The sequence below is a fragment of the Brachionichthys hirsutus genome, chromosome 9, assembly GCF_040956055.1.
Source record: "Brachionichthys hirsutus isolate HB-005 chromosome 9, CSIRO-AGI_Bhir_v1, whole genome shotgun sequence".
In the NCBI taxonomy this organism is placed as follows: Eukaryota; Metazoa; Chordata; class Actinopteri; order Lophiiformes; family Brachionichthyidae; genus Brachionichthys; species Brachionichthys hirsutus.
In genome coordinates, this window is record NC_090905.1 from 2,401,740 (window position 1) to 2,530,230 (window position 128,491).

At 44.1% G+C, this 128,491-nt stretch overlaps 2 protein-coding genes across 2 annotated transcripts; one reads left to right on the plus strand and one right to left on the minus strand.

Annotated features, from left to right (window-relative positions):
- Positions 1-1,810: 1,810 nt before the first annotated feature.
- lrp8 (low density lipoprotein receptor-related protein 8, apolipoprotein e receptor) lies at positions 1,811-83,620 on the plus strand. The gene is made up of 18 exons (XM_068743770.1): positions 1,811-1,877; positions 2,686-2,811; positions 42,583-42,705; positions 50,563-50,691; positions 58,313-58,687; positions 61,024-61,146; positions 61,335-61,457; positions 63,033-63,152; positions 63,557-63,682; positions 67,989-68,160; positions 70,367-70,591; positions 71,173-71,291; positions 72,161-72,300; positions 75,498-75,639; positions 77,031-77,183; positions 78,353-78,712; positions 81,088-81,156; positions 83,319-83,620. The coding sequence occupies exons 1-18, from the start codon at positions 1,811-1,813 to the stop codon at positions 83,618-83,620; spliced, it is 2,994 nt and encodes a 997-aa protein (XP_068599871.1).
- Positions 83,621-95,858: 12,238 nt separating this feature from the next.
- Positions 95,859-107,457, minus strand: kank4 (KN motif and ankyrin repeat domains 4). The gene is made up of 9 exons (XM_068743810.1): positions 107,442-107,457; positions 103,449-106,946; positions 102,553-102,646; positions 100,562-100,822; positions 98,660-98,744; positions 98,135-98,354; positions 97,899-98,041; positions 97,349-97,549; positions 95,859-96,068 (listed from the first exon to the last, which is right to left on the minus strand). Exons 1-9 carry the CDS (start codon positions 107,455-107,457, stop codon positions 95,949-95,951), a joined length of 4,638 nt encoding a protein of 1,545 aa, XP_068599911.1. The 3' UTR covers positions 95,859-95,948.
- Between the last annotated feature and the right edge of the window lie 21,034 nt (positions 107,458-128,491).

Here is a 128,491-nt window from a genome sequence, read left to right on the forward strand (position 1 = left end):
ATTTTTAATTAGCAGCTAGTTTTATCCAAGTGTTTCGCTAAAGCAACCTTCCAGCTGTGTCTTCATGCTGAGAAAGTAAACCTCCACGGAGATGATGATATGTATATATATGCACAGTATAAGATGTCTAAATATTTATATCCAGGAATCCTTTCATCATAACTAATTGTATATATGTAAAACGTGTTGCTCTTCTTCTCTCCTTCATCCCGATCAATGAGCTCATTCTTACCGCTGAGATGCGCGATGCTGCACCCGATGGACGAAAGATGCCATGACACGATGATTATTCCACGATAAATGGAATAATAATTAAAATAAGGCCGACAGCAAGTATTTTTCGCTAGTAGTCTATAGTGAACTGGCTTTCAAGACAAGGGCTTTTCCATGCGTGGGTTAATTTTCACTGTGCAACATCAAACACATTCACTACGGTGAGTAGTGAAGGTGACACAACACCTCAGTGTGAACCTTTTCTGCACCTGTGACAGACTTCTAATGTTTCATTCATGCTATTTTTCTTATTTATTGAATAATGGATAAGAGGCAAGCATGGTGTCTTCCTCTATCCATATGGAAGTTTAATTTATTATTCATGTGTTGATTCATGTGTTAAAGTTATTTCGTGCACACGGACCTTGCTGGACTGCAGCTAATCAAAACTGAATTCTACTACAGCAGTTCAAGCATGCCTGTCCCTTTCAATGAGCAAACGCTTCATTTAAATTAAAGTCTAATCTTCCTACGCAGAGTATTTTTGATCGGGTAGGTCTTTAGACAGCATATGACTGTGTATACTTTCACGAAATGATGATCATTGGCTTCCTCAATTGTTATAAGTATTGTAGCCGACTGCAAATCTGTCTCCCATCACAAATAAAGTATGGCACACACAGCAAGGAAGGGCTGTAACAGTGAGTTGACTGTGACGTATTCGATGTTGTAGAAATAAATAGAAACTTCTTCAGTTTGAGATGTTTTGAAAAAGAAAGTAAGGGGATTAAAGAAAGACCTTGCAACTACCCTTTCGCTGCTTACAGAGGGGGCCAAGTGGAGGCTGTCTTCATCCCCCCCCCCCCCCAAATAAATATTCAGGTGTATTTGCATGAAGACAACCACTATCAGTTCAGGAGTCAGAAATAATTCCCAGCAATATTTACAAGACGTTCTTCAAATACATATTTATGATGTACATTTCATAAAAATGTGTTGTCAAAAATGTCTTACATGTGATAAAGGTGTGTGGACAATCTGTTGATGTAACACCGTTATCCTCTGGACAAACACGTGGCACTTGAAATACCCAAAGTTAAATATTTCTCCCGTAGAACAAGAAATATAAAACTATACATACAAAACATACAAAAACAACTATCTCCAAGTTCCACATGTTTGATGGGTTAACCAGGTTTCATGAAAAAAAATACTGAAAGGGTTTTAGAGTATTATGCCCCTGCCAAATAATGAATACAAAACACATTCAAAGCCTTGCCTATTCATGTTTATTCTAACCATAAAATAAGCAACGCGCTGCCTGACTGCAGAAAATGCGCACGTCCTCCTTGGATTGCCGTTTAAAGGAGCTTTTCTACCTACACTTCCCGCCCATTAGCGTCATTCAAGCTGCCGCTGATGAGAGAAGGGTAGGCGGGGTGAGGAAAGCGCAGAGCCGGGCTGATCTCACACACGCACAGCCTCGCTGAGGAGCAGAGGGGAGGACGCAGCGCGAGGAGAGCTCGGAGATCCTTCAGTGGTGATTTTTATTTTCCCCGTGCATGAACACAACCGCAGAGCGCCCCAGCATCCAAAGATGTGGACACACGTCGGGAAGCTCGTGATCTTGCATTTGCTACTCGTGGAGCTCCATTGCGCAAAAGGTAAGAAGAGGAGGTGGATTTTTACGCGTCATCACAGATCGCTCCTCTGTGAAAGGAACCGCTCGTCTGTCTGTCTCTTGTGGTCCGCGTTCGCTCCAGCGCAGCGTTGTGTGTGCCGCTGCGCGCGTCGCGCACCTGAAGCGCCACTTAGGTGCGCGCAGAGAACGCGATCACCAGGTGACATGAGGGTGACAATAAGCAGAAGGAAGGAAAACGTCCGGCTCACACAACACGTGCTTGAATGCAGCAGGGCGATGATGTGGCCGATGATGTGGATGAGACTGTGTATTTTACCTTTAGAGTTGTCTTTGCGTTAAAGTGCCAGTAGGACGTCGATGGGGAGGCAGACGCGGTCCAAACAAAAAGCCTATTGATGCGTGTAAGACCATAAACACACAAGAACAGCACAAGTGTAACTCGTATAGGAATGTTGTATTAAAAACATTAACTAATTACAGATTGTCCACAACAGATCATGGAAGGAAGCCAAAGAGCATTTCTAGCAATAACAGACATTTACTTTCTTATATCACAGACATTTGGTCAGAATTATCTATTTTATTACACCGAATTAATATTTGCATCTGTTTTGAAGTGGAGATTAATCCAGCATGTCCGGCTATATATGCACGTAGTTATTGGAACTAATCCACGGTGTATATATGGCTCTCAATTGTCTTATTTTAAAGTGACTTAAATGTGCTCTATGGTCTCCTTTAATTCAGCTTTATCTACATTCATCCAGCATTCATATTCTGATGGGCAGACGAATTAAAGTCGAGGCTGACGGCTCATCTTCTTCCTGCAGGAACTCATACAGAGTCGGAGTGTGAAACCGGACAGTTTCAGTGCAAGAACGGACGGTGCGTCCCGACCCTGTGGAGATGTGACGATGACGACGATTGCTCGGACAGCAGCGATGAGGAGAACTGTCGTAAGTAGCAAACAAAAAGGATGCCTTGGCTTGCCGCCCAGGGATTTGTCTGTTTACCTTCCAAACATGTTCATGTGAAGCATCTATAAGTTAACAGACTGTTATTCGATGCTTTCTGCCCTTTGATGTGGACTTGTATGCGACTGGACGAGACAAGCTGCAGATTGATGGAAGTTTCACTGAAATTTAAGCTGCTTATAATTTTGCTCAGGGGGCCCCTCCGGGAGTCAAAGTTTCAGTTGTTGCAGGGAGCTTCTGATCCCGGATGGCTATTCTGATCACATGGCAAAAGGAATTTGACAAATTTCATAATAAGCTCACTTCCTCCATTAAATGTCTGACACAAGGAGAGGCGTGACCTCACGGGGTCAAAGCGACACATCAGAATATTAGCGTTGTGAGCTGATCTCGCCGTGGAAAGCAAGACCAGCTCGTGTCATGTGAGGGCAAGTTTTCCCTGCTGCTTCTTCATGCTTTGGCTGTATAAAGGCTGCAAAGATTGCATCTGAACTAGTAGGATTAGGCATCATGGTATTTCCACAATTGGTAATGTGCCGTCATCGAATGCAAACAAGTGCGACTGCTTCTCTGCATCTGTGGCCTCGAGTTTGATATTCAAAATGTAAAATTGCAAATGTAAAATTTGTCAAGCAGATGTGCTATTATGTAATTCAGAAAATTCAGTTCCATTTTTGCAAATGGGACGGACAACTAGCCAAGTAATCATCGCCATGGTACTAATTTCCTGACTGGCTGCGTTAGCGGCCATTGATTCATTGCTTAATATTGGTGACCGAACACGGAACCCATAATTCTCGCATCTCGCGTGCTCGCCACGATGGTCGCCGCTGAATATCTCGGGTAGTTCCAGCCATGAATACCTTGACATTTACAAGCGGAGCTTAGTGACTGCGGAGACCGATTTGGATTATTGGATGTTTTGTAGGCAACACTTGAGAGTGGGATTGGATTTTAATGACCTAACAATCATGATTTACGTTGTTGTTTGGTATAAGCACTGCTCGAAGGGAACGTGGAAATGGCACTTAGCCACAAGGTGACTGTTCTCTTAACGGAGCCACTTAGCTCAATGCCGTTTGGCTCCTCCTTTCTTTTTTACTGGATATTCTGCAATCTTTGGATTCAGAAGTGCTTACTCGCGATCTCGCACCCTACTCATTCCCTGCCTCTTGTTTACTTCCTGCTTCTTTCTTTGCCGTCCCTCCTTTCCTACATCCATCCCCCTCTTCCTCCCCACCTGCTTCTGCGCTCTTCTTCCCGTTGCTTCGGATCCCCTCCTCAGGAAATTGGGTTCTTCTTTCTAAAACGCTGCCTCACATCTTCAGCAGTGTAGCACCCACTAAGGGGATTTCCTCCCACTCACTTTTAAATCTCCCGTGGGCACCTTGGCAGTGCGATTGCCGAAGAGGCTATACCCACTCGTCTTCTGCCCACAAAGAGCATCAGCTGACAGTTTGGTTGGAGATAAATCTAACGATGTGACTCTTGTTGCCGCAGTGATTCTCAGCGGCAGGCAACCTGCCAGCGCCGCCGCTGTGCCCCCTCGCCAATACCCAATATCACCACTACAGCTCTGCAGAGAGCTGGAGGAGGAGGACAGATTGGACATATTTGATTTGGAGGAACATGGCGGTGTAAAATGAAGCTCGGGAAGAAAGGAGGACCATAGAATTTTAGAGGCTAGAGGGAAAGCTGGGACAGGATAGAGGACAGACTACCTTGGTTTCCATTTGTCTGTCCATCCATCCATCGCCTTGGAGTTTTCTGGTGTCTTCTGCGAAGACAGCAGTCCTTACAAGGTATTCCCAGTGTCCCAACACTTTCCAGATTATCCTAGGGAATCCTGAGTCTTTTCCAGGCTTGATGAGATATGCAATCCCTCCAGTGAGTTCTGGGTCTATCCCATCCTCCCTTCCATTTGGAAATGAATGGAAAAACTCCAGACAGCGGCATCCTGTAGGCGTCCCAAACAGATGCCTGAACCACCTCAGTTAGGTCCCTCCGACACAAAAGGAACATCGGCTCTCCTCTAAACTCCGTCCGGATGTCAGAGCTCCTCATCCTGTCTCTAAAGCCGAGCCCAGCCACCTTACAGAGGAAGATCCGTGATCTCATTCTCGTGGTCATCACCCAGAGGTCGTGATCATAGATGAGGTGGCTCAGCTGCCGCTTCATCGAGATGGTCTAACATTATTCTTTTGTCCAACCCAAACTGCCTACGGGCATAGACGCTCAGTAGGGACATGTCCTATCCCCTCTGTCCTCTCTTTACGAGCCACCTTCAGTAAGTGTTGTTGGATTCTGTTGTCCTTTGTGCCTCGTCTCTCTTATTTCATTCTCCCCTTTCCTCCCGTTCTTCCTCCTGCTCCTCTCCTCTCCTCCATTCTCACCATGCCTCTGGGTAGGTTTTGCTCGTGTTGCCCTGGGAGACGGTAAAGTGGTGGCAGCGATGGTGTTAATGGGTTTTTGTGCAGGCATGTGCTTCCTCTGTAGTGATCACAACGCTCTAGCACATGCGTGTGAATACCATATGGAAACTTTCCTTGATCATATTTCACAGTTTTATTGCATATCTTTTGAGATTCTTGCTCTTGATTGGATGTTAAGATGTCACCTTGGAAACTGATGACTGTCCACAATCCTGGGAATTGTATGAACTTTTATGGATCAGACTCGAGCAGAAATAAGCATCTGTTGTAGAGATGTAAGCTTTTCCAAATAAGTGTTTAACAGGAGAGACAGATAAAATGTGAGGGTGGGAAGAAAGTTGTTGTTGAGCTGTGTGTGTGTGTGTGTGTGTGTGTGCAGTTATGTCACAGCAAGACAATGAGTTTGAGCAGGGGAGCGTCTCCTATGTGGTTTGAGACCAGCTTCTCATAGACGAAACATCAGAACACATTTCACGCCAATGCTTGTGTGTGTGTGTGTGTGTGTGTGTGTGTGCATGTGCGTGTGAGGCTCATGTCTCTCTCTCTTTCTCTCTCTTTCAGACACGCACTGTAATAAGAGACTGTGGGGAAGCGCTTTAGGCATAAAAACCATTATACTGAACAACACATTATAGTCACCTGCTGACACACACACACACACACACACACACAGAGCACAGCTGGGGACAGAGCTTTAATACATACCTGTCAACCAGTACGTTTTTGCCATACAAAGTACGGTTTTTATGCATTCTAAGACGTGTACGGCGTAGAAGAACATCTGTACGGGAAAACGCAAATTTGTAGCGTCCGTCAGATGCTGAAACAAGGACGAGATGGGTCTCAGAACAAGCTTTTATTAATCGGTAACCCCGCCGCTAACAGAACAGATATCCTCTCCCGTCTCTCTCACCCCCTCCACGCTCACACACACCCCGCCCCTCCTCCCTGGATGCCTTCACTGACTCTCTGCAGAGTAGGAATTACGAACACGAACACGAACAGTTACAGTCCCATCCGGTCTGCACCGAATATCAAGAAACGTGAAAAACATGTTTCCCAATCACAAGCCAGCAAAGGTTTGTATTTTTCTGTCCCTGTTTGAAATTTAAATTACAAGCATCATTGATCGATACTTAAGTTTGGTTTACAAAAATAAAAATGCTAACGATTTTTTTCCCCGAAATATCTGTTCTTATTTAAAAATTTAAATTACAAGCATTATTAATGGATATTTTAGTTTAGTTAAAATATCAAAATTAAACTGTATCCTAATTAATAATGTCCAACTATGTACATAAATAAACGCATTTGAAAAAAAATATATGGTGTAAGGTTATTTTGTATTTTGTCAGGAAAAAATCAACGGTTTGTAAGGCCATGGAGCCTTGGAGGTTGACAGGTATGTTAATATGAGGATGAGGTTAGAGGGACCAGTAGCTTAATCAGTTACACACATCCAGACACACACTTGGTGTGTAGTAGCTGGGTTGTGCGGGATAACGCGAGTCAAATAAAATGAGAAATACTCCTTCTGAAAGGAGGAAACACGCCTGTCCTCGTGCTTGAACTGGCATTCACCGTGAACACTCGGCACTTGGAGTCCGATGTGTTTCAATGCATGTATAACAAATCATCAGGACTTTTATCTCGTGTGAAACCGCAACTGGTCATGTTGGAAAAACCGGTCAGCCAGTCCTCCCTCCAAAGACAATGCATTCCTTAAAGACGGAATAAATGAACAGCACCATGTCGGCACATGTAGTCCTCCTGGCACGATCGACGAGGAGTCCGGAACGAGCTGGGGCGTCGTCACCTTCGTTAGACTCTGCCTCTTGTCCTACAAGCTATCATCACCTGCTGTGCTGAATAGGTGCTGGGCGCAGCAGTGCAAAACAGCAGCAGGGTAATTTTAGCTGAGGTCAGTGCTAGCCTGAGGTGTTTCATCTGGCTACCCCCCCCCCCCCCCCCCCCCACAAACACACACACACACACACGTCATTGAAATGCATATATGTTTCTATCTCTCTCATTCCTTGTTTATATCTCGCTCCCTCTATGCCCTCATCTAGCTTCCTCGACCTTTCTGATGTCGTGCCTTTAGATTGACATGAAATGAAGAAAACCTGGTGTGTGTGAAGCTGTACTGACCATTTGCATACTTCTAATCCAATTAGCCGCGAGTGTGTCAGTGGGTGAGGATCTGCACTGTGAGCTGTGTGTGTGTGTGTGTGTGTGCAATAGAAAAAGGAAAGATAAAAGAAATTGTGCATTTGCTTCAGCCCGAGGACTTATTTCTCAATTTGTATCCTGACACTTCATGCATTGTTGTCTATTTTTTTTTTTTTCTTGGTTTGTAGATCTCTCAATGGCTTCATATTATTTGAAAGTAAATGAGAAACTCTCGTATCAGAAAGGCGTAATAAAAACTGGAAGATCTTAATGATATTTTGCTAAGGTGTGGGATGGTTACCTCGAGGGATGCTTCAGACTGATTGCACAAAAAGTCAAGAGCATCTTTTGAAAAATTACGTGTTTTCAAGTAACAATCTAACGCGGTCATTAGTTTGTGTGCTGGAATGATGAAAAGGGTATTTTTTTTGTTGTTTATGTTTTGCTAATACCATAAATTAGATATCTGCTCATTAAAATGCGTAGCGGTGTCTCTCATGGCACTCGGGTTTCTCGGGACAATTTCACTGTGTGAACCTGGACTGTGCGTCTTCTCTCCGTAACGAACATTAAATTCTGTCCGATCAGAAGATCAAGCTTCTGCGGCTCATGTTTAAATATGGAGTGTTATTCTTAATGAGGGGACATGCTTGTCGTTTCTGCTGCGGGAAAATCGCTGCTGGTAATTTCATAAATATCTTCCTCATTATACGATGCACTATTCCATCCAGCTTCAAGGCATCTGCTATTAATCACATGTTTAACTTTTAGGACTCGCCTTGCCCCATCTTGCAGACTAACTGCGCCCGCCTGCAGACGTAACTGCTGTCCATGAATTACTCTTCCAGGTGGCGTTTAGAAAAAGCTGTTTATTCACCTCTCTGCCCAAAGGACTGTAGCCCAACCCTCGATACTAATGATAGGAAAAAGCTTTTTTTTTACCTGGATATCGCTCCTGCAGTCCAGGTGATGCTTTCCAAAACCCGACGAGAGACAATGGCGGCTGTAATATCAGCAATATGTGCGAAACCGACCTGGAAAATTACGTTGGGTTAAGGCAACAAAAATATGTGAACAATGAAGAGTGTATCGTGTTCGACAGCCAAGTGTCACAGAGGGTGAAGTTCTTTAAAGCAGCGAGAAATAAGCCCGAGATGGTAGAAGAATAAACAAGGGCGGATGCTGCAAGCCTGAAAAGCGATGCTCCTCTCTTTATTTCATGAGTTTATTCAGTGTTGGTCTTCCTGCTGGTCTCTTTATTTGCTTCCTTTATTTCTGTACAATAAACCCGCTCCCAGTTGTCTTTTCTTTCCGTATGAATTTGTCCGTTTTCCACAGATTATCTCGTGTTTGGAAGTTATTTCAGCCTCAATCAGGATTTGTGTGAGTTTAGCTTTGCCGCGTTCTGCTATGACCGTTTCTGCCGGTGTTGTTGTGTTATGATGTCCCCCCCTCCCTGACCCAGCTGCATTTGCCGGGGTATCATGGTTTTAATCCCCAGATCAGATTAACTGAATATCTTCTTTTGCCTTCATTTCATTATTTACATTTGCTGTAATCCCGTTCTTCACCTAGTGCCCTGCCACGTGCGTGCGTGTGTGTGTGTAGTGAGCAGCGAATGAAATAACAGCTATAAACGCTGCTGAATAAAACATGAATGCTAATACCAATCTGGTGAACTGACACTCAGATAGAAACCTTCAGAATGTTGTGTCAAAAGTTCTCACGGGAGGTTTTATAACAAAGTCACTGTTTTGTAGTGGGAAGAGAGTCTATCTTGAGGTTCTGTTCCGATAATAGTGGCTCCATTTCTCTACCTTTAAGCTTTTCCCTGCTCTGTGAATGTATTTATTTACATTTCACTCTTTTATGTCCATTTGTTCTTGCTCTGCAACTCTTAATCCCCTTTTCTCTGAGTCGATCTCTGGCTGCGACTTGAGAACAAATTGAACAAACACGTCGGTTTCAGTAAAAGCCGGGGTTAGTGCTTTTTTGTATTTGTTCGGCATTCTCGTGCTTTGATTAAGAGTTGTGTTTTTGTTGCTGTTCTCCGATGAGTAAAACTCTGCTCAACACCTGTTCAGGGAAACCAGATGGAAAGATGCTTTGAAGGTTTCCGCAAAATGGAAAGGGTCTCGCAAAGTCTAGAAACTCTGATCTCACTCTCACTTTGCATCACAAAACAGCAGAAAACACTTATTCAATGCAAATCCAAAGGGATGCCATGTAAATGGGACAATTTTTGGATGCATCGTGTAGAACCTCTATTTTGAAAATTATAACAACCTTCAGTACCTCATGAAGCTGAAGTTGGTTACATTGGAGGGTGCTTTAAGAACCTCAACCGGGTCTGGTTCAATGAGCATGGGAACTTGGTATTGATATTTGTTTTTCTGTTTTCTCAACACTTCACAGTACACACAAGGAACCCTTTTCATCTTTATTGTTGCCAGATTAAACCAGTGATATAAATCTAATTACGTCTTATTACCGGTCCAGGAATCACTAGAATTGCTTAGTAATCAATAAAAAGTCGGTATTACTAAGGAAATATTCAGCAACTTTATTGCAGCCCTGTCCTAAACCCCTCTCTCTCTTTGGTCCTCACTTTGTACTCTCTCTCTCGCCCGCTTCCCTTCTTTGTTGTCTTCTTCTGAATGAAGCTGTTTGTCGATTACACACAAACACCATATCTCTTCTCACACACACACACACCTTTCCAGCTCCTAAGCCCGAGGATGGGTCTGACACCTTGAGCGGATTTGACTTGTCATTTGATGCCGGATGGAGGGAGGTGGGGAGAGGAGTCAGTCTTTGATAATATAGCGCTCACTAATACCAGTTATCAGGAAAAGGCTGGTTTAGCACAGACTGTGTTTTGGCGGTTCAGGCAGAGGTAACAGCTTTACGTCAAACTATTGTCAATGCGTTTGGCGAAGAAAGAAAAAAATCCAATGTGCTTTCGCTGCAGGAATACATCTCAAGATGTGTAAATCGGGTCGCTCACTAAGGCGGGAGAGCGGGTTCTGATACGGCGGAATGATTTTCTATCAGCCCATCCTGTTGCATCCTGAAGCAAAGATGTTTTCCATCACATCGCTGCCCTCTCCCTGCATCCCTCACCCTCCAGGCCCATCTGTTTCTGTCTCTCCTCCGTTTCCGGCATGGATTCACACTGTGTTTGAACACTGATATCCCTCCCTCCCCATGCCCTGTGGCCCCCACCTGCACCCCCTATTATGCTAGCAGCTTGAACATTTGGAAACAGGGTGACACCTTCTCAATGGAGCACACACACACCCCCCCCCCCCCCCCCCCACACACACCCTTCTTGCGTGCAGCGTCTGCATTATCCCGTTAGGCTCCATTCTCTCTGCAGGAATATTTGTGCACATTTTCTTACTGAAGAGGTGTAATTAAACGAAGAGGCGAGATGATTGGCTTTACTAAGAAGTAGGGAGGCTAGCACCACACACACACACACACACACACACACGCAAATTGCCACCAATAAAGCACAAGCCTGCACATGTGTAAACCCTGCCTTCACACACACCTTTCACTCATTCTCTTACGAGCACACACACATATGCATGCACCTTCGCCTCTCCTTGGCTGCTGCTACCAGGTTGAAGAATGAAAACCTTGACCTTTTCTATACTCGCGGTCGTTATGAAAGTGTTTTTTTTTTTGCTGTAGCTTGGATGAGCTCCTCGTTGTTTGCTTGATGCCGGCCGTGTTGCCATCTCTGTAGAAATATCGATTTATTCCTGACCTGTGTTTTCTCGTGTCTTCGGGTATCCAAGCCTTCCTTTCATGTGTTGGACTCGCTTTCATTTACTGAAATGAAACTATCTTTCTTTGTGCTTCTTCTTCAGTACGTGTCATTACGTTCTATTAATGTTTAGGTTTCCCGCAACACATTTATCCTTCAAGAACGTTCCAGACTGTCATAGTCTAGTCTTTTGAAACGATGAAACAAAATGTTTTATTTTATATTTACTTATTAGGATTTGAAACACAGGAGCGGCCCATTGCAAATTACATTTTGAGCATGACAAAGAAGCTAAAATTACTAGCTCTGTTTGCTCCCGTTTAAAATGTTTGTTGTCCAGAAAGGCAACCAGAACAGAGAAATAGTGGCTGAACCCTCAGCTGTTGTCGCCCATCTGCACGTTTTCATGCTTTGTTGCCCATGAATTTCCACTTTGCAGGGCCTGCTGTGCTCAGGTGCGACCACCACCAAACCACACAACTGTATATGTGTGTGTGTATATATATATCAGAGTATTAAAAATAAATCAAGCTAAATCCCAAGTGCCTTTTTTAAACTTCACAAACCAAGGAGCCAGAAAGCTGAACTACCATTGAGCTGTGAATATTTTCCTTCACAGAATATTCATCTATTAAATTTGTATTCTCTTTTGTTTTCCCAAAAGAAATGAAAATAGAAGCTCGACACATTAAGCAAAAGGAGAAAAATTAAATATCGGCTTGCACTTTAAACCCGAGCTAATGACGGGAACATGCGTCCAAATTACAAACACGCAATGGATGTTGCATCTGGAATTCTATGTGCGCGTACACACACACACACACACACACACGCACACAGCCTGGATTCACCCTGCATGAAGAAGACCCATTGACCCAGTTATGACAGCAGGCGGTAGTTAAGTATCCTCCGTCAGCACGGTAGCTGCAAGGTTATTAGTTTTACTCCACTTCTCGTGGCCCAGAATAGACCCGGAGTACGGAAGTCCGTAGGCGTAGATTTAGGATTTTAACTTTTAACTAATAATATTAGCACATGTTTTCTACCTGTGCTGTGCCTTTTGAAATACTCCGTCCATCATCAAATTGTCCTCTGACAGAACTCCACCTGATGTAAGTGCTGGATAATCGTTGCCATCCACGTTTCATGTCCGCCGGCGAGGCAGAGACGGACGATCTCAGGTCACCTTCTATAATTAAGACCCCTCACAGGTTTTCTCATTAATTACAGTTTCTCCTGAATGTCATGAATTTTGAAATGGCACAAGGCTTCCTGTAAATAGACCTATACCTCATCTCCACATAATTCAATTTGTTGGATATGGATTCCACGCTCAAGGCTGTTTTGGATGTTTTTACATGGAATTACAGGTGAGAGGGTGACGTGGTTCTTCTTAAGGTTAAAGGTTGAGTTTAGCAGAAATAATTGGTAATCAAGCCAAGGAAACTAAACTGGAATTTGGCAGGTGATTAACGTTGGCATAGTTTTTTTCTCCTGTCATACAATGTACACAGGGATAAGGAAATGGCTTTAAGTACGTGTGTGTGTGTGTGTGTGTGTTTCCCTTCATGTAAGCAGAAGGGGGACCTGCAATGGCAATCTGTACCGATTTTACAGAGTTTTTAATGAGATCAATGCTTTTTTCCCGCATTCCCAGATGGTCAGCGTGTGTGTGTGTACACATGTTTGTTTGGGTGAAGAGGCAAGGGGCTGCAGGGACCTTGGGTAGATAAATCTTTAATCACGCTTGCTCTCATGTTTCATTTAATTGCCCCCCCCCCCCAAATCCATAAAAGGATGACGACATTGTGGTTTATGGGCTTGTGGGTTGTTCTAAATGTGTGTTTAAGTGTGTTCTATAAGAAGCACAGACATCCCTTTTTGTCCTGTTGTACATGTGGTATGTTTATTTTGTTTCTCATGTTTTCCCTGTATTTTTTCCAACGTGAGAATTTTTTTTTTTTTATGGATGCAGAGAGCGTTCCGGATTTCATTTCCTGCTCCAATTTCAAATTTGTTCATTTCTGCACGTACTATGGTGAAACTTTCAGAATGTGCAAAGCCAATCCATTGTATTTGTGTGTAGATGCAACTGTACCTGCATGGAGGATACAACATTCCTAGCTTCATTTCTTTCTTTCTGGGCAGTTTTTCCTGCATGCTTAATCAAACAAAGGACCTCCTTCTTGCACCCCCTATATCAGGGGGTAAAGCGAGTTGTGCATTTCTTATAGGTTTGGATTTGTAATGTGGCTGTTTGTGTCGGTGCATTTTCCAAAGATCGGCCTGAAATCAATGGAATATTTTGTGCCGCAATAGAAATACATATGCTGATTGATTAAACTGATAAATGAGGCGGTTTTCTTCGCTCAATAGTGATTATAAACGTCGGCTGTGCGAGTGACGCTCCTGGTTTCTCCCTCTAGTTTTGTTCTATCTGCTGTGATTTAAAGCAATTTATCATAACACTTATCTGAAGCAATATTCTCTTGATAGACTCTGTGTTGTCACCATGTTGGATTAAATTGCTGTAGAGTCGCATCCAAAATGTGAAAGGCAGAGTCTGTGTGTTTTGTGTTTCTTGTTAGCCTCCACATTCTGAGAATCCTGCATCCTTTATACGTCTGTGTTTGTCGGTGTGTGTGTGTGACTGTTTCCTGCTGCAAACATCACCATGATGAAGAGACTATAGGTGTGTGTCTGTGTCAGCTAATGAACTGTGTGTGTTCCTGCATATGCTTCTGAGGTGTCCCGATGATAGTTTCCTGCACTGTGTGTGTGTGTGTGAGAGAGAGACTACATTAGTCATGTGTTCCCAGAGATGGTCATTAGCTGTGAAGGACTGTAAAGCCAGTGACCCCACAGAAACGGAAGATACCCAGCAAACCCAAGACTTTTGTGCAAATGGAATAAAACAGTCATTGATCAGGGAAGGAGAAACGCATGGGGCAAGGTTTAGAAGAGAAAACACACTCACACACACACACACACACACACAAAGGCTTACATGCATATGCTTGCTCGGACCTATAAGCATATTTGGCTAAATAGGACGTTCATCCTATGTTCACGCCTGTACTCTTCTGTTTTTTTTATAATGTTTGGGAGAACGGTATTTCTTCGTCACGTTTCAGGTCCCTCTGCTTGTGATGAGCGGTGCGTTCAGGTGCGGGTAGCACCTGGGATAATCTGAAACATTCCACGCTCCGGTGGAAGTTGACCGCCCCTCTTTGGGATCGGTTGAGGAACATAACAAGTTTGCTCCAAATCATCCCAACAAACCGAGGAAGCATGGTAATGAGAAAATGATTAGATTTTCTGCCTGCTCCTTTCCCCATCAAAAGCCCTCGGCCACTGTGGTTTTGTTAGTGTGTTTACTTCTTGCTCGGATTCGTTCAATTTTACGTCACCGCTCCTTACTTTATCTGCAATTTTCTGAGAAGTTTAAATGTATATTGGAGGAGAAAACCAAAGACTTTTGTTCTGAACTTCTTGAACTTCCCAAACATGAAAGCTGCATGTCGTTGGTCAGAAATAATAACCTTGCGGAGGACTTCACCTTCTATTTTATAGACTCCATCAGGAATGTAAAGAATCATAAAAGTTAACTGTATGGAGGCCGGACTTTAAGAGTTTTTCCGGCGACCAATGATAATGACTTTATACACAATCAGCCGACTCTTTACTTACCCATGTAATGGGCTGTGTGGGGACATGGAGGTTAAAGAGGAAGAGGAGGATGAGAGGGGAAGTACCAGACTGAGAGAGAAGAGGTGAAAACAGAATTTTAATAGACGTTAATACCTAAAAGTTGAGTCAACTGCTTTCATACAAGAGCAAGATTTCAGAGACGCATACATGATGGTGTTAGACAGTGTGTCTGTATAATGCAATGTGCTGTGTGTGTGTGTGTGTGTGTGTGTGGATATAGGGTTAAAGGAATGGGAGAACAAGTGGCCACAGACCAATTTCCATTTTGTCATGAGCGGTGCGTTCAGGTGCGGGTAGCACCTGGGATATGGAGACACGAGACGCATGGCCTCCTGTGATGTCAAATTCATTCCTTCCTTTCTCCTTCTGCTCCTCCCCACTGGCAGAGCGGCATCAGAAGGACGGAGAGATGAAAGACGGTGTGAGAGGCGGAAAAGAGAACTGGTGCGGTATAAAGGCGAGGGGGGGGGGGGGGGGGGGGGAGTGTGTTGAATGGGAGCTGGTAATGAAAAAGGGAGGAAGCGGAGAAGAGTCGTCGGACAGGGGTGTATCTGAGGACGTGTCTAGCAGCTTCTCCGGTTTTTATGTTCCTCCTCTCCTGTTGTTTGAAGGAGCAGGTTTCTGATTCTCTTTCAGAATTTGAATCAACATTTGGAAATCCGTCCCACCCGCCACCCATCATCCCCTGCACATCAGAGAGGGCGTTAACCAGCCGAGGCAACTGCCTGGTAGCAGAAGTGGAAGCAGAAATGGCACAGATGAGACTGTCCATTTGCCCTGTCGTTACCTTCTGTGGATGCCATCTGCTTCTCCTTCTTCCACTTGACAATTTACAATTCAGTTTATCATTTACATGCATTGTTAAATCTGTGCTTTATTGGTCGGGTGTTTGCGCTTGCAAGCCGTATTTTCCAACGCAATTTACATAATATTAAAAAGTGGAATCTCTGCCCAGGCTGCCGATCTGGAGCGCGGTTTGCTTTGGCCTGCGAGGCGCCGCGTTTTTGGCACGGTGTGGCGCTCTCCAACACCCAGGCGCATCCTGTCTTCACACTCGCACAGATCTTGAGTAAATCCAGTTCAGCAGAAATGCCTCCCCTCCGTCCACAAAATTCCTGGGTGGCATGAAGGTTGTCGCATCCAAAAGTGACTTTGCTCCAGTCCCATGTGAACTGCTACGACGGGAACCCATCTGCCGCACGGAAAGGAGATGTCGCTTACACACACGGCGAGCCCTGCACATACACCACGTCATGCCGAGGCTGATTATCCCCTGCTCCTGTGTGTGTGTGTGTGTGTGTGTGTGTGTGTGACTGAAGCAATGCAAGGGCATAGCATACAAGGTGAGAGACTCCACCTTGGTCTGAATTAAGAGAATGTGGAAAAGATAAAGTAACAGCTCTCAAGTGTATTTGTGAGTACGAGGGGTTTTACTGCCGCGTGATCTTCTTATCAGAGATTGTAAATTCCTCCAATTCTCTCTGGATATTTTTTCCAATTTAGATTATGTTGGGATACAATTTCCTGCAACTAAGGGAAAGGGTAGACGGAGACGTTTTCATCTTCAAATACGGTATGACTGATGGCTGATGAGGAGAAAATCATGCCTTAGCAGACTCATGTGGACACGAGCGTTCACACCTGCCTGCGCTGAGCGTGTCTGGCTTCCACTGAGTCACCCTGTTCCTCCACACTTTGGTTTTCTATCTATTCACACCCACCGACCATCACCGCCTGTCTCCCTCTCCAACACCTCCCAGCTTGTTAAGTTCCACCTTGGCAGCTGGACTGTTGGCATCCCTGTTGCGTCGATGCTATGGTGGGCACAGTATATCCCTGTAGGGTATCAGATGCTGTCCACTATGCCCAGTATAGGCGATGCACTCATTCTCAGCAATATGCTCAAAGTTGTTTATTTTCATCATCTATTTGCATGCAATCAGTCTCCAAACCGAGGCACATGAAAATCAAGTGCAGGCACTCGATGCGAGAGTGCAGGGTGGAAAGCATGTCTATTATAATTGTCTTATTTCCATTACATTCTGCAGAGGCTGAAAAAAGAGCACTTGGTAACAGGACTGAGGCTGCAGTCGAGGGGTGGCTAGCATGGCACTGCTGTTGCGCCAACAGTCTTGGTACATTTGCACGGTACAGTTGCGTCCTGCAAAGATTGCTCTGTGGTTTCCGTCATTTTGTCAAGACATTTCATCTCGATAATCGGACTCTCTCAACACGAGGAAATCCACCTGGAACAAATGCAGCAGAGCAAAGTGGAGAACATCCACCCTGAAGGCATATTCTGACATCCTTCTGCCACTCTGTGTTGTGTTCAATTGCTTACAAGTGTCTCACATTAATGTCAAAAAGCATATTATGGCTAATCTTAACTATTTTTATGTTTTCATTCATACATTCAATTTATCATTCTATCCTGTTAGTTTTAGATGATATTATTATTGGATTTCTCATGTAGAAGCTGCCTGGATCCATCGTTCTCTCTCTCGAACTAAAGTATGTTCTGTGAATTAGCAGATAGAAAATGCCAAAGATGTGGAGCTCTCAGACGAGGGATTCGAGGGGAGGAGGGAACAAATAAAGGAACGGAGACGAGATGAAAACATAAGAGACAAGACAAAGTTCTAGATTTGCTTTTATGTAAAAGAATACACAAGGTGTGGAAACGCAGAGGAGCAGTTGTGGCAGAGCGGCCAGCACAGAAGGGGATCGGGCTTTATATTCAGGCTTTGTGCACATGGCTTGCAATATATACCATTTGACTGTCTGTGCATATTAACAACTATAATTAATATATTCAGTCTAGATTTACGGCCACGCATAACACTTGGTTTTCATGGCCATAAATTACATCTATGAATGTTGTGTGGACGGTGTTACATCACACTTACATAATGAATCCGTTAAGGGTGGAGGACTGTGGTCTAAATCACACATTTGCCACCCAGGTTGTTTCTTTTCTTTTGCAGTGTAAAAAAGCAACCCGAGCCGAATGCTCACACTCGTACTTACCTGAGAGTGTGTTGGTACTTTTGAAGTATGCAGGTATCGACCTTGTTGAATACAGCTCAGGAAGGAAATGGAATCACTTCTTCAACCCATCGATCGTCCGCGGATTTGTCTCAGTGGCCCTTTGGTTCATCCATTTGAAAAAGAGCTGCATGGACTCATAAAAATTAATCTTAAAAACATTTTTCATATTATACATTTATGAATTCTTAATATTTCCAGTTAAGTTAGAAATGACGGAACGCTGCGCTGCATGAGGCCTCGACTAAGGTCCTTGGATGGCAGTGAATTGAACTGATTGAGACTCAGTTATTTTGCTTTGGACCTGCATCAAATGTGCATCGATCTCTCCATTAGGATTTAAATGCGAGGCACGGCGCCTCTCTGGCTGTGCAGCAGGACCGAGGTGCCGCTCATGCACCGACAAACAGCTGAACTTTTCAGCACAATAATAGCAGGCTCTATAAAGAGGATTAATGAACATGTGTTGCGTTAATGACGATTGTTAATCTCCGCTGAACTGCCCCACAGACACACACCCAACCCATCAAGAGGTGGATGTCTAATCGGTGGGGGGGGCGGACGGTCTTAGTGGGGGGCGTCCTCTGGCTATATATGTTACTCAGTAATCCTGGTATGTCTGTCGGTGCAGAAACATCTAAAACATCCCGGCATCTGTTGATTAACGAGAAGCGATGATCTGGATATTAAAAAGGGAAGGAGCTGATCTGAGAACAGCTGTGATGATAATCATCGTGATGAGAGAGCTCTCTTTGTTGGACGGGCGCCTCTATCCAAGCGAGTCTTTTTTTTGTGTGTGTGTGCGTCTTTCCGGAGGGATCCACTGAAGGACTTTGAGAATATTAAAAAGTGAACCTGTTCCATTTGGCGAGTTGCTCTTTGCTCCTTCGGTGCTACATCTCCTCTTTACTATGCACATTTGATGATCTGCTTATCGTTAAGACATTCCGACCTCTATTATATCTGAAACACCACTGAGCGAATGTTGTATCCTTTAACCTCGGGGTGGGTGCCCACGTTCTTAGTTCCCCTCTCCTCATCCTCTCTATTAGAACAATAGCTGTGGATTTGGGATGCTCCGTATCGTGGACACCCCTGTTGGCCTCGGCGGACAGTCGACACGGGTTCGGTCCCTTCTATCAATCCACGATGATGGATTTTGAGAGCAGAGTGTCCGTTTGTATGAATACGTTTATCTTAATAGCTAAAGGCAAGGCCTCAGTGGTTGATTTGCTGCTCTTATGTCATACTTTCATGGCACATTTGCTGACTTTCACCTTTTTGTGTTTTCCTTCTAATGTATCTAATTGTCTGTGTCGATTTGCGATGAATCGTTGCGTCGCCCAGCCGTAGTTTTCACCAGACTGTATCATCTTCCGATTCTCGCAGTTGCTTCCCTCCGTTCTTTATTGTTGTTTGCTGCTGTTGCGCGGTGCTGACTCCTCCGAATCGGGCCTGCTCCACCGGAGAATGTGATCAGTCAAGAGCAGACTGTGCTGAGCATTGCTAAATTTACAATGTTTTTTTTTCTTTTTTCTTTTAAAGACAAAATGAGTTTCACCAATGAGCACCAAATACAAACTTTTCTCCTGAGGCTGTTCTTTAAAGGCTTCAGCCTGCAGGGTCTGTTGAGGCTGCTGACTCCTGCAGAACCGGACCGGGCTGTGATCAGTCAAGGTCAGAGTGTGAGCTCCTCTTCCTCTCATGCATGGTTAAGTACTCGGGCACCCGGCTCATATTTGTCCTCTGGCCGACCAGAATCCAATTGTTCCCATAAGCGCAGACTTTCGGACCTGGGGATCCGCCACAAATTCATATTCAGTAATTGATTAACAGAAAGAAAGACAACCAATAAAACCGGAGCTGGATAATGTATGTCTTTATTTAACCAAAACATAAGCATGATTTAGAGATTGAACATTGATTTATCTGCATGGAAAATTCGATTGTAAATGCATTTGTTTGCAAAGGACTTCATGAAATGAGAGACTTGAGAAAGGCAGCAGAGACATCACTTTGGAACTTGAGCTGTAACCCAGGTGCAAACGCACACGAGCTAACGTGAAACACTTGAGTTCATATTCAAAGCAAAAGGAACGTTTTCCTCTGCATCAAACATACTTTTAGCCTGTTTGCTGATTTATTACGTACCGATAGTTGTCTCTTCTCCTCCCTCTCATTTCATGCGCACCAGGCCAAATGACCTGTTAAGATTATTGATTCGAATGGGACTGCATGTCCAAGCACTTCTAATTCTGCTGGCTCGCCATCCGTGTAAGAAAACGACATGCTTGCTGTGTCACTAGCGCTGCATCAGACCCTCGACACGCAGCGGGCTGCTGAAACTCGCAGAATCTGGTGCTCATGTACATAAAATGACACTCTATGACAATCTAAGCAGAGTCATTATGACGAACAATATCTATCATGATTTAATAGCTTTTGTCTAGGCTGCGGTTTTGATTCTGGAACTATATCTGCTGCTGGTAGATAGAGATGTCTGGTCCATTTAAACTATTACATCTGCTTAATATGACTAATGGATTTGATTAAGCCAAGATGATATGCGTGTGTGTATGTGTGTGTGTGTGTGTGTGTGTGTGTGTGTGTGCTGGGAATGGGGCGGGGTTGAAAGCAAGTTTGTGTTTGTAATCAGTTTAATTCTCAGCAGAATATGTGTGTGTGTGTGTGTGCGCGTCTGCATGTTTGCATGTGTGTGCAATAAATATGCATTAATTATATGTGAGAGGGGAAAAAATCAACAGCCGAGAGTTTGGCAGAGAAATTGTGACTTATGCACCAGGGAGGTGGGAAGGAGCTCGAGTGCATCAGGGCGTCCTTCTCTTCTTTTACTTTTACATATTTTCTGGGTTCAATTTGACCTGATTCAACCTGCAAAATTGTTGAAATTTAGGGTCAGAGAATAATCCGAGAAAACAATCCAACAGTTTGGTTAATTAATGTGGTTAATTACATTCTGACCTGTGGCTGTAGTGGAAGATCAATAGCAATTCAATCTAATGAAATTGACACACACTTAACACACGGACACATAAATAACAGTTTCTTTTTTCTTTTTCGGCGACAGGTACTTACCACCAAAATGAATCTCTAAAAAAAGATTAAACAAAAGACTATCACGGTTTCTGTCTTTTGCCCTTCAGGGCTGTTCTGATGTGACGATGTCTGATGTTGAAAGTACGGTCCAGATTGTAGTTCTGTTTTCCCTTAGCTTCTGTCGTACGACGGGCAAATGGAAAGCGGAGTCTAACGGGAAATATCAAGAAAAATCAAAAGCGAAACTGGGCACGAACAAGACTGGATTCACAACATCATGACCAGATGTGTTGTGTATCCCTGAGGTCTGCTGAAGCGCCAGCCGCCATCTAAGTCTTTTACTTTCCTTGAGGCAACGATTCCCCAACAGCATCCACAATCGTGAGGAGCCAAAGGCAAGAGTGCTACACAAGGCTTGATATACATTGTTAGCCAAGGAGTAACAGAGATGAGAGGGTGATGAGGTGTAAATGATCTCTCTCTTGTTCTCTCATCCTCCTCGCCTGTGGACTCTGACTCTGCATTGGAGGGTTACATTCGCCGCTTGATGTCCACGCTTGCTCTTTGAGACGTGATGCATCCACAGGCGCAGAACGCATTTAATTGTGGAAGCCGTTACTGCTTCCACTGATCCGATGTGAAAGCTCACCTCCTGCACCGTCTTCCGTCCCTCTCTCCGTTTTATCCTCAACCTCATTCCACTTGTCCTCTCTTTGCCCCTGGAATGTCGGATTTTCCCTTCCTGCCTCTGCAATCCACATTTTTAGTGTGGTTTCAATGATGCTCCTCGACCAAAACCAGGTCATTAATCTTGTGAATTGAGTCATCAGTGTGTAAATAAGTTTATACTACTACGTTAAAGGCGTATATTTCAAGCCCACAGACGCACACTTACACACCTTAAGGCTATGCTTTAACTGCTTCCCTCCTGTGAATTACAGCCATTTGTTGCCTAAGTGCTCTTTTGTTCTGCAGCAATTAATTATGAAAACGGATCAGCTGGGTTCGGCTCCCCACTGCAGGCAGGATGAAGACGAGCCTCTAATTGTCACAACTGTCCAAAACGCGCTGCAGGAAAAAAAGAAAAAAAATCGGTTGTGGAGTTCCCTTTTACAGCGCTGCCTATTTGGTCGGGACCTTATGAATATTTAAAAGATGCAACCGAGGATGATTTGAAGCAATTTTAAACTGAATTTGGGGATTTGGTTTGTAAGATTTTAATTCATTTTACAGATAGTTATTTTTATTTTTATGGGCTGAGTTTTGTGGTGCTAGTTTTAAAATGCACGTGGAATTGTTGAGCCAAGTGTGGTGTCATCGCTGTTGGGAAATTTCGTATTTAGCATTATGATGTAATTTAAGGACCAGAATGACCTTTGACCTGACCACAATTAGGCACAACCCATGTCAAGATCCTATGCATTCATTTTCTGGTTTCCTGAAGTGCTTTCAATTTAATACATAGTAAAATGTAAGACGCACAATTCCAGTGGCTTTAAACTTCCGCCGGCCTTTCCACTGATCTCTGTGTTTATGGCTGCGAGAAGAGCACCCCTGGCCACTTAATAGCAGCATTTACTGGGTCTTTGTATGCCACCAACAAGGAAGAATAGCTCTGTAGAAAGAAACGTGTTAAAGAGGAGCTGCAACTCTGAGATGGATCTGGACGCCAAACTGGCCTTTCAATCTCCATTAATTCTCACACCCAAATGACTTCTGGATATTTCAGCATGAAGATCTCACTTAGCCCGGGTCTGATGTGATGATATTCAAGATGTCAGCCTGCGCTCGGCCATGCATGGCTTCATTTATTCGCTGAGCGGTTGGGTTAAAATATCGGCATATTTTTCTTCCCGCTGTGTAGTCACGAAGAGGAATCTTCAGTCATGCTCCAGTCACAGCGGCCGTGTTTGTCGGCTGGAGCCGACGGAGAAAACGGATACGTTTGCCTCACGGAACTGATTTAGAACAATGGAAAGTTCCGCTCTGTTCAAGAGCACCAAGACGTTTTAAAAACCATCAAATCTAATGCAGTAAAAGTTGTGACTCTTATACCGTTTGCGGACGCTGATGGATAAATCTCATTTCTGCTAGCTATCAAATCCTATAGTCGATTCCAGATGCTGATGTGAAATGTACCAGAGAAGTCTTTCACTCACTCCTACTTCGCATCATTTTAAATGTTTACGCCATCTTCATTATCATTAATGGTCCAGGGTTAGAGCCTGCTGTTGGCCGGCATGCTTCCCCTGTAATCTCCCCATTTTTCCATGCATGCCGGTTGTTTAACTTGCCTGTTGTCAGCCAGTGCTTAACTGCTGCACCATATCTTGGATGCAGAGTCCTGAAGAGATGGAAAGAAGAAACTCCTCAGCTCCCTTGAAGGTCTATTTTTCATTCTGTTAGTTGTACACTACTGTATCTGCATGTGACCTTTCATGGCAAACATCTTAACTGCCCCCCCTCCCCCTCACCACCATCACCCTGTGTGTGCAAATGCACCATGCCAAGATAGTGCAGATGATGAGAAATTAGCCCTGCCAAGAAGCAATCATGTCTCCTTCCTCGCAGGGTTCCGACTGTCAGGGTCTTTTCTGCTTGAGTGGAAGTTGATGAATTTATCATTCCTTTTTCTACCCACGGAAACCTCAAGCGGATCCCCTTTTCCTGCTTTGCCACTCTCAGTGATGAAGGCTTTTTTTTTTCTCCTTAGGTGCACTATCCTGCCTTAGTCTTTTTCAGCGGAATATTTAAAGCATCCCGATATTTGTATCTGTGCGTGCATGCACCTTTTTATTTTTTCTTTTATTTTTAATCTCAAGTCGACGCCATGTCTTCCTACCAGAAATTCCTCCTTGCTGGTAGCTTTTCCCAGGCCTTACAAGACAAGGAACTGTAAACACGGCAAGAGCAGCTTGAAGTGGTGGGCAGTCCTGCTGGTCAATGGCAAGACAATAATGACACTGGCACACAGGATGCTGAAAGACGTTCTTTCTCTCTTCCCTGGTTTTTCATTATTTTCTGGTTCCCTATACTTTCTCTGCCTCTCTTGTGCGTCTCCTTCCTCCCTTTTAACTGCCGAATGAGGTTCTTGTGAAGGCAGTGACCCCAATACCGGTTCGCTCGGTACGAAGAGGCGAATGGAAGCAGGAGACACAAAAAGATCTGCTGAAGCTGCACACCCGACCGCTCTGGATTCACGTCTTCAAACCCGCCCGTGGGTCGCTTAGCGGTCGTGTTAGTTTGCTCATGATTGGGACATCTTGGCCTCAAGATGCAAAAGTGTACGTGCTGTACCCGACGGCACCATCCATGCACCTGAATCCAGTCTCGTCAGTCTTACCCTTTCCTCAAAAGATCAGATCAGATTTTTTTTTCATACACCCATTTTTACATGAACACCAGAAGCCCAAGCAGTGCCTTAATCTGACTCTGGCACTGAGAATGAGAGTGGGCTGCGGTGAGATTCCCGAAAAGATCAAAGAATGCTACGCAACTTCTGAGAAATGCAGAAAAATGTGTTGTTCTCAGTTTAGCTGCAGAAGTCCAGGGAACCTTAGCAACGTGCTCGTGTTGGCACCGTCGACCTGATGACAGACGAATCTGAAAGGAAGAAGCAGGTTGAGGAAAATATTCAGAATTTGACACGAATGACTTTCTCTTTTTGTACTACAAGCAACTTAATCTGTAATTCATAGTGTGTGTGAATGCTGTCTCTTCACTAACACACATATATGCGCACACACACACACACATGCTGTGAGCTGCAATAATGAAATCCTTTGCTGCCACAAGGGCTTAGACCTGTTTCAGACATTTTCCTTTCATATTTCCCCTCTAATAAAAACAGGATTACTGCCTTTCAGCTGCAGCGCAGAGCGGCGATATAGAGGCTTGACACTGGAGGACAGTTGCGTGGGGCTGATCCCCTGAAACAAGTGGAAAACACCACAGTATCGATTCCACTCCTTCCTTCCTTCCTTCCTGTTTTAAGATGCCTGTAATGAGTCACGTTAGCAGCTCATAGCACATTCTGTCAATGCCCTCTACTTTCAGGTAGCTTAGTAACGTGGCCATTCTGACCAATAGCAGCACATGTGTAAATGTAAAATCTTAACATCATGATCTGTTACCCAGTTTCGGGGCAATATGAAGAATTTGGGCTGTTTCTATGGCGATCTGTATCATTGCATGTGTGTTACACTGAGAACTGCAATTTCAGGAAACAAACGAGGGTAGAAAACTATACTGAATGGTTTTGTTGGATGGAATCCCCTCCCCCGTAAAACAAACCAACCCAAAAACCAACAACCTTTTGCCATGCATTATTAATCTCTACTATACACAACAGTTATGACACTCATTGTAATACCAACTCCAGGTAAATGCATTATTGATGATATTTAATGATGTTGAATTAGCATGTGGAAATATTTGTGCCATGCCTTGAGCGCTGCTCTTGCATAAAATTTGAATATTTTTGCCCGACACCGGAATGTGTTTTCACTTACATTTTTACCAGAGTGAAACGCCACTTACACACCAACCCATGCGTCATTGTGTGTGTCTGCATGTGCGTCCATTGTTTCATTTCAAATAGGCATGCATGTACAGTGGTTTCTATGTTGTTTAGACGGCGCGTCTATTCTCATCCTCCTGGATGGCAACGGTGGGTGTGAGATTTCATCCTCTGGCACATTTCTCCTATATTAGCTCTAATCTTGCCAAAGGAATCGGTGGAGGAGAGAGTAGAACCATATTCTGGTTTGCCTGATCTTTTCTTCCATTCATCCTCTTTGGAGGAGGAAGAGAAATTCAGATGAAGGGAAATGAGGAGACGCTATCATCTCCTGATCTTGATACGATACAAATTGGTTTTGCTGGGATACCTGCAATATGTCACCCGCCACTCTCCTGTCTCCCCCTCTTCCTTCTGTATTGTTCCTCTAATCACCGCTCATCCCTACCTTGTCCCTTTCCCTCTCCTTTCTCCTCATTAACCCCCTTCCTCTGTTCTCCCTTCTCCTCCAAGACGCTCATAAACAGAGAGCGTGTAACGCCGTCGCCGATTAATTCCTCACGCGCCCGTGGAGCTGGATGAAGGGCCATCAGTTTCCTCACCGGATAATGTTGTCTTTGTTCATTTTCACCTGCGAGAGGGACGTGTATATTACTTGCTGACATTTACTCTGCACACTTGATTGTTGAGACGCTGCCACATCATCGATGTAAATGAGGTGAAAGAGACAGGTAGTCCGGGAATCGAGATGGATGAAGGCACGGCACGGAGCCAGAGCAGCCGAGTGAAAAATGCTTTGTGCGTTTACTGTCCAAACAATGCAAACACTGGGAGTAGAGCTGAGGGCAGCTTCCGCAAAATTCCAAACAGCTTAAACATATAGCAGTAAGTTTACATGAAGGTATCAAAGTCGTTTTGACCTGACTTTGAGACTTTGACATCATCACTCATGATAATCCTTGCATCTATGGTTGATGAAAAATCCTTATGTAAAGCTTCCAGCATTGTCGATACCTGCCTGTCTTTTGTGTAGAAACATACGTGAAAAGCCTTTTGTGACGACTGGAGACACGCACACATCCTGATACTCATCTCTCCTGACGGACGCAACAATGCTGAGGCGAGGTCACGGAGGCTTTCTGTCCCGCCGTCATCCTCCTGGGGCAGGAAGGGTTCAAAGGCTTATCCGCCTGTCTGTCTACCTTTCTCCGGCTCCCGTATGATCCCACCTCACTCGTGTTTTTGTCACTTTCTGCCACATGAAAGCTTTAGGTATTATTTTGCGATTGCGGCGTTGGATGATTTTCCTCAGAGGAAGACTAGGTGATGATTAAATGCTGATAAAACCTGCAGGTGGAACCAGACTTATTAGGCGGCTTTAAAGCGTCTGATTTATCCGCGTGGACAAAATCACTCTGCTTCGTTGTAAGGTTGTGTTTTTTACTACAAGAGGGATGGCGATGACTCCGACAAGTCCCGCGGGCCCTAGTGGCCTGCTAACGGCTGCCGACGCACACAGATTTAGACCCGTGTGTATTTCAGACTTTTCGTTACTCTAATATATCGCACAGCTGTTCTGACCTTAATCTGTGTTGTTGCTGCCTGCAGTGTCTCACAACACCTTTTTTTTTTTTTTGCCATGATTGTGCCGACTCGCCGACTCGTAAGAAGTTTTGTTTCCTTGCATCCCTGCCCGGAGAAAATCAAATGTCTTCAATGTACAGTTGGATCATGGCATGTCTATTGTAAATGGACGATTTTCTCTGAAGCGTAGATGGCACTCGTCATCAGGTGGCAGGTTGGTGCCTATTGAATTATGAAAGGTGGAGTGGAGCACGATTTGGGAGGAGGAGAGGGAAAAGGGAAGGCGGAGCCTAATTCCCTCAGAGAGCATACATAAAGTATGGGGGGAGGAGAAGCTGTTATGGTGGGGCTGCCATCCATCCTCTGCCTGGCAGGAACAGATGCTGTATCACACACACACATGCACACGCCCCGTAATAACCTCCCCTTTCAGTAAATCTGCTCGCACACAGAGTGGACTTCCTACTCCAGTTCTTTGCTTCACTTACTGTGTAAATTGAAGCCTTTAGGAATCCAATTGTAACTGGCCAGAATTCTGTTATGTGAAGTGTAGTGGTGTGTGTGCGTGTGCGTGCGTGTGCACGCGTGCAATATATGAATTGTGCCGGAGGAAGGCATTGGATGCTGGTTATCCGTTTCCCCGGCAGATTTCCATACTCGGACCATGCTGACGAAAGCAAACAGAACTTTCTCTAGTGTTCATATTCGTTGGGAACCTGATAGTCACTGTTTATTGATATATCTCAACTAGCCTTCCTTCTCCGTGCTCCAGGACGCATCAGAAGGAGATCGATTGTAAAGTTTTTTTTTTTTTTTTTGGCTGTGATAAAAAACTTCAAAATTCAATGTGGTTGGGGAAACTGTTATTGGACCCTGAGCTGCAGGTTTTAATGGTAAAATAACATCCTCGGGTTGAATGATCCGATCTCATGTCGCTTCTCTCGTGTGGAGGGAGACGATTTTTCACGAAGCAAAGCTCGTTGCATTGCCACTCCGATCAATAAGCCATCAGCGACCGAAGAAGCAGATCTTGTAACCGTTTGTCCCGGAGCCCTCGCCTTCACGGCCCACCTGTCGGGTTTTCATTTAGTAAACTCTCTCACCTCTGTTGTCGATGCTTCCTGGAGCCAGACCGGTTTAACTTGGCAACCGAAGAAGCCTCTTCCGAGTCACGCTTGGCGCGCGCTTAACCGGTGCGGTTTTGCAAACACGGCAGTCGGACGTGAAATGAGATTTCTCTGCTATCGTTACGGTCCTTCGAAAGCCACATCTCTCTCTGAGCGAACGCCTCGCCGCTCTTCGCCTTTGCCTCTTCTTGGCCCAGGCATGTCTAGCCATCACAAAGTCGGATCAATAGAGCTCAGCTTTGTAAGCTGGCAATATGGGAAATACTCTGTGCTGTAATGAGATGGGGAAGTAGCTCAAGAGGGCGGTTTAGCCAGACAGGAGTAGGATGTGATTAGTGTTTAAAAAAAAACTTGTTTGCATAAGTTTTAGAAGCAGAGCGCCTCTGATCTTCTTAAGAAGCTGGTGGGCAGAATAAAGGCAGAGATTGTATCTCGGCCTCCTGGGAAAATGAGCCATAAGCCAAGGCGTCGTGAAATGTTTGCTCCATTTGACTGCCGATTTGGCAAAAATATTGAAAGTTATTGTTTTCCAGATTTTAAATTCTTCCTTCAAAAAAGTGTCTTAAATCACAATTTTATACAAATTATTGTATAAAATTGTTTATTATTGGTGCACATATAGATAAAAAGCTTACAGATGCCAGAGACCTTTTGGGGAGGCAAAAAAGTTACTCCGGGGTGCGGCTATTGAAATTTTATGAATGATTCTGTTGGATCCACACATGAAACGTGGGGGGGGGGGGGGCTTCTTCTCTGGGCAGACATTCGTTTGAAGCCAAATCTCAAACAATTGAACATCACATCAGAGCATCAGGAAAGATCTTTGAACATATCACCCTCACCTTACTTGTCTCTTTTGAGGAGGATGAAAGTGCATGAGAAAATATATGTTTTTTGATAATTTAACAGCGTTTCCCCCCCCGATGCCCATATATTTGCCAAAGGGCATGTTTTGACATCAAAGGGCCAGCTGTCAGCCTTGAAGGGCTTATAGTGATGGCAGACGACTCTAAATTGAATGTCTTCCAAGAACTGATCAAAGATTGACTTTAGCATTGGGAGACATTTTGGCAATTTTAAAGGTTTATGAAGACCATAGCGCTGTTTTTAAACATTAAATAATCAATACTTTAAATGAAAATGAACATTGAGATAAGCATTAGTAAAATGCACTTTGGTTCCGAGCCGTCCGGCCTCTACAGGCGTTTGCAGTTCGACCGTTCGGTCGTATCTTGGCTGCTGTAGAGGTCAGCGTAGTCCTGTTGTGGTCGACACTTACCGGCTGCAGCGCCACGCTCCTCCACCTGCCCTCATTCAATCCCCCACACCGCTGGCCTTTTTTTTATTTATTTTTTGGCCTGAGGTTGATCATCCATGGTGAATCAGTGCTTTTTTTAACAACTGATTCATTTAGGAGTCACACATGTTTTGTGTGGGCTTTCAAAGGGTTAGCGATTGGCCTTGGTGCTAAACTTGTGTCGGTTGACTCAGACAAGCCTCAGAATTAGGCGCTTGTTTACTATTAAATCACTATTATATTCACTGGGCCTTTTTGAAAGTCACGTTTAAAATGATTTATGCTCACAGAATAAATTGTACTCATTTATTCCACGGAATTAATGATTACGATGAGACATTACTTTACAACACATTTATTAAGCGGATGCCTTTGCCTAAAGCAAGTTGCAGGGGTGCATTTAAATTTCACAGGAACAGGAGTCACCCAAAAACTAAAAGTGCCCCCCCCCCCCCCAAAAAAAAAAGAAATATCTAAAAGTGCTTTCACAGTTTGCTTCAAAGTGTCAGTAAATGATAACACAATCATTACTACTGGCAAAGTGATGCTTAAAAGGCTTAACAAATTGTAATTGAATTTTTATTCCTCTCTATGCTTCATGTCATTTTATGGCATGACGATTTGTCTGAAATCACTCGGGACACCTGGCTCTTGATGAGCTTTTATTCAGTAATATGTTAATGAGATGAGAAAAGTGGACATTTGTCATCAATGGTACCCGATTTAGCTTCCCTTTTTTTTGTCGTAGAATTATTTCTAAAAACAATGTTTCTACAAATATTGCCAAGTGCAGATCTGCATCTGAATTCAGGCTACACTGCGGAAGACCGAGATTTGCTTCAGGGTTGAATTAATAAAAATAAATAAATCTACTGTATGCTAACATACACTTGCAGAATTAGTATATTATATTAGTAATATAAAAAATGCCTGGCGCCCATACGATGAACCGATGGAGAATTCTTTTGAGCACCCAACAGGGTGGCTCTTACTGACTTACTGGATAAAATACTGTTCCTCCAGTTTCAGTCAAGAGTAATGAGGCAATTTGTCTGACAGCAGCTCCTGAGAACAGAGCTTATCTCCGTGTTTGCCATTAGAGGTGCTTATTGCCCCCTGAACAGCACGATATCATTAACACCTCTTGCAGAGATATAAAGATTTTAGCGGCCTGCTGTCCGGTCTCGTCTTCCTTCAACGGATTTTGTCGCATCAACAGTTTGCTTCCTCCTTCCTTCTTATTTTTGGGTTCATGCCCGATCTGCTCCACTGGCTCCCGTTCAATTTATTTCATTTTTTTTTTTACACCCCCCCATCTTCCAGTAGTTGACATCAGCAGAAAGAAGAACGGATGGATTCATCATCCTCAGCTCGCCCTGTCTCTTTTCACTTCTGATCTGATGAATGGGTACTTCCTAATCAAAGACCTCACATCTTGACAAAGAACTTTGGAATTCTGCTGTGCTCATCATCACCCCTGTGAAGACGCGCCTTTCTCTCCCTACTCATTCTTCTCATGTTCTTTGGTTTTAGTCCCCATAAACCAACACAAGCTTTCCCTAGCGCTACCAAGAGTTACTCTTTCAGGGATGTCTTATGAAGTTAATCTCAAGCGCAGCCACAGTGTTGGAAGTCCTTAGAGGCCCTGTGAGTGTCCAAAGAATATCGACGCCTTCCCGAGGCGCCATTGGGGGGTTGTACTCTTGTAACTTCTGCTGCTGGCTATTGTTCAGCTCGGACCATTACTGCCCAGTCATGGCTTGTCCAGCATTTGAAGCTACATCCCTTTTGCCTTGTTGGTGCTCGCCTGCCAAAGAGTTGCTGTGGGCTGTGTGTGTATGTGTGTATGTCTTGTCTAAGTGATGGGGAGGAGGCCTTTATAAAGTCCAGGGCCCATGTTGGGGATAGAGAGCGGGGCAGCATTAATCTAAGAGTTCAAGCCTATAGTTGTCACCCTGTGTGGATTGGAGGGGGTGAGGGAGGCTGAGACACTGACTTGAAGGCCTTTCTTCTGGACAATGGCTGCTCTGTGTTTTGTAAAAAGGCAAGGCGTTCACAGTTCAACCCTTCACATCTCTTTTCTCATTGCTCAAGTTATTTCTCACCACCTCAACCGCATCCTAATTTCTTATTTTGCTTCCGTTGCACGAAGCACCTCCATAAGCGAACACGTTGCCTATCATACTTTTTTAATATTCTCGTATCTTTTCTCTACCCGTTTTATTATAGGGCATAATGGAAGGGAAATTAGAGTACCGGTGTGTGTGCATGTATGTATGCATGTGTATATATATATATATATATCTCACTTGCAAATATACGAATCATATGGTCCAATATAGGGCTGGCCATATCAGGCCAGTCAATCATGACTCAATGAAAGTATTTTATTACATTGTTTGGTTATCGATTTTTCACTTCAAGAGGACATAAACATGACAGTGTGCTAATTTGATCAGATTTCCATAAAAATATATTTACAAGTTTGATTTGTAGCATGGTGCTGCCTTATAGACGCATATTGTGAGAAAGAAGATTAAATAATGAATGAAGGACAGTCGTAAACGGAGCAAGAAAGGGAAAGCTACTTTTACTGTCAGCGAGGAATTATTCTCCCTTTTGCTCAAACCAAATTCTATTTCTATTCCACCTTCAGCATGTTTGGATGGTCCCTTCGGCCCTTGATGCCTCCCAGTAATACAATTAAGATCTATAAGATTTTCACAGGAATAAAGGGCTGAAAGTGGGAGTGTGCCATGCTCCGCTGAAGTTGTTCTCATCTGTTTCTGAAGATGGATTGATGGAGGGGTGGAGTGATTGAAGGTAATAACAGCTGTGCCTCTTCTCCCCTCCCCTCCCCTCCAGTCAACCATTTCAAACAGACATGAAAGGAGAGTTTGAGTCGTCGTTCCGCTCCCATGAACGGCTTCCGTTTGCCGTAATGTACAAGTGGCTTTTCAAAATGGCTCTTTGTGTTTATTTCTCAGCCGTGCTTGCCCCCCAGCACGACTGTTGAGGTTTTAAACGATAGAGCAACAGGCTCTGATGAGGTCAGGAAGGTAAAGACGGCAACTTTTCTTCTTGTGGATTCTCTTTAAGACGTTTTTAAAGCATGGCCATGAATAGATAGACCAGGCAGTATCCTTCAGTATTTTGCATCATTGGTCAGAGTTTAATGCGGTTATGGTCTTTTTTTAAATGCAATGAAATGATAAAACACATCCTGGCACGCTCTGTGCTGAAAGATCTTTGGTTAGTAATGCAACCAGATTTTCTTCCCATCTATTGTTGTTGCTTTCCCGGCCTCTGATTTGTCACTTCTTCCCATTGTTGGCGGTTTCATGCGTCCAGCCATGTCGTGGGCAGCGCCTAGCATTGTGGCGCGATTGAGAAGATAATTGGCTTTTCACTGAAGCAGTTCTATGCTGATGCAATTGAACCAGTGCACGGCGTAAAGGTCAGAGTGATATTCTGCCCCATACGAATGAGACCAGGACAATGCTCACTGAGGCAGATGTCAAAGCCAATCTCATATTTTAGCCTAACTGGAGGGAATGTGTTCATGTGTGTGTTCCGAGGCGGGGGGGGGGCGGTCGCAGAGGTTTGTGTACTCTGCTGAGGAAGTTGGATCTTATATGTTTAACAAATGAAAAAGTTACTGGGCTGTTGAGCTCCCTGCATCTTGTTAAGAAACTGACTCTGAAAGGCTCTTGCCTGCGGAATGCAAAGGGAGACTAAAGCTAATAACTTAATACCGATCATCAGAGCAAACAAGCGCAATAGCTGAATAATTGCAATTAGTTCTAGTCCACTCAATCTTACAACCGAAAATTAATTCCATGTAGAAGGAAATCATTTTCATGATTGACTCGAAGTGATTGATGGAGCTAATATTCCGAATCAGCCGACTCCAGCGTCCCAAATGCTTTTCACCACGAAAAAACAAGATTGAAGGTTCCTGATTTTTGGATTTCGCAGCTTGATATTGAAAACATTTTTATTTATATGATCTTAAACAAAGACATTGGTTGATAAACATGTGGCAACAACTGAACCGCTGCTGGATTGACAGTTTTCACTACTTCACGATGAATTCAATAGTTCATGCTAACACGGCCTCTCCTCTGCCCCATTGTATGTGATTGTGTTGTTATTGCCGAGCCTTTGGTTGTACTGAGGGAAATCAGCTGTGGCAGTGTTGTAAATTATTCCTCTGGAGGGCTAGAAGGGCTGGAGACCACGCTCGCTCCCTTTCACCATACCCAGTCAGTTCCTATGGACCCTTTATCTGTCAGGGATGAAAGAGCCCGGACATGGAACACAAAAAGATGTTGTGCAGCGTGCTGGAAGAGTGAGAAACGGTGAAGAGAGCATGAAATGTGAATTTCTAGTTGACACGGGGCAACCAAACGAAAACTAAAATTCAAGGATAGGTTTGATAGATTGAAATGTCAAAGAAAAATGGTTTGATTTATGAGTTTATAGAATTTTAAGTGCAAAAAATTTGTATTTTCTCTGCTTCACTCTGGAATCAACATCGTTTGGTATGTTTTTGATAATAAATGATCAGACTGTGAATTACTGAAAGCAGTTTCTAAGCACTGATGCTATGAAATGAAGCGTCTTCTCTGTTCAGGGTCTTTTGTAATACATTGGAGATTTCTCCTTCAATTATCCACCCCTAGAAACAAATCCAAGGCAAAATCTTTGCGCAGCTCGCCGTGGCTTTGGGTGGTCAAGCTCTCCCAAACACCCCATCGCCACCCAAGAGTACAGCCCTGAAATGCTAATGCAGTGTGTTTTAGCCAGAATATTGAAAGGCAGTCTTGTCTGAGGTAAATGCGCTGCTGCTATCACACTAAGCCAGAGCCATCTTACCCTTAAGATGCTAGTGGCAAGGGAGAGGAGAAATAAAAATATCAAGTAAAGGAAGCGGCATCGGAAATATCAAAGGCATCTTTTATACACTTGTATGCAGACACACACATCCACACAATCACTTCCTTTGTCTGTCTGTCCTGTGTACTTTACGCACAGACAGATCTGGTCTCTTCTACCTGTAACCCTCTAGCAGGGATGTCTTTTATGACCATTGCCCAGCTTAATGTGAAGCAGGACTCTGTTTCCCTGTGGGATACTGGCTCAAAAGGCTGAATCTGGAGGGGTATATGTGAGGGGGGGTCATATTATATTATGTGGGCAAATGAGTTGCATCTGCATTTATGTGTGCGCTCACCTTGCGTTCTAACTCGGAGCTGCTCGTTACAAACGGTAGAAGAGGACAGGGGTGTTACCGACAGTTTTAGCCACGGAGCCAGCAATTACATTTTGTTGCCTGGAAGCCGAGTGTGAAACTTTGATGAAGAGCAATTTGCATCTCTGGATGACTATGAAGAGGTTGGTTTTTGTTCACTACCATCAAAAAGCCATGCCCACGCATTACTGGCTCCCAAAACCTGCCCACCCAACCGCCAAATAGCACCCATGGACCCTCTGCGCTTCACCCTCCTGGCACTGCCCTTCAGCTGCTTTGCCCAGCAGCCATTATGTTCTGTGGCCAGCAGCACCTGCTGAGGGCCCTTTCATTGATCCCCTCTGGGGTTTTAAAAAGGGATCCAAGGTCACCCCCTACCCTCAGCGCACGCACACACACACACCTACAATCACCAGACAGGTGGATGCGTGGATGCAGATTGCACATGTATCCCTCTAAAGATCTCAAACATATCATCAGTCCCACGCTAACGTGTGCACTTTGGAGACGTGGGCAAAATAATGGAAATCACCCTTGTGAGTTTAAATGCACATAATACATTCCATGACAGGCTTTCTGCTGTCATGTGTATATATATATAAAAAAAAAAGAGAGCAAACGGTCCCCTGTGACTATTGAAACTGGAAAGCTTAATGAAGGGGGATGGTGAGTGAGGCAGCGGAACAGAAGAGAAGACAGGATGGTTTGGGATTTGTGTCGTAATGGGGCTGAGAGGCGAGTGTCTGGGTTGAATTTGTATTCCAGTGGCCCGGGGTATCCGTGGATACACCTAGGTAACTGGGAAACATGCAGAAGAAGGAAGTGGGAAAGCGGTTGTTTGACAAATGTGCCCCGATACTCCCAATGCTTAAAAAGAACACAGTGAAAGGTAACTTTAGGTCACTTCTGTCTTATGCATGCTCATCTATGGCTGCATCCTCATTGATTTATTTCCTGTATCTCCTTGACACGGGTTTGAAAAAAGTAAGGGTATCTTATGTTGTCCATGTCTGTAGTCTGCAAGTGCCTAACTACTTATGGTTAATTGTATTTAATGTATGTTACCTTTTGCAAATACATGTCCCATTTTTCTGAGTTGATTATTTTTGTTGATCAAAGTTTTGATTTTGTCGTTAGTAGTCTGTTTTGAACCAAAAGCAAAGAGTATGGACATTGCTTTACAAATAAAACCCCACACACATTCCCGATGACCTTTTGCGGCGGTCTTGTGTTGCTTTCTAGAAGCAGCCACTTGTAATTGAAATGAATTCTCATTGCTTGTCAGCAGCAGGTAGAATTGGTCCCTCTCCTTTGTCTGCGGATGCTCGGCCGGCTTTGTTTGAACCTCGACCACACCCCTTTTCCCCTCCCTCTCGCCCCAACCCATCCCTCCAGCGAGTGCTGCTTTTCTTCTTCTCTTTATACTAGTCCAGTTATAATTTGCCCCTGCATTCTGAAAGAAGACGGTGGAAGTACGAAGCTGCACAGGAATGATTCATAAAGTCAGCGGGAATGTTGTTTGTCGGTGAAAAGCTTTCCTATTTTTTTCTTTTTGCTGTGGGACTGGGCGGCTAAAGCCTTTTCAGTCGATCAACAAAAAAGGAATGACAAATTATTTACAGTTTATTTACCGTTTTGCGGATGAATTTTCTATTTTGCCTCTTGATTGCCACTGCCACAAAGCAATTTGGCTTTTAGTAGCTTGTAAATGAAAAAGAAACAGCTGTAATCATGAATGTTATTCATGAGAAATGATCTTCAAAGCTCCTAATGAATGGATTAAATCTTGGTTTTAGACCGCCGGCTTACATTTCAGATGCTGGATCCAGTGCCAGTGTCTTCATGCAAGGTATTCTTAGTGTGGACGTGCATGCACACACACACACACTTGGTCCGTGCACAGATGCATGTGTGTGTGTTAGTGTGTGTTTGGATAGCCACAGAGGTTCCATGCCAGCAGAGGATTTTATAGCCCTGTTTATCCCCTCCCCCCAATGCATCAGAGTGAATTTATGGCCCCAGTGGGACATTTGGTGTGTGAGTATATAGAGCACAGTAGATATTTTTCGTCCCATATAATTGTAATAAATAAAATGAAGCAGTGGAATTAAAGATGAACTGTTCTCATGCTGCTCATTTGGAACTTTGTGGGCTGATGGAATCATTTATTTGTGACAAAGCTTGGTTTCAAACCTACGCATGATGCTTTTCAAAGGGGAGAATCCGCCTTCAGACGACTTTATGTTCCTTTGCTCCGTGGTGACATCAGTCAAAGCGCACCGACAGCAGCCGGGCTAATGAACAGTCCTACAGCATCCACATGCGTGTGGGGAAGCAGGCCGAACGATTGGAAAGCTGATCATTAAAACAAAACAATGACCCCCGTCTTGAAGAGTGACCGCCTGATGAGATTGGAGCGTCGGCTTGGGGGATGGGGAGGAGCTGGAGGTGTGTGTGTGTGTGTGTGTGACTCCTGATGAAGGTACTGAAGCAGAAAACAGTCTCCAGATATCTTGGAATATAATGCCATCACACACACACACACCTCACGTGACTGTATAATTATGGCAGTCATTTTTATTCTAACAAATACAACTTTATTGATCTGAGCAAAATATTGTTGTCTTTCTTCATCAATTAATTTTTTTTTAGAAACAACTTTTTTTCATGAACGATGTGACCTTTTTTCCTCCATTTGAAGGATTGATGTTATAAAAAGCCCACCCCTCCTGGTGGACCTCCCCCCCCCATCAATGGCCCCTTTTATTATGTTACTTAATTAGCATTCTCTGAAGCTAACACGGCACAGGGATAAGGAAACGGCGGCTCTCTGATCTTTGCGACGAGATATCCACTCGCCCACAAAACAACAAATGTGTGGACGTTTGTTTGTTTGTCTGGAGAGTCCGACCCAACCCTGGCACACGACGTCCAGAAAAACAAGACCCTGAGAAAGTGTGAAAGATGAATGAAGAGGAAGGCGTTGTTTTCAAAACAGATAAAGGGAAAACATGCTTAGGTTGACTTTACTTGATTGATAAACAAATGAGCTGAATGAAAATAAAATAATAAATGATAATAACTTTTAAAGGAAGTCATATATTAGGTGTGTAAACATCAAATAAAGGATTATCAAACTTTTCATTACATGTAATTTCTTTCCAATTTTTTTTTTTTTTTGATCATCGCTGATCCGTGTCTTTATTTATTGTCTTGCGTTGCTTTTTCTTGTTCCCCTCCACTCCTAAGCTGCTTTGCAGCTGTAATGTCACGCCTCTGTAAGACGGAACCGGTGCTGGGGACCTGGGATATGACAGGATTTGGGAGGTCTTTGGCATGTGGCTGATGCCGCTGCCGGATTTCTGGGAGTAAAAATCCAGGGATTTGGGGAGCAACTTGGAAGCAGAGGAACAATGGTTTATCATGCCTGGAGTTGTTTTCCAGGTAAAATGATGGGTTAGTCCGCATTTGTGCCGCACAGAGACTTTGCTGCATCGCAGACAAAATGATGTAGCTGTAAATATTTTTTTATTATGTGAAACGTATCACAATGAAGACGCAGGAACCAACTTGGAACGCTAATATTTGCTCAAGGTGAGGCGGCTCCTACAATTACTTTCTCAGTGACTGCACACGAACACCAGGCTTCAGGAGATTTATTTGTAAAGATTTTACGGTGCTGTTTACACAAGAACTTTTCAAATATAATTGAAAATTCCTTGTTACTCTGCTCTATGCTTTCTTTCTAATGATAATCCCCCCTCCCCCCCATGCAAACACTTCCCATTTCTATGAAAGCTTGCAAGACAAAGAAAAGCGGTGCAACCGGTTTCATTTTAGAATTAACAAAGATATGCAAACATAACCCGGAGGATAAACGGATGTGTTTGCACACAAACACGCGTGAGACAGAAAAAGCCGTTGCGTACAAACAAATGTTATTTCCACACTGCATCCTTGGCTTTATTGATAATATTTTATCCTGGTGTCCTTTTGCTCTGGAAGTGGCTGCTGACTTTGTTTGCCCTCTTTTTCATTTCAAGTGCAGGATTTCACTGTTGTTGCACCAAATGATTTGTCTATAGAGATATTGTGTTGCTCTAGTCTAGCTCATACCCTCCACACCATAAATCAATGAAAGAAGCTCATCACGGTATTAGTAATGTGCACTACATATACAGCATGCTCATTGAAGTATGCAGTTGTGCACAATATTCATTGAACTCTTGTTATTTAGTCCAATACCAGCTGTTGATACAGACTCAGGCTGGTTTGGTTTCTCACCTCAGTTTTTTGGTTCTAGCCCCCCCTTCATTTCTGATGCATTTGTGTTTTTTGGCAACAATCTGGAGACCACGTCTTGCCCCCGAGGCTCGTCTCCTCCGTGTCCAGAGAGGGCGTTCAGAATGTGGTAACAAGCTTCTTTGAACCGGTAGGTGGTATTTGATGTGCTGCGAAGGGGTACGGTATGTCGACTATTTGATCTTTGAGTCCCTGTGTTTCCTTTGCATCTTCTGCTTTTGTAGCTTGTGGATCAATCCCACACACAGGGAGGAAGGGAAGTGGGAATTTAAAAAAATCCAGCAATGATAATAATAATCGCTGCTGGAACACGGTTTCACCTTTAATTAGGACTTGTATACCGCAGTTCATTTGATTTGCTCCGACAACAATGGTGCGAAACAGACAACCCATGCCATAGGAGTAATTACAGTCATGTAGCTAACACTTTTAACTTGTTACATTCTTAAGGATTGATTTCCCGGATGTTTAACAGGAACATTTATGCTTAGAATCATCAATTTGCTTAAAAATCATACACATAATTAAATGTCTAATTTATTCCATAAGCGTTAACTTATGAGCAAAGAAAAAAGTGCATATTTAACTCAACAAATGTCTCAACTTTTTAGCAATAGAATATTCAACACGCGCTATTTTACAAAGGAGTTAATTTCCATGCCAACCAAAGTCGGATGTAAAAATATAGGTGGATTTTACTCTTAAGAGGAAAAGGGGTTGCCTCAGAATCAATCCGGAAACAGTAACTGTGCGCTTAGTACATCTCTAGTCAATATATGTACTGTACGTTATTGAACACGTTTTTTTCATATTGTGCTAACAAGTCAAAGGATAGTCTGGCGAGTAACAAGAGTAACGAGGGAAAACTGGTGACTACGAGGGACTACGGCAGAAGCAGCGGAGGAAATGGATTGTCCTCCACAAAGTTGTGATCGACTAAAGAGCTGAAGAACGTCGTGTGTCAGAGGAGGGAAAGAGGCCGTTAATCAGTGAGCAGAGGTTGAACCATTACTGTGAAGGATCTGGGAACGCTCACTGGATTGTGAGCGAGAAACAGAGCAAGGAATGGCGTAAAGTAGACAAGTTAAATACCGGTCTTTCCAGGAGATTTAAGGCCTGTCCGGTCTCCCGATAATCAGCTGGAGACGGAGAGGTATCGTGGAGAAGAGACCAGCATGCAGCCAAAATCCTCCCGATCGTGTGATGATGAGAGTATAAGGTGCAGTCGTACTATGAAAATATCTAAATATCACTCTTAGTTAAAAGTCTGTGGGAAATTCATCTAATGTGTCTGGTGGACAGCCGCTGGTTTAAGTGCTCTGAATGTGTCGTGTGGCGCCGCCTAAACGGCCACTTTACAATCACAATTATTTTACTAGTTTAGTCTCACAAAGAGATACAATTTCTATAAAGCATTCGAGGACTGCTCGTCCAATCATCTGCAGGTTACAGTTTATTATCTCGCCCTATTTCAATGCAAAAGTCGATTCTTCTTTCTCTTCGGTGCTTATGCAGCTGAATATTATCATCGTAGACACGTCCCTATATGCATCACGCAAGATGAATAAATTAGTCTTTTAAAGCGTCTCCCAGCCAGTACAAAAATACTGTATGAGCAAAATGGACGTCAAAGAAAAATAGTGCTGAACTCAAGCCTACGATAAAACGTCTTGAAATAAGTGCGAGGGAAAATGGATAAGATATAAATCTGGCAACGCAACATAACGGTAGCATTAGGGATGACTCAAAGATGAAGCTCAAGCTGGATCGCCTCTGATCCTCCTGCCTTTTCACATCTCTCGGTATAGTGACTAAGATACCATTATGACTATAAACCGTATGTGTGTGTCTGTGTGTGTGTGTGTGTGTGTGTGTCTAAAACTTATCGCTGGTCATTCAGAATTCGAAACTCCAGATTGCAGCCATTTGACGAGAATGGTTCTCATTTTTCAAGATGGATAATGAAAGCTTTCCACTATTTTCTGTATTGAAATCCTATTATTTCAACACATTTTCCTCATACAGTTGCATGTATTGGATATAAGTCAGAGTAATTAATCATACTATTTAAATAAAGTCATGTTTTAAGTTCTCAGAGTAAAATATACTAATCACCACCTCAGAAGAACTCAAGATGAATGGTATTTTTTACTTTTATCCTTTTTAGCTGTCACCTTTTTCATTTGATATAAGCATCATTTTTCATCTCACAACTGAATCCAACAATTGCTGCATTTGAGGGTGGATGATGAGAACAAATTGCAGCCAACATGGCAGTTAAGATGGAGGGAAGCCTTGTTTGTACATGCTTGAAACCACATCAACACACTGACGAGTGCATTCCCACAGTAGGCAGACATGAGGATGGAGGGTGGACAATAACAGATGGGATTTATGCTAACATGCTCTTAGGAAAGAAAAAAGGCTTCTTTTGCAGACTGAGGATTCTCTTGCACGCCACCTCAACTCCATTCTCTTTATGTTTCTAGCTCTGACTTCTTTCTTCCCTCAGGATGCACTTCTCATTTGTTCTCGGCTTTCACCTTCCTCCATTCCGTCCCTCTCGTGCCTTTTAAACTCCATTTTTCTTTTTTGCTCTTCTTCTACGATCAATACTGCATGAGGGAACCGTGTTCCTGTCATAAACTGTTAACCATTTAAATATACATGTCGGACGCATTGGTCCCCCGCTTCTCCCATGCTGTCGGTCTGGCGTGATTTTCATTTATATGGCTCCCACATGTGCTATCAGTCATAACACTGCCAACCCCCACCCCGCACACTGTGACACGTTCAAGGCTACACGCAACGAAGCAAGCTAATAAACACACTAGTCTTATTCTTAAATAGAAAAGGAATACAAGAAACATACTGCTTGGATTATACCGGGAAAAGCCTGATTTAGTTTGTTGCAGGCTGACGCAATATAATCACCACATAGTGCAGAACACCGCTTCAGTTGTGTGTGAATGGTAGTTGAGTGAAACACACACACACACACACCTCTGTTTGCTATATTTCATCCTATAAAGGAAAAATCATCGCTAACAGAGCAGGCGAGTGCTTTTTCTTGTCCGTGTCTCTCGCTGTTAAGGAGATTTTTTCCTTCTTTCTCTGTTGCATTCAAGTGCTTCAGTTTTGCCTTTGAGGAAGTGACTGGACAGAAACCTTTTGGAGTCCAAAGACAACCGAGGCGGTAGCAGCTCTGATTCAGATTCCATGTAAGGCTGCAAGGACAGAACCGGGGGTGGGACGTTTTGATGCCGCATTATGTGTGTCTGTGATCCACATCTGGAAGATGGGAAACACCAGTGGTGGCAGTGAGCAGATAGCTCAAAGTGAATGGATGAAAAGTGTCTCCAAACAGAGGACAAGATCGGCTGCTCTGTAAGGGGGGGAGGGGGGGCACATGACAGTCGATGGCGCTGCTGTTTTATGTCCCACACTTTCTGACGTTGTATTGCCTTTGTCTCCACAGCTAAAAAGACGTGCGCCACCACGGACTTCGCCTGTAAGAACGGACAATGCGTTCCCGCCAGGTGGCGCTGTGACGGAGAGGCAGAGTGTGCGGACGGGTCGGACGAGGCCGACGCAATCTGCAGTGAGTATCTGTTCAGACGGAAACGCGCCTGCAGACGAGCAAACGTACACAGATAGATGGAGGGTGGTGAGTCAGAGCACCACCACGATTGGCCACATCGTATGAGGTGCCCAAAAGCAGGCTGGAACTGTTCGGTACCCAAGATAGGAGGAGGAGAAAGAACCAAGATTTGTCACAGAAAGCACCGGCGGCCGGCAATTCCTTGCACGTCTCATCGCGAAACCTTCCATATGATTGGAAAAAGGCAAATTGCTTTTTATTAACGATGAATCTTCAAAGAACCCTTAAGATTTGCAAGGCAATAAGTCTGATTGAGATAAGTTGTGTGGATGGACATGCGTGTGCCTGCGGACATGTCCAAGAAGGGTAAACATGTCAACGCGTGTCTTTAGTATTCATCACAAGATGAATCTGTAAGCCGTCCGATAGGTGGACATGTGGTTGAGTCTCATTATGTCTAATCAAGGTCGGAGCTTCTCTTACCTTCTCAGCCACATTGATCCTAACAACTGTGTTTTCATGTTCGTGCAGACGAAGAGGAAATGCTGTGTGGCTTCAGTGTAAACCAGGGGTGGGCAAACCTTTTGACTCGCGGGCCACAACGGGTTCTAAAATATGACAGAGGGGGGGGCCAGGAACAGATGGATGGAGTATTTGTGTGAGCTAATATAAGTGACATGTAAAATACATTACATTAAAAGATTTGGCATTTTACAGGTAGCATTACGGGGAAAAGGTCAAATGAATGAGGTTTAATTATAATAAAATGTAATTTAATTATATAATTTGGACAAGTTCGGCGGGCCGGATTAAATAGCCCAACGGGCCGCATATGGCCCCCGGGCCTGGGTTTGCCCATGCCTGGTGTAAACAGACACGCCTCGATTTTAGATCTCCTCGGTAGAATCCTTAAACTGAAATCGATGTCGCTGCACAGATGACAGACGACGTAAGAGGAGAAACTTGTCACCCAGCCGACATCTGTTACTTCCACCTTGTCTCATCTCGTTTCACCTGATCAGATCTTGTTTTTAGTTTTGCTCTGTGCTTTTTTTTTTTTACCTTGTTCATATCACTCCCTCCATCCTTCTTTCTGTCGCTGTAAGCCCCGTCCGCCTCTTCCCGCCAGACTACCATGTTGTACCGCATTCCTCTTCTCTGTCGTCCTGCTCTGCCCTGGTGTGTGTCCTCCACCTTCTGCTCGGAGTTCAATTTTAAGCCACACGTTGGATTAAATCGATCACCCCAGGAGGGAATCGATGGACTGACCCGGGAGAGCTCTAATCGACTGTAGGCCACCGATGGTGTCTGGGAAAGCACACGCGTGTGCCGTCTCCTCAGAACCTGTTGGTAATTATACATCTGAAAATGGATATTGGGCCGGAGGGGGTTCTTTAGAGAATTCAGAATCAGATGAATGGTTCGTGCACAGAAGAGGTTCAGTTCTGAAGTTAAAGTTACAGCTGCATTACTTAACATAAAAACAAATTCCTTATCCGCTTTGAAATTTTACTTGTGCCAGATATCAAGGCTTTGACTTCCTGAGGTCTGAGCATCATGAAGTCTACATCCATTTATCGGTGAGATCCTTCAGTGTGATAATCAGTGCTGATTGGAGGATTGGAGGAGCTGCACAAACTCTTTCAAGTGTTGTTGAAACTCTCACTGCTGAATGTTCAGGGGTAAAGGCAGCCATTCTCAACATCCCACATTCAGGAAACCATCTCTCAGCCACGTATTCAACCAGGAAGTAATTGGATGAAAAGAGGAAGTGGTTCAAGAGTGCTTAAGCCTTGTGTGATTTTGTGAATGGCTTCTTGTGAGAACATAAAGTGTATTTTAATCAACGTACGGAATCCAGTCTGGCTTAATTCATACTTGCAGACGGACTGACAAAGGCTTTATTAGCCTTTGACTTGAGCCTCTAAAGTCATGGCAAAAGGTACAAATAAGCACAAACTAGATTTTTGATGAGTAGTCTGCAGTCACTCGTGCTAGAGGAGCATAGCGAGATGAAGCAACACGTCTTCCTTTTGACTGATGTCACCTCATAACATCTTTTTTTGTTTGGCCTCACACTTCTCCCAACGCCACAGGGCGTTTAAGCTCTCTTATTTAACTTCTGACTTCTCTTCATTTTATTAAACGTGTTTATCTTAGGATACAAGACAATTAAGTGGCGCCTCTGAACGCAGCATGAGTTCTCCCACTTGTTTTGCATCCTTGATTTATGCAGCTCATATTGAGTTTCTACTACCTTCCTCTATTTCTGTTTTATGCTGGGATTAAAGCCCCACCGGGGAGAAGAAAGTTAGTGAGATGCTGAAAGTGGACAGTAAGACGCTCTTACTCAGGTCTCCCCTCTTGGGAGTAAGTCCAGATCAAGTCTCAAGACTCCAGCTATTGTCATGTTTGTGGAACTGATCGGATGGCTTACAGATTCAGATAACATTTTAATTTTTCAATTTTTATGGCTAACTCAAAAATCTATGAACAGAGTCTCATGATTTACCCATGACTTTGATCGCTGTCTATCCAGCGTTCCCCTCTCTCCCTACATCATGGCTGCAATAATAGGACATCAGTGTTCCCACGAAAGCCACTAATCAACACTAACCTTCATTTAAAATGTAATCTGATATTAACCACTTATGCCCTTTCTGTAAATTGGATTTTGCATCTGAAGGACAAAAGGGGGCGACAGAAAGATGTAGGGAGTCGGGCTTGGTCATACAGTCTCAATTCAACAGCAAGAGCAGAAGAACTAAACCAATAGGATTCAGAATTCACATAAAACTCTTTAGATTCATCCCTCTATAGTTAAAACAACTTTCTACTCAAACGAAATCCGGTTTTATTTTTTAATAAATGACAATGTTTTGATGATGCTGGCTTCACATGTTAAATCCTTTTGTGTCCAATCGCATCATGAAAATGTCGACATCGACATTAATATATTCAAAAACTGTCACACCTCCACGCGTATATTAACAAGCCATTCAGATTAAAACTATCCCTGCAACCAATCACTAATAAACTAGCACGATCCTTACCAGGCAAACAGCTGTGTGACCCGCACATGTGTCTGTTCATGCATTATTGAGGCATTTACTCTGAGTTAAAGCCCCTCAGCTTCTGTCCTTTCCTGTTTCTCAGCGTTATCGTCTCCAATTTACTCAGGTTACAGCTCTAAAACAAAATAATTTCATGAATACTGCATGCAGTGCAGGTCCTCTAAGAGATTCATTATGCGCTTACAAGCCCTCTTTCTATTTGGTTGAAATCTTCTAACGCTGAAATTAAAGCAATATATTTATTGTGAGCTACTTCTCAGCATCACTGTTGGGCTGGGATGCAAAACCAGCCCAAAATTGATTTCACCGTCACCAGGGGATGGTTGCAGTGCGTACGGTTCTCATTTATTGGTGTGTATTTTTGCAACTGTTTAGAGTTTAATTTTGTAGAAATATTCGAGTGGAGTTGGATAAATCTTTCTTCTTCTTCTTTGTGTTTTTCCGGTTAAGAGTTACACGTCTTGCAATTGACTCATAACTTTCTCTTCTTTCATTGGTGTTTCTCTCTAATTGTCTTATTCCCAGTTTATCCATGCTTTATTATTCTCTATTCTCATTCCCATTATCGACTATATACAGCGCTATGGTATCTATAAAGCAGACTGAGGTCCTGTGATGATGTTTATGTATTGGTTCAAGGGGGGGGTTGCTTATACTGCATGTAGCCAAGTAATAAAACTATACTGTTCTTAAGCAGCCACTCCTAATTTATAATCCAACCTTCAGGTACCTATTAAGTTAAATTAAAATATCCTATTTCACAGACGATCAGCTGTTATTGACCCCCCCCCCCTGTTAATTTAGCTTGAATTGATGAAGCAAGAAGCTAGAATAGCATGCAGATCCTACGCACATCTCTGCAAAGCAGCAAGTTAATGAAATGTGCTCCAACTGCCCCTCTATGTGTAACAAACTCTAGCTTTGGTGGAAGACAAACACTTCCCTCCTTAGCAGAGGTAAGAAGGTTAATGTTTCCATCCTCGTTGACGTAATCGGGCCATAAGTCGAGTCATGTTGTCATTTGGCGCTGTATAAATAAAACTAAGTTATCGCCTGGTGCGTTCCAAAAGAGCACTATGCTCTGTTTTTGGAGAGACCTAACAATTCTTCCTGAACAACAGGCGACACGGCAACAGCAGGGAGGAAAAACTGTCCTTTAACAGGCCTAAATCACGGCGCAGACACCGGCTCTAGGTGGGTGGCCCCCCCCCGCCTGGACCGTTTGGGAAGGAGTAGTGAGAAAGGAGCGACGGAGAGAGACGACTTCTGGATCCGGAATGTTGGATCAGCTGAAGAATCTTTTGTGCTCATTCCTTATCCTCATCTTACTGTAACATGTTGATAGGAATGTGGAGCCAATTGGTATTCTCAGCAGTACAGAGGATGTGAGTACTCGTAATATTCCACGGCTGTAATGAGACCGTGCGTCAGCTGTTTGCATAAAAATACCTTAAAGTGTAAAGTGTGTTACTTCATCAATCACTGCCGCGCCGTCGGGAGTTCAGGGGAATTCAGGCTCCCTAAAAGCTTTTCAAACATACGCTCTTCCCATGTGCCTTTGCTTTGATGTGTTGTCTCACTGTTGCAGTGCTTGTATCACCTCCCAGCCTCATAAGCACGCCTCATAATAAATATGTTATCCCAGCATTAGCCTAGCACGCTACCAGGCGTCTAGATCAATCATCTGAGAGGCGAGGTTTGAGGCGAGGCGGGCAGATGGAGAGTGGACGTGGTGCCACATAACGATGCTCCAAATTAAGAAGGAAGTTAATCACAAGTTCATTAACATACAGCGCGTTGCTCCATCCACCTCGTACCCTGCTCATGATAGACACTTGGGCGAGAACAAGTCTGCACCACCTCTGGTTGCAGACTTGTTTGAATTCGAAAACGGCATCATTCCCTATATGCCAAGTGACTTTTCTGAACCCATTTAAAACCCACTGTACAATCTTCACCTTCCCAATAAGAACTCAAAATGTTTGTTTTTCTTTACCCTGATGCAACACGAATACATTCACAAACACGCACACGCTTTGTTTTGATGTCGTTTCACACTTACTTTATAATGCATACACCCACCAGGGAGCTGCCGTGTCCGACCACCATGACTTATCGCCCGCCCACCAAGCAGACACTGGGGCCTGGCTAGCATCAATTCCACTAATGTTTTTCACTGTAGGCGCTGACGGCGGGTTAGCGAGCGAGTGAGCTGCTAAGACGTCAGACTTCATCGTCCCTTTGGGACAACAAACACTGCAGATACAACTCATGGTTCATCTTTGCGCCCCAAGAGTCCTATTGTGCAGGAAATATGAATGCAATACAAGACTAAAGAGTCAATTAAAATGCTGAGGAGAGGATTTATAGTTCCGTTTGTGTTCATGTGCCTGCCTCAAACACATTTTGTACACGCTTCTGTTTGCAGCATCTATACCTGTGCGTACACAGCTGCACCTTTGTCTCTACCGGATATGCTTTAAAGACGTCTCCCCCTGAGGCGGGGGGGGTTGCTGTCGATATTGCGTTGGCCTGTATTATCCGTGCAGGCACATGTGTGTCTCCAGCTTACCACCGATGTGTCCATCAATGCTCCACACATGCTGGATACACCTGTCAGCATTTAGTGGGAGGGGAATGACGAGAGGAGGGGGGAGCAAATCAAAGCCGCGACTGGGGGAAGTGACTTCAAGTCATTATCAGAGCTGTCACCATCTGGATTGACAAAGTCGCACAGACACAACCTTGATGGCTAAAAACACTTGACTCTTTCGGGAGATCATTTGGCCCACATTTAAAGTCTCTTTCTTCGGCCTGCTTTTCTTTGTGCAGACGTGCTGGTTGTTGATCATGCTAGTTGCCACTTTTGTTTATTGCAAACGTTATCTTCCTGCAGGCATCTCTCTGTTTGCACATCCTGTTTCTCGGTTGATTGTCTGCAAGATTCAATCTGACTGAGACAGCAAGGGTTTGCTGTTGGATTACAGCAAAGGCCATTTTAACATGCATCATTTATTTCTTAGATATATAATAATAATAGGAGAATGAAATTGTCTTCTTCATTAAGTGAAACATAGTACCTGTGGGATGAGAATCATCCCATCACTTTAGCCATAATCAGTTTCAACGTGGAGCTCTGCTGTTCTTGCTTGTCTGTATTTAGTCGTTTGATTGGCAGCTGCTCCATGATTCCGCCCTCCTCGACTCCAGGGCCCAAAATGTCCAGTAAGCCAAATTACATCCTTTTAACCCAGCTGTCAATCGGACGGTCGGTGGAATGAACCCCTGGAGGTGGGTTTGTGAAAGCGAGCGAGTCTCTGCTGATCCACGCAAACGCACCCATGCAAGCTTAGAAAAGGAAAATAGTGTGAAACCATTTCTAGTGCAGTTTAAAGAAACACATCAACCTGCATTTGGATCGATTACAGTAATCCTTACAGTAATAAACCTGCAGACGCCTTCCATCAGTTTTCATTTTTTTCTCTTGTTGATATCATTGCATTTAACAGAAGAACAGATACTCAAAAGACCCAATCTTATTTTCCTTCGAACAGAAGGAAAGAATCCTGGCAATCCAATCCTGGCAAGGCTTCCAACATCCCCACCCTCCGCCAATTTATTTAGTAATGAAAAAAATGTAACTGCAGTGAAAGGAAATACATAAAATTATTCATGATTCTGATATAGAGAAATCCCATCGGTGCTGCTGGCTGCATTATGTGCACGCACACACACACACACACACATGCTCAGACTGGTTGCAAAGAACCATTCTGTTGGTCAGATGTGTAAAATTTATTGCGTCGGATTTGATTTCGTGCTGTAATGCAATCTAGGTCTGGAATCTATTACGTTTCAATGTATGCATTTGTGTGAGATTGAAAGGGAGTCAGGGGTGAGGCAGGGTGAGGGAGTAGAGAGGTTTGCAGGAAAAAGAGGACGGGGATTTGCTGCGGTGACAAAGTGTAAATTTGATGTATTATGCGTCTGTATTTTTCTGCCTTTACCAACCCTGTGGGTTTACACTCGTAGGAACAATGGTCGTCTCAACTGTAATGGACTTTAACCAGGAGGGACCAGATGCAGACTGTGTGAAAAATAATTCCCTGGCACTGATATTAACTTTATTAAAGTATTGCATATGAAAGAACAAAGTCTGTTTTTGGACTTGTTTCAGTTTTCCATCTTTGTGTTTGTTGATATAAAGTGATGATGTGGGCTGAGACAAAGGAGTCAAAGATTTCATCTCGTTCCGTTTAGCTCTGCAGGAATTTGTGAACCATTTTTTTGTCTATAAAAAGATAAAAAAAGATTGTCAAAATTGATAAATGAACAGTTGATGAAAACAAGTCGTGCATGAAGGGTTAAGGGGAGATGCAAAGTAGTGCTTGTTTATCATGCTTCCGCTTGAATGTACTTTCCTGTCTGTTTGGCATCTATTGTGTGTGTGTGTGTGTGTTAAAGTGCTCCTTGTTTTTGGTTCTTTGGTCACTGTGTCTAGTTTAATTGCAGACCTTTCAAGGTGAATCAATTTGAGCAACAAGATAACTTAAGTTATCAAAGGGTTTTATTGACTCGCTCTCCCTTGTCTCTCTCTCTCCTCCCTCCCTCATGGTTTCCTCTCGCTTTACGCTCTACATCTTTGTTCCTTTATCTCTTTCCATTCCTCTCCTCTCCTCATCCCCCAACTTTCTCATCGGCTGTCTGTTTTCCTCTCCCTTCCCTGCATCCCCTTTCTGTGCTCCCTCCTCCTCTGTTCTTCTTCTCCACCTCCTCCCGATAGGCCGACAGACATGTCCGCCGGAGAAGTTTGATTGTGGAGGAGCTGCCAGTAAATGTGTTTCGTTGTCATGGCGATGCGACGGCGAGCGGGACTGCGAGAACGGAGCGGACGAGGAGCAGTGTGCTGCAGGTGAGTCGAGTGATCAAAGTGCTTCAGCAGAGGGGCATGAAAATTCCGATCGATCAGGATCTACTCCGCTTTAGTTTCTGTTAACGTCTGGAAGCGTGAACATCCTTCAGATAATTGTTCAACACTACGCTGTCTCGACTTCCCTTGAAATATCTTCAAACCCAAAACTAATCTAAGCTTCTCCTGCCTCTGATTGACAGTCTAGATTGAGGTTCAGCAGATTCTTACAAATGGAATTGCAGCCACTAGGTGGAGCTATAGGAGTCTGATATTTTATTTTTCTCACAAATTATCCCTTAGCTTTGTGACGGTTTTTGTGAAAAATAGGACAAATCATTTTTACTCAAGTTAAATGCTGCAGCTTTCAGGAATAACTGCTCCGTGTTGTTGCAAAAAGTTTTCTTTCAATCCCCCGGGTGATATATCATAAATACAGATCTAAAAGAATTCTGAAAATGGTTTCTTTTTTTTGGTGCAAAATATAAGCAAGCTGGTGGTTTTCGGGCAGATTTATTTCGTGCACCACCTCAGATTCAGTTGCAATCTAAAGTGCAGAAAATGTTTTTTTTTTTTATCATCACAGCTGTCAAAAAAGTTAAATGTTTCATCTCTCCATTTAATTATTGATATATTTTCTATTTTATGTGTCTGGAAATGTCTGACATGATCTCTCTTTCCTGCCTGCAATCATGTTATCTGTGTTGGCTGCAGAAAGAGTTAGACCAGACACTAGATACAGTATGTAGGGGGAAAAACTACTGTAATACTTTATTTGTCTGATTCAGTGTTATTGATTTACACACTGAGGAACACATATTCAATGTGATATTTTCCTGTTAATCCACCGGTGTTATGTTAGATCGAAAAAGCAAAGATTTCACAGAGTTAAATTTCTGAATTTTTGAGGCACAAACTGACGTTATTGTCAGTCATTATTATTGTGAGTTTAATAGTACAAACTGTGTTTTTTTCTGAGCTCTGCCACATAATCATCCATTTAATGATTCATTAAACAAAATGCATGCATGATGGACGTACACGTGCATGCAATTGGGTGTGCACACATGAACATGCTGCAAAATGACTTCTGGATGCTTCTCTTTTTCTGTCCCTTATATGCACGGCTAAATAGGAGTAAAATAGTGAGTGAAGCTACCTTCTTTAATCAACTTTACTAATTCCTAAGGCCCTTTAGATAAAATTAAGGACATTTCTTTTTAATTAATTTTGAATTTCAGTTGTGCAATCTTATCTCTTTGAACACCCTTGGGTTAGGATGGTGATTGAACTGTGGTGATCTCCAAAAAAAAACAACCGCTTGCATGTATTTAAAATAATTTGAATTGAAGAAACTGCATTGAAACCATAAATAAGGGCTCGGCATCAGACGCTCACCACGCCGGTCACAGGGATGCAGAACACTGGATTCACACTCCGTGCTGTTAAAGGTCAGTTATCAAAAGTTTGGGGGCTAAGCTCCCCCCCCCCCCCCCCCCTCATCATTTATTCTCTCACTGTCCGTCTCTCTTTTACTTAATCTCTGACTGTAATAGCGTCTTCTTTTTTGCCCAGGCTGAGTAAGTTTCATTTAATATAACGTTTGCACATTAACTGATTTTGACACATGTCAGAAGTGCTCATTTTAACTGGAATCAACACAGGTACCAATGTAATTAGAAATAAGTGCTGCAGGTTTGGAACAATCAGCTTGTCAAAAGCCACAAAATTAAAGCACCCACAAAATATGGACATTTTTATATGCAAGCTAAACCTGTTAAACAACAATTAGTTCATCGCAGCTGATGCAAACACATGAAATATAGAATTGATCATGGTTTTTGCCACATTTCCAATGTTTCATTGAAATGCCGTGTGGATGGAAAAGTGTCTTTCCTCTTTATTATCGGTCCTCCATGTCCTGCTGGTACTCACTTTGTCTTTTCTCAGTGTCCTTCCACTTGCTCATTCATCTCTATTCTGTCTGTGAGTGGCCATGAGACAACAGCCTTAAACCTCAGCTGTTAATATAACAGCTCTCTGGTGCACGGTTTAAAGACTGGAGTGCTTTCTCATCTCTTTTATTCCCATCCGCTCGTCAACCATTATCAGCGTTTTCTCATCTACCGTTCACCTCTCTGACCCGTGAGAGCTGCCATCCCTTAATTCAGAGAAAAATAGTTACAGTGCTTTCCTATCTAATGTTTCGGGCACGTGTGTGTGCGCATGTAGGGTCATGCCATTACAGTAACCTGCTTTTGAGCCATTAAAGATGGAGGTGTTGGTGGCAAATCTAACTTTTGTTATCCGATATGAGACATAAAAGGCCTCTTAAAAGGCCAACGACACCATCTCAGCCCCGATGCTAATGTTGCTAGCCGGTTGCTAACTTTCAGACGTTTTCTGCACCGATTGGTTGTGTACAATAATGCTCAGGTTCGCTACGATTTAGCCCTTAAATCATACAGATCTGTTTTAAAAGTCAGCTGCTTCCGTAGCTCCTCCTGCGGCGGCTACGATTAGACCACAGCTAGCAGTCGTTTGGGCTTCTAATTCAAATGATGAATAAAACATGGATCCAGGAAGGGAGTTTCTTTATTGCATTAAGAAGAAAGTTTATGAGCCTTTGATTTATGTTCGTTTAAAATCCGGTTTAGGCACGCAGCCACCGCTGGCTCCGTGTTTGCAACTTCCGGGTGAGTGTGGAGGTAAAACTTTTGTCGTTTTATTACTGGCCTCCTGTTTGTTTGCTGAATACCGTGTGTGTGTGTGTGTGTGTGTCTCAGTTCAGCGTGCTTTACTTGCTGACCAGTCAGCTTTTTCATTTCAATGCATTGGAATGTTGAGATTCTGACTCGGCAGGAGCCGGGGTAATTCGGTTTGCTTAAGTGTGATTACCAAAGAAGTTTACGTTTCCACCAGGCTAATGAGACCGCTCACCCTTAAATGAGAACAGGCCATCAATGGATTAGGCAATGTTCCCCTTATCACTCAGCCCATCATGGCTGCCTATTAATACGCAGAAGAAGAGGGAAGTGTGTCCGTCCTGGGATTAAGAGGTTGTGTTCATTAAATTGTCAACAATTGAGGGGAAAACGATCCGCAGTTTAAGTCGATATGTCTCATTTGTTTCTTTACAACCTGGGTTATCTCCATAGTTTTCCTCCGGTCTCTCTTTATCCTCCGTGTCTCCCTAATTCCTCATCTCTGTGTGGTAGCCCAGCAGCAGCTGAACTGTTCAGGGGGATAATTCCCATTATTTGACAGCAAACAGCTTTCCTGGACGTGGGTAAAATCCTGCCGCTGTCCGTGGTGCTGAAACAGCCCCACTCAGTCTGCATATGCACAAAGCTGAAATCTTATAGCCTGGAAAAACCTTCTCCTTTCCATCAACGTCGAGAACATTTCAAAAGCTTTCCAAAGCTATGCGCACATTTTAACCACAATAAGTTATCGTTGGTTATTTTTTAGTCTTTCCCTGGAAATATCACTTTTGAATTGAGTGTGAAAGGCAGTCATTTAAGAAAATAAGTGCTGATATCTTTGCCTTGAGTGAAATTACAGTGTTTAAAAAGGGATGACTGACGTGGAAAATGCTGGTCTTCTCCCAGTGTTCCCAACATGTAGCGTTTGTTAAGCCCCTTTTTAACCAGGCTGTTAGTCAGCGAGCGTTGTTGGAAGCCGTCTTCTGTTTGTCAGTCAGTGATGAAGCTGCTCTGAATTTTTGTTCGGGGTTTTGTTTACAGCACGTTGAAGAGCGTGTCTGTCTTTTGTTCACCGTGTTTGAGTGTTTCTGTTGATGTGTGTGTTTCCTCCTATCGTCCCCTAATCTAAGCACATCACTCGGAAGCACCGCGGGAGCCCCGGAGAGGGGGGGGGGGGGGGGGGCGGCATGTCAAGTTATCTATTTTTCTGCTGCAGCTCTCCTACTCCATCCTACACAGTCTGAAAATGTGTCTGTTGAGCGTGAACAGTTTGTATGGTTCTCTAGTGTTTACTTATGGTTAAACGTGAATTGTTTGTATGATTAATAAAATTTCATCAGTACCTTTTGAGGCCTGCCGCTCCTCCTTGTCATCTTTCTCCCACATCCTCTCGGATTTGTGCAACATGCAAGCATCTTTTTGCAGATCCAGGAACGCCTACCCCGCTGGCGGCCTTACGTCTCTGTCGGTTTGCTGTTTTAATGATATTGGGGCTAATGGCGCCTGATAATGTAGTGAATGCTCCATTAACTGTGTCTGAGCCCTGCTGAGCTGCAGAGTGGAATATGTAGCTTATATATTGCAATTTCCTTCTTTTTCTGCACTTTAACATGTGCAACATGTGTAATTCTGCACATTATTAAGTATTTCCGCTCTGGTTTTACTTGCATTTTGTGCGGAAGCGGGTCAGCCATCGTTGTTGAGCTTGGTTGCTGTTGAATTTTGTCGCTACTATGAATTCATCAGTTGTCACTGTGAGGGAGGATCATCTTTCATTATTATCTTTCAATGACCAGACAGGAAAGTGTTAATAATTAGCAAAAAAAATACAGTGAATCTGCAAGCGTCGTCATGGCAGCGTCCGGGACATCTTCATGTCGGGTCGAGGAATAACTGCTGCTCCCAAGAATGTGCTCACGCAGAAATCCACAACACTTTCAGAATGAGCTGATAATGGGCTGATAATGAGAAGCACATTTGGCACGATGGCCCTGTTCATCTAATTTGGTACTCACATCCTGCCATCTCCTTCCCCAAAATGAAGGCGGCCGCCATTTTGACGCCGATGCTGACTTTGTCTCTGCTATGCGTCAATTTCTGAGGCCAAAAACACAAACTCCTGACATGCTGGTGCGTAAATGCAGGAGGGGATTATGTTCGATGATTAAATGTGCTAAATCCTAAACAACTTAAGCCCCTCTGTCTGTTGACCTGCCTTGTTGACTGTGGCATTTAAAAGAAGGGTGAATAAATCTGCACACATTTTAGAGCCTCTTATGTATTTAAATTTTACCTCCCATCGGTTCTCATGAATAGAGATGATGATTATTTTGCTGTAAGCCATATGTATTGGACAGAGCGAGTTTATGTTCTGTTGACGCTCCTGTGTGAAAGATAAGAAATCCCTGCTGATGTTGGTCTACTCTTCGGCCCATTAAGCCGGTTCTGGACTGAAATGTCCTCAGGTGTTAGTCTGTTTTTAGCTGATTGTACAGGAAGTAGCTTCAGTTTCTGTTTTTATTCTGCGATGTGAAGTCAATGATTTATTTTCTTCTCTGGTTGCTGGAACTGATCTGTGATCTTTAGCTCGCTTATCTGCTAGCCCACCTGGCGAACTATGGTTGGCGACCGGTGTACGTATGTGGGTGGGTCCGTGTCTGCGCCCGTGCACGCATGTGCACACGCTCATCCCACGGCTCAGCGGCTGACATGTTAGACCGCCAGCTGATTGGATTCCACACTCCAGAAACATTAAACCTAGTGACTTGGAGGAGTTGTGTGTGTGTGTGTGTGTGTGTACACAGACCTGCTTGCTTTAGATTAGTCGATGCTCAATTGTTCTTGAGATCAAGGTCAATGAGCTGTGGACTATCGCCCTGCTCCATCTATTAGCTGTCCAGCAGAGAGTCTCAGTTTGGACGGATAGAAAGCTTCAACCCCGAGTTTAACACAATCCCTAACCTGCAGGTGGAAAAGGTTGGTGTCGAGATGTAATCAGTTACAGATTACTGATTACCCATTTGTAATTGGTAAAAATAATTCATTGGATGGATGCGTTTCATTCACAATCAGGATGTTTTTGTAGTTTGGTAAGATTCCTGATGTCATTAATTCTATTGCAATCAAAGTATTTTAAATAGTAATCCCGCCATATCTAATCTTTCGCTGTCACATGTGACCATCGATCCACTCTGCCGTTATCTATCCCATTAAATCTACTCGCATGCTGGTCTGGAAGGTGGGAAAGGACGTTACGCCTCTCAAATCTGTCAGTGAATCCGTTCACCTGATGTGCTCCGTGGAGCCTCCGTCTCCTCTCCAACTCACCCTCCTCTGTGTTTCCAAGAATTGGTTTTGTATTGTCATCCAAGAGAAAGGCTTCACCGACCGATCGACCGGGCTGCTTGTTGTGCGTCAGCTTTGACGTGGAGGGCGAATGGATCAAGGCATAGACGTGACATCGATGAAGAGGCTCCACCCTGAGTGGATTTAAGAAATTTGCTTCAGATAACCGCTTTGTAAGTGGATTATAAAGGCTGCTGATGCTTCAAAGAGAAGAGCCAAATCACGTCATCTGGCTATCATATTTAATTTGGGAACAATCTAGTAAATCACGTATTTTGACATCAGATTAAATCACAGGACAAATAAAGTTAAGTCTTCCATGATGTGGTCTCATACTTTTTTTCTGCAAAAACGAGTCAATTCAGTGTTCCTATGGCGTTTCACCTGAAACTCAAGGAGTTCTTCAACCTGGATGAACTGCAGGCTTGTTTGCGCCTCTAGTCTATAGCGAGGATAAAGCTATCCAGAGGAAGCTGCCTCTTTATTTCCCAGTATCCCGACTGGAACCGCATCAACCAGCTTTTTTCTCTCACCCTTGACATTTATCACAAGACACTGTTTGATCTGAGTGGCCCCATCGAAACTCTACGTGACCCCCCCCAAACCATTTAAGCTTCTGTCGGGATGCTGCTGATGTTGTTTATGTGCTCATGTTAATTAAATTACTTGCATATCGGGGGTGGGGGGGGGTGATTAGCGTGCTAGCAGTAATAGCTAGCAGGGATTCCAATGGCCTATTATCATAATGAGTCCCTTTGGCACACGGCGGGTAGGTGAGAGAGCGAGTGAAGTGGTTACGTCAGACGCCCCGGAGAGGAGAGTCTCATCGAAGGATAAGTGTTTGTTTGTTTGTTTATGTGTTTATGCAAAATATATTCTTCAATTTGATTTGTCCAATCTGGCTGGGATTAGATAATTCCACTTCTTTCTGTGAAATGAAACGATAATAACATAATGAGGTGACACAGCCATTGCAAATTAACGGCTAAGGATTTCATCATAAAGTACATTTATTGTGGTTGTTTCCGTAAATGTTTCCATGCAAACATACCGTAAATGAACACAAATGCGAGTTGAGGGGATTCTGCACTGCAGCACATTGTCATGTTTGTCTGTTACCGTTTGCTTTAATCGAAGATTCGGTTGCAGATGATATCTTTATTTTCTGTTTAATAATTCACAATATTTTCATCTGCTTTTCCCCCTTAAGGCGAGTTGATCTGTTTTTCTTCGTAGCTCTTTGACTGCAGATCAAACGCTTTCTTTGACTTCCATCAGATGTTAAAAGATCAAGAGTAAAGGAGGAAGATGTGAAGCTGCCCATCGCTAACGCTAAAGTTGAACACCGACAGATGAAAAGCTTGAACTTCATTTTGAGAGAAGATAAAGATGTTTAATATCAGAGAAGGTCGATATATGCAGTGATGAGTCTGACCTCGAGCTCCCACTTTCACTCTTGTATCCCTATTTCTAGAAAGAGTTTAAGTAGCTGCAGTGTTTTATTTGACTGCACTCTTTTCTTTTATATTTACAATGAGGTAGTTAATCTTATTCCACCTGTCCCTCTTGTACAGACGCCAAGGCCTGCCCCTCCAAAGACTTCCAGTGCCGTAATGGGAAATGCGTGGCGCCGATATTTGTTTGTGATGGTGACGACGATTGCGGGGATGCCAGCGACGAGGAGAAGTGCTCCGCCCCCACCTGTGGCCAGCACGAGTTCCGCTGCAACGACTCGGAGTGCATCCCCACCCTGTGGAGCTGCGACGGCGACCCGGACTGCAAGGACAAGTCGGACGAGTCCATGGAGCGCTGCAGCCGGCGTACGGAGCCCCAGAAACCCCGCTGCCCGGTGGCCGAGTTCCAGTGCGGGACTGGAGAATGTGTCCACATGAACTGGAAGTGCGACGGAGACGCCGACTGCAAGGATAAATCCGATGAAGCAAGCTGCCGTAAGTCAAGTGTGGATGTTGCGTTTATGCCGATAATGTGTGGGAGGAAATCATGAGTGGTTCAGTATGATTTTATAAACACTGACCAGTATAATTCATTCTGCATCGACTCCATGACTGGATTTTGAGTTTATGAAGCGTTACCCTGGTTACCAGCAGTAATGCATGTTGCGTCTGTAGCAACAATTTGGGCTGTTGCTTTACCACAACAAGTGGAGTGCAGGAATTCATACACTCTGACGGTTGTGTGTCATGAAAGAAGACCGCAGGACAAATCTCTCCAAAAAACTACTGAAGGAAAATCAATGCTAACTTTATCATGATGATCCATTAGCGGGTTGCCATGCCAACCCTGTGTTCCGTGGTTGCAGAAGGAGAACCTTGAGTGCATGTGACTATATGCATTTGTGTGTGTGCGTGTGTGTGTGCGTTTGCATTCCTGTGTGGGAGGTGAAGGTCCCTTGTCGAGCGGAACCTCCATCTGGTCTCCTCTTCACACGCCCACTCGCCACTTTGGTCGATGACAACAACCGACATGATACAATCGCGCGTGCTCTCGCAAGATAACACGGACGTGTATGCGTGGAGACGACACCCATGCTCACACACACACACAACACGCAGGTTTTCACGTGTATACAGATGCATTCGCTGGGACGGCACACAAATGCCACTCCAGTCTGATCTGTTAATGCCGAGTGGAAATAATCACACGTACTGCAGCACAAGCAGTTGTTACAATACATGGATTATTGCACTCGCTGAATAATAACAATCTGCTACACCTTCATATTTGTGCAGATATAATGTCACAAGGCCAAAAGGTTACTATTCTGCCTTTAAGTGTTGCATGATTGAATGTGTTTTGATGAAATGTCATGTGGCAACAAGGTTAAAGAGATATGCAAATGCACCAAAGTCACATCATTTAGGCAATAATACTACACTTATAGGGCCTCGTTTATAACCATATGAATAAATCAGGACTTGCCTTTCCTTGCATCTGTGCATATCGCCTGCTATCAAACATGTTGGATGGCGGGGTTGATGTATTAGAGCCAGTTGGGGCTGTTGTTTCACAGCGACAAGGATCTGGTTGTGCCTTTTGGTTCACTCTGTGCTCTCTGGCTTCCTCCCACAGTCCAAACATGTCTGCATGTACAGTGTGACAAATGTGGGTGGTTTTAGGTTCATGTCACACCAGATGTAATAGATTTGGATGCCTGTGTCATGTAAATGAGTTCTCTAAGTTTAGGGAGGTGCGGTATTTAAATGTAAATTAGAACTGGGAGAGTCATTGCATATCTCCACTTTGTTCTCTCCTCTTCCTTCTTCCACCCAAGCTTCGCTCATTCCCACAGACCCGTCCTCATTTCATTTGAAACATCTGTCTCGGTAATCTCGCAGACATCTTGAGACAAGCGTCTCTGAAAAGAACGACAGGAGGTTTAATGTAAATGAGAAGTGGTCAAACCGTATCTGTAGTTGGTTCTCTCCGATTCCAACTTCTCTGCAGATGGCAAACAATTATTATTACTATTCATCCTGGGGATTAACTATAATTGGCCAGGCTCAGATCCCAATCGTTTCGCTGGAGGAATCAGCGCACTTTGTGGACATCGTCTGATTTTAAGCATTAGGGTGTGTTTATCTTCAGTTGCACCATTTGGTGTTTGTGTTTTACTCCCATATTTCCTGAAATAATGATTGTGTGCAAAGAAAAAAAAAATGTGTGCCCCCCCACCCCCCCACAACCATTGATCACGGCTGTCTCCTATCCCTCCCTAGTCCAAGACACAACACATGAATAATTAAATAGCCAGTTAAAAAAGATGAATGAGTTAAACAAACCTGCCCACCGCTGCTCGAACAACCACAAAAGAATGCCCCTTCGCACACGCGCATGCACACGCACGCGCACACATTTAATAGGTCCCGGAATGCGGGATTTCACGAGACAGTAAATGACTACATGCCTGGTTTTCATTTTCTCCAGGGTTTCCTCTGCTCAGGTAACATTTGCCTTTGACTGATTACTGTTGGATTGGAATGCTCTCAGGTCGCCCTGCCGAAAGAAGCCTAGCACTTTCTCTGCACACACATGCACATGCACATGCACATGGATGCATCTGAGGAAGAGAAACGAGGGACTGTGTGTGTTTTCACCTTTCCAAGGTTGGGGCTGAAAGGAAATGCTAAAAGTTTAGCCATGTTTAGAGGTCTGGTTTGAAGGTACTCCCTAAATGTGTTGTCGCCTAGCCACATAATGGCTGATGTGTTGTACTGTGGTAATAATACAACAGATCGGCTAACTCTGAAGTGTTCCTGGTTTGCAGCCCTACTCACATGTCGACCTGATGAGTTCCAGTGTGGCGACGGATCCTGTATCCACGGCACCAAGCAGTGTAATAAAGTTCACGACTGTCCGGACTACAGCGATGAAGCGGGGTGTGTCAACGGTGAGCGGCGCAGTGGAAATATTTTATCTGGGCAAACTTTCAGTCCAATTGGGCGCGAATGTACTGGAAGTATGAATTTAGATTGAATTCCCATTTGTTTCAACTGTCCAGGAGTCATTCCTGAACAGAAATGAGAATGATAAAGCCTAGTAAATGAAAAACCTCCCAACCTCGTGTTATCGCCGCAGTTACAAAGTGTGACGGGCCAAGACAATTCCGCTGTCGGAACGGGGAGTGTATCGACAGCAGCAAGGTGTGCAACAACGTGAAAGACTGCAAGGACTGGTCCGACGAGCCGATGAAAGACTGCGGTAAGATCACTTCTCCAAGCTTCTCTCTGAATGCCCAGATTCTCATTAGCTCTCTTTACCACCTCAGGCTCTCATGCACGGATGCGGTGCAACGGCACTGATGTGAGCGGGAATACCGAGCAGTCATCAGCTGATTCTAATGTGGGTGGTCACTCCTCTTAGCAAAAGCAGCTTCATTTGATCAAGGCAGGGTAAATCAGGACGTTTCTCAACTGCCTTGTTATGATCAAAGAGCCAAAGCGACTCTGCCCTCGAGTGCAAGCTTAGCTGGGGGGGGGGGGGGGGGGTACGTGACCTGACTGCGTTACCCATACAGACCACACATATTATCTTCACACCATAGATAATTTCCACTTAGGGAGCTTCAGTCACGGATCTGTAATCACAAGCAATGCAATGCAGTCAAGGCAGTTGGGGAAAACTGGCTTGTTAATAGAAATCTATCATCAAACATAGCTTGTTTAAATGCAATTGAAGGAATGTGGGTTTGTGTTATATCGGTGGAATCTTACTCCAGTACGAGCAGAAGTCTTGGAGAGCGAAGGAAAAGGTCTCTCTTGGAAACGGAGCCATCGACTGAGAAACGATATCATTATTATCACTTCATTGAAAATGTTTTTTATTGTGTATCCAAACGAAAAAAACATTTTGCGCTTCTTTTTTTTTTTACTTACATCCATCATCAACATCCCTACCATTTATTTTCAGTTGGAAAAATAACCCTGAACCCAAAGGTTGGGTGTGAAACCCATCGTTGAGAATAGCATATTGAGTCTGCCCACTCCCCAAACTAAAAATAAAAAGATGTTCACATTTTGCCTTCATCCCAGCCCCCCTGGCTGCACCGGACAGCCACATGTAGCTGCTAAAGTGCAAAGACATGTTAATATGCTGTCATAGCAACCTCCACTCTTCTGGGAAAGGTCTGCTCAAGATGTTGGAGCTTGACTGCAGGTTTTCGTTCTGTTCTGCAGCAAGAACATAGTGAGATGAATCGGGGCCGGCTCACAACCCTGTGTTCCAGCTCAACCCATAAATGTTGGATGCTGTTGAGTTCGTTGGTTTGCTTTTTCTTCCCGGATCTCACTTTGGACACAGGCTCACTGTCATGTTGGAAAAGAAAAAGGAATGAAGAGAGGTGCAGAAACGGGAACCAAAAAGAAGGGGGATAGAGTATTCATGTCTCATACACTTTGATCTTTTCTGCGAAATAAACGAGGAGAGAACGGAGAGAATGGGATGAAATGAACAGCAGCGTTTGAAACTGCTCTCTCGTGAGGTGACACATGGTGCATGTGGCCAAGATTGCCTCTGAAACGGAACATCTGGGGCGTGAATCCACACAAACATGCAGGGCTGTGCACATAGCACACACACACACACACCTGTGTGTCTCTTCGGACGGGCATCCGACGCTCACACAGATGCACTAGACGGGATGAAATCCCCTTAAATGAATGATTTGTCCAACTGATCCATCCTGTTATGTCACCATTTGCTGCTCTTTTGTCCTCCACCTTTCCTTTTCTTCCGGTCCCACCCTCCGCCATCCACCCTGCTGTCTTCTCTCTGCAGGCGTGAACGAGTGTACGGACAACAACGGGGGCTGCTCTCACGTCTGCAGGGACCAGAGGATCGGCTACGAGTGTGACTGCCCCTCAGGGTACAAACTCCTGGACAAAAAGACATGTGGAGGTAAAGAAAGTTATGCAACCAAACTAATGTAGAGCTAAACCTTGTGAGGATGGTGATATCCTTTACTCCTATCATATGGTGCTCTGTGATGATATATAGGAGCTACATGGTAGCTGAATTATTGGTAAAGGCTCTGGCAAGAGCCTTTAACGCAGAACATAAATGGGCCATTAAAGGCAACATTAGTCAATACTACTAATACATGAATTTCTTAGAATAAATATAATTTATTTAGCAGGTTTCTTTAGCGGTCGTGTTTTTTTGTTTCACACGAGCTGTCTTTGCAGAATCAATCAATCAAACCAATCAATGCTGAGCATGTTCTCATGTGTATTACTCAAAGACGGCTTCGTGTGTCTCTGTAACTTTAGTTTGATCTTTTATTTCCGTGTTTCTCCCCGCAGACATAGACGAATGTGAGAACCCGGACGCCTGCAGTCAGATTTGCATCAACTACAAAGGAGATTACAAGTGCGAATGCTACGAAGGCTACGAGATGGACCCTGCCTCGAAGACCTGCAAGGCTGTGGGTGAGTGACGTATCACGCACGCACACACGCGCACACACACACGCGCGCACACACACACGCGCACACACACACTGTTGCACAATTACTTGTATGCATTTTTATGGTTAAGACACATTCTGTCCGAGATGGATGTTCTCACCAAAAGGAATTGGACGTAGCTGCAGAAGAATTACGTTCCCTTTGCAGGGCCCCCAGCTACCCGGTGGGGGCGGCTCAGTGAAATGGAAGTCTTGCTTTGTATGCAGGCCTTCCGCACCAATCTGTGCAAAGATAAATATTTTCCATATTTTTCTGGAGTCCCCTCTAATGAAAGGTTTTCAGCCAGCTACCTTTTCCTTCCCTGGTGTGTCAAGGGAAAGATTCAGTGTGGGGAGGGGTCTTGCCCACTCGCTATAGGACACAGGCCGGGTCTATGCCCTTCATTGGCCTGGGTAAACACTCCAAGCACTGGTGTGAATGAAAATAACATCTTATTCTCAAAGCTCCGCCACCCAAAAAAGAATCTGCGTCAGTCCTTGAAGAGTTCCCTGTGAATTCTGGGTGTTTAAAAAAAAATAGAGCCCCCGCATCCTCAGACTGGTACAGCTGGCCCTACTGATAACGACGCTGTCTGTCGGCAACCTTTTAAACACCTGCAGTTCAGGATTCCAGCTAACGCTGACATGTTAGAGCTTCTGAGGTTCAGATGTTTTCATTGAAGCGATTAAATGTTTTGCATCTAGCAGTGCTGAAAGCAGAATTTCAGTGCTGTTGGTAATCCCAAACATTTTATCTATTTAAGGGTTGAAAGGACCCTTAATCTCTTGCCCAGACAAGTGTCGGCGCCTTGCAACGACCCTTTAGTGCAAAAGAAGACGTTAACCTTAACTGATTGAGTTACACAGCAAATTAGTGTTTTTCTTTGGATGAAAAGAGAGGGATGTTTTTAGTGATCACCATTATCTGTGTTAGGTTGAGCCATTACAGGTTGAACCGGCCTGATAATGAGAGCAGAAAAAAAAAAACCTCTCTCTCAAGCCAAATGGCATAAAAAACATCATTGATTGCTTCATGTTCTCTGTGTGAATCTTTATTACCAAACAGTTGTTCTCGGGTCAAGGTGTTCATTGGATTGCAGGATAAGCAAGCAGAAGAGTAAAAACACATTGCTTGTAGGGCTATCTGTCTGCCCATTGAAGTAATGCAGGGATGCAGCCGCCCTGTTGTTGCACATGTCACACACAAAAAGGAAGGCGCTGCAAGCATGTCTGGATTTTTGCTTGTATTGTGGTTAATTTATTCAATTTGCTTTGTGTATCTGATGAACCTGCATTTGTCGCATCCGTGGAAATACAGAAATGTGCATGTTTGCACGGCTGCAAACATCGGCACGCTTGGTCACTTTGGATTCCGCTCACAGAAACTCCACATGTGGTCATTCAGTGGAGTCACATCAGTTGTCACACAGGAACCGTTCTCCCGCGACTTAAAAATGCCAGGGAGTCATTTGAACATCTCTGAGGCACAGGGCAAAACACAGTGTCGTCCTCGGGGTGCAGCTTTTTGCCCTTCAAATTTTTTTTTTATTACTTCAGTCCTTTGAGCCTTTGCAAATGAGCGACATTCACAACACAGTTCAATTAAAAATGTTAAATCAAATAAAAAAAGCTGCCGCACTTTTATTGCAAAACAAGAATCAAGATCTTCAGACGATTTTGCTACAGAACCCAAAATCTCATCCCTGATTTATTTCTGTAGCGCTTCTTTTTTGGCTTTTTACAGAAATGCATGACATTTAGTTTATATGCATGCTTTTTTCAGTGACCTATAGTATTATAGGTTGTTAATCTTTAAAAATACCTGTGCAGAAAATGTAAAACTTTCTCATGGAGCATCTGGCCTTTCACAGCAGAAATAATGACGTGTTATATAGCCTGCTTTGTCATCAGGAATGCAGGTGGGATGGCATTTTGTGTGTGGCCAAAGTGGATTTTTTTTTCCCCCTCCTCTGCTGCAGGATCCGCTCATCATCATAACGATGACCGATACATCCAATAATGATCAGTGTGGTTTTGTTCAGGCTGCTACACAACGACACATCCTGCAGATAGTTGGATTTTTCCTCTTAATTTGTATCTCTCCACAACAGAAAAATCTTGCTTTGGTGTGAACCAAATCAGCAGACCTCCAGTTCCACTCCATATTTATCTTTTCACTTCATTCATTATCTTAATTGGCTGACAGGGCAGAACGTCCCCGAACTTGCTCTACCAATCAGAATGCGTCCAGGAGTCCCTGTTCTTGCTTAGAGTCCACCTGTCGCTCAGGTGGGATCTCTTGTGCAGAGATAATATTGAACTTCTTGATTGCCACAGCCTGAACAAAAATATTCCCAGGACGTGATGCGGCAGCATTAATGATGATTGATGAGTGACGCAGGGGATTGATGAAAGACGAGTTAAATCCATGTCCGTTTTATACATTCCTCAAAATGAACTTTCTAATCCTGTCCCTCCAACACTTACATCCTCATCCTTCTGCATTCCTCCACACACATTCACCACATTAGCCTGTGCATGCTCTCTATTCCATCTCTCGCTCTCTTTCTCTCTCTCTCTCTCGCTCCCTCTTTGTCACACAGGTGGTAAAATTGATGGTTACATGCCTCGTAGTAGAGAGGAAAATGATTGAATCCAACCTGCAGTAGAGATTAAATATATTCTCCCCATCCAGTAGCCCATATTAAAGCAGAACTGGAACCTATGGAGGAATGGTTGGCTTGGCTCTGTGTGAAAAGATGCGTTTGTCGTGTGTGTGTGTGTGTGTGTGTGTGTGTGTGTGCGTGTGTGTGTGTGTGTGTTTGTGTCAGTTGCTGTTGCCAAATTCCATGCCGATCGGAAAGGAGCATGACCGGTAGGAGAGAGGAAGTGAAACAAAGGAAACAAAATGAGACGGTTTTGTGATGGTCCAAAATATAACGACTGAGGGGAGAACAGACAGAAATGTGGGACAAACCAATAATTTGTGTTGTGTGGGGGGGTATCAAAGTGGGATTATTGGACTGCATTTTGATGAAAGATAGAGCTGGTACAGTAAATTTAATGTTCAGTGATTTATGAGTAGATGCACAGATTTTAGAGGTAAAAAATGTCTGTGCTAAAAAAGGAATTGACCTTGTCATCGCATGAACATTATTCAAACGCTTGAGTCATGCTCACCTTCAGCCTGCTGCGTATTTCCCCCGGTGACTAATGTGCCAGCTCACACTTTATGCACCTGAGAGTCTAAAAGTCAAATTAAACTAGAACCGTGTCTCGTGTCTAGTTTTGGCGCTACTACCTCCACCTTGTGCAGGAGGACATGCACTTCCGACATGCTATGATGCACTGTAAATGATCGTTTCAGGCCTTCTTTGCTGTGACTTCCAGGGATGATTAAGAGATCCACACTGTGCAGAAAATGGGCTCCTGTGCCTGAGTGGCATGTCATTTATTTTTGTAAATTGTTCATTTGAATGATTTATTTATGTTAACATTATTAAAAATGCAAAGTATGACAAAAACTACAAATGGAAAAACAAGACCTCTTAAACAATTCTCCCTGTTGGGAGTAAGAGCGAGTGTTTCCGAGCCACCCGTGGTATCTTTGTACCCGCCAGAACATGTAGGACTTCAGCAGTGCTAAAATATCACAGGAATAATGGCTCCAGCGCACTGATTCAATTGGCAGTGCTGTGTCTTCATCACGGCAAGTGAACAAGGCGAATGCACATCCATCCGATATGAAATGGATGTGTAATTGTCATTGGGTAGCTATTTGTGCGTGATTTAGAATTCATTGGATAATTGATCGGCACGGCTAATTTTCAAGCGACATGCGCCGTAAACATTGTCAAGCAGTGAGAATGTGTCTGGAATCAATGTTGGAGAACAACCTTATTATGAGCCGTTTTTTAACATGGATGACGGCGCTCGTTCTGCAGCACTGGCGTAAAGTTAATGTGACCTTCTCCATCTTGGAATCATTGGGAACAGTGTGGATGGCGTGTAAGCGGAGACTCGATTTGGAACATTTATGAAAATGTATGTACCATTGACAAGGTTAAGCAAACGATTCCATCATCATATCCGAAAAATGGCACTTGTCTAGTAGAGAGGGGGCTCGGATTGACGCGCGGTGTGTTTTAGGGATAGGATAGCAGCTGCGTTATCACCTCCTTTCCGGTCTCTCGGTCCGATCTTTAGGACACCAAGCAGGACGTAAATGGCAGAAAATGTTCCTCGGGGAACGTGCTTGTCTGCGATTGTGACTCGAATCTGTCCTTCAGGAAAGAGCCCGTACCTGATGTTCACCAACCGCCACGAGATATGTCGCATTGACCTCCTGAAGAGTGAATACGAGCAGGTAGTTCCCACGCTGAAGAACGCGGTCGCACTGGACGTGGACGTGTCCACCAACAAGATGTTCTGGTGTGATCTGTTTCATCGGAAAATATACAGGTAAGTGCAGAATGCATGGAAGCTGCGGTTTGGACGGTATTTAAAACGGGATTCGACTTGGAGATGCCAAGAATGTCAGCATCACCAGAGATTCTTCCACAGTCACTTTATTGACGCGGATAATCGTGTTTTCACTTTTAATTATAGATTCAATTATTTGTTCTTGTCCTGTTCTTTGTTGATGCTGCTTTTTGTGCCTTTTAAATTAACCCTCAGGGATAAATAAAGTGTTTTTGAATTGAAATGAAAGAAAAAAGCTTTATTATTCGGGATTAGAAATAAAGTTTCACAACAAGCTGTGAATGACTTTAGGAGTTGAGCTGACACGCCTCCTCAGACACCCCACCACTCTGTTTGTCCTCTATCCATCCATCTTTCCTGCTTCAGCTGACAGGTGTGTGTGTGTCTGTGTGTGTGTGTGTGTGCGTGCGCGCGCGCACATGTAAGAAGGTGTGTTTGTGTCTGTATCAGTCACACTTGGAGGGTCACACCATCTGTTGAATGTTAAAAGGTGATGGCGTTTACACATACAGTTGGTGATATTACATGGCTTGTGTGTGCGTGTGCGCGTGTGACGGGTAGAGGGAGGGGTCCTCAATCATCTCAGCTGAGCCATATGCTCTCTAATTTCAGTGCTTTGATAATCACAGCTATTACTCATCTGCTCTCATAGACACACACACTCATGCAGTGATACACTCAAAGCCTTGTGATAAAGAAATGACAATTGTTTGGTAATTTGCTGCTGATTTTAACCGTCTGAGGTTGCTCTAGTCTAAATCCTGCTTATAATGTTATAATGTCAGTCCTTATTTCTTGACTTTACTGTGTTAAGACACTGAACCCACACACTTGATTGCGGTTGGATCATGCTGGGCTGACCTCGGGGTTTTGAACGGACAGCAGTAGCCGACGTCACACTGTTGCATCTACTTCAAGTTGCGTTCGCTGTCTCTGCTTTATTAACTGCATATTTTTTCTGCATCCAAAGATTTAAATGAAACGGATTTATGCCGGTTCCGTCTTTCCCACATGATGAAACGTTGACAAGCCGTCGTGCAATCTAAACCCCCCCCCCCCCCCCCCAGTATGAGCACATTTTAAAACATTCTCTCCTTTCCGTTATTCTCTATTTACTTTCACCGATGCATCGGTGCAGATTCTTAGTCAAAAGGCTTCGTATCTGCTTTCGATTTTCTAGTTCTGCTGCCCTTTTTTACTCGGTTAGCGATAAATAAGAGATAGATAAATAGGGGCTAGGCATTTAGCTTGATGAATGAGGAAGGGTGGCAGGCATAAATTACTTTTTCCTTTTGCAAATGGAAAACTACTCTGTATTTAACAGCGTTTCATAGTAATTAGCAGGTTGCGGGTCGATAACTTGTTAACTTCTAATGATTAAGACGTGTCTTTTAAACAATAATACAGCCAATTAAAGATAGAATCTGCTCAGTGGAGACTCATCTGTCGCTGTCTCATTCCAGTCTGTCACCTCCAACCTGTGTGTCAAAGTCTGACTGGACATTTACTGCAAAATTAAGGACTTTGAATAGATTCAATACTTTGTAATATTATTATCCATGAGAGCAAGTTTGTGTAAATATCAATTAAGATATGGTCATTATGCTTGACAAGGAGTATGATATAATTTTCTTCTAATCACTCGACAGCTGGAGGCAATATTTCCCCCAGTATAATAACATGTAGTATCTGCAGTAATACAGCCAATTAAAAACACAATCTGCTCTCATGACTCATCCATCTGTAGCTCATCATTCGCTCCAGCTACCTCGCTCCTCCCATCCCCGAACAAGGTTGTCTTTTATGTCTTTGTCTTGCATCGCGTTAAAGGATGTTGAGGAAGGATGGGAGGAGAGGAAAGTAAACTGCACAGATGGCAAGTGGGAAGTGATGAAGAGAAGGAGAGAAACTGAGCGAGAAAGAGGCACAGAGTGACAAAATAGATAAGAGGCAGGTTGCTCTGTTGGCCACTGATGGATAAAGACCCCCCCCCCTCCCCCCCCCCCGAGGGAGGGTGTTTGGTGAGAGGCCTGATGCTTTTAGAGAGGTGTCAGGTTTGAGTCTAAAGGACGCTTGTTCCCCGCTGTGTTTAAAGAAGCACATTCAACAGTCAAATCTTTCTTCAGTCCTTTCATAATCCCCCCCCCCCCTTGTCTGAAACTGCTTTCCTCTACTTCCCAACCAGCGCTTACATCAACAAGGCGAGCGACTCGTCGCAGCAGGTGACAGTCGTCGACTCGCTCCAGTCCCCCGAGGGCCTGGCTGTCGACTGGGTCCACAAGAACATCTACTGGACTGACTCGGGCAACAAGAGCGTATCCGTCGCCACGGGGGACGGCAGGAAGAGGAAAGTGCTGATAGCCACCGAGCTGAGCGAGCCACGGGCCATCGCGGTGGATCCTCACCAAGGGTGAGTGGGGGCAGTTTCAAGGTGGGGGGCGGTAGTTTCCAACAGTTTGACAAGATGGAGTTGAAGAAAAGGTAAGGATGGAGACACGGGAGGCAGGAAATAGAGAATATATAGGAGGGTAGCTGGACGAGCCCGTCGTCGTCAGTCAGTCTCTATTTACAAGTAAATATGGAAATATATGGAAAAGTACGTTTAAAAACGTTTCCATTACACCCAATCGGCAGCATTTCTGTACTGCTGCACGGCTTAAAAGGTATTTGGAAATATGATGCGACTCTTATCTGTTCTGCCTCTTTCACTTTCTCTTGAATTCCCCAAGGACTCTTCTGAATTGCGCAGAGCTGCGAAGCATGAAATGGATGCAAATGAGGCTCTAATGGACCCACATACGTAACAACGGGCCAAACTTCCAGTACTCTGTCTTTTTGTGCAGTACATTCTTTACTTTAGTTTCTCCAAGGCCTGTTTCAGATGTAAAGCTATTTGATTTTGGAGAGAAATGCGAGTCAAACGGGGACATCCTGATAGCAGCGAATAGATTCCCACATCACTGTTTAATTGCTTCACGTGTTTTCCCGCAGGTTTATGTACTGGTCAGACTGGGGGGATCAGGCCAAAATCGAGAAGTCTGGCCTGAACGGAGTGGACCGTCAAGTTCTGGTGTCCGAGCACATCGAGTGGCCGAATGGGATCACCTTAGGTAAAGACAGGCACGAAATAAGACCTTAGCATGTAGGGAAAGTAAAGATATACGCAGCCATTTTGCTATAAGGAGGAAACGGACCGGGGGGGTGCTGCAACCCCTGAGAAGCTTGTTTTGTTACGGCTCAGTTTGCGTCCGACTCTCATCAATCAGAACAGTGAAAACGGGCCTCCGGATTAATAAGGGAGGCACACTGCGCCATCGATGTCTCCTAATCCCTCTGCGGCAGCCGGCAATTTTTCTCCGCTGCCTTTGCCTGAGGGGAAAGAGTCGCCACACTCCGTGGAATTGAGGTGCCGCACCATTTGTATGAAAACAAATGATTTTTTTCCGAGCGAGGTCGATGAGAGACTTCGCCCGACTTGCCCTCATACTGCGACGGAAGAAAATGTGGATTATTTTTTCCCCTCGGTCACTGATTTTGTACACAGAAGTCATGAAGGAGAATACATTTGAAGTTTTTGTGTTGCTTTTTTTTGAATGAGGTCGTTTTTTTTTATACGTTTATTACAACTGTCCATCAAATGCCAAGCATTCACACAATGGCTCCCGCTCCAATGAAACAGACATAAATATCGGGCTGCATCACGTCTATTGCTGTCAAGTTTGATGGAAGCAGCAAACTTTCTAGTGGACCACAGAATTGTAAAACCGAAGCGTGGTCCTTTAAGAGGAGTGTAGCAAGTCTAATCAATTTGTTCAAGGTCACATGCATTTTCCCCGAGCAAAGAAGTCAACCGGCAATATTACGATCACATCTGGGTTTTCTCAGCGCCGGGCCGCAGTCGTCGTGTCAGAGGAGATTGATGGTGGAGCTGCTGGGCCATTAGATTCATATACCTCTCACCACAGACCCTTTTTCTCAGACTTGTCTAACAGGCGCCTCTACTGGGTGGACTCTAAGCTGCATCTGCTGTCCAGCGTGGATCTGAACGGGGACAACCGCAACGTGCTGCTGTCCTCCCATCACCACCTGGGACACCCCTTCGCCCTCACGGTTTTTGAGGTACAGAAGCATTTAAGCTCCAACTACAGATTTAAAATCACTCCGTATGGTGGATATTTGTTCCTAAAAAATGCAGAGCTTATCAAACTATGCTATTCCAGACTAGCTCATTAACTACAAATAGCTCATATCATGTCTTTCCCATTTTCCGAAGCGCACCAGATGGTTTTGGTTTGGTTTCTTCTCTCCAGGGTAGCTTTGCTTTTCTGTTGCTTTTGGCTCATGCTGCCATGTTGAGAAAAGAAACAGCAGAATAAATGCATCCCTGTCCCCAATTTAATCCTAAATGTCATTTAGGACAAACTTGCAGCGTTGTCAGTTGAGTCTAGCAAATGAGTCCAGCGGTGAGTGGCTGCAGAGGGAGAGGTGTGAGAGGCTGTGAAGTTGGCGAGGAGAAGCAAAACAAAGGTGGAACATTGTGAAGCCATTATCTTTTTCGAGGGCTGACAAGTGTCACGGTAAAGTATGGCAATCGATGAAACTAATTTGAGGGTATTCGTTGAGGCAGGAGTGAGTCAGTAACTCATCAAGTGCAGATGATGTCGAAGGCAGGGCGGACGACCGAGGTGAGATGTGAACCGTAGGAAGCGCTCGCTCCATTCCTCTCTTTGCTGCTGCACACACTGCGATGATGAAAAGCGAATGGAAGAAGGGACATCCATCATGTCCAGCTGAGTGTGTCTGTCTTTGTCCTTTTCGTGTGTGTGTGTGTGTTTCAAGCCGACGCTGAAAGTTTGGTTCTGGAGATTAATAGGCCTCAGTTCTCCTGCTCTTTGTTCTGTTTGTTATAATGGGGATCAAATTAAAAATAGCAGCGCGGCAGATTGCTCCAGTCCCGGCAGACAGATAATGGGAAGTTTGTTTCTTTGGAGTTGCTTGGCTTGATTTTTTTTTTTTTATCTCGGGAACAAGCTTCACTGTTGCAGAACTTTTATTGTGGCATTTGGCATTTATGTGACATTTTAACACAATAGCTCCTGACTTCCTGGCTGCATCATGGCTTATCTCCGCTCTCGTAGTCCTGCAATCGACACGAGGACTCCCCTTTTAGCACATTGTTCATACTGATGTATATGCTTAACACAAAAACACATGCACGCAAACCCTTCCAGTCATCCTCAACCCTCTGCATCGACAACAAGCCCTGAGGTACGGTCGCTCGTACAGGCATGAAGAGGGTGAAGCGGTTTCCTCTCTGGCTTTAGTATTATTGCATTTCTCTTGATCCCTCCCTTGTTTGTCTAGAGGGGAAAGAGGAAGAAGAAACAGGAAGGGGAAAAACAGGAGTTTTTGTTTACTGAACCAGGAAATCAATGACATCACCTGACTACAGTTGTCACTAGATGAGGAAACTGATCTCCATGGCGTCTTTTATGATCGAGCATTAGATGGAAAGTCGTTTATTTTTACCGGCGCCATAAACCGTAATCCCGTGCTGAAGTACACCCAAAGCACATAAACGTAAATCACCTCTGGCATGGAAAAGGTCCCACGCAGGAGCAAGTGACGGTGAAAATGAATCGTCTATCGACGCGTCTAAATGTTCTTTCATGAGCAGAGTGATCACAATGCTTCTCACAGTCAGCCGGAGCCGCTTGGCACTCGCACCAAAACAGAAAGCCCTCTCTTAGATCGATCGGTCACACAGGGATCAATAGAGTGGAGTATGTAATCTGGAGGAAGTTGCTGTTGATATTTGAACACAAAAGTCAAACGAATACATCCCACACTTCAGAAGCTGCACCTGCCAAATTCATGGATGTTTATTACGACGGTGGCGGTACTAATAATGACCACAACCAGAGACCGGTTTGGTAGCTGTAGGCTTAAACAGCTAAAACGTTAATGTTTGCTTTGTGTAGCTTCATTCCTTGTGGGCTGGGAATAGCAGGAAAAGACCCAGGATGCACCTGATTCTGCCGTTCCCATTGCTGATTGGCTCGGTGTTATGTGCTTTGGTTTGGTGCTAGGGTGCAAATTGCTAAATTGGTGTGCAGGATTATCATGGACGAGCATATGCAACTGCAAGTTTACATTTTTGAGGACATTTTCAGTGAAGACTCATCCATCCACATCTGGAGTCCAGTTAACAAGTTGCAGGATTTCCTTCTCCTCTGCAGTTTAGTGCAAAATGCCGCCTAATTGATCTGATTTCTAAACGGATTTAACATAATTTTTTACATTATTTCATAACTTTGGCAGATACAGAGAATACAAAGAACAGTCGAAGCTTCCAATTTTTCGGAAGATGAGCATGTTAGGTTTGAGCTTTTATTTTGGGAGTTTACGGCGTGATATCTAAGAATGCAGGAAGTGTAGAAACATCATCAGGCAGACCTGTCGATCAGAAAGATCCAGCATTTGTCAAAAGGCTCTTCTGGGACACAATCCTGGCAAAATCATCAAGGGCTGTTCTACCCTTGACCCCAAATAGATTTCATATCTAGTTAGACGTAGCCTCATCCCCTTGACAGCTGCAGACAGGCGCAGCTCTGCCTGAAGTGATGCAATCCCCGGTGCCCGTCCTTCCAACATTGATTCTACAGCGGAGAGCAACGACCCGCAGGGGTCCGGATCGCTGTGCAAAACTTCCAAGGTGAGGAGTAGTGACAGATGTGGACAAAGACGGGGGGGACTGAAGGATGAAAAGGAGGAGGAGGCGGAGACTGACAGAAACATCCACAGAGACATGAAGGGAAAGGTAAAAAGATAGGTTTGATCAATGTTTCATCACCGCGGCTGATATTTGTCCGTGATTGTTTCAGTGCTGCCTTCACACGAGGAAAGGTTATCAGATCCCGAGCGACGGACAAGAGAAGGGAAGTGAAAGGTTAAGAAAGTCAACAAAAATAGAGTGAATGAAAGGTGTGACTGAACCGTCGACAGACGGGCAAACACACACCTCCTGTACACACATCAGACGACGCTGTAGTCGTGCCATTCGGCCTGTAAACATGGCCCCGCCTTCTCATACAGACACATCAGAGACTTGTCTCATCTGTCTCTGACCTCAGGAGTCATCTTTTCATGCTTCTGAAACCGCTTGTAATGCGTGTTTAAATAAATCAAAAAGAATCTTCTAAACTGACTGGCATGGACATTACATTTCTCTTCTTCCCTAAAATAAAACTACATCAAAAAGAGGATTGAGGATTCAGCAGCTAGATCCGTGTCTGTTTCCTTGCTCTTCCATCCAGGATCGGGTATATTGGACGGACGTGGAGGACGAGGCCATCTACAGTGTCAACCGACTGACGGGACACGACGTGGTGAAGGTGGCCGAGCACCTCAACAACCCCCTGGACCTGGTTGTGTTTCACGAGCAGAGGCAGCCGAAGGGTGAGAAACACAAAGTGATGACTTTGTGCGTTTTGCGTTGAAACTTGTGGCTCATTGGTTCTGATCATGGTTGCTCATTGCTGCAGAACAAAAAACAAATAGACCATAATGAAAACGGCATCATCGAAGTGGATGGACGGACGGATCAAACGTGTCTCAAACAATAATTAGTACATCCTATTTGTTTTATTTTCCAGGTGTGCAAACACCTGGTTTTTTTGGCTCTTATTTGTGACCCAACAAAACGAGGTGAATTGAAGGGGAATCTGAAGCTGCAGCAACTTCATTTTACAAAATGTAATCTCAGTCCCTTCACATCTGATGTCATTTCTTCTCCGCCCTTCTTCCCTTCTCCAGTCTTTTTACCCCCCAGCGTAGAATATTTAAATACGCTGTCACAATGTTTTGTGGCGTTTCAAGTATTTGCCTTAACTCAAAGAGCTTCATCTCATCCTAATGTGGGAAGAAGGTATAGGAAATGTTTGGAGCTTTGAAAGATTTCATTTGGACAGATGTTCCTATCGCAGAGATACTGTACACCGAGCAGAAATATGGCGAGCTTATTAAAACTCCGTGTGTGCGCGCCGAGTCGTGGAGCTGCTGCAGCTGATGACTCCTCTGATGTGCAGCACGTTAAAACTGCGCTCGCATCAGGTGGTAGAACCGACCGCCATCTGACCCAATTCTACGTCTCCTACCTCATGACAAGAGAAGCAATATTTTTCCATGAATATTACTGCTGGGTTTGGAAACTACTTATAAAATTAGCATTTGAGTATGAAGAAAAGAAAAAAAAAAGAAGTTTAGGCATGAACCGAACACAAAAAAGTAAATTTCCATAAGTATAAATCGCTGTAGAAGTTGGTTCTGGACCTGTTTTGTGGTGCAAGGTTAGTGCGTGGTACAAGTGTATTATCCCTATAAGCCTGCTACTGTACGGTCATGACATTTTAAGGTTGAATATGAGTAGTTTAGACCATAAAAAATACAATAAGGAAAGCAATTAAGAAGTAATTGCATTACATGCTGGAGGTGTTTTCCTTCCTCATGTATTTCATGTTTTTGTAGCCATTCGGGGGCTTTCATTTTTCTCACTGCTTCAATTTAATTAGTAATTGCACAAAATGGTTGCTCTATCACTTGTAATCCCATTAGCCTTTACCTCCTAACTCGTGTAGTTCACAGCACATGCAAACCTCTGTGCTCATCACCGCTGCACTCGTAAGGTTGTGGAGCGTTTTAAAAAAAGCAGCGAATGTTGATGGATCATTCTTGAAGGTTTTAGCTCTCAGGTGAGATGAGAGGCGTCTAAATATATGGAGCCAAATGTGAATTCATTTGAACCTAAACTCTATTTAATCCCGTTTGTGTTTCTGCTTCTGTCCCTCCAGCCCCTGATACCTGCAACATGGGCAGACTGCCCAACGGCGGCTGTGAATACCTGTGTCTGAAGGCGCCGCAGATCACCGACCACTCCCCCAAGTACACCTGTGCCTGCCCGGACGGCATGGAGCTGGCGCCAGACATGAGGCGCTGTGCTATAAGTGAGTCAGTCGCACAAAGGGATCGTACAAAGCGATGTGGCGTCTTCAGCGCCATAATCCCAGTGACATGATGCACACGGTTAATCTCAAAAGTGTTTATGCTCTTTAAATGCATGCTCTGCTCTAAACTATTAAACAGTGCGCTGGTGGCTTCCAACCATAGACATGGATGGCTATGGGAAGTAAAAATAGGATGAAGGAAATAAGTTGCTGTTATATGATAACTTGAATCTCGGTTTCTCATTTAAATGAGTTTTTCTCTCATCAAAGCCGGATCGAGTCCCTCTCACGTCTCAAAAGCGCTAGAGTCTTAGCTTCCAATACCGGAATTCCCATATGTGACTTCCACCTCAGAATGTAATATTTGAGGTAATCCAGCAAAACCCTTTCAGCGTTCTTTGTATATGAATATATTCTATTATATATCATGGGGAATTTGTCTACTGCACAAAGTAGCTTTTAAATTACCGCCAATCTATATTCATATCTATCTCTGATCCTTGTAAAACAACCATCAGCCTTCAATTGATTGATTGTGTCAAAATCCGAATCCTGCAGAGAATTTATTCCCGGTGAGTGTCTGAGGAAGTGGGCCAGGGATTCTCTCCCACCTGTGTTCCCAGCACACTGGAATCTTTTCATTGTCCTTAATGAGCGGTCCCGGCTGTTTGCACGGATGAGAAGAAAGGAGCTGACTCGGAGAGAAGGGAGAAAGAGAGATGATGATGATGTGTGCAAGCAGACATTCAGAGAATCCCTCTGAGAGCGGATGGGAGAGGGAGCATCGGCATTCAGCGCACACAGAGACGGAGAGAGAACGTTTGCACTCATCATTTTTGGATTTCCCCAGTACAGTATAAGTAGCGTTTCGGAGCACTTACTACAGTTTTGATAAAAACGGCCTCATCAATTTTGGATAAATTGTAAAATGCTGATGAACTGCATTTGGGAATCATTGATGAAATCGTATTTGCATGCAGGAGCTGGGCTGCGTTGGAAGACAAACAGAAGAGCGTGTAGCGTGTATGCCATACGGATACTCCAAAGCGCGTACACTCATTTAACTTCCCATTCCTTGAACTATATTGATGCACAAATACAAAATACTCACCTTGTTGTTGTTGACATCCCACTGCACCTAATGATCAGCGTCTGGTTTCCGTGTGCAGTTCGACCCAGAACAACAACAGCTGCTCCCACGAGTCCCACGAGTCCCACGACCACGACCACGAGTCCCACGCCAGCCAGCTCAACTGTTACCACCGCCGCCCCTTCAACCACCACGACCACAAGCACCACCACCTCTGCTTCTACGACATCCAGGCCCTCGACCAGACGCCCGATGACGGCGACCTCGCCCCAGACCCCCAGGAGCACCTCTACAGAGCAGCCTCACACCGCCGCCGCCGCCAGCACGGAGACGACCGGGTTCGGCAGCACGAGACAGACGTCCACTTCCACTCCCCTGTTGGCCCCCATGGTCCCAAAGAGCATTCACAGAGAAATGAACGGCAACCTGTCCCACAGAGGTAAGGCTCTCGGTGAGGGCCGTTTGTGTGTGTTATGCTCTGCTGCTACCGCCGCCTGTCTTTAACGCTGCAGGGAGCCCAGAACAGCCACCTTCATCACTTCCTGTCCTCCATCGAGCTCGTCTTTCCCGTCCTCTATTTGCCTTGCCGTCTGCGTCTGCGTCTGCGTCTGCGCATCCTCTACCTCGCTGCTTTTTGTGCCTCTTGTACCAAAGCACACACACTCTCGTCTGATCGTTGTTGGCCCCTCGTGAGCAGCGCGAGACAAAGCTGTCAGAACTAACAAATGACAGCCCCCCCCCCCCCCCCCCCCCAACACCACATCCTTTCTCATGTTCCACCTCTCATCACTCATCCTTACTTTCTGACAGCCTCTCTCACTCTCTTTGTCCTTCCCTTCCTACATCCTTTTTACTCGCAGCATTATTTGCACCAGTTAAACTATTTTAAATAATGCAGCTTCACATTTTGCTACCCGGGCAAATGCTAATTCATACATCTATGCTGATGCTGATGTTGAAATGAGTGTTTTGGGAGGCTTTTCAAGACTTTTGCATGTGAAGACATTAATATGTGGCCAAAACAGCCATTTATCCTCAAGTCACTTCTTCCTATATAGAAAATAACTTATTTGTAGGTTCTTCTGCAGCACCAGTGGGAGACTGGTAGCAGAGCTTGAACGATATAGGGTACAGCTCAATAGGTGGAAGAGGAGAAGCAGGAGGATGAATTATTTTTACGCTCTTTATTACATTTGTATCAGACACAGTTCTCATTATACGCTGAGAAGCCGGTAAAGAAAGGATGGAAAAGGTCTACGGCGCGAGAGGAGAATGAAGACTGGAGCGAGTCAGAGGGAAATGAATAGAGAGGTATGGATGACGGGAAAGGAGCATGAAAAAGAGCAGCTGGAACGTGTTTCCTCTAGTCTCTGAAGCTGTCAGGGCTCCTCACCACACCATCACTGCTCCAGATAAGAGGTGGAGCAGACACAGATGAGAAAATGGAGCATGAACGAGTCGCGTCTCCGAACCCACGGGCCACGTAATTTTCAACTCGGTGCACACTGTCAAGTTTGCCGGCATCAGCTGTTACACATGTGGGCCACTGCGGCTGGCGGGGCGTGGCGGGGCGGGGGAACAACCAGGCGTTTCATCAATTTAAGATAAACCACAGCGAGCACACAAAGAAACTTTAGCCTAGTCTCTCTATGAGATTCTTCATCGTCAGACTGTCTTTCCGTCTTCCTTTGACAGCGATGGGTTCAGAACGTTTTGAACATGGTTTCACTCGTGTAAATCAGTCCCACATGTGGGCCCTTTTATTAGCTTCATATAATCAGATAGATACAACAAGATTAAGCATATTATAAATACTGGATTAAATCAATCCAGCAAGAAGAGTTGGGAGGGCATTTCTTCTCTGTCTTTGCAGGACTGCTTCCTTCATGACAGCTGCTTTAATAAGATTCTTCTAATCTGCCTTTTAGAGAATTAGGACTCATAGGACGTTGCTCGTACTTTAAGAAAAGCCCTTGCGCTGCATAAGGACCCTTCCCCTCACTGAAGGCACGTCACCTGCTGTGCGTGATTATTTTCATGTGTGTGAGTGAATGTGCACAAGCATGTGCACATCACAAGGCGGGTTATCCACTATATGATGTATTCATGAGACAAAATGCTTCTTAATTGTATGCCCGATCCATCACCTCCCATCTGCGCCTTTTCTGCACACACCACAACCTCGGTCTCTTTCGAGAATGAGCCAATCAGTATGCAGGGCCTGCGCCGTGATCTCTTCTGTTAATCTTCCTTGCTAGACTTCATTATAGCCATCTGATCACACTTTGCCTAATGTCTAGGCTGCTGCTAATAGGAGGGATGGGAGCAGGATTAATGTCACGCTCCTAAATGACATGTTTGGGCCTAGAGTTGAAGAGAATAAGGAAGAAATGCCGTCATAAAATAATGAGCTGCAGCACATAAGTTCGCTCTCTCAAGGTGAGTATCCATCATATTTCACGCAGCCGGGTGTCGCATCCGAAAGCCAAATTTGCAGCTCAGTTCCATTACTTTCTGGGATTGCATTTGTCTCCCGTCCTATTAAAATACATCTCGTCGCATTAATGTGGCATCCTCCCTTCATCGCCGCATCATTTGCATGTGCTGTTAAGAAACACTCCGGAGGCCCAAAGTGTAGTCGGATGGATTTTCTGCCCATGCCTTATGCAAATAAGTCATTTCCAAAACGATGCTTCAAACTTGTGTTTCGCTCCAGCGAAGCTCTTGGGAGGAGCGATTTGGAACGGAACTTTTTGCTTGCTTCAATTTTTCTTTTTTTTTTCCTCTCTCTCTCTCTCTCTCTGCTCAACCCAGCCGCAAGTGATCACTACCTCATAGGTAACAACATCACAGTAGCCGTTCTGGGAATAGTCATTCCTATCGGTGAGTACTCCCGTTGCCTCAGCTCCCTGGCCGCCTGCTTCTCCCTGCTTGCTTCTCCGTCTCTTGCTTGCCGCTCAGGTCTTGCATGTTGTGTGTGGATGTGTTGCTAAATGGCTGTATGTACCCAGTAATATTTATAGAACCCGCCTGACTGATTAAAATTAGTGTATTTCAGATTGGAAAGCAACATTTTGTGTCTGAAGTCAGCCTCAGGGGCGACGCTTGAGCACAAAATAATAGCAGTAAATGAGAAATTGCACCGAGCTGTGCTGTAAATCCAACAATAGCCTCGTGGCTAATGGCTACAAAAGAGTCATCATGGGCCAGAGAGCTCGCTGGATGAAACCGAGACGTTGCGATGCTCAGGCAGTCGCGTTGTTAATGCAGTTTGGGAAAAAGGGAATTCGGTTCATGTTTTGACATCACAGTTGGCCCAGCTGTTATAATAAGTTCACACTGAAATCAATCCAGTGCTCTGACCTATTTCTCTGACCCAGTGGGCCGAGGGTGGGTTTCACAGCCGCTCTGATCAGCTTGAATGGGAGGAATTATCAAATGACCGAAGAGGAGCTTAATGGGTCAAAAGTTTCCATTGTCCACACAAATACTGGCACGGGTCCGCTTCTACCATTGTTCTTATTGGACAGGCACGCAGGGAGGAGGGAAACTCTGACAATCCAAACAGCTCAATAAAGTTAATGTATTCTATTAGCTTCCATTAAAAGGAAAATCTAATTTCATGGCAATACTTCATACTTTTATGCCTAACCTAACAGAGAAATCAGCTGAATGTGCAGGTGACCTTTGACAAGCAGCACATGTCACTAACGGAGATCTCTTTCATCCCTTATATTGAATACTCAGATAAATAATGGACGTTCGTTCTCAACGATGGAGCGATCAGCTCATTAATATAACCCCCTTTCAGCCCCATCGCCCAGTCTGTCCTGCCACTCATTGCTTCCATAAATCCCCTCGTTCTGTGTTTCCTGGCAGCTTTGAAATATTAATTATTGGTGAAGGTCCACGGGGGCTGGATTTCTGCACCCTGGTTCTCCGCTCACATCCGCTAATCTTCTGCGCCCACCCACGGGTCCATGAAGCGAAACAATCATTATCGGTATTTAGCCAAAGTCAGACAGCTTAATTGGAGTTGCCTTTTCTAAAGGCTGATTTTTTTTTTTTTTTAAGTTAGTGAGGATTTAGAGAAGAAGAAATGAGGATCTGGGTTTTTCAAGCCGATCACTCTGGGTTCTTAATTGACTATCTGACAATAGAACAATTAGATTTGGCATCCAGAGGGAATGAAGACGCTCAGAAAGCATTTGCATTCCTAGTTTATCTTTTTCATTGACACTCGTTTTGGTTCGGCTTGTGTTCTCTATGCAGGCATAGACTCAAGCACTCACTTTCCACGTACAGGTCCTGAACGGGAAGCAGGGAATGTCCTTCCTCTGTCCATTCTCCTCACATAAACCCTCGTCTAGCGATAGCATTCCTTTCTTTTTCTTTTTTTCAAGCGTTTTTCAAAATTAGAAATGATAGTCGAATGGTAATAATCAATTGTTTGATTGACCTTTATGTGCCACACACCCTCATCACTGATTTAATAGAAAACCCTCGTCTGGCTGTCTGCATGTTTCTGCGTTTGCATCTTGTCTTGTGGAGTTCATAGTATGTGCCAGATGGTGCTTGTCTGCCTTCCCTGTTGGACATTATGCATCCATGTTTGCATGCATTAGGTTGTAGCTTGATGCCTATATAGTATATATACTGTATATATACTGTATATGTGGACATAGAAAGCGATGAAGACTCATTATTTTTAGTGTCGCTGGTGAACACACCAGATTTTTTGTCAGATTTGGACAAAATAATCTAATGGTATCATAGTCCTGTTTGCCAAATTATTATTATTATTATTCTTGGGTCTTTTTTTGGTTGCTGTAACAACATCTTACCGAACAACCTCGTGTTACAGTTGTGCTTTATGTGATTGTAATTTAAAAAAAGACATAAAATAATGAGCCCTCTGTACAAGAACAAAAGTGTGCAAAGTGAGTGAGTGTGAGAGAGAGTGCTTAAAGCGCCGCTCTGTGTCCCCTGGGCTGTGTTAACGCTCCCGCCGTGTGTTGTTGTGTGTGTGTGTTAAACACATGCAGTCCCTATCCTTGCCACAGTGGTCATCGGATTGCTCTGCACCGGCGGATACCTGGTTTGGCGCAATTGGCGGCGCAAGAACACCAAGAGCATGAACTTCGATAACCCCGTTTACCGCAAGACCACGGAGGACGACGACGACGAAATCCACATCGGGAGACACAGCGAGTCTATCGGCCACGTGTACCCAGCAGTGAGTGGCAGCCGCAGTCAGCAGTTCATTGCCCTTCCTCTAGGGGGCGGCATCGCAGACAGCAACTCTCATTGGTACTCGGGAGCGCCGACGCTCTCCAGCGGTAAATGAGGAAAGCTGCGGGAATAGCGGAAGAAGATATGAAAATTTGAGCTGGGGGAGTCCGCGCAGGGGTTCGGAAAAGCCCGTTGGTTGTGCCTGCAGGCCTGAAAAGAAAGATCGGGCCTGTGCACGCACGCACGCACGCACGCACACACATTCCCACACCTCAATAATCAATGAAAGCACCAATCATTCACGCGTCGAAGCCCTTCACCAGAACATCACGTTCACATTTATCTCACCTTCATAACCATGATCACCACAGCGCATCGCATCATCCGATCGTTGCCGATGAAAGCCAACACGCTGTACAAATCAATCCCATTTATTGGTACAGTGTGTTACTGGGAGGCGACGTCCTCCTCACACGGATGCACGTCACGTCTCGGAGCTCGTCAGAGAGGAAGTTGTGTTGATGATTCTTTATGCAGACATCAGGCTGAAATAATGACTCCGGTTTTGATGCAGCATGTATGAAATTAATAAAGCAACCTTTAGCTTCTTCTGTTGAAATGCCTCTGAGGAGAAGGAGGAATCTTCCCGAGCTAGTTGAAAGTACAGACCAAATGGAAATGGGATATTTGCGATGGATAATGACGTCACCGTGCGTATGCAAGTTCTCTGTTTCAGTTGCAGCGTAAATCGGAGCAAGGGCAAAGACGGGAGCACAAATTGGAACCAAGGAATTGAAGCAGATGCTTTTCTGGGAATGGCTCCTTGGACAGGAAGTGGCATTTCCTACAGATTCCAGAAACCATTAACTGTGCTGCGATTCACTTAAATGTGTTTGGGGCGTGTCATCGGGATGTTTGTTGGATGTATATTTATGTTGTTTCACATAGCGAGCCAGCCGGAAAGGGCAGACGAAGAGGATCGGAGGTGGGGGGGTGGGGGTTCATCGCTTTGATCTGTTGGCATGGTAACACAGATTTCTTTGTGTTGCTGAAGAGAGAGGAGGAAAGCCGTTCTGGGTAACATTGGCACTATGACAGGCTGGAAACGCACACACACACACACACACACACACACATGCACAAAACAGGGCTGTATTAAGATTCAAGGTCGGAACAAGCGCCCTCAGTGGAGGGCAGGACAGAAGGAAGTATACGTCTCTCTCTCTTTTTAGACATTCTGCCCTTTCCTTTCATGACAACACGGCAGCTCAGATAGCCGGAGAAATCGGGTTGGCTTTATGTGGGCCAGACATTTGCAGCCGTAGGCAAGCATCCTAGGGGGAGGAGCATCGAGAGAAGGAGTAATGGGGAAGGGGTGGTAGATTGGAGAGGGGAGAAGAGGAAGGTCAGGAGGGAGGAGAATGGATGGGCTTTATACGAACCTGTCGTTTCTTTTCTGGATGACTTCGAGACTTGAACCTCTGTATTTCTTTTGATTTCTTCCTTTGAGCTCTGTCCACTTTTCTCTTTTCTATCTCACCTCTCTCTCTCTCTCTCTCTCTCCCTCTCTTCTCCAACCATCTACTTTGGTAATGTTTTTTTTTATCTGCTGTTTGCAGCGCGTCGCTCTAAGTCTGGAGGATGACGGCTATCCCTGAGGGGGGAGAATGCACCCTGCCTCCCCCCCCTCTACCCCCTGGCCCCTCCTATCACTACAGCATCTACACTACTACAATGAGGCCCCCACAGCGCAGATGAGAAAGAGGAGTCCTCACTCTTGCGGGGAATAGATGCACCCCTTTTTCCTACTTTTTTCCATGCAGTAACTCTACTACCACTACTAGCCCCCCCCTACCCTTGGCGCTAGTTCATTTGCAGTCTCTGCTCCCCTCCTCTCTTCTCTCGGCCTTTCGTTAGCTGTAGCGGTTTTGTAAAATGCTGTTCGATGACTTTGTTCAAACTAACCTCATTCGGCTGTCTCAGTGCACGTTGTAAATAGGCTGTCTTCCTGCCGTACAAGGGGAAAAAGCGGGCATGAATTATGCATCATTGTTTTTAATTCCTCTCAGCATGACTTTTATTTATTGGTGTGTGTGTGTGTGTGTGTGTGTGTGTGTGTGTGTTTGCTGTTGTAAATATGTTTTCAGCATCTCTCAGTGCTCAGTAGAAAAAGCTGATTTGTTCAGTTTTGCAAGGACATTATTTTTCTTCATAGTTCCCTTTACATGACAGTTTTTTGTGTGTGTGTGTGTGTGTGTGTTTTATTTATTATCCTTTCTTATACTGAGCCACTTGGATTCATCCCTTGGCAGGCAAAGCTAAATATAGCCAAGGGGAGACAAGCTTGAAAAAATGATGAGGTCGTCTGCATGATTTTGGGGTGATTTAGGGTCGAAAAGGTAACCGAGGTGCTTTATTTGATGGGAGGAGGAGGATTCTTGCCACCATAGGGCAATGCCTCAAGGCAAAAAGCAGCGGGACAGAACAAGCAAAGGATTTTGGGTAATCCTTTCTTCTTGTTTCAGAGGTGTGCCTGTAGTCGATAATGAACTCGGGGTTATTTCTTTATTTGCACTCGCATGTGTTTTTTCTCTTTTCTCTTCTGCCAACAACATTTCAAAGCTCTGAAAGCGGTGCGTAAAAAAAAAGGAAGCACTTTCCTGTTGTTTTCTTTTAGAGCTATGAAAACGGTGCTTGAGGTCTCCCAGTTTCAACCTCTGCCATACACAAACATTGCTTGAACGCCCCTTAAACATATTCCCTGGTATGTTTCTGTTTGTTCCGGTCCTTAATAAACTAAAAGTAAAGTATGCAAACATTAAAGTCTTCCTCTTTAGGCTCGGCGTAGCCTTCCTTTTGTTTCAGGCTACACAGACGATAGGAGTCAGTTGATGCATGCATCCTAGTCGTCACTATTTCCTGGCAGGATTCGTGCAGTGTTGATCCTCAAGGAACTGCAGGGGTGGAAGAAAGATGGAGGTAGGCAGGAAATGCCTGCCAAGATTTAGACTTGCAAACAGATTCGAGCCTGGATGAGGAATCGTGGTTCACGTATTGGAATGGATTTCTGCTAAAGTTGTGTGACAGTTCGCTGACACTCGGTGCTCTCAGGTTATGATACGCAGTAGGGGATTTGGGGACAAAGGTGGATTGAGCACTGGGGGGGGGGGGGGGCATCCCCCTCCATCTTCACCTTATACAGCTGACTTGGAATCAAAATGCTCCATACCAGGAGCAGGGAAGGGTGTATCCGAGCTCTGCATGAGCCTGGATCGGTTTGGCAGCTTCCTGCTGTGGTGGATTTTCCTTTGGCAGAATTCAGGAGTGCCGAGTATGAAACAGTTTAAATTTCTAGAGCAGCATATTTGGTGTTATTATAAGGGCATGGGTATTATTATGAATTTGAGCATTCACAATTTCACACCATTTAAATTCTGAACTCACAACTGGTTTGAACCTCGGGCCCTTCCACCGATGCACGGCAGCTTCCATGTTTGCTGCGAGCGTAATGGAGTTCCATGCCGAGGGTTTTCAGTTAGAGTATAAATTGCTTATTTATTGAGCTGGCTGAGCGCGGCACCGTAGAAAAGCTATTACTGCCACGGTGTGCTGGTCCACTTTGTGGCCACCTTGCGAGCAGCCGAAGTCCAGAAAGGGACTTGAGTCGTTCATCATGTTGTCGTCGTCGTCGTAGAGGACATTCATCTGCAGCCGGGACGTTATTGGTTCATATTTTCACCGCCTGCTTAGGAGCTAATAGGCGCTATGATGGCAGCATAATCATAGCTTTATGTCCAGTCAGCTCTTTCTGCATAATGCTGGCGCGGCTGACGAGTAATGGATTACTTGTTAATGTACATTGTGTTCAGTTACTCTGTTGTGAAAATACACGTCTGATGTTGTGTAGGCATGTGTGTTTTGTTGTGTCCATGGTAACACAGTAATTGCAGCGAGATAGCTTGCAATGTTTTTCTTAACAGTTGAGCTGGAAATTACGAAAGTTGAGCTCGTTTGGGCTTTACGGTTTGGCGTAAACATTTAGGAGGCTCTAACACTGAATATCTAGAGCCGGTTGGCTCCGCTAGTTCATGGTCTTCGTAGAAGACGCAAATTCTAACATCGACGGTTGAATCATAATCCAGTGTAATTGCATGCCGTGATTTCCTGATTTGTGCTCTCCGTCTTTAACCGTCCCATCACTTGTTCTTCCGTTCCTCTCTTCTGACTCTTCCAGTTTGTTTTTCTGAGCAGGGAATCTGGCCCCCCCGCTGCTTTAACCTGAACGCTCTGACTGCTTTCTAACATCACTCGCATCTCTCCGCCCCCGCCAACGAGTCATTTCGCTCTTTCAGCATTGCTGTTGCTGCACAATCTCATTCTCACGCCATCTCAACCTCATCTTAGCCATGGGCATCTTTCCTTTAGGGAAGGCTGTCGGCCTTTTGGTAGACAGACAAACGCTGGAAGAGGAAACACTGGAGGAAATAACAATAGCATGGAAATCCTGGAACATCTGGAAAAGGAACAAAAAAAAAGACTTGTCACGAAGCAGCGAGGAAGCAGAAGCACTACCAACACCCAACGGGCTGAAGTTTTGGACTGTGGATGGAGCTCCAGTTGATTCTGATTGGCTTTCGTTCACCCAATGATTTTCTTTCACTCTCCAGTTCTGTTCTTTACCCGTCATGGGTTTATATGACGATATAAATAGGCAATATTTTCATAACAGTAATCTCACTTATACTGTATATTTACGATTTGGCTCCATATATTTATTTATTTTGGGGGGGGGCAGAACTGCCTACCTACATTTTCTCAAAATGTTCCCGGTGTGTCTTTGCCTGCAATCCCATTCCACAGTCATATGATAAAAAAAATTTAACGCTGTTTGTTGCACAAACATTTTTAAGAAGCCTTCTGCACTGTGTAAAGAGGTAACGTTCTTAGGAGGGGAGGAAATGAAATGGTGGGGGGGGGGGGGGGGGGGTTGGTGTTCTAATGGTCAAGCAGTTTTGAACCATGACTTTGTAAATATGTTTTCATACAACAAAAACCTTTTTGATAATGTTTTAAATGTGTCTGTATAAATGATGTACATAAACCTCCGGGGGTGAAAAAGGAGTGTAGACTATAAATGATTTTATTTGTACACAAGAGCACTGGATTTATTTACTACTTGATTGTAACTAAAACATTAATAATCTGCCAAAGTGTTTTTGTGTTACGTTCAGCCTCTCTCGTCTGTTCCCTTTGTTTTCCGTTGCTTTTTAACAGCGTTGCAGAGTTTTAGTGTTCATACTGTATTTAATTCTGTTAGATTCTGTCGTCGTGTGTTTTAAAAACAGGAAGTGCTACGTTTTAATTTATTGGTGCCTTGTTTCTTGCTCCTGTACACTTTTACTTTTCTGTTGTGTTTGGTGGGGGGGGGGGGGGTCCCTGGCAGGTCGATCAGGGAAGGTAAAGGTAAAAGGTAAAAACTTAGCAACTTCTGTACTGACATAAAACATCTGTACTGTATGCCAAAATGGTCTCATTCACGTTTCTATGAAATCAGGCGGTTGATAAATATCGCCATATATTGATATAATAAATTTATAAAAACTGTCCAACCTTTGTTGTTTGCTGCCAATTCATCTTGTGTCCATTTGTTTTACTTGGTTCTTCTTCTATTTGTGAAGGTCAATTTAAATTTACGCCCGTGTGTCTGGATTTATCTTTCATAATGAGATTTGTGTGACTATCTGAAACACAGGTCAACAATTGACTCCTTTTGGTGTCACTCATGACGACTTCCTGGTTTGCTTCCTGTTTGTCATCCACACCGAGCACTCCGGATGTTCACACATGGTGAAGGAGAAACTGGAGTGAATGTAAGTCAGCCGGGAAGTGACGGGTACGGGGGGGGGGGGGGGGGTTATGTTGAGCGGAGTGACGGCTCACTTGGGGGGCTTGATGGATGAGGTGGCGGAGGATACGGGCGCTCTGTGGGCCTGGCCATTGCCCCGGGTTTCCAGTTGCTCTTCATTGAAGATACAAGCCCGCCGATGCCCCCACGCCGTCGTCTCCCTGAGGGTCACAGAATCCAAGGCGGCTCAATGGGATCATTGAAGGCTGATGATGACTGAAGGGCTCGGGGTGGATCAGAGGGCTGAGCTCAGTGCTTTAATGTGACCGCAGACGGTGAACTGTCCCAGGTTCACCGGTGGGACCTCGTCTTTACCCCCCCTCTCAACTTATCTACACAGATGTTGATAAAAGCGTATTAAAGTATGTATTTTATTTGATGGCAGCACCTGTTCCTGTAGGAGGAGTGTTCATTTTTGGTTGAGTTGTGTTTAATTAGAATAGAATAGAATTATAATAGAATTACAGTACATTTTCTGACTTGGACTATAGTGAGATGTTTTCTGACTATTTCCTTGAAAGCTCTGATTTGAAGCGCCTCTCTGACGATTCGTGGTTAAATGTCAAGCTTGAGAAGGCAAATCAATCATGTCCAGAATTTAAATGAAAGAAGCTTGCATCAGATAGTGTCTCTGTTTTTAATATCAGGTTGTCTGCCAGTTCCTTAATGGCTCTAAATTCTCCCTCTGTTCTTTCTTCAGATTAAATGAGGGCTTTAATTTGATATGAACTGATTCACTGAATGTGTTGCAGGGAGCTCAAGCAACCAAGAACAATGTTCTACGTGCTTTCTTATTATTAGATCATTTTTCAGGAATGGCTTCTTAAGCTCAATGAGCAGCTTGTATCGTGTTTAATATAGTTATTAAATTTATATTGCTCACTCATAGTCGCTGCTTTGCTAACGGGGCTAACGTCAGACGCCATTAGGTAAAATCTAGAGTCCGTGGGGCATCCAGGTGTATGTGTGCAGAAACGTTTCGAATGTGTTCACATTTTAACTGAAGGTTGAAGAATGTGCTTACAGTTAAATACAATTTGAAATGCATCTTATCAATTAGTACATACTGTCTATTTCAGCTGGGCAGCATTGTATTGTGGGAAATTACAGTGTACAGAAACTATATGACATTAATTTTTTTACATCTGTCAAATAAGATTTACTGAGACACTCACACACACGTCTATCTTAGGTGTCACCCTCTGCTGCCTCTGTTGGCCGGAGGCTGCAACTACATTAGTTATGGTCAATACTATGAGGACGTCATAATCCTTAAAGGGGGGCACCCCTCCCGTTATCTCTCCCTCCTTCCTCTGGCTCATGGATGCCCATGTATTCCTATCATCTCCTGGGTAATACATTGTGCGTATTAGCCATGGACACCGACAGAGGAGCAAAGCTACGGCACAGGATCTGTTTTTGAGATGACTTTGTCATCCTGCATGCTTCCTGAATATCGAGTCACACTCACAGACTTCCAATCGGTGAATGTGCGCAGCTATTAATGTTTGTCTTCTGCACTTTTGCGCCGTGCGTCATCTCGGCGCTGACATGCAGAAAAAGCAAAGAAAAAAGCATCTCCATTGCAGATTAAGTGCGTGTGTGTGTGTGTGATGTACTATTTATTTTTCTACACGTGTGTTCTTATTTATGAAGAAAGGATCACTGTTAAAGCACATTCAAACGAGGACCCAGTCTCGCTGTGTGCGTTTGCGTGAAGGAGGTTGCGCACGCACGCACGCAAACATGGCCGCTATGTATCAGCGTAATTGGCTTGAGTTTGAGGGCATCCATGCATTTACCATGTGAAGTGGATGCCCTTCTCCTCACGCGCTCTAATGTCCATTTTTCCCTGCGTAATTGTGTCTGTGGCGCACAGAGGCAGACAACAACAACAAACACAAACATGTGGAAGAAGTCAGAATTTGGAGGGGGAGCAAACACATATTTTACTTTTTGTACAAAAAATGTTGTTTTAGCTGTTTAGCATATGTATGAGAGATGAATTGAATTACATTCTCCCCCTCCTGGAACATTGTTCAGACCCAGAAGTGACGCAAATCTGATTTGCAACCTGTGCGTTAAGCCTTCATATAGTTACAATCCCCCATGGCTTGCCGCAGCAGTTGATGAGGAGGCAACATCATTCTTTTCCTCATTATCCTCTCTACTGCGCTCAGCATATGGGAAGACCTGAAGGGACAGGGATTTGGAAATTGCCTCACTCACCGAGTATTTGTGCCTCCACACGTATGAGCGTGAATTGTATGGATGCAATTACTGCAGCCTGAGCAACTCCAAAAAAACAGCACCAAAACAAATCCTCCTCATTTTGGGGGAAATCTCTCTCTTCTCTTCCGCTGCTTGTGATTAACAGACATCTGTTGCCAAGTTCCAGTCTCCTTTAATCAATTAAACCAGGCCAATACATGAAGACTTTCTTTATCATTATAAAACAGTATGTGTGTGGGTATAAACCTGACGCTGCATAAAATCTGGTCAGATGCTTTTCTCTTTTTAAATTACTCTATAAATTCTAGAATGTGATTGGCTCGCTGTCTCCACGTGTGTATTGAACCCCGTGGCATACATCTTTATCTAAAGGTAGATTTTTTTTTATTATTATTATGTAAGTATTCTGTGATGAAAGCACCGCACTGAAAGTTTTGATCTTTCATTAATTTCACAGCAACGCGACTGACGCTTAACAAAAGAGCGCAGAGCATCAGGGCTGGGCTGACATCTTTATTAGAAAATCAACTTCAGCCGGGCAAATGAGGCGAAAAGAAAAAGCTGTCAGCCCTGACATGCACCAAAAAGGAAGCACTTCACATAGAGCAGGGGTGTCAAACTAATTTTCTCCAAGGGCCACATTAGCATTATGTTTGCCCTCCAAAGGCCAAATGTAAACCGTAACACAGTAAAAATGTAACTAAATTTAATGTCATTTAATTTAAAATAAATGTAACTACTCCTTAACATGCTGTTAAATAACTATTTATTTTTTATTTAACTCTTTAGCCACCACAGTAATTACAATAAAATATTCAGTTTTGATATCACTTTTTTAAAAGGTTGTAACTTAAAAATTGTTAGAGATAAAGCCATACTGTAAATGAGAAAAAGCATAAGTATGAACCAAAGTCTGTGATTGGAATAAATTAACAGATCTAATAATGTGGAAAAGTTCCATTCAAATGCAATCATCACACAGGAACAAAGATAATCGATACAAAATCAAAGCAAAACCAAAATGCCACCACCTTGTCTTGTCATGGACATGCGCAAACCAAAAAAACAACTGAAGTGGGCAAGATAAAGAACATTCCCCGAGTCTTTCAGGATCAGTCCTGGACAGCTCCATATGTGCCTATGGAACTGTCCAGCGCTGATCCTGAGCGCCATATGTAGCCGGCAACATGTGTAGGTCATGTGTAGGTTTTCTACATATTTTCCTAATAATTAAATGCTGAAGTGGCCCTTTAAAATAGCAAGATGTGTCTTTTTCGATTCTCTCCATCTATAATGCATAAACTGCTTGATAGATTTTTATGAAGCTTATTTGTTTAGGTCAATAACCCGGTTTGGGATCAAGGTTTCATTTAATTAAAAGGAACTGCTGACTCGCCATAAACAGAGGCATCGACTCCGGTTTCTGCCTGACAAGCGGTTCTAAAGAAGTGAGGTGATTCTCAGTAATCTAAAAACCCAGCATATCTGAATTAATCGATCTTGTTCTTGATTTGGTGTTTCTAAACATTTAAAAGAATTGTACTTTATTTGATGAAGACGTTGCTCTCCTCCTAGGTAATGCTTCCATCTTCTGGTGACTGTTAGTCATTACACCAGTTTTGACGTCACGACGCACATGAACGCGCACATCAGCAATCGGGTAAGTCCGTTGTTTAAAAAAAAATGTTTTATAAACCGATTCCTTTTCTGTTAAGAATGATCAAGTACAACGTTGATTCAGTTTTAAACCATATTTATTTCATTAGAAGTAGTTCTCTGGTTTGTAACATTTTTAATAGAGGTACAGGTGTGCTTTTTTTTTACATTTGTCATTTACATACACTTTGATTTTTAGATGGGTCATCAAACAAGGACAATATTTCCCTTGTAGTTTAATTCGGTGTCAGAACTTCATATCCCCGACCTCAAATGTTAAAGGTATCAAAAAAAAAATGTCACAAGATCACACGTGTCCTATGTAACACTCGACCAATCACAGAGCTGAATAATCACATCATCAGGGACATCATCACAATCATACAAATTCCCCTTCATATAGAATAACTGGAATATTTGTCCATGCATACATAAGTATAGTATATATGGTAAAAAATATATAGCATTTTGAATAAATACATATTATAATTTTAGAGCAAACTGTCAGACAATACTTTTATTATATTTTCACAATACTGTATGTGCATGTATTTAGTTGAATTTACAGGAACATAAACTTTATACTTGACCCCATGAGAAACAAATTTGATTTCAGTTCTTTGGTGTGGAGCCAGTTATGAAACCTTATTACATCTTGGTCACACTGGATTAAACACAGGTATATTTACTTTAAGACTCAAAACACGATCACGGAAGACCAGATATACCAGATATTTCACAAATGCGCAGCAGATCGGATCGTCCATTGGCAGCCTGCAACGCAGGAAGCTGCTAATGTTCTCATTTCTGCCCCTAATAAACAGAAAGCCAATAAGGATCAGATATGCTGCACTTCAGTTAGAATGTTTCTGATGCATCATGGGAAATTGTGTGCTACGTTGTGACTCACCAAATGAGCATGAACTGATTACTAAGCCACTATTGAAATATTCCCACTGTTGCTGAATAAATATATCCTCTATGTATTTATATCATAGGTCTTTCTTCACAGCCATCTATTTTGTCCCACATCAGCACCCATATTATTAAAGTGTCTGGAAATGAGAGAGTACTGGTGTAGTCAAGTCAGGATTATCTCCATCACTGCTGTTTCCATTTTGACCATTCCTTGCCTCTCTATAAACCAATGGCTTGTGGGTTTCTGCAGGGGGCCGCTGAAGGGGAGCTGTTGGGTTCTAAACATATCAGACCAGTACTCACGTTGTAAAACACTTTAATAATGTGGCTGTAGGTTAGTAGAAAGACCACACTCCCTGAAACACATCTCACTTCTGGAATAAAAGGATGATATTCTGATTAAGGCTCGATCGATGTCCAGCGTCTGATTGAAAAGGTAGTGCTTCAACTATATTGCTTCTTTTTCTGTAATAAACAATCTCTCACTTTCAATTTTAGCATCTCGCTCCTTTAAAATACAAATACCTGGAGGCAGGAATAAAGTGAAATATATCAATATCGTTAGTTACACAGCAAAAAATATACACACTCGTTCAGATGTGTGCCATATTCAGTTCGGCCCTTGATCAGTGCCAGGACACTTAAACCTGCTACATATTCTTTTTTTATTCTTAAAATGTTCTCAGCCAACTTGACATTCATTGTGCATTTTATAGAAGTTTGCATACATGATTTGATTTGGGGGGGGGGGGTAAATAAAGAGATCAGACAGTATTATAACATACTGTAGTGTAGTTCTTCAACACAACCATCAGGGTGTGGAAGTGAGTACTAGCATGCAGCTTCCTAACAGCAAAAATCTTATTAAAATCTTTTTTATTTTCTTTATCCTGGTTATGTAGTGTTTTATAATTCCATTTCTTCTATTTTTTCCCAAAATGATCACGCATGTCCTGTATATAAAAACATGGGGACATGGGGAAAATAACGGGAAAATTAAATGTGGAAAATTTCACCAGATATTCTCATCTTGTATTTAAATTTTAAAATTTGGGAGATTATATATATATAATACGATACTAGCAATGCCTATTTATTTACTCTACACAAACACACTAAAAAAAGTGGAGTAAAAATACAGTTTCTGTGTTTATCATCATAATCCGTTGGAATAATATTCTATATATATATATTATGTTCTCAAGCATGGCGTGTGTCCAAATATAAAATGAATGATGTCAATGTTATAAGAAAAAAAAATAGAAATTACATCATATTTCATTTTGTATATCTGAAAGGTAGATCATGTGCTTAGTGTTTAGCTTGAAGGGCAAGAAGCAACAGTTCCTCAGAGCGTCCATCTTTAATCCCTCCTTATATCATCACCCTGTTTCCTCTGTCATATCCTTTCAGCTATTCTGTGGCAACGGCTTATCCTCCAAAGGAATGGCCCCCTTCGTTTTCTGTCCACTGAGTGGTTGATGCTGCATGTCCACAAACACCCTCAGGGCATGTTGGCAGAGATGTGGAAGATAATTGCGGGCATACATCACTAGATGCTCCAGACTCTTAAGCCTAAATGTGTTTCCACAGTAAACAGAGCGTATCCGTTTTTTCACTGATCTTTAATGGTGCTATCGTTTTCTTAATTCAGCCTTATACCTCTGTGTTGGCGGCCAGAGGGTCAAAGGTCAGCCGGCAGGAGTGCTTTTGTAAACAGGTTAGGCCTGGCTCAGAGGAGATCCGTGGTAGATGGGGACTCGGAGATCTGGATCTTAGGCTGGGCCCTCAGGAGGTCGACTATGTCCTGGTGGGAGGCTCCCTCCGCCACCGACTCTGCTGTCTGTCCATTCTGTTGGGGGGGGGGGGGGGGCACAGACACCGTCTCAGCTTCAAATCTTAGATGGTGCAGTATCTGTTCTTAGCCTGACGGTGGCAGTATTGTTTTGCTCTTTCTCCATCATTGTAGTAAACTTATAGTAAACGCTGAACCTGCCCTGATGGAGCAATACCACTCTGAAATCTGAAAATAGAGTTACAGTTGTAATATTGTAAATCTAATTATTTGAAAGATTTTCTTCACAAAGTACGCCTTGAAAAATGTAGCAATGATTATAATTCAATTCACAGATAAGCTTATTTTCATGCAATTAATGTGGAGGTTTTGCAGGGAAAGACAATGCCTACAAAATATGAACATCAATTAAGAAATGATTAACACTTTAAAACATGAGCAAAATAAATCTTCTCTTCTGCACCAACAACAAAAACAGAAAATGTTTCTGGCAAGGACAAAGAACTTAACGATGCCTCGTGCCTCGCCAGATATTTGCATCCCCTTCCTGTCTATTGCATCGGTCTGACTCCATCACATAGACGTGAAGTCCGATCCCTTCCTGGACTGAACAGGGGAAAGTGTTGCGCAGGAGCTCAAATGTAGCGGCGCTTAAAATGAGGTGGTGCTACTTTGGGAGGAGGAGCGGCAGCATTAATAATGGTGTTTGCAGAATTGTTTTCAAAAGGTAAAACGCTGGCGGAGCGAGGCGCCGGTCTTAAGATTGCCATTTCCTGACGGGGCATCTTAAACTGCAGAAAGGAATCATCAATCTTGAGAAATCCATCCATCACTAGTTTGAATGATCTCTGCACTGCAGGCCAGATAGCACTACTGGGCACCTAACAGACCGCGGGGGAGCCTGATATCTACTGACTATGAAACAAGAAGACAGATGCGACGTGCTCCATATAAGATGCAAAAAACTCGCTGCTGAGATGAGGCAGTGATCCCAGAAAGAAATGCACATTTAAGCCAGGCAGGCAGACGCAGACTCTTGCCGTGAGCTTCCCCTTGGTATGGATCGGTACCTTTCATGACACTCACTCCAGGTGAAATCAACTGCGGTGGTGGTTTGAGGTGGAGAGCCTTTTGAAGCCATGCGTTTACCACATTTGTTATACTTTACACAGTCGAAAATCTGAGCAAGATGACGAAGAAGGCCTCGTGTCCGAGCAGATTAAATATCTCCGATCATGGTCGCGCAGCATCTCGCTTCGAAAACATCTTGCATGAGAGCTGCAGTAATTTTACTCCATCAAGCGGTGTCATGGCGACCGTACAGCATGCTAGTGCACCTTATCTGTGAGGCGGAGGTCACAGCGATCCGTCTCCAGCAGCAGGCGGACGATGTGCGTGTGTCCATGTTCGCTGGCACACATCAGGGCCGTGGAGCCCTCGCGGTCCTGAGCATTTACATCCGCGCCGGAGCTCAGTAGCAGCTTCACCATGGCAACACGTCCGTGGCTCACCGCGAGCATGAGCGCCGTCTGGCCCGCCTGGAGGGAAGAGCGACAATTACTGAGTAGCAGAATTAAACAGCAAGAAGGGATGTTTGACGGAGAGATCAGCTAAGGTGGGGCAGACAGAGGTCAAAGAGAAATGAGGAGATAAAGTGATAAATGAAGATGCAGATAAGCAATGGAGTTTCTGTCGATTAACTATATATCTGCATTTTTACAAAGTTCTAAATGTTTCAAAAGTATGTAAATATTTTCAGTCACGCTCCAAACCCAAGATGATTGAATACATTCCTGGATTTCCCACTTCCTGTATGACAGCATGGTGCAACACAGAGATTCCTTTGAGCCGGTAACTGCAGAAGAAGCCGCGTGTCCTGGAGAGTACCTGTCTGGAACACGCGTTGACGTCGCCCTGTTTCAAGAGCTGTTGTGCCACCTCCAGATCATCGGGGCTCTCAGCAGCCGTCAGAGCGGCGAGCATCACTGGAGTGTAGCCCGCCTTGTTCACGTTGTCCGTCTCACATAAACCTGGAAGCACAAAAACAAAAGTTTTACCGGGTCACACGCAGCATTTAGTGCGGTTCTGTTGTGCGTGCTGATGAGTTGTCGCGTGCATCTCACCTGTATCCAGCAGCAGTCTCACCACGGGGAAGTTTGAATGCGACACACTGTAGTGGAGCGCCATATTCCCGTTGCCGTCCGTTAAATTCACCACATATGGCAGGAGAGTGGGCGTGGTTAAACCCACCTGTCCCAGGTATGATCTGACGGTGTCGGCCTTCGAGTCTTTCTGACTGGAGACCCTGAACCACTCCTGGTACAGCGCCACTAAAACCTGCCGCTGAGGAGAGGCAGAGTAGAGAAAATATCAATGAAAAGCTGTCAATGGAACTTTTCCCTGAATATGCTATTTCCATTTGGAGCCGCTTCCATTTCTAGCCTGAGGAATGACACCTGTTGATGTCGAAGAGCTTGAACAATGTGCATAAATAACCTGATGCATTTTTTAGCAGTCTTTCGGAAACTGAATTTGTGCAGTGAAATATCATTTTTCTGCATTCAGAAAAGATACAACCGACAACCACAGATATTAACCTTGCAGCCAATCATTTGACAAAGCTGTGAAGAGCTAGACGAGATCCTTACCATGTCCTTATCCGGGGATGACACCTCTTCCATGCGATCTTTTACATAAATGCAGGCATCTATAAACTTCTGCTCAACTTTCTCCCTGGAAACACCAGATGACAAAATGAATAGTCATTTGTTTTGATCCATTCCCTTAATGCTCTGGAGAATTATCTACTACATCTTGATGAAGGATTTCAGAGCAGAAAAAGACCACCTGGATGTGGAAAAAAGCACCATAATTAATCCCAGCGCGCTCCGCACATCTGTTCTTTCCATCATGTTCTTTACCACTTTATTACATTTAACGTTAAAGTATGTCTACGTCTGCAGAACATGTGTGCAAAAGATGGCGGCTGTGGTTGCAGTGCAAACTCGGTCTGGGGGTGAAAATAAAAGATAAAGGATGCCTAGCTGGTCTCTGCAGCGTATACACACATTACTCTGCAGCGTATACACACATTGCTCTGCAGCATGTACACACATTACTCTGCAGCGTGTACACACATTGCTCTGCAGCATGTACACACATTACTCTGCAGCGTATACACACATTGCTCTGCAGCATGTACACACATTACTCTGCAGCGTGTACACACATTACTCTGCAGCGTATACACACATTACTCTGCAGCGTATGCACACATTACTCTGCAGGGTATACACACATTACTCTGCAGCGTATGCACACATTACTCTGCAGCGTATACACACATTACTCTGCAGCGTATGCACACATTACTCTGCAGGGTATACACACATTACTCTGCAGCGTATACACACATTGCTCTGCAGCGTATACACACATTGCTCTGCAGCGTATGCACACATTACTCTGCAGCGTATACACACATTGCTCTGCAGCGTATACACACATTACTCTGCAGCGTATACACACATTACTCTGCAGCGTATACACACATTACTCTGCAGCGTATGCACACATTACTCTGCAGCGTATACACACATTACTCTGCAGCGTATACACACATTACTCTGCAGCGTATACACACATTACTCTGCAGCGTATACACACATTACTCTGCAGCGTATACACACATTGCTCTGCAGCGTATGCACACATTACTCTGCAGCGTATACACACATTACTCTGCAGCGTATGCACACATTACTCTGCAGCGTATACACACATTACTCTGCAGCGTATACGCACATTGCTCTGCAGCGTATACGCGCATTGCTCTGCAGCGTATACACGCATTACTCTGCAGCGTATGCACACATTACTCTGCAGCGTATACACACATTACTCTGCAGCGTATGCACACATTACTCTGCAGCGTACGCACACATTACTCTGCAGCGTACGCACACATTACTCTGCAGCGTATACACACATTGCTCTGCAGTCTGACAGCAGTGCTCCAAGAAGATGTGAATGATACTTTCACCATGTTTCTTTGTACTACATGGCCGTCCAGTAATATTTTACTGGAGTCTGTGCAAGCTGTATAAGTAGGTATGAGTGTTTTTAAATTGTGCGTGTGTGTGCGTGTGTGAGTGAGGTCTGGTGGATATTGAAGTGTCATCCAACACCTGTCTCGGATGGAGTGCGTAGGCTGCAGCCCGACACAAAGCACTTACTTGTGCTTACCCAACATCACAATGTCATTTTTATGGATGTGCTGTAAACGATACGCCTGCACTATTTTAATTATCTTCACTGCATGCGCTGTTTACATTCTTTCCTTGACTTTACCAGACGAGCTCCTACCGAGGTCCAACTAATGCCACGACTAATCGTGATTTTATTCTGTGCTGTGTTTACGTCGGCAAAGAGCAGGTCTGCAGCTGACAACGACTAAACTATTATTTAACTCACCTTGCTAAATTCTGACTATCAAAAAGCATCCCATGCTGAACCAATCAGAATCCATCACCCCCCCCCCCCACTCTCACCCTTCAGACTCTTCCTCCAGTAGGTCCTGGATGCCCTCTTGATCCAGCAGACCTCTCGCCCCCCCTGTCTCTGCAGCCGCAGCTCCTCCTCCTCCCTCAGCTGAGGCCTCCGCATCTTTCGACTGAGGCTCTTCTCCCTCTTCAGGCTTCTCCTCCATCTCCTTTTCCTTTTCCACCTCTGGTTCCGAGCTGTCCTCCTCCTCCACCTCCACCTTCGGCTTCTCGTCTCCGCTGGACTCCTCGCTGGACGTCGTCTCATAGCTGGCAGAAAGAAGAAAATATGAAATGTCAAGGTGGCAGATGTTGCCTCTAAAGCGAGAAAGAGCTTCCCGGATCAACAGGAATCCATGTTTAAATTATTCAAGGCAGAAAATATTCCGTGGGCTTTGGAACATTTGACTCGTGTTGCTTTGCTGAAACTCGTCATCAGCAGGTAAAAACTAACATGAAAGCAGTAAATCAACATAATTCAGACAACATAAACAAGAAACGGGCCATTCCGCTCTACCCCGCCACCGTGACATGAAAAGCAGGCTTGTCTAGCGCAACCTACGCCTAAAGATCCACCACACATTTAAACATGCACATGGAAATCCACAGGTATGTTTGCACATTCACATATACAACCTTTGACAACACACCCCCTTGTGTGTGATCATTGGCATGGCTCATGAAAGAACTCTCATGAATGGCCTTGATTCATGCTTTCTTGTAGACACACACACACTGCAGACACACATACGTGTGCCGAAACATCACTTTACAAGAAGCGTTTAGGGGCCACACGACATTCCCGGGATTCCATGGGAGCTCCAGGAAGAGCAAAGATAAGTCAGACCATCCAGAAAGAAGAAATACGGCAGCTCAATTCCTGGTGTTGGCAGTAGCGTGGCGTAAATAACATCAGGAAGATTAACATCTACAATTATTTATGAGACAGAATACACGTCAGGCATCTGATTAGTATGCAATACGCTGAGCTCAGAGTTCATAAAGCAGCAGATCCTCGTGGCGCCTGCAGATAATTTGTTATTTGTTGCCAGGCGGTGCCGTTATGGTCATATTTAGAGGTCATTCCGAAGGAACAGGCCTCGTCACGCATCTGAGAATCCACAGCAACGCCGGAAGGTTCTAAAAACATGAAGCTCAGGAATGCAACGAGAGGAAACCAGGAATAAAACATATCTACTAATGTATCATAACATGTATACATAGACTGATAGAATCATCTGGTATACTTTTCTAACTTTTACTTCATTGTGTATTTATTCACTGTCTTGAATTGTGATTTATTGGTTGGAGCAGTGTATTGATGACACTACAATAATAATTTATGCAAACTTACCCAGGAGTGAAAATTTGCTTGTTAGCGTTTGTTCTGCATACTAAATGCTAATTAATATGCACACTCCGAGGAAAATCAATAAATCAATAAAGCGAGGCCAAATAAAAAAAGCTTTCAAACTGCACAGATCCATATCTGATTAATATACATTGGTAATTTCTTCATGAACTAGAAAAGCACTCACAGAGCGCAGACCTCCGCCAAGCAGCTCATTCCCCTCGCATTTGGATTTACACGGTCCACATGGTGACCTGGATCATCATCAATAGGTTCCGAATTGTTCTTCGTATCTTTATACACCAACCATGAAAAGTAAAAACTGAATCGGAGTTGATGTGTATTTTTAACTGATTTTTGCGCCTGCGAAAGCTGACATAAGCACATCTGCCCAGAGCGCAGGGGTATCCACAATCTCCCATCAGCAACAAAGGGTTCGTGTTCCATCGTGAACTCTTGACACGAACGGTCTGTGTAATCTATAAATGCGACCACGGTCCATTAACTTCCTTACAGCTTACTTGTGATGCTGTTCTTGAGAAAGACAGCAGGGTAAACCATCACTAGATCACTGCGCATGTAAAGAGGCACAAAAACACGCTGCGGCCCCCGTTTAGACATTAATGATGGATGGGGCGGCTGATTTTACCCTCCGTTCACCCCGACAAACTTCAGGTTTTTCTTGGCTCCCTTGTTCCCCGGCTTGTCAGCAATGCCGTTTTTCTTCATAATAGATTTGAGACCTGGTGAAGAAAAGAACATAGGGAGGGAGAGAGAGAGAGAGAGGGAGAAAGATGAAAAAGAAAGGATGGGGGAAAATCATTAGTGTGTGTGTGTGTCTGTGTGTGCACCACATAATTTCAGCACTATGACTCCTTGTCCATGCAAAGCAGCCCCCAGAATGTGGAACCACAATAGTGCCTTTATAGTCTGACTGACCCTTTATACAGAATGCCTCCAAAATGTGATGATTGTTTTCCATAGCACACGCCCCCCCACCCTTCCACTCATTATCATAGCAATCCATGAATTGACTAAGTGAAATGACTCAGTCGGAAGTTTAATGAGTTCTTCCATGCAACATACCCGACGTCATTAAAATCTGTCGTGTGATTTATGCATATTGCTGTAAACAAAAATTATGAGAACTGCCTCATCTTGGAATGTCAAAGAAAGTCCTGCATCGTTTTCTTTATTTGGATACAGCAGCAGCTCTTCTTCTCATCAGTCATAAATATCGCCACATTTACTCAGTTGCATGGACAGGGTTGGGAAACAGAAGTAGGCGGCGGATACACCAGCCAAGGACCTCACACCCGTCCCTCGGGACAGTTATGGGCATGATTTGACAGTAGCACCAGTGGTGCATCTCTAAATAATAGAGTATGAATGATGTGATTTCAACTTGCAGCAAGAGAAAACACAGAGAACCAAACCGGTTCGTTGCAAACGCACCACCTTGTCCACAGTCTGAGAGTAACAGTTGTAAAAGTACGCATTTAACACGCAATGCAATGCACCGTTCTAAGAGAACAACGGGCCTACCTTGTTCTTGCTGTTTGCTGGCAGCAGCAGCTTTCTGGCCTGGGGAGTAGAAGGCAGACAGGACACTGAGGGAGCTGACCAGTTGACTTTGAATTGAACTCATTTTGGAAGGACCGGGCTTCCCGACTGGTTTTCCTGTTGTTGTTGTGGCTGTTGCAGGGACTGTTTTCCCCGCAGGCTTGGCTGATGTTCCTTTGGCTGCCTCGACTCTTTTCGCCGTCGTTTGTTTCGGTGCAGTGAGACTTTCCTGCACGCTGGTCGTCTGTTGTGTTCCAGAGCTGCTCCCCAGCTGTGCCCACTGCTCCCCAATAAGTCCTGTTAACCGGGTTACGACTTGACCTAAAGCTGCAGGCGATGTCGGTGACTCGCCGGAGCCTCTGCGAGGATGCTGGGCCTCACCAGTATCCCGACGTGAGGCTTGGGTTTCGCTTGATCCACGATGGGCTGTTTCACCGGAGACTCTCCGTAGTGACTGTGTCTCGCTGCCATCTTTGCGACGGGATTCAGTGGAACTTCTACGAGAGCCCGGAGACTGAGTTTGGGAGTCAGACGATCCCTGACGAGTCATTCGGCCCCGGGCTTCTCCTGATAAACGACTAGGAGGTTGTGTTATACTGGATCCCTTCTGCGTTGCTTTAAGCTCTTTGGAGTTGCTTCGAGTCGTGGTCGTCTGCGTCTGAGGATGGGACTGAACTGACTTCGTCCGGGGTTGGGATTCTCTTGAGCTTGGACAAGGGCCCTGAGCCTGAGGTTGGGATTGAGATTCCTTCTGACTAGAATCGCCCGGAGGCCTCTTTGCTGATGTGCTGTCTTCAACCTGAGTCAGAGATAGGGCGGGGGGCTTTATCTGCGATTCAGACAGCTGTCTTGGCGGTTGGGCCTCCAGCTGAGATGGACCCTGTGCCTCAGTCTGTGGCTGGACTTTTGTCTGGGACTGTGACTGCTGGGCTTGAGTTTCACTGGATCCCCTACGAGGCCGCATGGGTGCAGCCTGAGGTTGAGGAGGTGACGGCTGTGCCTGCTCTGATGACGGCTTTCTGCCTCTCTGAGGTCGCACAGGAGCCACTGCCTTCATGGCTGCTTTCACTGCTGTTACTGCAACAGTTACGGTAGTTTCTGTGATTATTGCAGGCTTAATATCACCTTCTGCATTTTGTTTCTTCTCTGCTATCTCCCGTTTAATCTGCTGTGTTTTACTAATGTCTGCTACTTCATTCTTAAGCGATATAATTGCTTTGGTCTCTGAGTCTTTCTTTGCCATGGCCGTGTCACTCTTAGATTCTGTACTCTCTGGGCTGGTATGTCTGTCATCCTGGGTTACAATATCGGAAACTACAATACGATCAACTTTGCTTTCACTAACTTCAACCAAACTCTCTGTAACAACATTTACAGCCATGCTTTCGCTGTCTCCACTATCCTTCCGAGTTTGTTTACTCGCGTCCTCATCATCTACATTTTCACTGACCGTGGTCTTCACATCTTCTAGTCTTTCACTGCCTGACGTTTCTCCAACTTGACTTTCTGCTTCGGCACCTCTGCCTGGATTGCTATCCTGACGTCTAGTTATCTCCGTCTCAGTCTGCTGATCTTCCCTCTGTGCTACCTCCGTCTCCGTCACCCTATCCACGGTGTCCACTCTGTCGGTCTCCGTCTCCCGGTCTACGCTGCTCGCCCTCGGCCTCTGAGGATGGTCGGTTGTTTCTTCCTCTGTTTCCGTGACTTGGTTTACTGTTTGTGCTGCAGGCGTTTCTGTCGTCTGATCTTCGGTGGTGATGCTCTCGGTTACAGTGCCGCGTTCCATGCTGTTGGCTCTGGGTCTCTGTGGACTTGCAGCAGCTATTTCTGCATCTGTCTCCGTCACTTGTTCGCTTGTGTCACCTTTATTAGCCCCTACTCCTTGATCTATACTTCCAGGCATTGGTATTGGGACAGACACTTCAATACATATTCTATCTGTATCTGTTCCCTGATCTATTGTGCCAGTTGATTCTGTCTCTGTCTCTTGGTTGGAAAAGTCTACTCTCTCTGTCTCTGTCCCAGTATCAGTGCTCGCTCTTCTTGGCCTGGTCTGTGCTTCTTCAACTCTTATTCCCTCACTTAATTGTAGTATTCTCTCCTCTTTTATTCTGTTCTCCTCCAATTGTTCTTTCAGAAGAATATTAGTTCTATCCAGCTCTTGACTTGCTTGAGTAAGTTTAGTCTCCACTCTCATGAGCTCCTCGTGAAGCTTCTGCATACGATCTTGGTCCACAGGTTTTCCTTCCTTCGTTGGATGACTTTCCTGAGTACTGCTACCATCGTTTACAACCACCGTAATTGATGTTAATTCCTGTTGTGCAATGTCCTGTAGTGGCTTTCGAACCACGAGCTCCCAAGGACTCTCTATTGTTTCTGTTCGGTTATCTGATATTTCTGACAGCTGAATTTGTCTCTCGGATTCCTGTTTTGAAACCCCACTTTGTGCCGAGGATCCCTTGACATGTTCCTGCTTTATCTGTGTCTCATGTAGTAAAACTCGACTTTTTTCTGTCACACCTTGTCTCTCTTTTCCCTGTGCAACCTTTGGACTCCCTGAAGATTCTAAACTTCCAGTGGGTTGAGCCATCAGAGCTAAGCTGAGTCCTTCTGAAGATTTGTGTCCTTGTGGCTGTGTCCTAGAATCAGAACTTGGTACTATAGTAGAGGGTGATGTGGAAGCCTGGGCTTGGGCCTGGGCTTGGAGCTGGAGCAGTAGTTTCTCCCTCTCCTCCTTAAGGGAGCAAATCTGAGCCTTTAGTTCTGGGATAGTTTTAACCTGCTCTTCCAGTTCTCGAACCCGCTTAAGAGCCACTGTGATCTGCTGGTGAATCCCTGTCCGATCCTGGGGAACACACCGTCTGTCTGTTATTTCTGGCGAAGCACGGAACATGTTCTCTGTCGAGCCGCTCTCAGGTGTTCCCACGATACGCTCTGGACTGCTTGAATCAGAACCTTTCCGCTGCTGTAGGGTGCCGGGCATGCTTGATGCTCGGAGCAGGTTCGGCCGGCTTTGAAATTCCACAGTCTTTTCTTCAGTATTCCGAAATCCAGCTTCTAATTGATCTCTAGGCTTAACAGAAACATAACCAGTTCCCTGACCGGTTGCCAGCCTGCTGCTCTGCAAGGAAGTTCCCCCATCATTTGCCCTGAAGTCGAAAATCTGTTGAACCTCTGTTACCCTTGATCTCGGCTTGGGCCCCAAGGTGGATGTCCCAGACCATGTGATGTCCTTTTCTTTAGGGGCAGGTCTGACTCCATGTCCGGGGAGGCTGAAATTCCTGGGCAGAGTGCTGAATTTCGGTGGTCCCTTGACTCTGCGCTGAATGTGGACTCTTTTTATGGTGTTGCCTTTTTCAATGTCGTCAACATACTTAAGGAAGTCCAGGTCCAGGTGAAATCCATAGGGAGTTTCCACTGAATAGGGAAGCTGCTTCCTCTGAGCATTGCCTTCATTGCCCTTGGTTTGAAAGCCGTTGGCTGGAAGTAATTAACATGAAAACCAATCAATGTTTCTGACACAAATGACACAAATGACAACAATAACAACCGGAATTGTGCAGCAACACTATTTTACATGCGGATTTCCTTGACAAACTGAACAACACCGTTTATCCTTGCCATTACACTGTGTACTGTGCTGCATTCACGGTGCTTCGCTATGTAAAACCATATCACTGACTGAAAAGCAATTATCATGAAGTGATTGCCTCTAAACAAACTAATCAGGATGGAAAATGGTCAGGATGGAAAATGGTTGTCCTGCTGTGTCAGCTTCTGAGACAGGGCAGTGATAATAGGCTCTGCTCTCAGCTTCATAAGGGAGCAGCAACCCTTCCCATTAAAATATTTGTTTTTCTATATAACAGATTCTAAAGTACAGAAACATTTACATTTCTTGGAAATGTAGTTAAATCTGATTTATGCTGCAAAAGGTCAGAAGTAATGTTTAAATGCAAGCTTTAGGATGCTCACCACTTTTCTTGTCCATAATGGGAAGTGGATTTCTCACTCATCGACTTGCTTATGATGCCGTTGGAGTTCGCAGCCTGGATGAAACACAAATGAGAGAGCTGTGTGAGCGATATATTATTCATCAACCTAATCCACGCTGAACTGTCATTTTCTTTTCATACGATTTATGCACATTAGAATTTAGACGTCAAATCTGTGACGTCAAGCAAAACAAGGCAAACAGCAACGTGTTCTTATGTGCAAGCAGTCCGGAAAGGCAATTCAATTATTAGCATATGTCCATCCAAAACATCAGAGTTAGCCTTATGCTACATTAATGATTAGTAAATATTAATGGCAGAATCTGAGGAATGGCAGTGCAATTGTGTCCATTAACTTTATTAGTACTTGCTGTGCTGAAACCTCGTAAACCCCTTTATAGAAGCAAAAACAAGCCCAAAGCAGGGAACACGTTCCATTTGGTCACACCTTGTGTCATTTGTTCCAGTTGGACAAGCCAGGAAACCAGAGCCACTTACCCTTGTTTGGGTTTTTTTTTTTTTATGTGAAGTTTACTGAAGATTAGACATTAGTGAAATGAAAAACAATTCAGCGACAGGAATCAAACCTTTTAAGGGCTTACGTAAAACTCCCTAATAAAATATTCAATACTACTAATAAAGCCTGAGTAATTTGCTCCGAGTTGCACGATCTGCACCATTCAAGTCCATGAAATGGAAATACAAGCCATTATGGGCAAATATCAACTTTTAGGTTGTTTGGCAAACATGAACACATTATTCATGACATTTCCATGCAAATTTGAGTCCCCTGGAGAACGTAGCTGATATGTAGGGAAAATAGGACACAAGTGCCTGAAGCTCCATTTTAATAGAACTCTAAGTGCTGGAATGCACTTGAAACTTCCACGTATGAAGCAGTTGCGTGCGACAGAGTAACAACTGCGTCTGAAAAACCGTACGCTAAAACTGCAATAAAACATCAGTGTCAGCAAGTATAGAACACAGTACTGTACTAGTGTACAGTACAGCGGAGTCAGGTTAAGCTGTGTGTTTTGCAGTGTTGAGTCAAGACTTATTGCAAGGCCAGCATTTCATGAGCTTGCTATGTAATCCATCAGACTGACAGCCGGTCCACCCCGGGACACAAATGGGCTCAGTGACAAGTTCTGCTTGGTCTCTGTATCACACATTGAGCCTTTGTAATCAAAGCAATTGGTGACCTGCAGCAGAATTGTTGTCTCTGCTACAGATGAACAGACATACACAAAATAAATTGAGAGGGAGACTGACAGCCTGTGCATAGGATCTGACACCATGTGATTGTTACCGTGGCAACCATTCTTCACGTCACCACTCCCGCTCCATCCCAGGAGCGAGTCGAGTACAGGCATTCCTGACTCCGCGTGATGGTTAGTGCGACTATGATCGGCTCGCTGTCCTTAAGGCTTAATTAGCCGATCTGTGCGCAGAAGAATGCTGCTTATAATTGCTGAGGGACGTACAGACGGACAGGAGAAGGGGCAGGAAGAGGTGCAGGTTAACAAAAGGAGGGAAGAGAGCAGGAATAATTATATTATGAGTATAGAAGTGAAAGAAAGGATGAAGAACGGCATAGAAACAGGCCTTTGAAAAAACTGCAAGGAATTCTCCTAACGAGAGCTTCCACCTGAGCTTCCCTGCAGCGCAGCTGTGACGACTTTCTTCCAGCAAACAAAGACAGGTTTTCCAGATGGAGGAAACAACTTTAGTGTGTAGTAGGTCACAGAAAGTGGGAGTATGGTGTCGTAGCACACACTCAGTGGATGAGCAATCACTTTCACTGCAAGGTTTTGACAAAATTCTGCATCCTTTTGCGGCTACTGGAGGCCTCACAGCAACAGGAAATGATGTTGTAGGGCATAATTACCATAAGACAAAATTTCATTCTATTATGAGGCATAGAATCAACTGTTTCATATTTATTAAAACAGCAGAACATAGCCGGGGTTTTGCATCCAGTCTCTGACCTCATCCTACCCCCAATTCATGAGGCTGTGTTTGGCTACGCGTTAGGAGAATGTGGCATGTCATGTGCATTTAGCGGTGAATCTTGCGGGCTTAGTTTCATCCACTGGAGGTGCTTGAGTTTGTTGTGTGTAGATAGTGCCATTACAGCATGACAACTACGAGATTATCCAGGCTAGGTTAGTGATTAAACAGCCCACAATGACACTGATGATGCACGATCCATGCTGGCTTTGTCACAATGGCGTTAAGGTGAATGCTCGTAAAAGCTACGCTAATCCAAATTGACTGTTTTTGCACCAGGTTCCATAAACCTATAGAACATATGCCATGGTATCTTTGTCCAAAACTGTGTTTGCATGTGTCGGCACCTATTCAGTTGCAGCTTGTGTGTGCTTACAGGCCCTACAGCATGTAGGTTTAGTGTGTGTGTGTCTGGCTGAGTCACTGTGTCTGGACCTCGCTCCACACGCGGATGAAACGCACACCTTTCGTGTGCGACGGATCTCTCGACACCAACCCAATAAGTGTGACAGCTGTTGATAGAGGTGATGAAATCCGTCATGTGAAGGGCGGAAGGCAGGAATAATGAGAGTGTAGTGAATAAGCTCATACTGACAGCGATGAGTTTTCATACGTCACCAGCGTAGAAACCTCAATCGCAGTGATGGGGTTGTTTTTTAAGGCTATTTCGGAATATTGACGTCAGTAAACTGAATTATTAATATGTCAAAATAAAAAGAAGAAGCTGTAAATGGGGTGAACTGCTGTTTTCACAATAATTTAAAGTTTCTACTAATTTAATGTGATGACATAAATTAGGTTTACACTGCCTGCTAAGTTGTTGTTGTTTTTTTAAAGTTATATCAGCTCAATCCTTCACACATGAGTCAAACACAAAAATGTGCTGCTGACGCAACATACCAAGAAGGAGAAAGCGCCTTAATTGAATGCTATGGGTCATTAACTTGAAGCTGCTGCGTACTGGAGATTATATTAGTCTGATTCACTGACACAGAGCAGGCTCAGATAGAAGACATGCAAGAAGGAAATAAGATTGGCGAGCACAAGCAGGGGGCAGGAGGTGGGCAGCTGGGCGAGAGAAAGTGGCAAGGATGGGGAGTGGCGGCTGTTCACGCTCATATCTCAGACTTGCAGGGCAGCTTAACCGTTATGTTTCCCGCGCTTCCAGCTCTCCTCCTGTCATCGTCTTGTACTCTATCTCACGAAAAAAGTGCATTCAAGTATTCTGCTTCAGCTGCAGCGCTTCACACGAGTGTTCATGCGCCATGCAAAAGCACCGGCTGGGAGGGGAGAGTGGTAAAACAGGGAGGGGCCGGCAGCAACAGCACAGATCCCAAGTCCTTATCGCAACCCCACCATTGGACCGGCTATCTCTGTTTACCCTGAGAAGGAAGCCAAGACCGTCCAGCTGAGCTTATGCTCCGGCTCTCAGCCTGAGGTGGGTAGAAAGGAACTCAAGCAAGAGCACATGTGCAGAAGAAGCAATATATATGCAAAGTACGGAATACTAGGGTTCGACTCCTTCTGCAGATTTACAACAATAAAATGTTAAAGTCGTAATAGGTGTTATCCCATGGAGCAACGCAGTCAAGGATTACACTGCAACCCAATTTAGATGTTTCAAGGTACAGCATTAACATTTAAAGACATTTACAAATTGAAAGTTATTGGAATAAAAAAAAATCCAGCAAATTTATAAAAGTTTGTACCTTCAGATTTTGCTTTCAGGATGTAAAAGCTTTCATTAAAACAGGTTAACTCATTTTTGGTCTGGTGCATTACGAGGGCTTGTGCGAGCCACCTGCTCAAAAGAACGCAATACAAAGTGAGAAGGTGAACATGTAACTCTGCACGGTAGCTCTGCTGCACAAAACAATCATTTCGTCACATTCTGCCAGAAGTTTAGTCCAATGTAAGTGTTTTAAACAGACACTTAAAATATGTCTATGTCATGCTCTACTCTGCATTCACCGATCTAATCTATATCCCAAATGACTGCCAGCTACAGCTAATGGTGCAATAGCTGAATCGGTTCAATATAGTGAGTTGCAGGACTAATTTGAATAATGAATAAGACTGCAGCAAGGGCACGTTCTCAAGCAAACGGAGAAAATGGAGGAATTTGCTGCTGAGACCGCTGATAACTGCAAAGTCTTCGATTGGAGGATGCTATTATTTACATCCAGATGGCGAAGACGAAACAAGAAGACGTTTATCTGATATCTCAGAGCAGGGCTTAGTCTGTGTGCGCCCTCAGGAACAGATCGATCCCTCGGCTCTGGAAGAGCTTTTTGAGTGAAGTCTGGTCCATTCTACACCAGTCTGAGATCGTCTCTGCAGAACACATTATAATGCTCTACGATGGGAATATACCGTTCCATCAGATCCATCCAGACCATGACCCAGAGCTCTTGTTCGAACTTAACGCCAGCATGACAACGCTCAGGGCAAACAATAAATGAAGGAACCAAACCTTTTCCTCTGTGGAACAACATTATCATTTGCAGAGCTCACGGTTTCCACTTGTATTTAGAGAGATGGGTAGAACGTACAGGATGCATGTGGAGGATGACCCCCCCCCCCCCCCCCGTTGTCTCATCTGCTCAACCTTTGAGGATATGAGTCTTCTTGCAGCATATATGGCTACACTGAAGGGTCATATTTGTTATTTTTGCTATCACAGAAATATGTTCCCTGACTGTGGAGCTGGGCACCGTTTTTGTCGAGTCTGCAAGGCGATAGCGAATATGAGGAAAGACACTGAAATATTTCTGCTGAAAAACATACCTGAAACTATATTAATGGAGATCTAATTTCCTCCACCAGTATGATGAGATAATTCTAAGACTAATAGAGGCTAGAACCGAGCATCTGTCTTCATCTTCATTATTGCAGATTAACTAGCCCGTGATAATTGAAGAGCGAAAGAGAGAGAGAGAGAGAGAGAGAGAGAGAGCGATATTGTCAAGGATGCGGCAGACCTGTGTACAATCTAAACACAGATTAAGGCACAACAGGATGACTGCCAATTAAAAAATCGAGTTTGCAATTCATGTCAAGATTTATTAAGATAGATCTGAGGTCTGATAGAGGACTGGAGCGATTGCTTCGGCAGGATCGTTCTCTTCTGACACGTACAGAAAATATTCATTTTATCAAATTGGGCTCCATCATCTATTTCCCCCGATTCTCTTGAAAACATGCAGGAACAACCACAGAATTTGAGATTTGATGGTTTTGGAGAGGGATTCCAAAAAAGTTGTTTTTCGGTGGTGGAAAATATTGTGCATAGAAGCAAATATAAAAAGTACATCTGCATTAATGCGGACACGACGCGCTGCTGCTAAGCTAGTCCTGCGTGCACCTCATCTGAGAGGCCAGGTAACCCTTACGTCGTGTCTTGTATCGTGCCGTGTTCTCGACGGTTTAAAGCTTGATCTCTTTTTGGCTGCATGCACACACTCCTTTTCCAGGTGGCTCTTCTCACGCCTTTAGATATTCCGGTGTGAGCAGCAGCTGTCTGCTTTCATTTGGGAAGAAGGAAGTGGCACACCATCTATTATTTATTGGAGCGCACTGGCAGCCCCTTCTAGCTGGTGCTACGTTCGTATAATGGCTACTTTCATTCACTAACTGCTAACGTTAATTAGCACTTGGCCGGCGCAGCTATTCCTGATCTCAACATTAGCAGATGCTTAAAGAGGTCGAAGAGGATGGCGACAGGAGATGAAATGAGCCGGGACAGCTGGGGATGGATGGCAGAATGGGAGAAAGACAAGAATCTGGCAGAAAAATAACGATTTTGGTCCACGGAAACTGGTGAGCAGACTGAGGAGAAAACAGAAAAGGGCACAGGGGGGGTGTGGGAATGACATTTTGCAGAAAGGGCCGTAAGAAAATTGAGATAAGCGAGGAGAGGGGATATAGGGCAGGGACTGCAGGAATGAGAGACATGACAATGGTAGGATCAGTTACGGCGCTGCCGTGCCACATTACATCTTCATCCACCTCACAGGTAAAAGCAACTTACAAACAGGAAACACATATAAAATGTTCAAATCGACAATATAAGGAAGCTTGAGCTGATGATGTTAACAAACTCCCACAGGAACACGGGCTATAAATAAATCTGTGTCCCCCCGCTCATGTTAATTACCACTTTCTACTGACACTGCCAAAATAGATGGGACGCAGTCTTGCATGCAATCAGGAAATTCTAACATGGTGAACTGAGACATTTTGTGCAAGTGTGCTCACGCAACCAGAGCACAATGTATCCCCCCCCCCCCCCCCCCCCAGTCACATCTCCTGGAGCATGAAGCCAAACAAGCGGATGCAGTGCAAGGGAAGAAATCCACGCTTCTAAATTCATACTCTATTGATCTTAGCCTGATGACAGCCTTCCAGCTCAGCTTCCGCTGGCGCACACACACACACACGCACATAGAAAACACAGACACACTCAAACAGCGCCTAGGAAAAGAGAGTTGGCTGATTGCCACCTAGAATAGCTTAATAGTTTTACTGTGTGTGTGTGTGTGTGTGTTGCTTGCTGGCCGGCCCATATATCCCTTCGTGTTGTGTCAGCTGCCAAAGCTGTGTGAGGAGTGCTTACATGCTGCCAAGTGAAAAGCATCGCTCTTTCTGCGACACACACACAGACATCTCCACAAACACACACTCCCTCGCCCTCCCTTTCACACCCTCTCAAACACAAAAACACAATCCAGGGCAGGTTGTTTGTGAGAATGGAACCAGCAGAAGAAAATAATAAGAGGAAACAAGCAAAGACAAAGATGTGAAGATGAGTCATGAAAGGAGTCAATTCTCACGGGAGGGTTTGCCTCTCACCTGCCACACAGCTCCTCTCACCTCATGTCCTTCATGTTCCTGGGGGGGGGGGGGGGGTGTTAGTGACCCTGGCTGGTTTTTTAAGCCTTAGCAGTGAAGGAAAGAGAAACGGAATCAAAAAGCAGGGAGGAAGGGTGGGAGAGGCGTGGAGGTTGTTGGCAGAGCTGGAGTTGAGGGTGGGAGAAGAGAAGACTCTATTGGTTCCGTCTCCGTGTGACGACCCAACGTGATCTCTGTGTCCCCGCTCATTCAAGCATCAGATGTTGTGTGCGTGCACATGTGTTCCTGAGGTATGTGCACATGCATTTGTGTTTTGCCTGCAACACGAGACCTGCCACGCACACAGCGAGCTCCCAGGATGCACCAGCCTAATTATTACTGAAAGACCCAACCTGGCTGCACTACCAGGGGGGGGGCAAGCCCCCGTGATGCCTGCTCTGACCAGGTCAAGGTCCGCACCGGCTCCAAAATGCTTTTTAAACTGATGCATCTCTCTGTGAAATACCGTACACAATCACAGAAATCTGTCCTAACGGGCGAACCCTGACCAGACTAGCTGGCTCTGTAGCGTAAATGAGGTAAATAATTAACAACCTTTAAATAGGCTAACTGGCTCGCCTAATGGTTCCTATCTCTTATCTCACTCCTACACCAACCCCTCAGACTGAGCTCTTTTAGCAAGTGTGCGGAACACATTGTAAAAGCACGCATACATTCCTAAACAACTTGGCAGCAAGAAAGTATCCACACGTGCTATCTGAGCAGACAGATATGGAGCATATTAAATATTCAGATGAATATATGGCATGGTTACAGCTATGTTGGGCCGCTACATTAAACCAGACGGGCGGTTCCATTTGATTTAAGATCGGAGGTGGTGTGTCCTTGAGTGTAGGTCTAATTGTGTAAAATTCATCTATCAGCTGTTTAGTGGATTTCCTTTTCAGACTAAATAACCTAGAAAACAATGTAGGGGAAATAGGAGGTGGAGCTGAGAATCTGCGTCTCTTTTATTCATATGGCCTTGAAAAAACATTTTCTGTTGAAGCTTGTGAATTGACAGCAAAATGTGCCACTTTCTTGTTAACAGGCTATAACAGTGAGCCTATAGTTGAGCTCTCGCTGTCTCTCTCACTCCATGAAATCATCTTAAACAGATATAATCTAGCCAAATTAATAAAACATTATGTTTCTTTAAAGGTCCCATAAGAAAAGACACTTTTTTTATTATGGTTTTCATCAAGCATTCCCGTCCCTGTCCTCTAAAGATGAGCCCAACGTGAAAAATAAAACAGATTTGCTTTCTTCCATTAAACTGAATAGGACTAATTCAGTTAAAGAGAATAACTTGTGGGACAGAGAGAGCATAAAGCACAGCACACTGGAAACATTGTTGAGTCTGGTCACTTTTCTTTAATACGGATGCACAAAACAAACCCAATATGAGGAGAATGTCCCGACTGACGGAAAGACAAGCGTTAGATTAAATTCAGAACCATGAGATTGATAACAGAGAGAACACGTTTCTTTCTTCAGAGGCTTGACTTTCACAGAGAACATTTGTCAAACACAACCCAGACAATGTTCACATCTACTCAGACTAAATCCTCCACTCTCCCTATCATTCCAATGCCCTGCGTGAAATCAGCTCACATCCTTTCATCTAAAGCAGCGGACTGAAAGAGGGTGCAAAGCGCCCTGGAGGGTTAAGCTTCCCTCTCGCTGATCACATGAACCGTCTTCTGTCAGGAGGGATCACATCCCACCTCGGACCCGGACGATTCGCATGGTCTCGCTTGTCTCTCGTCTTTCCTCTGTGTGTAAAGGCTAGACAATGTCTGTCCGTATCACTTGATCTAGTGTCAAAACAGGGAGCACTGGAAAAAAAAAAAGGTTCTGAGTGAGACGCCGCCTCCATCTGCTTGTCTTGTTCACAAATAAATAGAAGAGGAAGCATGGAATCGTACGTGAGGTCCACATAGGTATTAGATCGGCCTGTTCCATCGTGATGGAGGGATTCCCATGTCCGCATGACCCTTGAGCCTCTGGACAAAATACCTCTTTGAGCCTCCAGCAGAATAAGATGAGTCTCAAACACACTAGTTTGTCTGTTGGGCCTTGCCCAGGTTTTCTGCTCACTTCTGCAATGCAACTTTAATTCTGGGCTCATCAACAGTCTTGCATAGCACATACAGAGCATGGCAGCATTCGTGGTGGTGTAGGAGCAGCTAGTCCCTGCTCCAGTTTGGGCAAGAACGCACAGTTAAACTATTAAAATAACAGCGGGCGGTGTTACGCAAAGTCTGGCACCACAGGATTCTTCAAATCTGTTTCAATGTTTGCGCGAGTGTGAAAGCCTTAAAATGTTTCGGCTGCTGCTCCACAGCTCATGAAACATACAGTCGAGCGTAACAGCTTGGAGTCATACGCAGAGTGTTTGTCTAGCTGTCGGGGGGGTTACAAAGAAACACTCTGCAAAATACATTATTAGTCATCTGCAGCATGTAATTATAACAAGTGGGTAGAGACCCCCCCCCCCGCCATGCAGACCCTCCATCAGCCTGACTTAAATACGTTTCCGTCTTGCTAAATAGTCGTCCAACTTGAAATCATGCTGCACAACTCGGGGGCAAGACGTCTGACTTTGCCAAATGTCTCCGTGACCTCAGAATACCCTCCTGTTAATGGTTTTAAATATACGCAGTGACTCATAACATAAGCTGATGAGCTATTGTTAGAAGTTAAGACACCGGCAGGTTGAGACTTTCGCCAAGTCGTGCAACACGTAATTATATTTGCAAGTGTTGCCTGCAAAGATGTGTGAGAATGTGCCTGAGTGGGTGCAAAGAGAAACAGTTTTCACTGGCATCGCTCGCAGATCCGGGCTAATATCCAATCCAACGACTCAAAGCCTTACAGATAAAAAAAAAAAAAGACAACATTTGCACGTCAAATTTTTAAAGAGGATAATTTTTTTGGTTAAAAATCACAATGTAGCATTCATCTCACCATCTTTTACATTAACATTCCTTCACGTCGTTCCGTGGAACACACAGGATGATTACTCACATTTACAAACCTCCAGTTACATCCAGTTCCAGTAATAATTCATGAGTGTTTTGCTTGGGGGATGCCTAACATTTCAGTTAAACCATATTTGGTAATTCATCCATGTTTAGGAATGTGATTGTGTGGCTCATTTATCAAGCCCCCAAAAACAAAGACAAAAACTATTCATTTAAAACAGATTTACGGTGTTTAACACATATCCCGACGTTCCATTTTTAAACTGATTATGAGTTATATTAGTCTCCTTTTTTCTCATCTATGTTGTGTGTATATAATGTCAGCCAAAATGCAACTGCTTGGATACACACTCTGTATCGACTATCTTTTCTAACAAGTACAAAATAAACTAGCCTAAATCCATATATAGTCTCGACTAACCAAATGAGATAATTGGGGCTTAACTCTGACAAAAAATATGCAAAATGTGTTCTATGATTCCACCACTCTGTTTTACCCTTCTTCCAAAGGAGACGATTATACATCTACAGGTTGGGATGAGCCTATTCTGAGGAAAACAAAGTCCAATTGTGAAAACAAATGACCATTAACGAGATGAGCTAGAAAAAGCTATGAGCAAGATTTTCCACTTTGTGTGTGTGTGTGTGTGTGTGTGTGTGTGTGAGGCTGGGCCATGGCTGGCAGACATCCTGAGGAAGGCCAGTTGCTGATAAGGCCTGCAAGCATGGAAAAGACTGTTTATACGTGGTAACGGACGGCCCCTGAACTCAGCACAGCACACGCCTCACCGCGCACGTGGAAATGGGCTGATATGTTTCGAGTGATGTCTGTGCACGAGAAGCCGAGAGACGGAGAGAGAGAGAGAGAGAGCAAATTTTCTATCTATCAGTCATCCCTCTGTTTTATGGGGAGGTGATCTGCGTTGGGATTATGTACGGTTAAGAAAAAAATGATTTGAGGAACGGAAAGCGGAGGGAGAGTGAGTTTCATTATTAAGTGTGGGTGAAGCATGGCTGAGCAATAACTTGATTGCGGCTTCGGCTTGCTCTCTCCCACAGACGACCTCTGGGGCTGAACTCTGATGACCTTTAGGGTCGGGAGACTGCACTGAGCTGCAGATTACTAATAAACCCAACAACCAAGAAAGCGCTGCAGTCGTGAAACTAAGTAGAGAGGTGGCATTCATGCGTCTGATTTTATCCGCGCTTTACGGTGCGTCTCGGATTTATCTCTCTGTTGCCGTTTTCCTGACCATGAATCAACCCTGAAGTCGCTGAAGCCTAAACAATGACCAGAGCAGACAGCCGGTGTGTCTCCAGACGACACGGGGAGAGCTGATGTGAACAATAGTAATGATATCGAGGCAACAACGCAGGTTTAAGGTCCATCCACATTGATTTGATCACATTATGGGATGCACAGACACCGTCACCTGGGGAGGACTTCAATCTCAGTGTCTAAAACAATCCAAAAATAATCACCAGAATAAATGCTGGTAATATACATTTCTGCAGTAAACAGGTTTTTAAATGTGAGACTAAGAACCAAAATAGTTTAGTTTTAAATCGTAAATTAAAAAAAGCAGTACAGAAGAGAAAACGGCTCCCTGGAGCCCGGTTGGGAAGTCGTTCCATGTTTCCAGCTGGTTTCCTTTACAGGTTACTGCGTGCCTCGCTGCATGAAAGCAGCGATGCTAACTGGGAGGCTGCCTGCGCTCTCAGCATTCACAGTTAGTTCGGCCTGGTGGGAAGCTGCATGGGGCTGGAATGCAGTCTGACAATTTCACAAAACAGTTGTAATAATGGAAGACGGCGTGACGGCGTGATTGATAGACAAGAAATCCGCCATGAGCCGTGATCACAGAGTAAAGGAGCTTAAAGTTTATAAAGAATAAACACGATTTTATGCGACATAATCTCACCTCGTAGCCTCTAATTCTCCACGAAGCATTGCTCGCATACAGCAGAACCTTCTTTGTCTGCCCCGATGGGCATCCTTGGTGTGTGAGTGTAATGTTTGCCCAAAATAGCAAATATATGAATCTTTGTAATTCAAACAAAGAGCTGGAATGCCTAAAAGGGCCACGCTAATGGCTTTAGTAATTTAAGAATAATTGCTGATGACAATGGACATAATTTATTTGGACAGAAAAATTCACTTTTCTGGGGATTTGTTCCCGGTCTGGATCCATTTCAATGCAAACAAAATGAAAGTGGACTCGGGCTCTTTACTCCTACGTGGTGTTTTTGTTTTGATTGTGGAGAGGAGTAGATAGGAGATGAAGGCAGCGATGATGACTCAGATCGCTTTTTCAATGCGCTTCAAATGAAGGGTTTTGCTAATGGGCCTTGTGACGTCGTGCCCGCTCTCAGATCTCCATTGACATGTTGCATATTTTCTTGAATGTCAAACTGCTCAGAAAGATGAAGTCCAACCGACGGGGAGAAGTTTATTTAATGGCATTAGAGCAAAAATGTCACGTTCCTTGGAATCAGAGGAACCTTTCCATTTTTTTCAGCCTCCTCTCTCCACCTGTACCTCTTTATCTGCTTTTCTTCTCCGATTCCATTATCTGTCTCGCCACACAGGGAAGCACACTAAATACAGAAGAGCGCTGCAGGCACAGGGATTGCAGTAGCGGGATAGATGGCAGTGCTGGGGATGCTGACGGGTTCGGAGATATTGCAGTGGTGCAAGGTGTGAACTTGCCCATCATTCATTTTTAATCATTTATTTCCTGCAACTGCTCATCCTGTGCAAAGTCATGGATGGTGTGACTTTTGGATTAATGCGCAGAAGGCTGAAATCTCCCACTCTTCCGACATTCATTGAATGCAGCACAGCCAGCGAGGAGTCCGAGCGCCACCTCTCGCACGCCCTCATTTGCAGAGATGTTCATACGAACTTTGCTTTGCTGCTTTTGGATGCAATCATGTCTAGTGAGAGAGGCTGGCAAACGTGAGCAGGCGTGCCATTAGGACATTTTGAGGAAAGCGAAAAGGAAAATCCAGACAGAGTGATGAAATGACATGAAGTTTGGAAATGGAAACATGAGGACATTTAGAGAAAATAAAGCGAGGCGATGAAACCACGTCACATGGGACAGGAAGGGGGCGGGATGGGAAAGGGGACATGCTAATTGCTGGACCTCCACAGTTTAGACTCATTTTTGCAACAGGATTTAAAAGCTGTAGGATGTAATTTCCACTCCAGAGGATTGCTGTGTCCTCAAACACTTTGTCCGTGCAATCACGGTTAATTAAGGCAAGTTTTTCAAACGTGCTTCTGATCTTGTGCTGCAAGCATTTCGATGGGTCCTGCACAACCGACGCTCAGCTCAGCTCGGCTCAGCTGCAGGTGCAGCAACTTGATTTTCATACTGACAGCGCTGTGGTTTGTTCGTCCCAGAGATACAAGGGCGACGCTGTGACTGCTGCGCATCCATCTGTCTGGCTGGCTGAATGTGAGTGGGTGGATAGCTTTTCAAAAACAAGACACACAAATACCACAGGGAAGCCACACTTACAGCAGCTTGAGTGCATGTACGTGCACGGATGAGACACAGGTAGTTAAATAGCAGCATTCCAGTCGAACTGAATTCCAAAATATCGACCCCAAATCTATCAGAAGAATATATCTTGGGGTCTTGGGGGGTCCTTCTGAGCAGCTAAACCCCCATTCAACTCACCTCATTCTGTCTGTCTAATGAAAGCCATCCATCTCTGCTGTAACCATGAGGTGAGCCAGGAATAGGTAGCTTTAAATTCCTACAAGAAAGAACAGCTTCATCCCTTTTCTCAAGACGCACCAAGAGAAGTGAGGCAGAGAGTTCAAGACGCCCCCCGTGTCACTTGGACAAATCCCAAGACTCCTATTTTTCTAGTGGCTATTCACATATTCCAGGGCAGACACACGGGTCTGAGGCAATTGTCCAGCATTTGCGTGGCCAAGAGCCTGCCAGACTAAGCCTGATGAGCACACATACACTATAGGGTGTGTGATACGACAACGCCACACATTTTCATCATGCTATTTATGGAACAGATGGAAACAATGGCTGCGGGGTAAATCACACACACGTTTTTAGAAGCAGGCAGCAACCAATCTGTATTTGCACTTAGGGCCAATTTGTTTTCTGTTTCTTTCTTTTGTTTTTTTGTTTTTATGGATTTTGGAGATTCGTTGATTTTTGAAAATGTGAAAGAATTCTGAACAACACCGGTTTGCTAACATCCAGGTAGAAAAACCAAAGCGTTGAAAGTGCAAACACGTTTTTACTCCCCTTCCAATTCTCTGTTTCGTGATGATTGGAGAAAGTTGTTTGAGTCCAAACGCTTTCCAAGTCTGTTTCACCCCGGCTGCCGCTTTGAAGAACTCGTTTTCCTCACCTCGTTAACCAACTTCCACTTTTTTTTTTAAATCATCAACCCACTTCTGCTTTGCCATGAGCAAAATTGGAAATTACTAACATAAGACATCTCAGTCCGTGTCATGTAGCGTGAAATGCATGTAAGAAACACGTTCTCGGGGTAGAATTGATTTTTCTGCTCAGTCGGGGCCGAGGCGGAATCCATCATTTTTGCAAGTAGCAGAAATGAGATGAGGAACGTGTCGGTCGGAGGGTTTTTAGCTGCACTACTTAGACCATCTATTTACAATTACGTTATTTCTATGTAATTGCCAATTTAATTGACAAATGAAATGCCTATTTACCGTATAATACAACATAAATAGACATTACATTTAGTTATTTGTCCAAGCAATTACTTATGGCCTGTGGGTATATATAGGCTATCATCCCTGCCCAAGCATTTTGAAGCCACAAGCAGGGTGGTAATGAGAAGTAGCTCCAGGTGTGCTTTGTACTCGATAGAAAGTGGCTCTGCTCATTTTTCTCCTGGTCACACAAGCTGCAAGAATAGAACGGGAAAAGTATTGATCAGTGCTTTCTCAACGCAGCAAACGAGAAACTCTGTAGGAGTTCAGTCCACAGTAAAAGGCTTGCTCGATATTAAAACACTTAAAAAAAAACTTTTAAACATCATGACATCAATGATTCTGTGTTGTATACTGATCTAATTTAAGGTTTCATGAGGGCCACAGAGTAAGTAAGTCCCGTCAAGTAAGTCCCGTCAAGCCCATCCATGATCCCCCGATCATGCAGATCATGCAAGAACAAAGTCTTTCTTTCCAAGGACAGCTTTTATTCTCCTGTAAACAGCAGACAAAGACAAACAGATAGCCGGACTGTCAGAGAAAAAGGGGGGGAGTATTCCTCCCCCTGAGCAAGGGAGGATATCAAATGAAATCCATGCCCGACTCCTCTCCTTGCTGTTACTTCCTCTTCCCTTGAAGGAGAAATAAGGCGGAGCGAAGGAAAGGGTTGCCAAGGTCACTTCACTTCTCTCTTTCTCCGTTCCCGCTACGCAGAATCAACACATTCACGTATATGCTCAGAGGATGGAGGATCATTTCTGCTGATGATGGGACTCCCGCTTAATTATTCACTGCAGCGGTTAACTTGTCTTTAGTCTCTGTCACAGGGTTGACACCATTGTAAGGAAAATCCCCAGTATTAATGCTAATATGGACAAACTGATACTCGAGCATGTGTTGTGCTACAATTGATTGAACGTGCGTTTCCGTCGCAGATCGTTTTGCCAGCAGTGTTAACAACTGAGAGTGTAAAGCAGGTTAACATATATTACAGCCAGCCTCTCTAAAAAGGCATTTTTCCATCATGGAACTCCCAAAATGTCCTTTTTGGAGCAGCAGGAGTCTGCAGGGACTCTTTAATTACAGCTTGCAATCATTTTAGTGCTAATCAAGCTATCCATTATAAGACCTTCTGAGGCTAATGCGCTGCTAATATGACACTAGAAGAAACAGAGTTAACTGTTCTGTGATTTACTCTTCCACTCTGTTTGCATGTGAAGGGACTACGGCGGTACTTCCAGTGAGGACCTGATGATCGTACCTTTACACTGCAGCATGTTCAACCTTCCTTTGAGGTGTGTTAAACTGCTGCACACTTTTTAGGCCTTACCCAATAGAAGGCTTGGGGTAAGGTGCAAGAAACATTCATTCATTCATTCATTATCTTAACCGCTTTACCATTTCAGGAAAACAAGCCATTATAGAAGGCACTCAAATAGAAAAGAACGGGCCGTGTTCTGTGGAAAACCTTCAGGCTCACAGAAATTCTTCCTGAATTCAATGTCATTTTCTCTAAAAACACATCAAGATTCTTTTGAAGTGCAAAAAATGAAAGAATAAGGGATTCTGGGATCCCTCTGCTCATCAGCGGACACTGACAGTTAGTCTCTCTTCAGTAGGTGCGCTTGTTTCCAACTGCTCTTTTTTAACTCATGGACTGGGAGCACATTTTAAAGGCTTTCGAATCACAGCTAAGCTAGAGTAAGGTTGATTCCTGCAGCTGGGAGGGCTGGATGATCTTCTTTATCTGGATAGTCATACTTACCAAGAAGAGATTTTGGGGGTACACCAGCAAATATATACTCAATGAAGGGATGAAGACTATAAATATCACTATTTCTTTGACATGCAAAATAGCTTACACTTAGTAGCAGCTCAGACTGAGACTATTACATTTTAATTAAGCTGCATGGCAAGAAATTCAATTATTAATCATTTTAGCTTATGAAATATCAAACAACAAGTGCTCATCAGAGCGCCCCATAGCCCGGAGTGATGGCTTCCAATTACTTTGTGCAGCCACGGGGAAAAATCTCACGTGTAATCGATTTACAATGTCATGAAATAATAAGAAGTAGACCTGTTCAGCTTTTTGTTTTAACGTAACATGCCTTACGATGGCTCAGATCAGATCAGCGTAAGAGTCGTGATCAACCTATACTCATCTCACTCTGGTGACAAAATCAAATTAGCATATAACTTTGAATATTGGAAGAAAAAAAAGAAGAATGATGAATGGGGAAGAAGCAGCGAAGCCGTTCAAATACATCAATGTGTGACAGACACATTTTCATGAACTTTGATAATTGGTTTTATTTTGAGAACCCAATGTGATCCATCCATCTGCAGCATTCACGCTGTTTGGCGCATCGATGTGATTGTGTGGCAGGAAGCAGCAAATTATTATATGGATAAAAAAAGAATGTGTGGCTTGACTTAGGAAATGAAATCAAGGAAAATTCCATTCAGATCGAGCTAAGCCCCTCTTTTGGTGACACCGACGTGCGAAACCAATCTGTCACTTGATAACCTCTTCCTCCCACTCACTGGGACTGATGATGTGAAGAGGGCAAAGTCAAAAAGTTTAATCCGCTCCACTCTCCATCGAGGATCGTCTGATCTCGAGAGAGAACAGATGGGCCCTGACTGGATGGATCGCGTGAGGCTCGTGGGCCTGAAAGAGGGATGAGGATTCACCAAATTATGTGAAGAAAGAATGAGGGGAAAACCTCAAATATGAAAGAAGGAAAATTCAGTCAGTGATTCAAAAAGAACGAAAAATACAAAAAAGAAAAGAAAAAAGCTTACATGCCTCGTTTGTTTTCCTCTATCATCAGTATTATTACAACTCTGTAAATAATGAACACATGCTGACAAGTCTCCATATGCTGCCATGCAAACTACGGCCCACAGACGGTTTTGTTCTCCTTGTCGAGCAGAAAATAGTCGCAGAATCGGGGTCGACCACATCACTGTCACTTCAGCTCGACGCGTATCGCCACGCATCATCGCGTATCTCGGCTCGGCGCCCTTCCATCGAAGCTGATTTCCTTTCCTGCTCCATCTGCCGGGACGAGATGTCGCCACTTGATTCGCAATTATGAAATGTTTGAGCGAAGGGGAGCGAATTTCACAGCTGGTGAACCTGAGACTTTAAAAAAAGATGATGAATGATAGAGGATGTTCGTGTGATTGTTGGATGAAGCTTAATTATCAGTATGAACAATTTGTTCTTTGTTATTCTCTCACTATCCTCTTTCTTTCTTTTTTTTTTGCAACAACTCCCGGTAGGAAAGCCCAAGTAAACATTTTAAGGAGGGAATGAATAGAATTACAGGCTGCAGACTGTGTTCCCGTTCCAAAACGAAACTGCACAGTCAGCACAAAACCTACCATAATCACATTCTAATCGCCCTTAGAACATAACGAATGCATCGCAGCTGAATATATCCAGACGGTGGAAGTGTAATATGGATCTAAAATAAATATCCTCCTCCCTCTTCTGGCCTGCAGGCTCGTTTCCATACTCCAGGCTATTCCACAGAGACACTACAGAACCCCCCCCTCCCACACCACCACCATCATGATTCAGCCTCAGTAACTATTGATAGTTGACCTCAGTCCTGATTTATCAGCACTCAAATGCACAATGTTCCCATGAATCACATATCTGGGAAAGCTCGGAAAGCTGGACACAATTCAGTGCGATTCCACGGCGGCTAATATGGATGTGCAATCCATAATTGGATGTGCCGTTGGTGTTTATGTGTGTGAGGGCGTTTGCCACACATGTGGCATCAGAAGGCACGATCATCCTCTGGGATTACACTTTAATCAATAAAAAGCACTAGTCCCTGTCTGTGTTAATCGCATCAAAGGAGGGCCCTTTCTGCCTGGCAGATTATCCCCGTTCCATTCCCCGCCATGTTAAACGGCCCCACAAAGATGAATGTCAACAGTCAACCTCGCATTCTGCACGGGCGTCGCTCAGCGGCGCCGCAATCAATCCATCAGCAATTGATTGATCTTCAAGAGGCTGCAGAGAGGATGTGCTGGAAACAAATCGTGGCAATGCATTTGTACGCTAAATTAATTGTGTTACCTTTTATGCACCGTCACAGTTTCTTAATAACAGACTTACCCAGGTTATTTTTAATACAAGCACAGCAACACACACAACTGAATTGCTTGAAGAATCTTTTTAAATGATGCATCTTTCGCATTCAGAGATCTTCTTCATTCAACTCCAGAGCACTTAAACGCTTTCCTTTTCAGAAGTTCGCCCGTTTGAACGTGTCGGCTGCTGCAGGATGCATATTCACTATTTTAGGCAAACTGTGCTTTGTAGGTTTCAGTCTAACTCGCCCACGCTAGGGTCTCTTCTCTCCCGGGCTCACAACTCACACAAGACTGATTAATGGACGGATAAAAAAAAAAAAGAGAACGAGCGCGTGGAGAGAGGAAGAACAAAAAGAGAACGAGTTGAGGGGAAGAGAGGGGGAAAGAGAAGTCCCAGAGGGACCGAGGCGCATAGAAAGGGGGGGGACACGCAGCTTACAAGCATTTGGGATAAAAATAACCTAAGAGCCAGGAATATTTTTTATTTCTTTTTTCCCTGCAGACCGCTCTTCATCCGTTTGTGCCGTGTGTGTCTGTTCAGGACTGATTTAAAGATGAGGTGGATGAGGGAGAGAATCCCGTTTTCAGAATTGATAAAGAAGAGAGATGAAACGCGAACACACACGCAGACACTTTATATGGCAGACACAAGCAAACCATAAATCCACTGGTGTGTGTGGGGGGGGGGGGGGGGGGATAGACAAAGACGTGCAGCTTTTATACAAAGACGCTATCTTTTCACGGCAAAAGCAAAAAGTTGACCACCAAAGTGGGCCAAACCTCAAGACAATCACATAAAGACACAACAGCTCCGGAGCAAACCGACACACTAAACACTCCCCGTTTGCTGGAACCCACTGATAAATTGGGTTTACATCTCCGGCTAGTTACTCTGCTCATCTTTGACTACAGTTGGCAGAGCTGTCCCAACTGGAAATCGTTTAGGACTAATCCGGGGCTCTGGTTTGTTGCCAAATTGCAGCATTGGATGGAAGGTCTGAAGCGGCTTACTCGGCTGCACACAATGCAGAGCGGTGGCATCATGATGCAGAAAGACAAAGTACCAGCGGGTCAGTATTGGCTGGCGTTTGGGCCATGATGGCTGCGGGGAGCAAACAGACTGGAGAACAGTGCGATGTTCTCAGGCCATTTTTTTTTTATCATCATCAGGCCTTTTTTTTTTATCACCAGCTGCAATATTTGCCTTTTGATCGTTGCAATGTGATTTTGGTGGTGAAATCAATGCATTCAAAATGCATGTGCATCTGAAGTACTGTTTATATGAGACACATACTGGCCGTAATTATGCAAAGTGAAGGTCAGCAGGTTAACTCGGCCACACACACACCAACACACCAACATGCTGATATTTGGTAGAGACAGTGTTTACTACCTTCTAATTAGGGCTAAACACAAAAAGAACCGAGGTTGCTGGAAATCTCATTAGCTTTGCAGGCTGTTTATATATTGCACAAATGAAAATTCTGACCTGATGTGTGAGTTCAAGTAAAGAGATCATCAAGGTTCATCCTAAATCCGGCATATAGTTGATTAAGTGGAATGAAAACTGTATGTACGTGAACCCAGATCTTTTATCCTACAGTGGTGATGAACAAACCCAATTTACTATCCCCAGAATCAGAGCCCGGCAAAAAACATTAACGTGCACAAACAAATATAAGAAATCCAAACACGCACAGAACAAAAAGCAACACCCAAAAGAAGTGGCTTTGTTTTCACGTGCTGCGCTATCAATTCATCATCCAATATAAACATATTAACAATTAAACCTCTGCATTTCCGTTTGCTCGCAGCCCAATCCTCCAGGGCCAAAATCAAAGCTGCTTTCAGATTAGATTAGATCATAAACTGCATTTTCAGAGTGCGTGTTTCAGTTCTATGCACCCATACAGACTATGAAACCCCAATTATCAGTATGTCTGCGCCCTCACCGTGGAGCCGTTTATTACGCTTGATTGTTAGTAATTCACGCCGACAGCGTTTGATAGTAGCAACGAGGAACTGTTTTTCCTTGAGGCTTGGTCTGGGTTTCATTACGCTAATGCTGCTAAGGAAATATGACTTTGGATCGCGTGGATCCAAAGAGTGAGTATAGTGACGCTACTAAAACCCTCATTTGAGATGCCAATTTCAGATGCTGCTCTCTCACCCAGCCCTGCTGCATTGTCATCTTTCTTCCCCCGTCTACCCTGTCTCTCTCTCTCTCTCTCTCTCTCTCTCTCCATCTGAATTACCAGACCAGCCTCGGCGTTTCAGGAACTCAGTGCTGACTGATGGAAATATCTG

What these genes read in the sequence shown, in the direction of transcription:
- lrp8 (XM_068743770.1), top strand. Translation starts at nt 1,811, where the DNA reads ATGTGGACACACGTCGGGAAGCTCGTGATCTTGCATTTGCTACTCGTG. An exon ending in GGACAAAAAGACATGTGGAG is followed by an intron (nt 63,153 to 63,556) that starts GTAAAGAAAGTT and finishes TTCTCCCCGCAG; the next exon opens with ACATAGACGAATGTGAGAAC. An exon ending in CGAGCAGAGGCAGCCGAAGG is followed by an intron (nt 75,640 to 77,030) that starts GTGAGAAACACA and finishes CTGTCCCTCCAG; the next exon opens with CCCCTGATACCTGCAACATG.
- kank4 (XM_068743810.1), bottom strand. An exon ending in TCAACGCGTGTTCCAGACAG is followed by an intron (nt 97,550 to 97,898) that starts GTACTCTCCAGG and finishes TCTTCCCTCCAG; the next exon opens with GCGGGCCAGACGGCGCTCAT. An exon ending in ACCTCCGCCTCACAGATAAG is followed by an intron (nt 96,069 to 97,348) that starts GTGCACTAGCAT and finishes CCCCCCCAACAG; the next exon opens with AATGGACAGACAGCAGAGTC.